Below are 144179 nucleotides of genomic sequence, written 5' to 3' on the forward strand. Positions count from 1 at the left end.
CTGTCACTGTTTACTATTTCATTTCGACACGTTGAAGCTCTGTGGTCCTGGGACCTGACCAGCATTCGTTTATCTTCGGCAAGCAGCTCCGTGACAGGGGACGGCTCCACTCCACCGCGTACCTCGTCCTTCCTCAGTTGAAAATGAAAACAAGCACTTGCATTGCCAATAGGTTTCGCATTTGGAAAGTTGGAGCTATTGGTTTTGTAAATGACATTTTATATTTATATATCGTTATTGGCATTGTCAATAACAATATATAAATATAAAATGTCATTTACAAAACCAATAGCTCCAACTTTCCAAATGCGAAACCTATTGGCAACGCCAGTGCTTGTTTTATCAAGGGTAGGAAACTTTTTTTTTTTTAATTTTTATAATTCTTTTTATTAATAGAGAAAAACGAGAGGAAATAATACACACAGTGGGCATCATAAAATAAGGTACTGTTAAACGGTGAGCAGGCGTATAAACCAATACAATGAATTCAAGCAAGGGGTATGAAATGGCGACATTAATAGGTACGTAACGCAAACAGTACAATCATCAACCCCGTTAAGCTGAAAACGTCAATGCCCGTTCACCTGCAAGTCAGGATAATTAATACTAGAGCAGACACCCAGAAATGTGTAAAGAATCAACTTAGGATAGACAAACTCCTCTCGTAGAAGGGAAAAGGAAAGAAAAAAAAGGCCATAGAACTAAAACAAAGATAAAAAACAAAAAAAACCTCCCAGTACCCCCCCACCCTGCACCCCTGAAATGGCTACGGCCTAACCCACTAGCAGCGTGCCTGTCGCCCAGAAACTAAAGACCTAAAAGTAGGAAAAGTGGAGGAGGAGAGATCATACAGGCTCCCGGTCGCCCGTATCCCCAGCCAGAAACAAACCACCCCTAAGTATAATCAAAACATTACGTAAGCAGCGATTACAAACCAAACAAACCAGGGGAGGTTAGAAAAACCGCCCGACTCCAGTCACGTTATAAGCTGCAAGTCCCGGTCAAAGGTAGTTTTTTAAGTTAAACCCAGACAATAGAACTCATCCCTGGCCACAGCGATCTGTCGTGCGCACTCTCTCTGCTCGAGCCGCCATCTTGAGGAAGGAATCAAAACAATCGATAGAATCAAAACCATTACAGTTAAGTCGATACCACAGTATTGGTACATGAAGTCCCCAAACCAAACAAGGAAATCCGTCCATAAACAGTGAGTCACTATAACGTACCGGAACCAACTGGGGGACGAGTAAGATATCAGTCCGATAGGCACTAAGGGCACTGTCTAGGGGTGTACGATAGACTATGTCCATCTTGGGTGGTATCACCATTGAGGATGCTAAGCGTTTGGTAGTTCCGAGTTCGTATGCCGTTGAGCGGGAGCTAACAAAAAACACCAGATCCGGTTTCCGTATGGGGCCTCCTGTCTCAGGCGGGATCAGATTCGCGGGTAACACAGCGTGTTCCAGATCTGGCAAAGAGTCGTGGTCCGCTCTCAAACACAAACTTCCAGCTGTTGCGATCATTTTATGGATGGTGGCGGTGACTTGCGAGTGAAGCATCTCAATGGCGGCCATTACGGTCTGCAGCGATGGCGTACATTCCGCCCCTTCCATCTCCTCTCGCAAAGCGACAAATCTGATCTATTAACCCCGGAGGTCGACTACTCCGGGGCAACAGGCACAGGTGGTGTAGACGGTAGCGGCGTGCATCAGTTAAGCTCGTAGTCCCCACACCATCGCCGTCCGTGAGGATCCAAAGCCGTCGACCCCGGAGGGTCAGCAGGGTCTTCGGCCAACAGACCCCCGTCCACAGCTACCGATGCTTCTGGCCGCCGCACACTTGGATTCAGCCCGAACACAGTACCACCATCCAAACCAGACAGGATAGTTCCCATTCCGAGAGACCGGATGCCGCCCAGGTCCCGCATCCGATGTTGTTCAACTCCAACCCGGATGGGTCAGAAATCGAGGCCCGGCTTCCACGCTGGGTTAGGCCGAGAATGAAAACACTGCGTAGTATCACCATTCGTGATGATAGAAAGCTCGGGATTGCAGCTTTAGGTTCAGCGACACTTCAACCACACGGGAGTCCGGTGCGAATTCAGGATCGATAGCAGGATTTATAAGCAACTGGCGGAGGTCGGCGGAGCCGGCAGCTTACGCGGCCATCTTGGTTCCTAGCGTAGCTCCTCCCCCAGGAAACTTTTAATAAATAAATCAAAGACATACACCATGATATGCGGGAAGAAAATGAAGTCAGAGGTCTCTTTTTTGGGACGGCTCTACAATACAAACTGTTAATACCAACTGTTATTTAGGTATCACTTTTGAAGGTAATGGTAAATGGGTGGGTGACCAAGAAAATATCAGATATAAATGGATTAGGAACACTAATGGGATTTTCCGCTTTGCCACTAAATTGGGAGACCGCAGAATAAGGGACATGGTTGCCATATACAACGCAAGATGTGTTTCTTCAGCTCTGTATGGAGCTGGACTATGGGGTGATTCATCTACAGCTCAACTTCAAAGGGATGAAAACAGTTTCCTTAAACGGTTGCTGTGTGCCCCGGCCTCAGCTTCCACTGATTTAATCCATCAGGAAACTGGCCTCAATTATATATCAGATTTGGCAGCCTTACGCCCCTTACTCTTAAGGCGATTCATCTGGCATAAGAGCGAAATGGAGTTCACCCAGTCCATTATTAGAGATGGTCTTAAATTAGATCATTGTTCACGCATCTCATGGTTGAGCTATATAATTCATTGGTATAGCACATTATTTGATTTTAATATTCTAAAGGAGTCTGAATTTGTAATACCTTTCTCTAAGAAAGAAATAAAAGATTTGTTTGTTATACAAGAGGGAAGAACGAACTAAATTGACTAGGACTCAAAAGACTTCTGTTTTTTTATAGGCAACTCAAACTAAAAAGTGGGTTTCAGGCATATTTGGCGGATGTGTCCAGACCTTCACTTCGATTCGTTTTAATACGTTTAAGTTTAGGCATTGTCCACCATCTTGTATCCTTCCCCGTAATGGGGGAAGGCTCTACCATGAAATGCCCCTGCGATGATATATCCAAGCAGAGTTGTTGCCATTTCCTACTCTTTTGTACATTTTATGTATCTATGAGGAAATTTTATTTGAAGCCTATCTTTTTAAAATATAATACTCGTTTAACAGTAGATGCTATGAATGTATTATGTGCTCTTGAGAGCCCAGACATCGGTTTTCATGTGGCACTCTATTGAAATGTAGGGCAGCTAGAAAATCGATAATATTGTGATATTGCACTCACTGTTTGGTTATATTTGCATTTTTGCACTTACGCATATTTCACTTTATATCGTACTGCTAATAGTGTGAAGGAACACGTCAGAGCTGCTATTAAACAATGCACTTTATGCGAAAATCTTGTTTTAGGGTTAAATTTGTATTTGTGCACAAGTCACTTTACTCCAGGTTAAGATTATCTGTATGTACTGTAAATTATTTTGTTATTGTTTACTATGTTGTAGAAACTGTAATGTAATGAAACAGAGCAAAAGAACAGCCCTTTTGTTGTACCATTCTGAATTTTATTTTGCAATGTTGAATCTATGCATATGTCAATTCTAGGAGTACAAGTAAAACCCTTGGGAAAGACAGCCATTTGATTACGATTTTGCATATTTGGACTCTCGCATATGTTACTCTCTTGCACTACGCACTTTAATATGGAGTATTTATTGCAACTGTTCTTAAGTATTTATATAATAGTGTTCTCCCTTTCGGTGCTAAAGTCACTGAGAGTCGGCTCGTGGAATAATTCCTTATAAACTGTCTTGTAAGCGGAGCGTAATATACCTGTGCTTGTGATGTTTATTTTGTAAATATGTATGGATATTTTTATTCGTGTTTTTTTAAAATTTTCAACTTATATGGTTGTTTAAAACAAACCGAATAAAGCTTTTTGAACTGAACTGATTAACTCCCACAGAAACAGGACTAGTCTCCTGAATTAATGTGACATCCACCTTCTGTCTATTGAGGTATGTGATCACCATTTAAGCCTTGTGGTGGTCTTTCACCCCTCTCACATTCCAAGCAAGCAACAATCTTACATCTGGGGCTTGCCCCAGTCATGTGTTGTCTCTGCAGTTTTGAATCCCTCTTTCCTCGAATGTGATCTGTCAGATCTGAAGTATTTCTGACATCAAAACCCTGTGCCACATGCCTGTGTTCTAGTAATAGTCACACAAACAGCTCTCATAACAAAGCCCTACCCGCATTTCACGAGTCCCTTAGCAGGGCATTACATTCTAGCCTTGGGGTGGCTAAACTGGCATCAATCACACTGATGCCCAGGCTCATGTGATGCTCCGCAGTGTTAGATATAGCAGGAGTGTTCGAAGCCTGTTCTTTTTGCATATCGATGAGATCTACTTTGTCTTGAGACTTTGGGTGGTTATTCAAGGATGAGTAGCTGTTGAATTATGGGCAAGGGGAGACCTTTTCTAAGTCACACATGAAGTATCTCCCTCTTTAACAATCTTTAAAGCACAAGAACAAGCCCTGCTCACTGTGGAATTAACAGTTAGCTTTCCATAAACAAGTGAAAAGAAGCTTCCAGTTTTTTTTAAGACTCCATCCAAATATCAACCTCTTCAGGATAGTGAAACAATTTCCTATTAATTGTCCCCTTCTGTGTCAATTCAAGGACTGGGGATTTATCTTCGTATTCTCCCCACGGTGGCTCTTCGATCACCCAATGGGCCCAGTACAGTAACATTATGCTTTTCATTCGCGAAGAGATAACAGTTCAAGATGGTCACACTTACCAAGGACTATATAACGAAGGGACGGCGTACCTCAACAAACAAGTGAATTTTCACCAACCTACCAAAGCACTCTGTACCGGATCCCTGTCCCTAGCAGCCACCTAAAGCATTCGCCAGGCAAACAGCGGAGGCCAATCCTTCTCCTACCTGGTGGATAAGACCTGGAACACCCTCCCCCTGCAAGCCACCCCATCTCTGCAGCAGTACAGGAAGGACCTCAAGACCTGAATGTTCAGCCAATAGCTACAGACAGCGAGATCCTGCAGTGCTTCAAAGACCTTCACGGATGACGCAGCCATGCTATACAAATCCTGACTGATTGACCATGTGCTCAAATTGTATGAGACTAAGGGGTGGGGTATACACTGCTAACATTACATGTCGTTTTCCATAGCCCTTCATTATAAATCCTCTGTTTGAGTCTCCTAATTAACACCCTCCCATGTTTCCCCAATGATGGCCACAGAGATTATCCTTATGGAAGAAGGCTTGTGGAGAGATAAAAATGTTGTTTTGTCTTTCCCTATTCAGGCAAACAAGTTTGTTTTTTTCTATTGCGCAGGCATAGCCTGAATGGACACTAGAGCACTTTAGAAAAGTAAATAACTAAATATACTATGTGGCATAAGAAAGTTTAGTGTTCAAACATCTAGGATTGCAGTTGGTACAGTAGAAAGAATACAATTGTTGCCTACACGTGCTATAGGAGACTGTAATCACTGCTCTAAGTAGAGGCCTTTTATTCAAGGTTTGTCCAGCAAGCTGTCCTGCAATATCTGAAACAATTGCTGGTAGCTCTTGTCCCGTATGAAACAATTAACCGGATACATTCATCGTGGGCTGCAAACCTCTAAGGCCAGTGGCATCTGACTTTCAACAAACCCCAAAACTCCACTTGTCCTCTCTCGGGCAGCATTGTTAATGAAAGAAACTAAAGGTCAACGATAAACAGCACAAACACAAGATAATTAGATAAACTCTGAATTTTATTATCACAAACTTCCCTATAACTGTGGATGCGAGCCCTAGAAGGCCTTCAGAACAAACCTCACATAACTGGGTAAAATAGGCAGAGCTAGGTCATATCACTTGGTAGCCACAATAGTCCTTACACCATAATAGGCTAGGAACAGTGAAAAATCTAGCTCTTTTTGTAACATTTGTATTTTGCCAAAGTCTGATGCTCTCTGTAGTCTGCATATTGTCACCTTTGTGGGTAAGGTGTCCTGGGACCTTTTCTTGACTAATCCTTTGGCACTCCTGACTGCTATTATTTCTGTTTCTTTGTTCCACAATTTGTTTAGGTATTTCCTCTCCCTATATCTATGTACTGGTGTGGAATATTTGACATTACAACTGAAGACTTCACAATCAGTGCATCTGAAACCTAGGTGGCCTTTCGATGCCTCAAAGAGCGTTTGGTAGGAAATGCTCTTTCACGTTTATAATATTCGAATGGCCTTTTCCCAATGTATAACTTCTGATCCAGCATTAGCAATGAATATCTTGTCACAATGAAGACGGATATAGTTTCTCCCTGGAATGCATGTGGACACATTAGGTTCCTCCTGTGGAATAAAAAAAAAAAGCGTTGCAAGAAAAAGCGATCAGTACATAGTCACATTTATTGCTTTGGTTACTTCCCAGTGTGTATTTTCCTATGCTGCATGAATAGTCCCTTTGTAACAATTGATTTGTCAAATTCAGTATATTCCTATGCATAGCGAGTGGGGGAGTAAATTGAGGCCTGCTATGGCGTCGCTCCTGTGTGGAGGACAGATGTCCCACTAGTAAAGACTTTCTGATGTAGCACTAGCTTTGCCTTTGTAAAGGATGCATTGCCACATCGAGTGCAGTAATATGCATTCTCCACCGTCATAACTTTCTCCTTTATGTCGATTTACTGTCATTGTATTAGCTGTACCCTACCAATAAATGAATTGTCACATTCAGTACAGTTATATGGTTCCTCCCCACGGTGGACGTTGAGGTTATGTTCATTCTTCCTTTTTTGAACAATTACTGGACACATTTATTGTGATGTGGTTCTCTGCGTCATGACTTTCTTGCCTGTGTGGTGCATTAGCTGTGACTTTCTAATAAATACTTTGTTGCATTCAGTACATGGATATCATTTCTCTCTCATGTGAACTTTCTGATTTGGTGTTGGGTTGCTTATTTAACAAATGCTTTGTCACAGGAGTGGACCGATAAAGTTTCTCCCCATGTGGACTTTCTGATAGTACATTTGTTGTGCACCTCTAATAGAAGCCTTGTCACTATCTGTACATTCATAGAGTTACTTTATTAAGAACACAGTCACATTTGTTTAGATTTTCCACAGTGAGGATTTTGAGGTTTTAAATATTCATTGCCAATAAATGCCTTGCCACATTCAGTGTAGCCTTCAAAGTGGACCTTTGATGTCGCTTCAGCTCTCTTTCTTATGAATGCATGGTCACATTTAATAAATTTATATTGTTTCTCTCCTGCGTGAACATTCTGTCATTACGTTTTGTAATAAATCTTTTGTCGCATTTTGCACATCAATATTGGTTTCTCCCTAGTGTGGATCTTTTGATACTGCATTAGCTTATTCATCTTGTCTTTATTACATTCTGTACATGCATAGGAATTCTCTCCATGTGGATTTTCAGAAGTCGGATACATTTTCCATTTATTACGAATGCCACTCTACATTCAATACAGTGATGTGGTTTCTCCCCGTGTGGACTTTCTGGTGCAGTGTTAACCTTTGCAAAGTAATAAACGCCATGTTGCATTCTGTACATTCATAGTGTTTCTCACCAGAGTGAACTTTTTTTTGATGCTGCTTTAGATTCTTTTTCCTTCCGAACACTTTACTACATTCTGTACATTCATATTGTTTCTCACTCGTGTGGATTTGTTGATGCAGTTTTAGGTTCTGCTTCCTTCGGAACACTTGATTACACTCTGTACATTTATGGGGTTTCTCCTCTAGGTGAACACTCTGATGTTGCTTTAGGTGTCCATTGGTAATAAAGGCCATGTCACATTTAGAACATGCATACGGTTTCTCCCCAGTGTGGACTTTCTGATGTAGTATTAACCTTTGCCTTGTAATAAATGCCTTGTTGCAGTCTGTACATTCATAAGGTTTCTCTCCGGTGTGGAGTTTCTGATGTTGCAGTAGGCGTGTCTTTCTAATAAATGCCCTGTCACATTCAGTGCAGATGAATGGTCTTTCTCCAGTGTGGACTTTCTGATGTTGCTTCAGCTCTCCATTTGCTATAAATGCTCTGTCACAATCTGTACATTGATATGGTCTCTCCCCAGTGTGGATTTTCTGATGTCGCTTAAGGTTTCCATTTGTTGTAAATACTTTGTCACATTCAGAACATTTATGCATTTTCTCCAAGTTGTGGATTTTTTTATGCTGCTTGAGATTCTTCTCCCTTCGGAACACTTTGTCACATTCGGGACATTTTTGTAGTTTCTCCAAGTTGTGGATTTTTTTATGCTGCTTTAGATTCTTCTCCTTTTGGAACACTTTGTTACATTCAGTACATATATATGGTTTCACCTCTACAATGATGATCTGATCCTGCTCTAGGTCTTCCATTGCAAACACTTTTCCGGTCAGTCCATCAATATGGTGTTTCCCCAGTAAGAAGTTTCTGATGCCAAACTTGCTTTCTGCCTAATAAACGTTTTGTCACATTCTAGATATTCACACAGATTCTCTCCTGTTTGTTCTTTCTGTTACCAGGTTAGCTCTTCTTTCGTAATGAGCACCTCATCAGACTTGCTTCAGGATGTCAGCGTTTTAAGTCTTCTATGTATATCATTAGATGACGAAGAACCAAGTGCAGACCTCATTGGGCGGTTTGGGTTTTATGCTGTAGAAGCCTACTTTGGCAAACCACTAGTCTTCCATTATTTTATGGTTACTGTTTTGTTTAATGCCTTTACCTTTTTCATTTCTTACTGCATTTTCACCTGTTAGATTAAGAAAAACAAAACACAGAATAAGCTGAAATGCAGAGTCCATCACAAAAATCCATTGGCATGTAATGAAACATTGTTAGTCCATATAGACAAGTGCACTGAAGAACCTGTAGGATACACTTTCAATGTGAAGATGCAATAGGTAAAGTAAAGTTTCACACTCCTTGATAGGAGTTCACTGAAGGATCACATGATCCTTCCGTGATCCCCTTCTAGCGAGGAGTGTGGACTCAAAGAGTAACCAAGACACCATAGAAGGTTCCTTGTTATGGGAGTCAGACCCTCTCCCCATGACACACTACAATTTTAAATCCATAGTGACAATATGCCTCACTTCTTAGCCAGTGAATGCTTCCTATTATCACACTGCATTAAAAAATTATATAAGAGTGAGCTTTTTGCAAAGTCACTACGTTTCCCCTTTCTGATATATAAGCTTTCCCATGCCGAACATCAGAAAATAGGGTGTAATGATGAGTCTTCTGTGACCACATTCTGAAGGTATGCAACTTTTTCTCCACAAATGTGCACACCTATAGGAGAAGGAGAACACATGCACCATTTTCAGTTTTTTTCTGCTATAAGCCAAGACCTTTTATGTTGCAAAAATTACATGCATAATGAACTAACTTAAAGTGGCTTTCAGCGCTCCATTTATTGGTCTGTTGTACCATTCACATATTACTTCTACCCACTACAGAATGGGGCAGTAGGTATGTAACCATCCAGGATCCATTCCGACCAGTGCGCCCTTCTGCCAAATATTACTGTTCAGTGATTGTTTATGCCTGGTTATATGGATGTGTGATTATTAGTATATTTAAACTGCCACTCGTTTCGAGGGCACCCCAGACTGTGATTGCTGAAAGTCGCACAGTTTAAACACTGTACTTCACGGTCGACTTCTTAAATAAGAGGTTCCACAGACATCTTATGAGACTTTATCCTCAAGAACAATTCCTCCCTTCGAGCCTTATTGTACAAGCGTGCCGAGAACCTTCGATATGATTCTCCCACCCCAGTTTCTTCTGGATGACTCTTGTTCCACTCGTCGCCAACAGACTCAACACCCCTTACCATTCCTGCTTGCACATTCCTGATGTGTGCTTGATTATGTATCCCCAGATCTAGAGACACATTTAGGATCCTTTTGGTGCCTCTGTTGCTGAAGTTCGAAATCCCTCAAATAAAAGACAAGAGGCATTTGCAAAACAGGAACAGTTCATTTAATTAAACATTACAACCGGGAGAAGTTACAGGTACATTGTCTGAGGGCGGTCTCAATCTACAAATAGTAAGAGTCGTTCTTAAATACAAAACATGAAGAGTTGCAAAAGCTTGTCGTACCATATATGGTGAGGAATATTGGTTGCTGCCTTGGGAGTCAAATGGTCTCTTTCTAAACCTGGTAACTACAGGTGGGTCTTGACCTTGCGTGGACACAAAGCGGCCAGTGAATAGAGTCTCTAGATGTCGCGTATGCGGAGCGCGTGATCACTATGTGTGTGGGCCCGGATTGGCTAGGTGTTCCTAAATCAGGAGGCATTTGATTTATGGTGTTTTAGGAACACATGTACCCACTGTGGCCATGTGTGCTTTACTGGGGCATTATCCCTGGACCTTTGTAATGTCGCTGCGCCTATCTGTGGGATTGATCAAGCGTTTGCGGCCTGAGCATGCTGCCACACCTACACTCCTTTTTGCATGTAGCAGATCAATCAGCAAACCCTAAGCCTTGGCTTCCAGGTCTTCTTTTCATCGATGAATGCATCCATATTAAGATTCCCTTCCTCTAGTCAATTCTTCAACTACACAACCTAACTCATGGATTAGACGAATTGCTTTATTTGGTGCCTGTTCCCTATGCTCACTTGTGACAACTACCACCCTCCTATTTACCTACATTCTACCAGTGTGAGTATTGCATTTTTAGAACAGGTCATCCCCAATTGTATAAGCCCACATGTTAATAACAACACAATGATAACTGGCAACAGTGATTTACTTAAACTGGATATTTATTGTGGTAGCCAGGAGAACCAATTCGAAAGCCACTCCTGCTCAGGGGCACCTCCTTTGTGCATGTCTGTTTGTAGATTGTGCAGTGCTTGGATGGCAAGTGTCAGTGTTCCATTATCTGTGCCATTCCCTGGGATGAATGTGCAGCAAACTGCTCCGTCCTCTCCCTACATTGCAATCATTAAATCCAGAACATACTGGTGCTGCATCAGCATGAGGTAGATTGCTCGGATTTCTTCTTTTATAGAGTGTAGGAAGAGCTCAGTGCTGTTCATTTTGAGCATCCGTGAAAATGAATAGAAAAAATGATAAAGAATCGTCACACTCTGGTTGTAAGTATCAAAGTATATACGTTCAGTGCAGGTATGTTGGTGCTATTTGGTACTTCCTTCTGAGTATAAGGAAAAGTAAATTGATGTAGTTGCGTTATTCCGATCGAGAGTAACGTCACCAAATGCACTCATGAGTGCATTTGGTGACGTTACTCTCAATCGGAATAACGCAACTGCATCATTTTGAGCATCCCCCACAGGGTTACTTGCAGCCTGCAGGCATTTGCTTGTCTGCTGGGTGAAATCCCCCTTTTGTACCGCTTTGTTCGCCATAAGGTGGCAGGGTATGCTCAGATGTGAGTCCCTTGCTCACTTTGCCGCTGCATTCAAGCAAGCCTGGCTGAAATGCAAGAAACCGGTCCTAGGAAGCTTGTTTCCGGTCCAGGGAAACCATGGCTTGGCAGTTCAGGCTGGACTGTTCCCATGAGGCACAGTGTCAGACTGATTTGCATATGGCCATGTCTGAACTGGGGTGGCAGAGTGGGCTAAAGAACGGTGATGGATTAAATCCAGATCTGTTGACTGGGTGCGAGTGTTTGAATGGTTCAGATAATCCGTCCATCACCACCCCCCTTTTGTACCGCTGGGTGAAAAAGGGCAGCAGCTGTGCTTCCATGAACAGTCTAAATTATTCTGGAATGTCTTCAAATTGAGCCCAGCCAAAACAGCCCACAGCTCCCTTTCCCGAGCTTGGTGCAGCATGGTTGCCTTTCTCCTTAGTGGGTGCTGATACAAGTCTCATAGCTCTTCTCCAGGAATGACCAGCGTTGGGTGAGCAAGGTGACCAGGGAACAAAATTCCCTCTACTTGGGTTTAAGCCATGTGTAGTCCTACTCGCCACACTGCCAGTAGAAATCCACTAGCATGGTGGTGCCCAGTTACATATCCACAATATATAATATCACTCCAATTACCATGTCCATGAGATGCGTGTTTTCCTCAGAAACATAAGGAATACAGTGTTGGTTTCCGTACAATCAGGGGTTGCCCTTTCTATTCTAACCAAGTGTATCCTCCCACCTCAGTGTCCTATATTTTCTTACATGGGGTGGTCATACTTTCATTTGACACTTCCCTATGTGCGACCCATTATCCTTTGTGTGCTGGGGCCGTTGTGGAGATTAGGCAAGCTAATGCCCAGAGTTGCAGAGTGTGACCCCTGATTAAAGTAAGCACCGAAGCGAGAATTATCGAGTCCGCAGACCCCGTGTCGGGAATTGAACCCTGGTCCCGGGCCAACTTCTGCTCCCGGGTCTGCCGTCTCTAACCAGTGAGAACCAGTGAGCCACACTACTCCACAAGGTGTATAGCGATGTTGGGATTATATCTGGCTATGTTTACCACTACACTGTGTGGTTCTGATTTGTTGGGATGGACCGTGGCCCTTATTCTACATAGGTAGAGGGGTACCAGACATTTTGCTCTATCGGGGCGACTTCTTGGGACAGCAAAATTCTGTCTGCACCAACTGGCTGTTGGATTAACAGACATACCATGATCTGGCTGATGCCTGGGAGCAGATTGTGGTCATGTGCTGGTACCATGTATTATGGAAAAGGGCACTGTGTAGTGCATGGGGGATGCTGGAGTTGGTCTGTGTAATTCTAGGTACCAAGTGAGGGATCCCCACAGACGCTGCAGTTCCCCTTTTGTAAACTCCTTTGACTCACCAGATCCTCAGTAGTACTCCAGTGTGGGACTACCTATATAAAGCAGATTGTACACAACCAAATAGATAGTTTTTGCTGCAACCCTGCAGGTCTAGGTGTGGGTCCCCTGGGAGTCATCTGTGGTACTCGGATGGTTGTGTTCCTTCTGACCAGTACGTAAAAGTTCAGTTTGTAACAGTTCTAGGGTGACAATTCCATGGAAGGACTCGACCGCACGCTGGAACAGCTCACTTTTCCCCTCCTCATGCAGGCCCTTGGGTGTTGAACATACCCCTCGCTGAGGGCCTGCTTTTATTCCTTCTTCCATCTGCACAAGTTCAACAATGCTTTTTTCTCCTTGAGTCGTGGGAGTGGATGAATAGTCGGCGTTCGTGGACTGTGAGGTCGCTTGCCAGCTACCTGTTGTGAATAAGAACTTAGTTGTCTGTTAATTAAGTTCAGTTATACACTCCATAAAAGTTCTGGGGAACCTGTATTTTACCACAGGGAGCAATCCCATCAATATACCATCTAGTAAGGTATCAGAAGGGGACCCCTGTTGGATGTGTCTTTTAGGTATTAGGGGAGTAAGGGTGGTTGATATAACTTTATTAATCGGACAGATCTTAGTTTTATAAGCGTTGAGCCCACTTCCCAATCTATTAGGGTCTTTTCAGACCTTTTTCTGCGATTTTAGCTCCAGCTGATCAAGTCAACGTTCGGTATGTGGTGAAGTGGATAAGTGGTTCCATGAGCTCCGGGAGGGACGGGACTGTGGCTTTAGCCAGGTTTTGTGGTTCTGAAAATTCTGGATTCGTAATCGTTGTGGACTCGAGAATCAAAACTTCGTCGAAGTATGACGAATTTGGTATCAAAAGACCGAGAATGACGAGCACAACATGTACATATATTTTCAGCACATTCGAGTGACGATTTCACTTCGAAATCGTCATTTCCGTTCAGAACCCTTGGCTTCCATTTTATATACTGCAGCCATCTTGTGTGTTGCCCTTTTCATAGGCCTTAATCCAGCTGAATTCAATTCCACAAGGACACATACTCCTTAATCGACTTTTCGTTGACCTATACAAGTTGGAACCATTGCCCCAGGCCGAACTCGTTAGGTCAGTTCCCCTCCCAGTGGCCGAACAAGATAACATCAAGGCTCAACCAGCCATAAAACCATTTCAGCACGCACACCTGCCGTATCTCACTCACATCTGTCTCCACTCCTTTCTCTTCATTTTCTTTATGATGGGGAGGTGCCCGGTTTTATTGGGGGTCCACCGATATCTGATGAAATGTTGGGCCCTGCCGAGTGATTTGTTGTAGGCAGCACAAAGTGAAATATGGACATGTCATCATGACTCTGCTTTTTCTTTGTATTGGAAATATGTTAACGATTTACTTTACAACCAAGAATGTTTGCCTGAAGCTTAAAATTGTGTATAAAAAGAGAAGCCTGACTTTGTAAATTTGAGCAGTCTCCTGAGAATATACTCCCCGTGTGTTGTACTTCTAGGACACTTATTACCTTGGTTGCAGCCAATAAAATCGATCCTTGACTTCACCTAGAAGACTCTGAGTTTCTGTAGGTCTGAATCAGGAGGAACTCGAGGTCTCTGGGTGTACCCTGACACCGCTGGGTTACTGGTTCTGTGCCGGTTCTTAAGAAAACCCAGTACCTCAGTTTTTGTGGCATCACTATTTTGTTTCCTTCCAAAAACACGCTGGCCATGTATAAGATCATGGTTGCAGTGCCGTCCCCCTCCAGAGGCCACCTTCTTGCTCGCTACATGTGCGTCAAAATGTGGGAAGCGGGGCTTGCAACATGCCACAGGAACATGTTTTTATGTTTGTGTATCTCTTGTGATGCAATACAAGGCTTTCCCTTGTGGAGTCAGTGACCTGGCTTTAGCTGCTCTCGACCCCACCTTTGTCTGGAATCTTCCTTTGGGTTTGTTTTGGGGAATTTTGTTTTGGGTGTTCCCTTGGGGCACATAGTTAATGGTTTCCATTGCCTCGTGGGGAGCGGGCCAGCGGCTGCTCTGTGAACCCCTTTCCTACCGCTCACGTTTGGCTTTACAAGCCCAATCCTTCCCCATATTTCGAGCTAGGCAGACTCCTCTAAACATGGACCATGCTGCCAGATGGCCCAACCTTTGTGGCGGATCTTAACTCCTATACCGCACCTGTGGGATCAGAAGTCTGGGCCTGCTGTTTCTCCTTGATTGTGCCAACAATGTTGGAACAACGCAAATGGCATATGCTTTGAATAGAGGTGAGCCTCGAGGGATTGCACCTGGTGACCTGTATTCCATCTGGAGCAGGGGAACACTATGGCAGCCCACATTTCGTGCACACTCCTCTCCCTCAGACCACACTCCACCTTCTATTTGTGCCTCCGGAGGGGCCAATGACCGTAGCTTTTGGCTGGAGTCTCTTAAACTTCTCAGATTAGATAGTTGTCACTACCTAATTAAATTGTTGCCCATTTGGTCGATCACCGGAAAGAAGAACGGTCGAGCGGACCCCAACCGGAGTCTCAAACTAGTCATCACGCTGAGGTCTCTTATCTGATGGACTTGTGTGTGGTTGTGGGTCTCAACATCCCAGGCGCAAGGATAGCTTAACCTAAAACTGAAAGCTCCATTGCTTTGGAGACCTATAGAGCGTTTTGGGGTGCAATCAGGGCAGCATGCATAAGGAAGCATCCAGCGCAGACATGATCCAGAAAATAAAAAGGGAGTTCTTCTGGCTTGGTAACAAGAATACGGCCCATTTGACTTTGGCTGCGGGGCCTGGCGGTCTGTTTTTAAGCAGTTTTCTAGATGCTACGGTCAGTGAACCACACCCTGGGGAGGGGCATTAATCATATCCTGTCATGTAGGGTTTTGTGGTGGCTGGCCCTAATTTTCTAACCTCTGCTGCTCATGGTATGCCTTTAGACAGTAGGACCTCGCCCAGATGGCCAAGCCTACAGTTATATTAGCACTTCCTACTCCACTACCATAACCGGGTTGTGTTTCTAGACTACCGGTTTGGAACCCTCTAAAGTTCTGTGTGGAAACCCCTTGTGACGAGTGCCATTTGCATGGCTGCGGCCATTGGTGCCCCTTCGATGGCAGTCTTTTTTCAGCTTAGCTGTGCGCTGTGCTAAATTTGCTGTCACTCTTTGGTCCTGCTCCGGATTCTCTCCATCCTTTCCCGCTTTTTCTTATGGTGATGTTGTATGTATTTACAGCCACGTTAGGTATTTAAGCCAACTAAGCTACCCAGCCCACTATTTATCCCAGTGGGTAACCCTTCCGTGTTCCTTTCATTTTTTAAGTCAGACAAGCTGTTGCTGCCTTTGATCGACCTGGAGCACAGAACCTGCAGTCACTGCAGCACTGCTGCTGTGCAGTGAAACCGCTTCCATTCCTGCTTGCACCCCGCAGTTTCAACACGCACGGTGGTCATGCTGATGTGCTGCTTCAAACCAATACGGCCCCACATGATGATCTGAGAACTGCAGATGCTTGCCTCCAAGATTCTTTCTAACCATGGCAGGGTGCCAGCAACTACAGGTGTGGAGAATGAAACTGTTAATGTCACTGAATTTCCTTCTTTAGCTTGGATCATTGTTTATAGAAATGTATGGGATTTACCATATATTATTTGTTTAACACAGTGTACTATTTAGCCCCTGGGAGTACCAAATAAGACATACGGTCCATTGCTTTGAAGTTTAAAATGAGAAATGGAAAAGCAATCCTGTGGCTAAATTTCTGGCTAAGTAGCACAATACATAACCAGGAAACCGGGGTTCAAATCCCAGCTTCCGTCCTTGACCAAAAAGGGTGATCTTAGTCAAATTAAGGATCCGCACGGGCAATGCCACAATGCAGGACGGTGCTACTTCCACTGCGGACCGAATTTACTAACACTCTGCACCAGGTTTGTGTGACTGAAACCTGGCTCAGAGTCTTAGTGTGGGATTTACTAGCCAACACAAATCAGGATTCCAAAGTAATGCAAAGTTGCTTTTTTTTTTTGCATTACTTTGAATAAAGGGGGCATTCCATGGGCAACGCATGGGTGTTTCCATGTAACCACCTATGAGCTTTGACTCAAATTCCTATTTGCAAATATTAGTAGATTTGCCCAAAATCTTACACTTCCTTGAAGGCTGAACAAGGAGAAATGTTTTAATTTCTCCTCATTCTTCCGAATGTGCATATGTGCTGCATTGGACAGCACCCATCCAAAGAGGATAAGGCGTTTTAGGCCTGTTTGTGCACTGTATTCAGAGAAAGCATACACCCTTGCATTATGGTGCAAGGTTATTTTTGTTGGCACATGATTGCCATAGTATGCCAGGGCTGGGGAAGAAAAATTGCACCTTGTATTAGTAGGTATGCCACTTCTTTCTCTTTTCCTTTCCTTTGACAACAAGCAAGGGCATAGCCAATAGGTCTCGCCTTTGGGACCTTATAAGTGTTTAGCCAGAGCTATTGGCTTTCGCAATGTGTTTAAGGTATGTTGTAGAGCAGTGTGGTTACTGTGCAATGTTCTGCAAACTTGGTGTCTAAGTTCTGCTTTGTGCAGTGACGTGGGGGCAGTGGCATGGTGTAGATTTTTGTGGTGTGTTATATGGTGTGGGTTGGTGGGTTGCATTTGGGTAGTGTGTGTTGCTGGGGTACATGTGGGTGGTATATGCATCTTTACAACAACAACAAAAGATTATGTTTGTCTGCAAACTATTAAAAGGCAACAAGAGTAAATGTACATCTCCCCACAGACCCATCCTACATGTTTATAATAGTAAACTTTCAATTGAAAACAACAAAATTACGGGCCTGTTGGTAACTCTTACATTTAAGGTATCACATTGTTTATGTGTGACATTTTCTTAATTTCAGTGCAATTATGAGTGACATTGCACCAACTATGAGTGACACTTTCTTGCGAGTAAAATCCGGCCAAGAAGAGGGAAAACATTTAAATAGCAGAAGTTACAGCCATCTGAGAAACCAGAAACTCTAGGAAGAATTTCAAACCGCTGCAAAGCATCAGAAATGGAAGGGCAAGAACTTCACAGGAGGGCCGGGTGGTGATAAATGAATGCCAAATTGACGGTTCATTAAAAGTAAAGGAGTTGGTGAAGAAGTGCGCCACAGACCATGGACACCACCTAATGAACAACCAAAGTTCTAGACTACTGAGCTTAGTCAGTACAGAACTTGAAGCAGAAGTGTAATTTGACTAAATAAAATTAGGATATAAGTACTTTGGTACTAGTGTGAGTGACAGATCAAGCATCATCACAGTACAGGCCAGCTCAGTCATGTCGACTCCGGTCATACTATGCACTTTACATGCAGCTGATGTCTTTCATAATAGTTTGTAGGCCAGTGTATATATTAGGATTGAAATTCAACATGATTAATCACTATTTTATCTTTGAATCACCCACGGATTCATGGAGTGCTGGGTAAATCATTCCTGCTGCTCAGCCTGGTCACTTTAGCTGTAGTCTGTGGGGTCACTCACTGCAGACAGGTGATCTGACAGTGTTGTGATGTGCTGGGGGCAAGACTGGCCCATCTCCAGCACTAGATTGTAGTAAGGGTGAGAGGTCATGGCGTGACGCGCTTTTAGAGCTGTGCACTATGCCTTTAGACACACGGTGCCCGCTCTCACTCTCACCATGACTTGAATGGCCACCAGGGAACCCCCAACACCAGGGGAGAAGTGTGGAGGTGGTCGTAGAATTCATTGAATTTACGTATTCTGCGGCGCGCCTGAAGCCTTTCTTGGTTGTGACAGGAATTTGAAATAAAAACTCCTGTTGCTGCTCAGCCGGCACTGACCAGAAGCCTCTCAGCAACATTGCCTACACGGTAGGGATGCAGGACAGGCGTGTTGTCCTTTAGGGTGCAGTACTGATTCACTCGAGCTGTACGCTGCTGTCGCCAGCCACATCAGAGCCCTGTACCTCTGGTGCCATGATTAAGATGGCAGCAAAACTCTGCTAAGCACACACTGGCCACAGACAAACAACTAATTTGTGGCACTAGTGTTAGTGAGCTCCGACCAACAGGAACACCGGTACTGAGACGATAAGAGGCAGAACACGGTGGGTGCCAATTTCTAATCCTTACAGTTTTTTGCTTCATCACTTTCGATCAATTAGACTGAGCTAAAAATGTATTTTCGGCTAACACGATGTGGCACAACATGCCCCTGTGCAGTACGCAGTGCAGCCATACTTCACACAGTCACACTTGGTCACTGCCCACAGCTGGTAGCCTCTCCTGCAGCCATGCCACGGCTTCTAGCTAAAGTTCTCTAACACACAGCCCAGTGCCCACTGACTGCATGCAGCTGCTGAACTGGGGAGGCGGCAAAGGGGCATCGTCATTAATGCGTGTAACTGGAGTGCATTTTCAGGGGCGAGTCGTGGCGCTAGCTAAAAAAAACAAGCATTCACCGCGCGGCAAAACTGAAATACATTTGTTTAAAAACCCGCGAGTTGTGCGTGCGCGCGGCGGAAAAAAGTGCTGTGCACGTCGCATGCGTGCTTGTGCAGGTAAGCTGGTCGCCGCTTTGAAAGCACTTCCAAAAGCGGCTTACGAAATGTCTCGCTGACAAGGCTTGCTCGCTGGATCAGCAAGACCTAAAAAGCAGAGCAGCAACTTTGGTGCAGTGTTGCCTTGGGTCAAAAAATAGTCAATCTGGTGCACAGGGTGCAAATGCGCCATCTGCAGCTGCTTGCCACCCTAGCTGGTACCAGCAGAAAGGGCATGTACCTTACATCCTCTCTCATCACAAGCCCCAGAATACTGCTGGGACTGCGCAATGAGATGGTATTCACTTAAGACAACTCAACTTTTCCTTTAAAAAATAAATAAATGAAAGACACCTTGCATCCGATTAATTTACTGTGTGATCAGTGTTTTATCTAACACAGTGCGCTAGTAAGCTATTGGCAGAATTAAGCAAAAGTTCCATCCTTTGCTGTTAAACTTGAAGAAATTGCACATGATGTAACCAGGAAAACCTCTAGTCGAAATGCCGGCTTATTTCTTGGACCAAGTTGTAAGATCTTATGCAAATCACTTTACTTCACAGTTTCTCATTTTACTTGATCCTCACGTTCAAGACCACCTTAAAGTAATTCAGTCTGGGGTGTGCCTTATACAAAAATTCTCTTGTGTATGGTTTTCACATTATAAAGTTGCTCATCTATAATAACAATAGAGGCCATGTAGAGGCGAGCACAAAACTGATTTGTCCCTTAGGCTCCTCGTGGCCTTATCGTACAGTGGTGAGGCACGGTGGCAGAGGAAGGGCTTTATGAATGTTTTCAAGTTCATCTTTAGAAACTTTCTCTTTCAATGCCACTAAATGCAGTGGTTTCATTTAGTTGCTGAATTAAAATATATATTTACCAAAATAGTGAAGCTAGGATGCAGCCAATAAACATTCAGGCACACAAACACTGTTCCACAAAGCAGAGAAAGTCAATCAGTAGACAAGTAGGTATTGAAAGAGTGTCAAGGGAATGAACAGACGGAAAAAAGATGGACAGCTGTCTAGATACAGGTTTTGGTCCACTTAATCCCTAGACTCTCTGCTGTCTAATTGTGTTTTTGAGTTAAAGGAACGATTTATGTAAATACCTGTACAATCAATGAAACCCTCCAGAGCAATCCCTGAAAAATGTCTGACTGGCTGACTAAATAGGTCAATATTTATGCCCATTCAATATTCCCTCTTTGAAATGCCCACCTGTAATAAATGTGTATTTATGTGTGGGTACTTACACCGTGCAAACAGTTGGGAAACATCGGAGAACTGAACACAAGGGCGAGAACGAAGATACAGGTTAGGAGTGAGAGATATAGATCTACGAAGAGATGAGCCTTCACTTCATTCCTGAATTTCAAGGGAGAGAAACAAATGGAAGTTTTAAGAACAGATAGGCTGTTAGGTTGCTAATAGGTAGATTGTTCCAGGAGAGTGCGTAGATTGATCACGTTTGTCTTCTGTTCTTTCCTGGTCTCTTTCTGGCATTTTCAAGTTTGGAAAGGTCTTTGCCTTGGTGTGGTATTGTCCCTCAAGATGGCTAGCTTCTGATGAGTAGACTAGGGGGATTGTTTATGGAGGACTTGTAGATGAAACAACCGGTCTTGAAGACGATTCAGCTCAAGGGGCAGGTCACTGACTAGATAACATAACTATTGCAATTCCCCACGCCTCAAACAACCCTCCCCATCAAACCAGTTTCATTGAAGCGGTTCATATTTCTGGTTTTCAGAAATGTTTCCGAACACTGCATCTTCAAATATATTAGTACATACTGTACAACTGTGAATGAGAGAAAAAGTGATTAGCATCATTTGGGTTTCGGGTTTTTACCTCTGCAGGGGCAACATTTTCTCCCATTAAGAAATTCATTTCCTTTAACCCCCGAACATTATAATTACCACCCTGAAAACAGATTCATACTGCACTTGACAGGATTTACTCTACAAGCATTTATAGGTAGTGAATGGCTTGCACATATGTTTGTGGGTGTACAAAATTTTTCCAGGGTATTGCCACACTAGAATTCCTGCTGGACACCTGCTGGTTGATATATCATTATTTACAAGTAAATATTCACCTTCTTTGAATAGCAAAAGTGCATTTGATCTCTCAGAGCAATTAAAGGGAGGTTACAATACATAACTTTTAAAGTAAGTGGAAACGTTCCTTATCTGCATTAGGTATAGTAGTATACATGCAGTTTTCTTCCAAAGGCTAGTGCCAGTATGTTGTGGGCATGGTGATAACTATAAGTGATTGGTTTATGTGGAGTTGTGCAGGTTAGTAGTGATCATATTTGTGGACCCAGCAGGAAACTTGCACGGATTTCAAATATTTACAGATATGATGTGTATTTATTCCATGGTCTAACAATGTAAATTAATGTATGGAGTTTAAAAGCTCAATGTTATTGCAGAAAGTGAATACAACATTGTAAGGGGATAGATCTCACTACAGCTGTTTGTAAGAATACGGATTAAAAAGATTCTCCGACGTAAATATAGTGGCCTAAATATTTGATTTAATTCACCATTTTCTTACGCCTACTATACCACAGAGAATGGGCAAGAGGACAGCCCAGTTCTTCATTGTCTGACTTCACCGTGAAGCATTACGCTTTTTCACAGCCAGCACATGTACACAAAGTATACCTCTTCACTGCAAGGACTACCATGGGAATATGTGCTTTTTGAGACCAAAACATTTATTTGGTTTTAGCCATTTTTAAAAAATATACACTGGCAAGTGCCTGCCAGCTTCCTCAGCAATAGCATTTACAAACACTGTGACAAAATAGGTATGGACAAATCCTGAAAGCTGGAAATCCACGCCAGGCCTATTGGCTTTCCCAAGGGCTGGATAATGCCAGTGATGCAATGTTTTCATAAACACTTAGAATATCATGGCTCAAATAAAATTTGTTAAAAAAATATTGTCCTAATACGAAAAAATATTGTTCTAATACGATACCCTCACTACCCTGTGAATACAGACCATGCCATTCCGGTCATCTCATAATGGAGGGCCGTGCCCCCTTCCTCCTCCTCCCAAAAAACAAATATTGCTATCTACCGGCCTGGTGGAGTCGCCACCATACATAAAAACAATCTTTGCCCAACTCCCTTCCACACTAGCAAATATCCTACCTTTGAATACTTAGGACATCATACTAGGAGACAAAACGTACACCAGAATAATGCAGAAGGTCGTGCAGTAAAAACCCTATCCTTCCTCCTGGAAACACATGTCCTCGCCCAACACTGCAATAGTCAAACCCACAACAAGGGCTCGACCCACGACGCAATCATCTCCAAGCACACCATAACCCTTCACTCTATCCTACCATCCGATTGGACCGACAATCATTTAATCCCTTTTAATCTCAACACTGCGGACCAAAGGCCTTCCCTCAATCTAGCAGTACCATACACTGGGTGAGGAACTTGCATTGTATTGCCCAGTAAGAGTTCGAAACCTTAATCAGCACCCACCAGAACTCTCCACCGCCGAGGACCTTACAAACCCATAGAACACAAAAATGGCAACACTCATCAAAACAGGTTACCCCTTGGAAACTAAAGAAAACACGAAGGATCACCTTCAGATCCTGGTTCTATGAAGAGAGGCAACAACTCAGTCTTGCTGGAAGAAATTGGAGAGAGCAGCCCTCACTAGCCAACCCCATGCCCCCCTCGCCTTCCATGCACCACCCAGCAACCCTGCCCCTGCAACCCCTCCAGAAATCGTAGACCTGAAATTATTCGCCGTCCTATATACTAAATCAAAAGATGCCAGATCTGAAATGAAACTTATTAACATACAACACTCTGCCCCCACGGGATCAACACTCCTTCCATTGCACCAAGCACACTATCTCCTCCAAGCTGAGGAATAGCATTTGTGGGTGCTACTTGCCCATGCCTGTCGGATGAAAACAGCTTGTTGCAAAATGTCTTGGGAGTAGATACCAACCAAGCCATCAACTTGAGTTAACTTGACAGGACTAAGGGATGAGGAAGTACTTCCGGGTCCAAGAAGAGATCTGGACAGACTGGAAGTTTAATAGGAAGAATACTCGCTAGAGTTAGGGCTGCTGGGAACCAATGCTGAGCACTCCAATATGGAGTCAAGAGAATGACCTTCGACTTCTGATTTGTGCCAGGACTCTGGGTATTATAAGGAGCGGGGACAGAGTATAACCCGGGAACTGAGACCAGTCCTAGAGAAACCCATCCGTAGCCTGGGCTTCCGGATTTGGGCACCAACTGAAAAACTTTGCAAGTTGTCGATTGAGCCAAGATGCAAACTGGTACACTCTGGAAGCTGAATCCGTAGGTGTCCCAGCAACTTCACAATTTGTGCTGTCCTTGCAGTCGCTGAAATCCGGTAAATGACAGGAATTTCAATCGGCTGTAGTGTTTCCCTTGCCTGGGAGATATTCCGCTGTGATGGAGATGCGATGACAGCCAGAAATGCCAGAAATTCCTGGTAATCTATGCTAGTAGACAGGACTTCGTTTCACCCAACTTGTTGATGTAGCAAACAGCTAAAATGTTGTCAATCCTCAGCAATGGACAACAATCTGTCTTTACGGGGAGAGACTCCTGATGGCGAAAGGGAATTGATATGGAGACTCGGCTCTGCTTCTGACCAACATTGCCCAGCCTTTCCAGGATTCCAAGTGTTCCAACCACCATGTAACCTCCGTTCTGCCTTTGTCCGAAAGGGTAACCTGTTCCGTGTAAGAGACACCCTTCCTCAAATGTTGAATTTTCAATCTCTGAAGGGCTTTGGTAGTGGAGGGGATGCAGAAAATGACCTGGATCGAGGAGGTCAGAAAGCCCACAATCACAGCGATCGACCTCAACGATAGAGTCGATGCAGACCTGAATTCCCTCATGATGTTATGAATCCTCTGGGAAGGAAGGACCAATTGTGTTTGGACCTAATCCAGATGGAATACCAGAAAATTCCAATTCTGTTATGCAAGAGACAATACGGACTTCTGCGAGTGGATTAAAAATCTTAAACTCAGCAGAAGCTGAATGGTCCATGAAAGGTGGGTTCTTGGACGTCTAAGGATCTTGGGCCATCAAAAGAAGATCACCTAGATAGACCATCAGACACTCCTCAAGCTCTCAGCTACTCCACCACTGGTCTCATCAGTTTGGTAAAGCACCAGGGGGCTGATGAGAGTACGAACTGAAGGGACGTGTTTTCCAGACATTGACCTCGCAACAGGAATTGTAGTAATCTCCTGTGAGGCAGGAAAAATTGGGATGAAAAGATAGGCGTCCTTGAGGTCCAGTCGGGCCTCCAGGTCACCTTCATGTAGAATATCCCTTAGCAAATTAATTCTTCATTTTGAAATGTCTGCATAATATCCAGATGTTAAAATCTTTCAAATTGACAGTATCCGCCCACTTCTTTTTAACCAGACAAGTGGGGCTTATGAACCCCTTAGGATGAGGTACTGAAAGACACATTGCCCCTTTGTCGAACAGAGTCCGAATTTGAGTCTATCAGACTGTTTGGGAAAAATACATTTGTTTTGGATAGCCAAATTGAATTGGTGTGCCTTAAAATTACAGTATGAATCCTAGAATGGTCTCTAGGACCCATGGGTCCAAGGAAATCTGCTTCTAGTTGTCCAGGAACAAGCCCACTCTTCTCCCTCAAGATCACCTTGAAAAAAGGAACAATTCTCACCAGAATATACTGCATCCTGAATCGCACCTTGTTGTACGCTGCAGAAGCGGGATGTCCACCTCTCGATAGAATGGGAGTAGGTGGTGGGTTACGTTTGTTCTCCATACAAACCAATTCTTCTCCAGGGGTAGTATCCCTTTCAAGAGCCATGGAAGAATCCCCGACTCACTCCCTCCATAACAACCAGCCCAGACAAAAAGACCTCATCCTGCCAAAAAGGCCTCTCCGGAACACTTTAAAGTGACATTTGGGCCTTGTCAATCGTGCAGTAAGAGGAGCAGAATCTGGAGAGTTCCTTAACAAAGGGATCCCCATACAACAGACCTTCGGCCACTGGGCTGGCTTCTGAGGTGGCAAAATCATTAAGCTTCTGGTCTTACCCTCATGCGAATAGATCTGCAGTGTTTTTTTTTTTGTTTTTTTTTGAAGCCTTTATTAGATGTTAAAGCAGTACATACTACACACAGCCTTCGCCTACAACCTGAGATTTCAGGCCGGCAGCCTCGCAAAGATATGGGGAGGGAGGGTAAAGGTAGGCACATACTGAACACAACACGGCAGGATGATTAGACACAGCATGTCGCCTACAACCCTTCAGGGCCGGCCGCGGGAGAAATGTAGCACAGTCAGATAGAGCATAAAGCATAGCAGTAGGAGAAGGCAGACCGTATACAAGGAGAGTGCAAATGAGGCTTCTTTTGAAATTTTTCCCCCCCAAAAACATAGAACTGGGAACAATCCCACCCGTTATGTACCACCATACCTTGTATGGTGATCAGAGGATGTAGGAGTGGAGTACCACAGATTACAGAAAAATAGTACAGAGGTGGTCTCCGCCAGAATAAGTGTGGTCCTCACCCTGGGGATGCTATTGGCTAACACGGGATAGGAGGGGAAGAGAGGAGGAGGGGGGGGGGGGGGGAAGGGGGAGGTGGGGAGGGGGGACATCACATCTCTAAGTCTGCGAGGTCAGTAGATTGCCAAGATCATGTGTGTAACGCTACGTGTAACATGGTGGTGTCGCGAGTAACAGGGCGCCGCATTAGTAGAGGCAGGCTACGGAGCTGGGCTTAGAGTATAGGAGGACTATCTATGAGGAAGAGGCATAGGAGTACCATGGGACAGGGAGGGGGGGGGGGGGGGGGATCGGGACAAGGCACAGAGAACAGGCAGGCACGGACTCCGGCGCGCACGCCCAGGAAGGAGGAAAGCAGGGGAGAGGGCGGGGCAGGAGGAGTACGGTAGGGGCAAGGAGCAGGCCAGGGACAGGGGGAAGGGGAAGAGCACTTCAAGTATCAGGCGGATCTTCGCTCTGGTGACGGAGCAGATAGGCAGTGAGGGGCCCCCATATATCCTTGGGGCGTGATTTGTGCGGTAAGAGTTCAGAATAGTTGTGCAGGTGATGTTGCCAGGTAGACATCGTATGGAGCCAGAGCTTGAATTTGGGAGCTCGTCCTCTGCCCCATCTACAGGCAACCTGGCGTTTAGCCAACAAAAGTCCTAGTGCAAAAAATGTTCTGTGTGTTTTCAGTGCAGGGACCGCATGCCCTAGCAAGGCAGTTTTTGGACAGGGCTCCATACCGATCCCAACCATATCAGATAAAGCTCTGAAAATGGCCCGCCAATATGCCGCCACTGCAGGGCAGGTCCACGCCAGGTGGAAGAAGTCAGCCCCTTCCGCTCCGCATCGGAGGCAACGGTCGTTATTTCGGAGGCCAAGACGGAACAGTTTGGAAGGAGTGAAATAAGTGCGGTGCAAGAATTTAAAGTGGATTAAGCGCAAGCGGGTATTCCCGGTCACTGCGGTGGTGTGTGTGCAGCTTTCCTCCCACTGGTCGTCAGAGAGCGGTGCGTCATTTCCTTGTCCCATTCGCTGCGGGCCTTGAGCAGGGGAGGCGATGGGGCAGGCTGAGCATGTTTATAAAGCATGGATACCACGTGCTTAGGGGTTTCGGTTTGTAAAAGCGAATGTAAGGGGGGGAGGGTTTCCGGCTCTTCAGGAAAGTTCGGGAGAACTGCTTTGACATTCTGCCTTAAACGGACATAAAGGAAGGTGTCCATGACAGAGGGGGGGGGGGGGTCCCAAAAAACTGCGCCGAGGAGCAGAACTGCCCTTGGAGGAAGAGATCCCCCCAGGTATGAATCGCCAGCCTCTTGAGGAACTTGCGTCCTATCTCCTCCCCGGCTATGCTCAGTCTGGGGTCGTGAGCTAGGGGCATGCATGGCGAGTATAGAAAGGTAACCTCCATATGGGCCGCAATACGACGCCAGGCCTGGACAGTGCAGTCCACAGTAGTAGGGTCACGGTCCTTCGCACTCGAGTCGGTATAAAGGTAACCTGATGGTTGAACGGGACGCATATAACCATCCTCCACCGCTAGATGGGCCATAAAGGGAGGGGGATGTAGCCAGTATGCCACGAAGTGAGCCTGGGCACAGTCATAGTACCTCCGAAAGTCAGGAACATCAAACCCGCCTTGGTGATAAGGTAACTTCAGCGTCTTTAAACTGATCCTAGCCTGTTTGCCCCCCCATATCAGTCTCGACAGTTGGGAATCAAGGGCACGAAAGAAGTGGGAGCCTGGGCTATATGGTATATTGATGAATAGGTAGAGCAACTTAGGAAGGACAACCATTTTTATAAGGGAAATGCGTCCTGCCATCGAGAGTGGGAGATGAATCCCTTTAGTAATGTTGTCCGTGATTTTGTCTAGGGCAGTGCCATAGTTAGCCCTAATGAGGGCCTCACGATTACGGGAGACCACTACGCCGAGGTACTTGAGTTCCTCAGATTCCCATATCAGAGGATAGTCCAGAGGGAATTGTGTGGTCTTATCAGTTAAGGGGAAGAGGGCAGACTTCGACCAGTTAATCTGAACTCCCGAGATAGCACCGAACTTAGTTATTTCCCGTAGCAGGGGGTTAAGGTTGTCACGAGGCTTGTCTATATAGAGGGTGATGTCATCTGCATATAGTGCGACTAGGAGCTGCCGTTCCGGGTATATCAGAGAGCGGTGGTTATGATGCTGTCGAAGTTTGGCAGCAAGCGGCTCAATGGCTATCGCGAATAAGACGGGGGAGAGGGGGCAACCTTGTCTGGTGCCTCTATGGATGGGAAAGAAGGCAGATCGTGCTCCATTGAGGAGGACAGAAGCACGCGGCTCACCGTAAAGCAACTTAATCCAGTCGAGGAAGCTGTAAGGGATCCCCATGCGTTCAAGGAGGGCAAAAAGGTAATCCCACTCAAGAGAGTCGAACGCCTTGGTGGCGTCAAGAAATACCGCCGCAGCCTCGCATCTGGGGTTGATGTCCTGCAGGACGGCCTGAAGGGTGCGTAAATTATGGGAGGTCGACCTATTGGGAACAAACCCCGCCTGGTCAGGAAGGACCAGGCGCTCCATTAGCAGGTTGAGGCGGGATGATAGTACCTTCGCTAGGATTTTGACATCCGTATTAAGTAGCGAGAGGGGCCTATAGGAGTGGCAGTGTTCTGGAGGCTTGCCTGGCTTCAATAGGGAAGTGATGAGTGCTTCACGCATGGACGCGGGCAAAAGGCCACCCTCAAGGGAGGCATAATAAACCTTTTGGAGTATAGGGGCAAGGATATGAATATATGCTTTGTAGAAATCGACCGGCAGGCCGTCTGAACCCGGCGATTTGCCAGACTTCATGGACATGGCGTCCTTGATTTCGTCCACTTCGAGTATGTGGTGTAGGAATTTTTGTTGGGAAGGGCCAAGCCAGGCTATAGCAGTATCATCTAGGTAGGGACTCCGGTCAATAGGAACCGACCTATGAGAGGTGTAGAGAGAGGAATAATGTTTGGTAAGAATGCGGAGTTGCTCAGGCAGGTCTCGTTGCGGAGTTCGTTGCTCATCCAACAGAGTGGTGACATAGCCATTGTACCTAGGGGGGGCGCACAGCAGAGGCAAGCGCCCTATCGGGCCTATCACCCTCCCCAAAGACCCGCGCCGTATGTTGCTTGCCGAGGAATTTGCACTCCCTGTCCGCCGCCTCGGTATATTCGTTCAGTTTTTCACGAAGAAGAGCATTAGAAGAGTGGCCTCGGGACTCCCTCGCACCAGTGCGCTCAAGCTCCCGCAATTCGGATTCGAGTTTGCGAAGTTCCCCCCGTAAGGATTTGAGTACACCACCTCCTTTAGAGATACACCACCCACGGACAGTGACTTTGAAGGCTTCCCACACCACAGTGAGGTCAGATACCGACCCCACATTCCAGTCGAAAAAATCTTGAATGTCTTGTTCAAGGTCAGCCATGAAAGCGGAATCAGTAAGATGCGAGGGGTTGGGGCGCCAGCTGAGATACGGGGAGGTCTCAAGGGGTATGCGCAGTGAAATGAGGACCGGGGAATGGTCAGAACGTCCTTGAGGTGTGTGGCCCTGATCAGCCAGGGGGAAAGGCCTGATGACAAGAACACATAGTCTAGCCGCGCCCATGTGGAGTGTATTGCCGAGTGGCGAGTGCCCTGCTTAAGGGAAGGGTGTAGGTGCCGCCAAGAATCAATGAGGGAGTGATCAGTAAGCAAGGAAGAGAGGGCGCGCTGAGTACGAGAGTAGTGCGCCGGTTGTGGGTGAGAGCGGTCCATGCATGGCATGACGACTGCGTTAAAGTCGCCGCCTAGTATCACATGGCCTATACCCAGGGTCTGAATTTTACCCCATAATGTGAGCAGTGATGAGGTGTCATCGACGTTGGGGCCATAGTAGCAGGCAAAAAGGACCGAATGGGAGTGTAGAGTCCCCCAGACCATGCAGTATCTCCCCCCGGGGTCCGCCTCCGTCCCCGCAGGAACAAACCTCAACCCCCGCCTGACCAAGATCGTAACCCCCCTGGCATAGTTAGAGTAGGAGGAAAAAACCCTGCAGGAAGCCCAACGAGATGCAAAGTAAGAGGTGTTATCAGACAACAGATGTGTTTCTTGGAGCATAGCAAGTGAGACCCCCTGTCTGTCCAGATATCCCAAGATTTGTCTCTTCTTTCTGGGGTTATTCAGTCCCCTAACATTCCATGACACCAGCTGGAATTGAAGCACAGGCGGCTCAGACTCTACGTCACCCATTCATACAGATGCATCATCTTGTAGCATAAAATCACACAGTTTAGGACCAAAGCATTTTCAACTTTGAACATAGCACACACTTCACGCAGGCAACCCCCCCTCGTGCCAACTAGGGACAACAAATCCAAAATGACTAGGTCATTGGTAGTGGAACAAAACCCATTCCCACCCACACCGGCAACCCCAACTGGCCGGGAATTCAACCCCCACCCGGTTCCCCAAAACTCATACCAAGTACTCCCTAAACAGAGTAGAACACAAATACCACCTCCCAGGAGGGAGGAGGGTCTCAGGGGTTCGCCCATAGGGGGGACCGGAACTAGGGGCCCCAGACGTACCGAACCACCTCCTTACTTACACCCACTAACCACAGGGAACCGGTCGTCTAACGTGGGGCGGAGGTGGGTGACCGAGCGTATATGGGAGTCTCAATCAGTTCTGCCCCGAGTGGAGCTAACAACAGGACAAAGCGCACTAAACCTAGTGTGTCCAGACCAATATAGCGCGCCCATGTCATAACAGAGAAGGAGGACCATACCATCTCAGTGTCTCTCAGTCCTGTTGTGACAGCGGTGATCGCGACCTAGATCTGCGCAGTGCAGCACCATCATCATTCCGCTCCGCCCTGCAGCTCTTAAGGAAGTCCTCTACCTGATGGGGATTTTGAAAGAGATGAGATTTACCTCGGAAAGTCACTTTCAATCTGGCGGGGTAGAGCATAGCATAGGGAATCTCCTGCGCCTGGAGTTTCTTTTTAACCGTTGCATATTTACGTCTCGCTTCCTGAACAGTGGAGGTGAAATCCGGGAAGGAGGACAGGGTGGTATTGCCGTAGTTCACAGTTCCCACCTCCGTCGCAACACAGAATCTCTGTCCCTATAATTCAGGAAGCGCACAATGATGGGGTGCGGAGTTGCTCCAGGAGGCGGGCGAGCTGCCAGGGATCTGTGGGCCCGCTCAACAATGAAATGTGACGAGAAGGAATCCCCACCGAAGAGTTCAACGAGCATGTTCTCCACGAAGGTCTCCATTTTACCTGTGTTGGTGGTTTCGGCAAGGCCCAGGATACGGACATTATTGCGCCGAGACCGCGCTTCCAAGTCCTCGTTCTTGTCAGCGATGAGTTTGAGCAGCCTATCCATTTGAGTGACCTGTTTACTTGTTGAGGTGGCGCCATCCTCCAGGACGGAAATTCTATCCTCAGTTTCCTTAATGCGGGTGTCGTGCTGCTCAAGTTTAGAGACAACGCTGTCCATGCGAGTGTTGATGTTGTCAATCTTGGCATCGATCGTGGAGAGGCTCTGCTTCAGACCCAGCAACAGCGTCTTCCAGTCTTCATCCGGAGGCTCCTGGGAGGTCGGACCCCCTTCAGGCTCCGGAATCGATTTGGGAGTCTTTTTGGATTCAAAAGGTATCTTGGACTGCCTGACGTCGTTACGGCCCATGACACCTCTGGGCGCCCGCGTTGATGAGGGGGAGACGGACGCCAGGTCGCAAGGAGGACCGGGGGCGAAAGCGCAGACAGTGCCCCACCGGCCGAGAGTTCGCTGGCAGAGGAGAGGCGACGTGCAAGGATGCCACAGGATGACACCGCCACAGGAAGACGGCGAGGAGTTCAGCACCAATGGACTGGCGGCACCGCGGACCGACGTCCCACGCAGTGTCCCCGTTCAGGTGGCCAGTCCAGCAAATAAATCCAGTGCGCTGGTTCCAAGGATGAATATTCAGGCAGTAAGGCAATAGTTAGTGCAGCTGCAGGGGGGGGGGGGGGGGGGAGAGGGTAGGTAGAGAGAGCAGGGCACTGGGTTGTAAACGAGGTTGTAGGACGTACTGGCCCCTCTGGAGAGCAGCAGGTGTAGCAAGGCAGGGAAGTAGGGAGGAGCTGCTCCAGGGTATGCAGAGCAGAAGAGTCCAGAGTTGCCCAGTAGGAGCGCAGCAGCCAGGAACAGGCGAGCAAGGTCCCAGCAAGGCACTGGCACAGGTTGTACAGGCAGCGTGGGAAATCCGGCCTGGGGACGGGCGCACCAGGCAGCAGGAGCAGACAGAAAGCGCCCAGGAGAAGAGCGAAGAGGCCGCCCCCGCAGCGCGACCCCCCGGACCTCCCCGACCCTGCAGGGGATGGTCCGAAATGGCGGGGGGGGGGGTCCACGAGCGCCACAAGCACAGCAGAACGATGTAGGGACCCGCCAGGCCGGCAGGAGAGCGGAGGGGCAGGCCGGGCAGGCAGCGGCAATTCTCACCCACTGGAACGGTGCCCTCCCAGACGTCGAGGCAGTCGCTATCGACCCGCCTCCCAACGCTCCGCCGCAGGATGAAGACCAGAGCCGCTCCGGCAGCACCACAGGGCCCCAGGCGGTCTCCGCAGAGGGGGAGCTGCTCCGGAGGATCACAGCAGCAGCACCGCGGTCCGGTCAGGAAGGAGCAGGCCCTCCTCTACGGAGGTAAGCGGGAAAGGCACAGGAGCATCGGGTGCAGGTAGACTGTGCCCGGGGGGGGGAGGGGGGGGGGGGGGGGGGGTAAGCGAATAGACCGCTGTTGCAGAGTAGTTGTTCCGGGCCCGCCCCGCAGGAGGTATGACCAAATGGCGGGGGATCCAGGCGCCAAAGAAGCAGCGCAGAGACCAGTACAGGCCGCAGAGGGTGAGGGGGGGGGGGGGGGGGGGGTAGGCAGGCCACGACAAGCGGGGCCCAAAGGAAGCGGGTAGCTCTCACCTGCAAGGGTCGGAGCCCCCCCCCAGACCACGGAGGCAGTCCAACGCTATCAGCAGGCCAGCGCTCCTCCACAGGATGGATCTTAGGCCTCGTAGACCAGGCCTCGAAGCACCGGGCTGTCCTGACAGAGGAAGGCCGACACGGAGGGCAGCAACAAAAGCACCATGAGCCGCCCAGGCCAAAACAGGCCGCCAGTCACGACCAGGAGCAGTAGGTCAGGGCAAGTCAGGTATCGCCGGAATCAGCACAACGAGAGGCAGGCAATGGGGCTTAGTAGCATCGGAGGAGAGACAAAAGGATCACTGTAGGATGTGATGAAACGCTCAGTCGGTCGGGAGCCTCACATCAGTGCGGCCATCTTGGTCTGGCGCCACCTAGCGCCCCCATAGATCTGCAGTGTTCTGTGAAGATAAAGCAGTTGGTGTTTCCTAACTGGCAAATGGCTTGTGTGTCCAGCCGAGTAGGTCATCTGGATGCACTGGGGAATTTGAATCTTTGGCATGGTACGCCAGCTCGAGTATCTTTAAGGGGACTGACTTGTAAAGGAGCTTGTCCTGGCATTTACGCTCGGTCAAGGCCCTTTTTGGGTCCTCCGCAAAAAAAAAAAAAAATGTGACCGTGGTAGGGTCTACCTCTGGTATATCTGCGTCCTTACCCACCAGGTCTGGATGGGACATTCAGTTTGAAGGAGAGCTGGAAATTCTGGCAGAGGTGTCATTGGACATACTCCGCAACCTCCCGAGGAGGGGTCCAATTTGAAGCCCTGGGGTGAATGAATTCTGCTGTTTCAGTACTCAAGGAGTCTTGGAAGAGGACAGTTTAAAAGGACCAGGTTCACCACAGCCCCTCCATTCATCGCTGTCATCAGCGTACAATGAAGAGTGCAACTCTTGTACATCGCAAAGGAAGAGCTGCATGAGTGAGGGGACTCTTATGGGGGAGGGGGAGAAGCACTACTATCATGCTCTGTGTTTCTTACACCACAGTTTCTCAGAATATCAAAAGAATAAAAGGGGGAGTGTTTCACCTGCCAGGCAAAAGACTGCCAAGGATCAAATGCGGCGGGAGTTACCTGGGAATACACTCTAGGCCAAACTTGCATCTATTTGTTCAATCCTGTGTGCAATTTGCAGGCAGGGTATAAAGGGAGCATTCAATATACAGGGCTCGACAAATCCACTCACCCGCTCGCATTTGTGAGGGAGAATTAATTAGGACGAGCTATTTTTAGGGCCTACTCTCCCTTTCTGGCGAGTAGAAAGACAAACTAACTTTTGTCCTCGGTCTTTGAACGCGGAGCATAAGTGAAAAGATAAGATTTAAAGGCATTTTTATTGCTCACAAAGGGAATGAGCAATAAAGATGCCTTTAAATCTTGTTATCTTGTCACTTTCGCACCATTTTCAGAGACAGAGGTCGAGTAGGTTGCAGTTAGGTCGAGGGGATTTTCCAAGGTACTAGACCTGCAGGACTAATACCATTTTTCGAGCCCTGATATAGGCCATCATGCTACGCCGTGTGAAGAACGACCACGGCTCCAACAGCTTCTCTGAGCATCGCGCATGATTCTGCACATGTGCGTTGTGGTGCAGACAATGGCAGTAGAAATAGGACTGCACCCGCCAATGAGACAAGCGTAGTCCACTTCCCGAGGCTTAAACCGGCATTGGAATTCTGACAGCTGGCAGATATATAAAATCGGTGTCGGAGACAGTCAGCACGCCATCTACGCGGGTGTCGCGGTGCATACAATTTAGACTATAAAGGCACAATCATGCCGCAATAATAGTAAGCAAGAATAATAAGCGTAAGAAATGTATTGTATAGTTAATAAAAACCATTACAAAAGAATAAAAACATCGGTTAAAACTAAATCAGTATACATTCCTGATTTGAACTTAGCAACATTAGCGAGGAAAATTAAGCAAGAATCGTTAAAATGGAAACAGCACTGTAACAAGTCACACAGTACTGACAATAGGCAGCATATGGGTTGCTCGCATCATACTGGAGCATGTGACAGGGAATGTAGAGGGGTGCAATGGGCTTTGCAGTTTTGTATATTTTAAAGTGGTTGGCGGCTGGTATTTTGTAAAAAAGAAAAGCATAATCGGAGCCTCTGTTCGGACACAGAATCTCACTCGGGTATTCACTACAATCGGCTTGATACTCTGCCTGCACAGTAATTGTAATTCCATAATTAAAATAGACTGACAAACATCTCATGATTGTTGAGAACACACTTAATATAATTTCGTTAGCATCAGTTCCCTGCAAGAACTCTGCTGGCTCGTGTCGCACCGGCCTCAGCTGACTGCATTAGCAGCTGAGATCCCGCCACGTCTGCCTCAGTCAGTCTGACTGCCATGTGGTCTGCAGCTACTTGGGGACTGAATTAAGGTGGAATGTGAACTGGGTGTTGCAGTGTTACGGCAACAGAAGAGGACAACTGGCGTCAACCCAAGGCTCTAGTCAATGTTCTTTCCTTTTGGGAGCTTCAGACTCCACCAGCAACTCATCACAATGGGAAGCAATGATCACACGAGTTTCCGCGCCAGCGACAGCGTGAAGCTGCTGGTGCCTCGAAGGCGTTCACAGGTCGATCGGGTCACACATGCACATTGTCCTGTGTCACTTTTGTGATGGCAGCGAAGATGGCCGGTTGGCTTTGGCATGTTTCAATTTCGTGCTCGCCCAGCCTGGCCCCAGGAATCAATTGCTTCTGACACGCCGAGTTAAACACAGGAGGATTTTGAAACATGCTGCCTGCCCAGCCCCTGTTCTGTGCGGGAGGGTCCTTAGGGGTTGCGTCCACTCGCGGCTTGAGTCTGAGAGCAGGGGCACAAAGACGGGCCCGGACGACGGGGAGAGCAGGCGCCCCCCACCCACGTCGCAGCCCCCACGCACTCACTGCTCTGAACCGAGGTGAGGCAAGGTGAGGCAGTGATCGACCCGGGGGGGACGCGGGAGACAGCGGATGCCCTGCGGCGGACAGCCCCCCCCCCCCCCCCCCCGAGGACCCACACAACGACCGGCGCAGCCAGGGGAGCCCGCAGTGCCGAGGCAGACGCTGGAGGGCCGGCGGGAGGCAGTGGCTCCCAAGCCCGACACGAAAGGCCTGGAACCCTGACTGGGGAGCTGTGCAGCTACCGGGGAAAGAACGGTTGTCCCCCCTCCCACACTAAAGGCGTCCAGAGGAGCGCGCCAGCGGCCCTCCCCCCCCCCTCCCATAGAGGTGGAGGCTGCCGGAGAGGCAGTGGGACACGCGTGAAGTGAGGACCTGGCCCAGGCTGACCTGCCCGGACCACACGGGCACACGCACCACAAGCGCCTCCTCAGCCACTGCAACGCCCGGACCGGAGAGGAGCAGCCATGGGGCGATAAGGCGAGGTACCCCCTGGCGGACCATCTCCCCCCCCCCCCCCCCGGGGGCAGCTACGACGGCCTAGACTGAGGAGGTTGCTGGCAACTGCTGGGCTCCACACCCGGGAGTACACCAATTCCGAGGACACCATCTTTAGGACACCACGGGCGCCGACCCGGCCGGACGGAAGCCACCCGCACATGTCGGGGGGAGTGCGGACCCGCATCGGGACTGGTGGGGCCCCGCCGAAGGGGAAGACAGGCAACTCGCTACCCAAGATGGCCGCCGAACAACTGGCCTCGAGGCTCGACAGCGTGCTAGCAGCGGTGGAGCGAATGGAACAGTCCCTTCAGCAAACTAGAACCTCCCTGGAGTCCAAAATAGATGGTGTCGCTGTGGACCTGACCCTCCTGCGCGACGACCACAGGAAATTATCCGACCGGACCAAGAACCTGGAAGGCGCAGTAAAGGAGATCGAGCCCAAAGTCACCCAGACGGACAAGCAGGTGCAGGACCTCATGAACAGAGTGGAGTACCTGGAAGATAGAGCCGAGGACGCGGAAGGGAGGGCGAGACGCAATAATATCAGACTTGTGGGGGTTACTGAAAAATGGGAGGGGAACCGCCCGGCCCAACATGTGGAAGACTGGCTACGGACACTGCTGCCAGAAGGCTCGCTGTCGCCCCACTTCGTTGTGGAGCGCGCACATCGGGTGCCGACGAGGCCCTACACCACCGGCGCCAACCCGAGGCCACTGCTCTTCAGAATACTGAATTATAGAGACAGAGACACGGTGCTGCGGGAGACAAGGCGGCTGGGTGAGATACGCATAGACAATGCGTCGATCATGTTCTTCCCTGACTATACCATCCAGGTACAACGCCAGAGGCACGACTTCATGGAAGTGAAGCGGAGACTACGCACCGCGGGCCTCAAGTACTCCCTGCTATTCCCTGCCAAGCTGAGAGTGGTGGCGGGAGACAACACCTACTTCTTCAGCACGCCTGTGGAGGCCAGTGAGTGGCTGGACGGGGGAACGGACACGGCACCCAGGCACCCTCGTGGGGATGACACGAGGACCAGGTCACGAGGACAGCGCCGCCGCCGCAGAAACAGGACCCAGCGGTCCCAGCACGCGGAGGAGGGGGCACGCCACTCTCCCCCCACTAGAACAGATGCTCCTAGAACAACGTGACGCACTACGGAAGGTCTCTCAAATGAGTAACTCGCCCTCCCAGGAGACAGCCCCGGAGGACGGCCCACAGCCGGTACCAAGTGACGACGACGAGGCCATATATGGGATCCCGAACTCACAGATCTCGGTGGAACTGCCTATCGTCACGCCACAAACCTCTGACATGATCCACTGATTCTATAGGTGATGTTGGCATTGGTCCTGCCGCAACGAGGGGGGGCTGGCAGTGGTCGGCTGGACGATGGTGCGCGACTGGCGCCCGCCGCTGCTGGGGGCTTCTCCCTCCTACCCCCCCCCCCCCCCTCCCCCTGCCGGCTGGTTGAACAGTGGACTCCTGGAACAGTGAGTAATGCCCTTGTGGCAATGGTGGTCAGCGGGGTGGGCAATGACGGGGTTGTCTTTCAACACACACCCGCACCTGGCCGTCTCCACATGCGGGCCGGGGCAAGAGGGGGCCCCTCCCGGTGGGGGCGCGAAGCCCGTACCACGTGGCACTCTGCCCCTCGCCTGCAGACACTCACGCAGGCGAGGCCACACGCATGCCGAGTCCCTTGGAGCACTAGACCGTAGTTGGTGGCCACTAGCACCATGTATCAGATGGCTCAGGGAAGTGACCTGCTTCCCCTAACTGACTGTATATCCTTTCTGCTGAGACTGTGCTTAGCACACACTGCCCCTTAGACAAGTAAGGATGTTCCTCTCACTTGAGAGTATGGACGGTGGCCTGTTTCGCCACTGCCCTTTTGGTATTTTAGTGGGGATAGCCCGCTGTTGGTTGTTGTTATTCATTGTTTTTCCCTGCCCTAATGTTTTCCCGAACGTCGCTGAGTGCACTACAGGGGGTGGAGTCGGGGGAGCTGGGAGAACCACTGCGAGAGCTCTTGCTGGAGCCGCTGCTGTTAGGAATGTCGGGGGGGGGATGTGTATTGCCAAAATGTCTGTGATAAAGCTATGTACCTGGAACATTAGAGGTATGCACACACCCGCGCGCAGGTACCAAATATACTCCTACCTGAAAAGGCACAATGTGCAGGTCGCACTACTGCAGGAAACTCATCTATGTGGGGCGGAGGTGACAGCGCTGAGGCGACGATGGAGGGGACAACTATATGCTACTGAATACTCCTCATATGCCCGCGGGGTACTGTTGTGGGTAAAGCCGGGCACTCCCTTCGTAATGTCGGAAATGCACACAGACACTGAGGGGAGGTATGTCTTGGTAAAGGGTCGTATGGACGGGCAACCAGTGGTTCTGGCGTCCATTTATGCTCCTAACACGGACCAGGGCACCTTCTTAGCGCGCGTATAAGAGAAATTGGCGCCCTGGCACGGCGTCCCATGGATACTGGGAGGCGACTACAACACGGTACTAGACCCAGTGATGGACCGTTCGGCCCCGCCAAGGCCAGAGGCAACTTCCCAGGGGGCCACGAAGGCACTCACGCAGTGGGCGACACAGTGGGACCTGAAAGATGCATGGCGCGCGCACAATCCCGACGCTAGGGTGTACTCTTATTTCTCAGGGGCACACACATTGCACGTCCGCCTTGACAGGTACATGGTATCAACGGAAATGTTGCCACACATCACTGACTCCCAATACCTGGGCCGGACACACTCGGACCATAACCCCCACACCCTGCACATGGCTTGGGAACGCCCGCACCCACCGATCCCCACATGGCGACTGCAACCTGCTCTACTACTAGACGCCCCCTTTAGGGACTCCCTGCAGGCCTGCGTAGCACAGTACTTCATTGACAACTCAGACACAGCGTCCTCCCCGAGGATAGAATGGGACGCATTCAAGGTGGTGGTACGGGGGCACTGCATGAGCACTCAGGGAAGCATAAAGAAGAAGTTGGAGGTGGACTTGCGCAGAGTGGAAGCAGACTTACTATGCAGGGAACAGGAGGCGGTGGGTGGCACTGGAGACCGGCTGCAGGCGGCCCGAGCGGAACATGACACATTACTGGAAAGGCTGCGACACGTAAACTTCGCGGCCCACTCGGCGCGGGTACACCAGTACAGTGACAAGCCCGGTAGGCTATTGTCTTGGTTGGTCAGGCAGGAGAGTCGTACGGAGCCAGTATCTGCCATCCGCACGGCTGAGGGAGAGCTAGTATACACCCAAAGCAAGATACACCAGGCGTTCGTGGGACACTATCAGGCACTATACAAATCACAACTGAGAGTCTCCGCGGCCTACATCGCCGATTACCTGGTAGACATCCCGTTGCCCTCCCTCACAGGTCCGCAACAGGACGCTCTAGGAGCACCATTCTCCCAGGAAGAAATGCGCGAAGCCATTTTCGCACTGTCCAACGGCAAGTCCCCTGGTCCAGATGGACTACCCGCCGAATTCTTTAAGGCCTGCTCGGACACGCTCATCCCGGTGATGCTCAAACTGTACCATTCTGCTATGGAGGAATCTGCGCTCCCAGACTCGCTTAATGAGGCAAACCTAGTCTCACTGCTGAAGCCGGGCAGGGATGGTACATGCATGGGATCCTATAGACCGTTAGCCATGCTGAATACCGATTATAAAGTCTTCACCTCCCTCCTGGCCCGCCGCCTGGCCCTAGAGGTCCCAACCCTGGTGCATGAGGATCAAAACGGCTTCATGCCGGCGCGGAGCACCTCTCGTAACCTGCGCCGCCTCTTCCGGATTCAGGAAGCGGCCTTGACACACTGGCCCAGATCGGGGTGTCTGGTTTTAGACCTGGAGAAGGCCTTTGATTCTGTGGAATGGCCGTACCTGGGGGCAGTGTTGGACAGATTCGTGGTGGGCGATGCCTTCGCTGACATGGTCGGACTACTATACCAGAGACCCAGTGTGCGAGTGAGGACGGGCGGACTGCTGTCAGAAAGGGTTAGGGTACGCAGAGGTACCAGACAGGGCTGCCCTCTGTCGCCCCTCCTCTTCTCTTTAGCCATCGAACCCCTGGCGGCGCTACTGCGAGACAAAGGAGCGGATTGGGGGATTCCGCTGGCCGACGGAACGCACACAGTTTCACTCTATGCAGACGACCTGCTGCTCTATGTGCGGGACCTCACCGCGGTACCTGCCGAGCTGTCGGTCATCTTCCAGACCTTCGCGGAGGTCTCGGGACTCAGGGTCAACTGGGCCAAGTCCGGAGTATACTCATTCGGCCGGGACCAGGAGGAGTGTGATGTGCACCTTGGAGGGACCCGGCTCGCCTGGTACCCGACCACGTTTAAATACCTTGGGCTGCGCATCTAGAGAGATCCACAGGATATACTGGAGGGCAACCTGGTGCGTGCCATTTCCTCCTTGCGAACCCAGATGTCCTTCTGGAAAACTCTGCCGCTGAACGTACCCAGCCGGATAGCTCTTTCCAAAATGATAGCGCTCCCCAGGCTACTCTATTACTTCGCGAATATCCCTACGTATGTCCCTACACGGATATTCCGCGACCTGGAATCAATGCTTCGCGGCTTGATCTGGAACGCGGGTCGCCCACGGGTGGCGCTGGCTAAGCTGTACTCCCCGACTGCGGAGGGAGGGTTGGCTGTCCCCAACATGGAGCTGTATTACCTGGCTGCACAGCTCCAATGGGTGACGTACTGGCTCAGCGGTACGCATCTAGACGATACGGCCTCCGCAGACTACCAATGGACCCACCCCCAGGTTTGCGCCCTGTTTCACCCGTTGACCAAGGGACCCCGTCCTCTGCCCTTGCATATGGCCGTGGCCCGCAAATGCTTTGTCCGTAGCCTGAAACTGACGCAGAATGTCAGGCCATATGCTCCTGCCCTCCCCCTGCTAGGCACCCCCAGGAGGAGCGGGATGGTAACAGTGCGCGACCTGGAACACTGGACCGCAGCCGGAGTAGAGACCATGGGTGACCTGTATGCTGACGGGGCCCTGCTCCCGTTTGCGGAACTATCGGCAAGCACGGGACTGCCGGCTGGGCAATTCCTGCTCCACGCGTCGGTACTGCGGGCATACACTGATCCCTGGGGAGACGTCCAGGATGAACCACCGTTGCACCACTTGATCCAATATCTACATGTAATGGGCGGTGGCTCACACATTACGCATTGGTTAGCGCAGGCGCTTCTCATCCACACGCAACAGCCCACGCAGCAGATCAGGGCTAAATGGGCAGCGCACCGCGGGAGGGATTGGACAGATAAGGAGTGGAACCTGATCCTAGCCAGCCCAGTGAACATCCCCCGTAACTCCCGCTTCCGCATCATCCAGCTGTACATATTGCACCAGGCATATCTGACACCGGATAGAATAAATAGGTACTTCGCGATAGACACCACCACTTGTCCCAGATGCGACCTGCTGGATGCGGACATCCTGCACATGCTTTGGCACTGCCCAACACTGGCCACGTATTGGGGGGAGGTGACATCACTCCTGATTCACAGCACGGGCCCGGGACTACCTGATACATGGGAGGCATGCATCCTTGGGTTATATAAAAGGACCCAACTAAACAAAACGCAGGCACGGTTCTGGGATCTGGGCCTCATCACGGCCAAACGGCTGCTCACTAGGCACTGGAAACGGCGGGAACCACCCACCCCGGCACATTGGTTCACATCCTTCACAAACTGGGCCAGGGCAGAAGGCACGGCACTTCACAGGGAAGAAATAGCGGGTCTGCGGCAGTTCCCGATCGCGCTGCTCTGGGATGGCATCCTGGGGTCCCTGCAGGGGGAGGGCGCTGTCAGAGGGCTCACATAGAGGAAACGCCACCGGGAGTGGGCCCCAGAGGCTACAGCTCCGTTGACGGAACCGCAACACAACATGCCGCCCCCCCCCCCAGACACAGATTACCCAGCGCGCAAACCTCAGACACGGCCGGCTACCCACACGGGCGCTCACCAGCAGTCATCGCCCAGCGACATGCCCCCAGCACAGAGCCGTTGACACCGCCCTAGCAAGTGCATTTTACCCCCCCCCCCCTTCCCCATATGAGTCCCCACGTTTGTAGTATCGGATTCCCTGCTCACCGGCGGTGGCCTCTCCAACCCCCCCATGACACGGTGGACGGACGCCGCCAACGGCGCCACAGGCAGTGAACACAGGCACAGACGCCGCCTGATACACCAACAGCTAGGCTACTCCACCTGACTGATACACACGCCGCCAACCAGGCCGGCGGCCGGTGAAACGCCACGGCCCAATGGAGCTGTCCCATTTTAAGTCCGAGGAAACCCACGCATGCACATCGATGGCCCCCAGATGCATTGGAGCAACATAGACATATACCACACTGTCTAGAGGGGTCTCCCACCGGCACTGTGCAAACAGGACAGCCTTGACGCGGCGCGGCCGCAAAAGGAATATTGGGATATGCTGATACGAACGGTACTGTTTAGTTGTTGAATTCAAGGTTTAGTTCTAGAAAAACTGAAAACAAGACGTCATTTATGGAATTATTCTTTTTACTGATTCGAGGTATTGTGACCAAACTGTCTGTACTTTAACATAACTGAGACACGAGGAGCGCACCAGCACGCCCTCTTGTGCAGCCAAGCGCACTCACGATTTACCGTTCTTTTGCAGCCGGCCCGCAGGGTTGTAGGCTTTGCTATATGTACTGCTCTTTTGAACATTAATAAACGTCTTTCAAAAAAAATAAAAAATAAAATAAATAAAGCTGGTCGACACTTCCGAATGTTTAAAAACTTTAGAAGAGGGGTAATAAAATCATGCCTTGGCTTAATGTAAAGTTGACAAAAGAAAAGGAAATGGAGCTTGCTTTGAGTGGACTTGGAATCGCAAGGGCCCAGATCCAGTTTGGGGTCACAATAAGCTTTGTGGGAATAAGAGACCAAAAGATGCGAAATACCAAACCTAAATCTAATAAGATAAAAATTTGGTATGACAAAAATAAAAAGATACGGCTCAACACCTGAAGAGCGTACTAAGAGGAATGCAGAACAGCCTCAATTTTTTTACGCTCTATCAGGTGCACTAGCACATTATTTAGCGGGGCCGATCATACTAGGAGGTGATTTCAACTCCATTACGGATCCCACCCTAGACAGGTCCCATCCACCATTGGCCGAGTCCTTGGTACGCAGGGTGGCACGGCGGAGAAGGGAATGGCAGACTGAATGGGGGCTGGTGGATGTGTGGCGTGGGCAGCACCCGGGGGATAGGGACTACTCCTTTTCTGCGCTTCATGAACTGCACGTCCGGATCGATACGATCCTTTGTGATCCTACTATCGCTAACATTGCGGCAAGTACTGAATACCTAGCTAGGACCATCTCAGACCATAATCCCCAGTTGCTCTCTCTCCAATGGCAGCGAACGAGAACTGCGATTCCTAATTGGCGACTGAACCCGGACACGCTAGAAGATCAGGTTTTTCGGACTGAGGTCCAGGAGGGAGTGGAGACGTACTTTGCGGTCAACGAGGGGTGGCCTCTTCCAGAGGGCTGGAGTGGGACGCCTTCAAGGTGGTGGCGAGAGGCCTGTGTATAGGTAAGCATAGCGGGGTCAGGAGAGTGATAGTGGGGGAGGTCATGAAGGGGGAGGAGGAGCTGCGGAACATAGAGCAAAAGCGACCGGAACAGGGAGCGCTGCAGGCGCGGCTTATGGAGGCTAAGGAGTTAGTCGCAGCGGAAACTGAAAGGCTACGTTGCTAGGATTATAAGCAGTACACGGCGAGGGTCCATGATGAGGGTGATAAGGTGGGCACGCTGCTGGCGAGGTTGGCGTACCCGGAACCGAGGGGGTGCCCAATCCTGAGCCTGAGGACGGAGTCAGGGGATACGATCTACTCCCAGATGGCGATCCTCACGCGCTTTGCGGAGTACTATGAAACTCTGTACCAGAGCCGATTGGTAGCAGGGGCTGGAGACCTGGAGGGTTACCTGGCGGAGATCCGGTTACCACAGTTAGGGGACGAAGAAGCTAAGGCCCTGGGCACCGCGATTACGCTGGCTGAGATAAGGGTAGCTATTAAGCAGATGGCGAGGAAGAAGACCCCTGGGGTGGATGGCTTCCCGATAGAATTTTATTCTGAGTACGTTGATATCTTGGAACCCCGGTTGCTGGCGGTCTATAATGAGGCGCTAGAGCGTGGCTGCCTACCCGGTTCCATGCGGGAGGCCTTGGTGGTGCCCCTCCTGAAGCCGGGGAGGGATAGCACAGACGTGACTGCATATAGACCGCTGTCCATGTTGACGGTGGATTACAAAATCTTGAGCCGTATACTGGCTACCAGATTGCTGCCTTTTATGACGACGCTGATTCACGAGGATCAAGCTGGTTTTATCCCCACCCGGAACACTTCAGCTAATATTCGTCGCTTGATACGTGTCTTGGGGAGCTATCTGGAGCCGGATGAGTGGCCGGCGGGGTACTGTCTGTCGATATAGAAAAAGCATTCGATAGCTTGGAATGGGCCTACCTGGATCAGGTTCTAGAGAGGTTTGGCGTGGGGACTGAGTTCCGGCGCTCGACGAGCGTGTTATACTCCTCGGCCACTGCCAGGGTGAGAATAGGCTCAATGATATCCAGGACGTACCAAGTACAGCGGGGTACGCGTCAGGGTTGTTCCTTGTCGCCTCTGTTGTTCGCGCTGGCGATCGAACCCTTGGCAATTCACGCTCTGGCGGGAACGGCATATAAGGGGATCGCCTACCGGGGTGAGCGCCATTACATCTCGCTTTATGCGGATGACCTCTTGCTGTTCCTGGAGGATACGTTTGGGGCGTTGAGAGAAGCGGTGACTATGCTGGATACGTTTGGGGCGTTGTCAGGTGTTGGTGTGAACTGGCGCAAGACTCGTGTTTTCCCACTGAGAGCAGAAACGCCGCAGCCACCGCTGCCGGCAGACGTGGTTTGGGAGGGGTCCTGTTTTACCTACCTAGGAGTGAGGATCTACCGAGGAGCAGAAGACTTACTGGAGGGCAACATCGGACGCTGCATTAGAGCCTTGAGGGGCTCGGTGGCATTTTGGGCCACGCTCCCGCTGTCGGTGGTCAGCAGAGTGGCACTGCTCAAGACGGTGGCCTTGCCGCGCCTCTTGTACTATTTCAGGACGTTGCCGTTGTGGGTCCCACCCCGGTTCTTCACGGACCTACGAACCCTTACTATCGGGTTCCTATGGGGGAATGGGAGGAGAAGGGTGGCGTTAGATACACTTCGCCGGCCGAAATCGGAAGGGGGAATGGCAGTGCCAGATTTCGAATTGTATTATTTGGCGGCGCAGCTGCAGATCCTCACGCAACACGTAGCCAGGGAATTTAGGGGCCCTGATCTGCGCAGGGGATCGGGGATACAGCGGCATGTGTTGTCCTATATTGTCCTGCAACAACGCCTTGCTGTAGGAGACCTGACACTAGAGGAAAGAACGCTAAGGCAGTGCTGGAATAGGAGCCAGAAGCGAGCGGGAGTGGTGCATCCGTATGCCCCGGAAATTCCCCTGGGCATGCTGACGGCCTTACCACATGGCGGGGATTGGTCGCCCCTTATGGAGTGGGAAGAGATGGGGCTCCACATGGTGGGTGACCTGTACGCCGATGGCGAGTTGCTTCCCTTCCATGCGGTGCAGGACCAATTTGGAATCCCGGCTGGGAGTTTCCTATTGGATATGGCAGTGACTGCGGCGGTAAAGAGACATTGGAGGGTGGGCAACACGGAGCCAACGACCACGATAGCGTGCCAATACGTGATGATGTCGGCGGGGACGTTTAAGGCGGTGACGTGTTTGCATTCCCAAATGCTTCATGAAGGCCTGACACCCCTAACGGCTTTGAAAGAGAAATGGGAGGAGAGCGTAGGGAAGCTCATTCCGGATGCTACATGGGGCCACATCATGAGGAGGGCATGGAAAGGGTGTAGGAACGCCCGCTTCCAACAAGTACACTTCTTTGTATTACATAGGGCCTACTTAACACCTGGCAAGATACAACGGCATTTCCAGGTGCAGGGGGCGGCATGCCCGAGGTGCTTCCCCACAGGGGCAGAACTAGACCATATGATGTGGGATTGCCCGAAGCTGGGCTCGTATTGGGTAGAAGTGGGAGAGCTATTGCAAGAGGTGACAGATAGACAGATGATTTTTGATAAGGCGGTCTGCCTGCTACTGTGGTTCCCGCACACGAAGAAAACAAGGATCACCAGTAAATTCATAGATCTGGGACTTATTTTGGCTCAGAGGGAGATCACCTGGCACTGGAAGTCGTTGGAGGGCCCATCCAGTAAGCGTGTGGCAGCGGAATTGGAAAAATGGGCCAGAAGTGAAAGTATGGTCCGGCTTAGACAGGCGACCCGCACAGCGAATGAAAAGGGCTTGGAGGCAGCGCGGCCGTGGGAAGGCCTAGTGGTTGCCCTGCATGAGTACCGATCGCCGGAGGAAGACCAGGAACAGTGAAGCTAATGGTGAGCTCCGGGTGATGCACGATTGTACGAGTGTTGTTCCCTCAGCTCCTGAATAACGTGACTTGATCCTGAATGCGGCTAACACCAGCGGTAGACAAGGGGGTGGGTGGGAGGTGGGGGGGGGTGAGGGGCTACTGCTGAAAGAGTGCTTTGGCTGCTGAGAGTGGTTCGAAAGTTGATAGCAAACTGGCGGGCGCGTTGGTGAAGTTCCACTGGGTACGACAAAGGGCATGGAACTTGCTGACTACTCTTTATGACGGTGGGGGGGGGGGGGGGGGAAGTGTTATTTGTTGGGGTTAGGGGTTGAGTAGGTAGAAAAAAGCGGATCTTTTAACCGACCCTAATGGTACAGATGTCATGTACGCACTGTTGCTGTGGTATTTTCACCTGGTTTTTGACCGGATTCCTAGATGTCGCCGCCCTGCCTCCGGGATGTGGGCTGAATGGCTGTGTGTAATACTGTTTGCAATTGAGACCAACGATGTACGGAGACGGAGGGGGTCATCCATATGGTTGTGCATTTCTGATTTCCCAATTAAAATTGTTTTGCAAAAAAAGAAAAAAAAAAAAAAAAAAAAAAAAAAAAAAAAGAGAGCGTACTAAGAGCTCCCTTTTTACCATCTCTAAGTTTTCTCTAGTTGATTTTAGACAGGTTAGGAGATCCTTTTTCAGTTTTGCTTTTGGTATCTTGGCAATATTAGCTGGATTATAAAACAAGCATTTGCAGTGCAATAGTTCTCGCATTTACGAGAGTTTGAGCTATTGGCATTGTAAATGGCAATACCTTTTATTTATGTGTTGTTTCTAAAACAGATAAATAAAAGGCATTGTCATTTACAATGCCAATAGCTCAAACACTCGCAAATGCGAGACCTATTGCATTGCAAATGCAAAAAACAGCACTACAAAGCATCCCTTAGGACTACGTAAATGAAAATAGAAATTCTAAGTATACAGAATGTGTGTGGCACCCTACAGGACCCAAAAAAACAAACAAACATGGAATACATACTCTTTACCAAGCCGTCGGCGCCCTAAAACATGGCATGAATGCATATTTGCCACCTCTTCTCGTGCCAGGCAGCTCCCATCCCTCCCTACGCAGACAGCAGCACTTGAAGCGTTTATTAATCAGTCAGCAGCAGGTCAGTGGTTGCTCATCCACTATCACTTGAGACCCCCCCACCTCTGATCATAGCTTTCATAGGACTGCTCCTGGCCAACAAGGGTAACACACAAAAGAGAAGGACCCTCCCCATTCCGTTAGCTAGTTTTAACTAGGTCATGGTGTAAACGGAGCATAGTAGAGTTCCTATTATGAGGGGGATGTTCATGTGCTTTCATCATCGAAAGATTACGCACTTGAAGGTTATCTACTGACACATCCGAACAGCCATCCACCCCCGCGCACCAATCCACGGTGGAAATTAAATTGCTGTTTTAACCCCTTCCATGCTCATGACGAGCTGAGCTCGTCATGAGTTGCGCCGCTCGCATGCTCATGACGAGCTCAGCTCGTCATGTAACGCGGTAAATCGAAAAAAGCCGCACAGCGCAAAAATGACCGCAGCACGCATGCGGTTAATAACAAAAACAGGCAAGAATGTCCTATCCGGATTTTATCAGTGTGAAGATGCAAAACGTTTAACTCAGAATGAACCCCGAAGAGCGTGCCAGTTAGATCTACATGTAAATCCCTTCCAGGAAAAGAATAGCATAACACGTTAACGAAAAGGACCCTTGTGGTTCTCATGGGTAAACATGTATGGATCCTTCTGCGCACTATATGGCAAACGATAATAAATGTTTGAACAGGTCTACAAAATCTCATTTTACACCGGATAAAGATAGCCTATGAATAACGTTTGCATTAAAAACCATCCCCTCGTTATCGCGACTTGGGATTGGTAACCCAGCTGGTGAATGGTCGGTGGTGCCAAGGGTTCATGGGAAGCAGCAGCAAACAAGTGTCCAGGGACGAGAAACATGATCAAGGAAAGGAAAAAAACCTGGCTTGTGAAAGAGGATCATAATCACTGAACTTTGAATAGCTGCTTTGCAGAATGTAAAGGAGGAGCCATCAAGCTCCCAACATCCCATCCTACCTCTGCAAGACAGTAAACATGGACAGGCGTGGGGTTTGAGGAGGAAGTGGGGGAGGGGCGTGGCAGACTGGGCATTTTAATAAGCACTGGGGTGTTCAAAGAAAAAAATGTATACCGATTGTATTTAGGGCTATGGGCGGACAAATTTCCCTGATTATGCTCAAGGTATTGTTATTGGAAAGACACGGGTGGGTAAATGTACTGAGTAGTTGGAGGTATGTGATTATTTCATGAAATTGGCCTTCGACGCTTAACTTTTAAGGTTCTGAGATGTTTGAGATGAGTACTTTCCGAAACAGTGTACAGTGAACACGTGTGTGTGTGTGTGTGTATATATATATATATATATATATATATATATATATATATATATATATATATATATATACACACACACACACACACACACACACTTGTTCACTGTTTCGGAAAGTACTCTTATATATATATATACATATATATACATATATACACATATATACACATATATATATATATATATATATATATATATATACACACACACACACTTGTTCACTGTTTCGGAAAGTACTCATCATATATATATATATATATATATATATATATATATATATACACACACACACACACACACACACACACACACATACACACCATTCCGTCGCCTCACCTCGCTCTGGAATACCAACCAGCCAGGGTAAGTAGCACTCAGACACAGACCAATAAAGTTTCCTTTTTTCCTTTATTTAATTAGTGCAGGTAAAGTCCATGACGTTTCGGCTCCACGAGCCTTGTTCACATGACAATGTTACTTAATCGGTTTCAACCTTTTAAAGTGCCAGTGATGATTACATTGACGTCACGTGTGAGTGCTTAAGCAAGGACATAGAAAACATACTATGTTGGAATTTTCAATGACATAATAACGGGTAACTCGGCTTGACTTGTACAAATATAGCAGTAAAATACCAAAGCGGGGGTCTAGTCCGTAGTATTAAAAACTATATATATATATATATATATATAGATATATATATATATATATATATATGTACAAATATACAGTTTTAATGATCCTGGAATGCATTGACCTCGTTAAATTCATGGTAAAATACATTTTTTACTAGAGGTTATAGACATTGATATTCTAGTCATAGTCATCTAATTAGGTAAACATCCCAGGTAACCCCCTGCTCAAAGTTCAGGATGTCTAATCCTTTTAACTAGGTTCTAAACACAACATCATAGTAGTATCGATAATAAAGTGCAAGTGCTTCTTTTAGTGATGTACCAAACAGTGCAAATAGAACCATCAAATGTGCAAATTCCGCAATAAATGTGCAAAATAGCAATTTGTGGTGCAAATTCCGCAATATGTGCAAAATATCAAAATCTGGCTACCATCCAGTTGTGTCAACCAGGCATCTACATCACTGATGATCAACAAGTTAAAGAACCTGTATACATAAACTAGGCACCCTAAAGCAAGGAAACATTTGGAGTTAAATACCCATAAAATGCATCTCTCCCTGTGGCAAATACCGGGGGGGGGGGGGGGGGGGTATTAAAATACAGTCTGCCACCCTGTAACAAAACGTTAGTACCTCAACCCTCCAACAATCAAGAACATATTGATTTCTATGAGCCTGCTAAATAATCATAAGTGAATAAATACTGTAAATAATATTGACAGACTGACTGGGATTAAGGACCCAACACAGTCCGAATATTGTAACCGTGTACTCCAAATTTAACAATGAATTCATATAGGTAGCAGCACATTCAGATTAACATATACTTCGAATCAATAAGCACTGGGGTGTTCAAAGAAAAAAATGTATACCGATTGTATTTAGGGCTATGGGCGGACAAATTTCCCCGATTATGCGCAAGGTATTGTTATTGGAAAGACACGGGTGGGTAAATGTACTGAGTAGTTGGAGGTATGTGATTATTTCATGAAATTGGCCTTCGACGCTTAACTTTTAAGGTTCTGAGATGTTTCTGAGATGAGTACTTTCCGAAATATTGTACAGTGAACATGTGTGTGTGTGTGTGTATATATATATATATATACATATATATACACATATATATACATATATATATATATCAGACTGATTACAAAGTAGTGGCCTACTTTATATATTATTCATTGTAAAGTGGTGGCCTGAATATTCATCATTAAACTGCAAGACCTGCCATAATCACTATACGGCGTGCAATCTCGCCTGCTGCTTACCACTGGTTCACTCCTGCTTCATTCTTCTTTGCTGGCTCCTCATTGGTTGGCGCTACTAAGACATGACATCTGTTTTTCGCTCACTCAGGAACACCCGCCAACTACAGTTTCCTTACTCTGCAGGTGGTTGTGTGTTCTGTTCTGGGACTACTTCAAGAAAACAAAAGTCGAAGCAACAGCTTTCTAATGGCAGCTACCACGTTGCCAGAGTGTTATTCCGCGTTAACCTGCATGATTTGTAATCCCTCTTTAGAAACAATCTGCCAGCATCCTCCCTTGGTGTGTGCCTGCACTATGCAGCGCCGGGAGATGCAGGCTGTCTGTCGTTTCCATGCTCTTAGCAGCTCTGCTGGGGACTCTGCCTTATTCACACCCCTCCCACACATCCAGGCATTACTATTGCTTCTTAATGAGAGATCCAAACCTGCTTGCTTACGTTTGTGTCTTTAGAAGATCCCTTCACTTTTCCAGGATTACCATAGAGGTCTAATATGATTTCTTTGAGGTTTCTGTGCTCTGTAGTGAGGGGCAAATTCATAATTTCCTTTGTTTGTTCTCAGAGAGCTGGAATCCCCGCTGTCATCTCGGGCATCATGACAATTTGCCTTCGATGGTTCTGAGGGTCATTTGTGCATATCAAAAGTGCATTCCAGGTGAAGCAGGGAACATTATTCGATAAAGGGGTGCTGTTTTTGTTTCATTGGAGACTATGCCGAAAAGGTGTGTATCAACTGAGAACATAGGTAAAAGACATTGCGATTTACAACTCCAATAGCTCCAACTCTAAAAAATGCGACCTATTGCATTGCAAATGCTTGTTTTGACAGGTTGTGGGCCTGTTTTAGGGACATGTGGGTTGGTTTTTACTGAGGTCTTCCCAGAGATTACCAAAAGCATTGTCTGCAACAAACAGAAATACATGCTGTCTCTCTTATCTTGCAAAATATACATACAGAGTGTCTTTCAAAACGGAACGAAAATTAAAATGTTGGCCACTTTTTTAGCTACCTGGATCACCAATCAGAGCCACTTTTATTTTTGTAGCAGGGCCTATTTTTTGTCCGAGGCTGGCTCTGGTAATGAGACCAGTTAAGGTACACATGCAGCGGGGTCTACTGCAGCTGACTGAAAACAGCACTGCCTGGAGCCCACCCACAGTGGTGCATTAATGACATTTGCAACAATGAAGGGCTTCGGCTGAAAAAAGACGAGCTGCGTCTATCAAGAGTCTATGATTCTGAGCAAATAACTTAGCGCCATATGTACGATGCTTTTTTCATGTCGCAAACAACCCAAACCGCAAAATCGGGCCATTTGCTATGAGGAAAAAAAGCTTTTTTATACTTACCAAACCCTATTTTGAGATTCAGTAACTTGTTACCAAATCGCAAAAAGGGTTGGCAATTCAGAATTCGAAGGGGCCTGTTATGGGCATTCCTTCCTAATAGTGACTCGCGGTGGTATGTGTGAATGTTTTGCAGCTGAAATGCGGTCACAAAAACATTCACTTTTTACCACCAAATTCAATTTTGTGATAACCCATTCGTAAATAAATGGGAAGGTGTCCGAATGTACGCAAAAACTCACAAACCACTGTGTACTCTTAAAAAATGGAAAATAAACGTTCTCATTTTTGTTTGAAACGCTTCAATGATTCCTTTAAGGAAAACAGGTTGCATTTAAAAACGAAAGTTGCTTTATTTAAAAGTAAACACAGACATGGTGGTCTGCTGTTCCCAGCAGGCTACAATCCCAGTGTTAGTGATTCCCAAAGGGTCACAAAAATTTGCTTTTAGGAAATCGCTAACTGAAGTCTATGAACATGTGGTCCTTAATCTACTGGCATAAAAAAATTCATGTGAACTTGTGTAATGTAAATATTGCTCTTGTACAGAGCCTAATATTTTTCGATCAGACTGCGCTATTTAAAGTGCAAACAAATTAAATGGTATCCTAATTTACGGTGGGAGCAGAGGATGGACACTCCAAGTTGAATCAATCTGTTCTTTGTCCATGATCCACACATCCATCCAAATTGATATTTAGTACATTATTTTTAGTTCCAATGTATACAAGGAGTTTGTAATCCTGTATTAGTGCAACATTTATTTATTTTTATTATTTCAGTTGAATGAGGTTCAAAGGCCAGAACCACCATGCAATTACATTAGACAGCCAACATGTTTTGCACTTTATGGGCGCAAAGGAATGGGACTTTCTCAAGGCTGACTGTGTAGACAATGTGTGAAATAAACAAAATGTTTATCATCAAGATACATGAGAACATACACAACATTAAACCACAATAAGCGTGTAGTCATAAGACCAATTTCAGTGGAAAGAGTGAAGATAGAAGAAAAGAGGGGGAACATAAGTGAGTGACAAAAGCAAATACAAACCATTTTTTGGCGTATGAATAGTAACCCAACCAAAATATAAATTGAGATTTTACATGAACAGAAACAAGATATTCACATAATAAAGCATGATTATAGTATGGGGTGTGGCCTTGCCAGCCAAGATGACAGACGTGACCTCCACCCTCCCCACCCAGCTTGGTCCACCAGATCGATCACATACCACAAAACTGGCATGCGATCAGACAGACGGGTGCCAATTTATTTATTTATAGATTTTATGTAGAGCTAGCTAGACCTGAAGGTATCCGAGAGCTTTACATAATCGAAAGACAACAATCAAGTCGCTGAGCATATGATGGGAAACAATATTAGGTCCAAGTACACACAAAATATATACAAGGAAAAATAGGCAATGAGGATGGTTACCGATTGTGGTAATTTAGTACAGTAGGAGTCCAGGGAGAGAAAGACGTAATAGACAGTAATATCAAACAAAACAGAAAAATGTTCCAAAGGTCTATACTTAGAAAGAGAGAATATTTGAACAGAGTTTAATCACACCCTGATGGTGCTGTATGGTCGCAGGGGACCAGGGGCAGCAGGCAGCAATAGAGTACTCCCGAATCGCAATCGAGGTCAGATTCGGCTTCTTGACCGCAGAAATTAGTTTTCTAGGCAACAACCAGCACAAGCTCATGGACAGGGTCTCCAACAGCAAAATAATGCAGTCAGTCCTCCAGCCGCTGGCAACAGGAAATCTAACGGATTTGAGATTTACAAAACTAGGTGCAGAAGCCCAAGAACAGGGCGGAGTAGTAGGCGGGCCTTTTCTGATAAGTCTATAAGTTCAGGACAGATTACGTTATCTTAGTAGGAAGTAATTCAATCAGAAAACTAAATAAAAGTGCTTTCAAGTGGGCACTCGACTTGTAATGCATGGTCACAATGAAATATTGACTATTGCCTTACTAGTGAATCATAGAAATGTATCAATTGGTCCTAGCCCATTGAACCTTCTGGTCCAATGGGCTTGGTACAATCGATTCACAACTGCTCAAATATATAAATATTATTCTGTATCATGTCAGGCAATAATCAGACTGCCTCAATGACATAGGGAAAGAACTTTCAGGAACTTGTACTATGAATGAATTGTTTTTATGTTTATTTGGTAGTATTGTGATAAAGATTTTTTTTAAAAATTTAAAAAAAAGATTTTTTGTATATGTAATGTTGATTATATGTATATTTTTCATTTTTTTAGACGGAAATTGTGGCTCCTGAAGAAGGCGTTTCTTGTAACGCGCGTCGAAATATAATCACTGCCACTTACTTTTTACTTTTTGTCAATTTATATGAATGTAGTGTATTGAAATTGTTTAATTTGTCTTTTCATTGATTATTTTTATGTATATGTTAGCAGGACATGTCATGGCTGCTTTTTAGTACGATTTTTATTAAATGAATCAGATTTCTTCCAACTGTGTTGTTTCTTCATGAATGTATTTTTCCCTTTCATTTATAGTTGTCAATATTGGGTTGCGATATTCACACAGTTTATGTCCCTGCCCTAAGAACTATCTATTCTAAAGCAGGGGGCCCTTGATATTCACATTGTATTTCCCACAGCTTGTCTGTGTAGGGCAGTTCTTTTTACCATTGTGTCTTTTATAACAGTGTCAAATATTTGAGCAGTTGAATCTTTAGGTAACCAACTTCTTATTTCTTCTTTATCCTTCCTGTCCAGCTAGCCATGGCCAATATGAAAACATTTGGCTTCTCCGATGAGGAGTTTGCTACTTTGGTTGGCATTTCGGCCACGTCTAGTAATACCATTTCGGACATCAGAGGGAATGACGAAAGTAGGAAACTTATAGAATTAAAGAAAAAACTCATCCGTATGGAAGCTCATGGTGAGTTTATGTTATCCTCCTTGAAAACAGGCATCATCCCCACTGGATTAAGAGTACGGAATATACCCGGTCTTTTTGTACACCATAGACCATTTTTAGAGAGATGGAGCCTGATAGCTAATAGATGCTCCCGCGATCTGATGATCTTGATCGTCGAAACATCTAAGGAGCTAGCAGCAGCTATAAAGAGTGAAATTGATGATTTAGAAGAAAAGCTTAAGCAACTGAATGGGGTGGATGAAGCTCGGAAAAAAATAGAAGAATATAATAAAGAAATAGAATCCTTTAGCAGTTATTTAAATAAACGTAAAACTGACAAACTCAATAAAGATAAGAGATTCTATACCGAAGAAGCAGCTTACCCTTTTTTACATAAAGATTTTTATCAGCAGAATCACTATATAGATGAGTCCAGGAATACCCAACAGAGAGTTAACAACTTTACAGATACATCAGACTCTGAAGGGAGGGTTCTAATAGTAACTATTATGAATCGGATGGAGGATTTAATTCCTATGCAGGTTCACGAGCACAACGGCGGCCTTTTTTATCCAACAGGGGGCCTCGACGGGGTCGCCCCAGAGTAAGGTTCCAGGGCCAGGGGCAGACCAGGGGGAACTTTCTCATGAACCAGCATCAACATCAGGCACAACACCAACAGCATCCACAACAACATCAACAACAAGAACCCCAATTTATACGGGAGACCCGGAACAGACAATATTGGGGTCAAGGAATGTAATTCCTATCTTCAATTTGTCATCTTTTGAATTGGATCATTATAGTGAAGCCCTACTGTCCAAAGGTCTTTCCTTCGTACCACATGCAACTGCTAACACCTTTGAATTGTATAAAGACATTATATCATTCTTTAGAAAGATTAGGCTTAGAAAGTTCTTTCAGGATAAAGAAAATATAGATCAAGATCTGTTGAGACAGAGAGAGATATCGTTACCCTCCACCTTTAGTCCAGGGTTAGATCAATTGGGCCCTGAAGTGGCCGCTTTTGAATTAGTGGTCCTTCAGAAACTGGAAAGAACTTTAGGATTCATCCCCAAACCATTATATAATCTAAATAAGGAAGAGTCACTAGCCCTGAAAAGACTTTCTGAGAATAAAAAATTAACTATAAAAGGATGTGACAAAGGAGGAGGCATTGTTGTTCTCAATTCTAATGACTATGAACGAAATATGATCACCATGCTAAATGATAGTTCTACTTACCTTAGGATTAATTCCAACCCTGGAGAGTGTTATAAAAAAGATACACCTTTTAACTGATGAAGCTTTGTCGAATGGTGACATTAATATCAAGGAATTTGATTTTTTGAATAGCCACAAGAACAAAACTGCGTGTATCTATGGTCTTCCAAAGATACACAAATATATTAGCAACCCCCCATATAGACCGATTGTGTCTACCATCGGCACACCAACTGAACCTTTATCCAAATTTGTGGACCACTATTTAAGACCCTGTATACCAATGATTAAGTCATATGTAAAGGACACAAGCCATATGATCAATATAGTGGAAAACCTTGAATTTGTACCTGATAGGGATATAATGGTCACAATGGACATTGAGTCCTTATACAGCAATATTCCACTTGATGACGCCATTAGGGCCACGGACTGGTTCATTGATAAACATGGGATAGCTTGCCCCAAGAAGTTTTTGATTGATTGCTTGTTCATCGTTTTAACCGAGAACATTTTTGAATTTGGTGATTTGGTATATCGCCAATTAAAGGGAGTAAGCATGGGGGCTTCTGTTGCCCCCTCTGTGGCAAATACCTACATGTCCCTTTTTGAGGAAAAATTCATTGATAACGAAGTGGCTCCCTTTTTTGAATCCATTTCCCATTGGTCCAGATATATAGATGACATCTTCTTTATCTGGACCAATGGGAAAGAGTCCCTTCTGGAATTCCTTGAATGGATCAACCTAACAGACAACAATCTAAATTTCACCGCTCAATATAGCACAGATCAGGTTGAATTCCTAGATTTGTTGATACGAGAAAACAACAACAAATTAGAGGTAGATTTATTCGTGAAACCCACGGCACGTAACACACTACTACACTACAGTAGTTTTCATCCGAAAAGTCAGCGTGAGAGTATCCCTTTCTCTCAATTCCTCAGAGTTCGCAGAAACTGTAGGAATTTAACAGATTTCGACAGACAGGCGTCTCTAATGAGGAAAAAGTTTCTTGAACGTGGATACCCACACAGGCTCATAAGAAATTCCTATAAACAAGCGCGCTTTTTTGATCGCGACGCTTTATTGACTCCGAAAGAAAAAACAGTGACAGATCAGCTCGTATGTGTAACTACGCATTCCACAATGAACGAACGTGTAAGACAAATTATTAATGCCAATTGGCATATCCTTAACTGTAACCCAACCTCCAATGTGGCATTGGTGAAACCACTGTTTGCGCATAGGAGGAACAGAAATCTAAAGGATAAGATTGTACACTCGAGATATGGTAATAACCAGTCTGGCACATGTTTGAAACAGAGATCTTTATTGGGCAATTGTCCAGTATATGGAACAGTTCCATGCTCCTCATGTAAATCATGTAAAAACATCCTTGGTGGTGTAGAACTGTCCCACAATGGTTTTGTGGTCAAGGCAAATGAGCTGTGGAATTGTAAAACCACAAATGTGGTTTACTTCCTTCAGTGCCCTTGTGGCTTGGGCTACGTCGGTGAAACCTGCAGAGCAATCCAAGTACGACTGACCGAGCATAGATCCGCTGTAAGAACGAGCAAATTGATAGCGCCCCTAGTTAAACATTTTTTAGAACAAAACCACAAACCAGATGACTTCAGTTGGCGAATTTTGGAGAGAATAAGGACACCTGATAGCAAAGGTGGACATGCCATCAGGAAGAAAAGGGAAGTGTACTGGGTGTTTCTCCTTAATACTTTTAAAAAAGGATTGAACAACGAAATCCCGTGGGAGAACGCTATTTTATAAATCTCTTCCCGTAATATCTTCAGGAAATCTGGATCTGTCCTTGACTAATCTTCTGAGTTCTTTATATAGGAAATTTTCCAGTGGAAGACTTCTAATTAAACATTGTGATTCCTTTTATAATGGTTGAAATCTGTATCATTATAAACTAGTTAGTAGTACCACATACTAAGTTATGGGTGCTGTTCTTAAAAATAGTAAAATAATTTTTATTAATTGTTATTTTCTAAATAATAATTTTAAGTGCTAAATGGCTATCTGCGACGCGCATATGAATGTTATTGCGTTTATTACACACAATTGCCATTATAATCTGTTCGTTTTTCCATTATATAAAAAAAAAACACTTAGTCTAAAGAAACGATAAAAGCTTGAATTACCGCACATATGACCTTTAAATCGGTTCCCCTTTAAGATTTCAAAGGAACGTAAGACCCGAGTTGGAGAAGCCACGTACACCTTACGTATATAGGCGTATCTACAATGAGAGCAAGTGATAATACCTATACCGTCGGCGGGTCGCGAGCAGCCATCTTTTGCAGCACCCGGACAAACATTGCCGCATTACCCGACCTGATTAAACGATAAACAGAACCCCAATATTTTGAATTATTGAGCTGTTTTAAGAATTGTCAGCAACCTTGAACTATATGGGTAACTTTTTGTATGTCTGTTGCCCCGCACACAGATTCCGATTGAAGCGGATCCTTTTTTTAACCACGAAGGGAACATGGCAACCGGTCATTGAACCGTTAGAATACTGTAGCAGATAAAGTTAACGATTAAAACGGGTAAGAACGCTTACATAAACTCCATGATTATTTTGATGCCCCTCTCTTTCTCTAATAACACCAAGAGGGCTTCTCGTCTTAAATTTAAGTAAACCGCTTTATTTTTAATTTAAAATAGTTTAATATGTGTCACAAGGTATTGAAGTGACGTATTTTAAGTAGAACACGTGTAAATGATTGAACTACTGAAAGTTCTGCAGTAGTGATTGCTATAAGCTAAATTCACACTCTCTGTGTTCATGGCAGGTAGTGTTTTGGTCCCGCATATAGAAACAAGCTCGCATCAGGAGCAGGCGGTATCAACCCAAACGACTGTAGGACGCAAGCTGCTATCGTTTGCATCGCTCAGTTGAACACAGACGTAGTACCAGTCATTTTATTGGTAAGATTAGTGCGGCGGTGCTTGTAGAAATGTTTTGATCAATTTAGAACCTCTGTTATTCTCAAATTAAATACATATCTCACGTATCTCTTGCCATAGAATCAGAATTTTATCGAGTGAATTATTAACTGCAAGGGGTGTTTGAAACTGGCCATTGAAGCGCCGTAAAGCTGTCATAAGCAGCCTACAAATATTTATCGGGTAAGAGCGACCCTATAGACCTTCACGTGCATCGATATGTTGAGACTCAAACATTTTATAATAAGTGAGGTTTTTTATTCTTAATGATAGCGCAATCTATGTCTTTCTATACATTACATCTGGAGGATAATTAATGATGTACATAATATATACCTGGACCTGTGGATAATAAATATTTTACATCTTTAAAGAGGCCTTTTCTGATAAGTCTATAAGTTCAGGACAGATTACGTTATCTTAGTGGAAAGTAATTCAATCAGAAAACTAAATATAAGTGCTTTCAAGTGGGCACTCGACTTGTAATGCATGGTCACAATGAAATATTGACTATTGCCTTTTTAGTGAATCATAGAAATTTATCAATTGGTCCTAGCCCATTGAACCTTCTGGTCCAATGGGCTTGGTACAATCGATTCACAACTGCTCAAATATATAAATATTATTCTGTATCATGTCAGGCAATAATCAGACTGCCTCAATGACATAGGGAAAGAACTTTCAGGAACTTGTACTATGAATGAATTGTTTTTATGTTTATTTGGTAGTATTGTGATAAAGTTTTTTTTTAAAAATGTAAAAAAAAGATTTTTTGTATATGTAATGTTGATTATATGTATATTTTTCATTTTTTTAGACGGAAATTGTGGCTCCTGAAGAAGGCGTTTCTTGTAACGCGCGTCGAAATATAATCACTGCCACTTACTTTTTACTTTTTGTCAATTTATATGAATGTAGTGTATTGAAATTGTTTAATTTGTCTTTTCATTGATTATTTTTATGTATATGTTAGCAGGACATGTCATGGCTGCTTTTTAGTACGATTTTTATTAAATGAATCAGATTTCTTCCAACTGTGTTGTTTCTTCATGAATGTATTTTTCCCTTTCATTTATAGTTGTCAATATTGGGTTGCGATATTCACACAGTTTATGTCCCTGCCCTAAGAACTATCTATTCTAAAGCAGGGGGCCCTTGATATTCACATTGGAGAAAGACGTAATAGACAGTAATATCAAACAAAACAGAAAAATGTTCCAAAGGTCTATACTTAGAAAGAGAGAATATTTGAACAGAGTTTAATCACCCCCTGATGGTGCTGTATGGTCGCAGGGGACCAGGGGCAGCAATAGAGTACTCCCGAATCGCAATCGAGGTCAGATTCGGCTTCTTGACCGCAGAAATTAGTTTTCTAGGCAACAACCAGCACAAGCTCATGGACAGGGTCTCCAACAGCAAAATAATGCAGTCAGTCCTCCAGCCGCTGGCAACAGGAAATCTAACGGATTTGAGATTTACAAAACTAGGTGCAGAAGCCCAAGAACAGGGCGGAGTAGTAGGCGGGCCACTCCCGCAGGAGCAACAGTTGAGTCCGGGGCCTCCCACAGGAGAATGGAAGTCAGGCCCTCTTACTTACCCAGAGTCATGGTTCAATTATTTCACCCAACGTGGTTCAAGTATTTCACCTAATCATCTGGTCTTAACGCCTTCTTCCACGAAAGGGCAAACAGATTCCCAGCCCGGCGAGCCTTTCTAGGAGAGACTCCCCACCTCAAATACTTAATTTTAAGGACCGCATTGCAAATCTCCGGGCGGCCAGGCAGTCGGGCCCGCAGAGAATGCTCTTCCCGGACAATACTAGAGTAGTCCAACGATCCTCCTTCCTGGAGGTCAAGCAACGCCGCTGGCTGATAAATGTGCAGTATTCACTCCTGTTTCCTGCACGGCTCCAGGTAATCCCTGGTGACACCACCTTCTTCACAGACCTTAAAAATGCTTGGGACTAAGCAGACTAGCACTACGGAGACTATACTCACCCATGAGACAGAACTATCACAGAGCCCCCACCCGGCCAAGCGGCTAAACACTGGGCAAAACATGGGGAGGGACGAGGAATCGTTGACCAGCTCTCCCAACCTCGATCAGATCATTGCAGATCGCAGGAAAGCCTTGCAGACAGCAGCTGACTTGAAAGCTACCACCACTTAACAGACTATGAGAAAGGCCTGCACATCTTCGTGTCCGAAGATGAAACTACGCAGGTAGACGATTCACAGACTCTTCCCAGGGTAACCCAAGACAGCGGGCAACCGACTCTGAACAACTGGACCCTCCAGACTCCGAACTGATCAGCCTCACGAGAGTGATCCGTTTGTACTGATGTGGTAAAGATGCATGCTAAGTACCCACCATGACTAAAATTATCATCTGCTCGTAACATATGTACTTAGTACACTATTTACCAGTCCCTCCCTCTTTCCCCACCTTTCAACTCACCATGCATCCCCGCTTGATTCGGGTTACCCTCGCCCGGTGACTGCTGCTCCCAGCATCTGTACCTCAAGCCGGTGCGGACACAACCAGTTATGCATCTTCACAAGGCAACTTGGCTGTTTTATTCCATCCAAACACCCAGTCACACCCCCACGTAATGCTCGAGCTTGCAGATTGTTCAGTTTGGACACCACCGGTTTTGGTAGGGTCACAATGTTGGAATTTGAATCACCCCAGAATGGCAGAGTATCTCAGTACACCCTTTCCTGCAATCACAGCCCAAATGGGCACACAAGCCTCCCCAAGGCTCCACCAAGGTACGCCTGATGGCACACCAGAGCGGCACCCCCACCAAGTGTCCCTCCCCCCCCCCCCCCCCACCCCCACCCCCCCCAAACACCACCATGCTGCTATGGAACCCCTGACTGACATCCTCACCCTGAATGTCCGGGTCGTGCATAAAGCTAGGTAGCGATATGCAGTTTATTCATATGTCGAGCATCAGCAAGCACAAATAGTCCTACTACAGGAAAAACACGTTGTGGCGGGGGAGCTAGATTGACTGCACAGGAGTCAGAGGGTTTCTATCTATGCCGCCACCTACTTTGCCTAAGAGCAAGGTGCACTGATTGATATGGGCGAGTCCAGAATCTCGTTTCAGAAAATCAACGTAGTACTAGATACAGAAGGTCAGCACATGCTCCTAGAGGGCAGTCTAGATGGCAGGCCTATTCTACACTGGAGCATTTACACTCCTAAAGCCATTCAAGGGCCCTTCTGGAACACTGCCATACTAGCTCACAAAATACCTTTACCTTGGGTCTTAGGAGGAGACTACAACCGAGTTCTTGAGCTCAACTTAGATAGATCCCACCCCCATTGCCTCAATCTTCTCCACATGCGAAGGTGAATCGATTTTGAAAATGAATGGTCCAGAAGCCCCTCACGGACACCTGGCAATCTCAGAATACCACGGCCCAGCTTTACTCATTCCACTCAATACCCAACAACCTGCGGATGAGCCTGGATCACTTCCTTTGTTCTACATTACCTATGCCATCCCTTGGACACACTGATTATCTGGGTTGCGTCATTTCTGACCAGGAAGCACATATCCTGGACCTTAGATGCACGACCCCATGTCCGCTCATCCCTACCTGGAGACTCTCACGAGGATGCTTGGAGGAGCCAGTGTTCCGCGTTGAACAGAAAAAAACACATTGCGCAGTATTGCTCTGAAAACCAGAACATGGCCTCCACCCGAGCATTGGAGTGGGACACCTTTAAAGTTGTGACAAGGGACACCTGTATCCAAATTATACTGGGAACTTGCAAAACGTTAAAGACAGACATCACAGGCACAGAGAGACTTAGCTGCATTGGGTAAAGCACTAGACAATAACCCTGCTTTCAAACTGCAGTTAGCACAAGCAAAGACTGTATACTTTTCATGGCACACTCGGCTTGGGTTCACAGAGAAGGGAATAAGTCTGGTAGAATATTAGCTTGGGTGGTCAGGCAGGAAACGTCTAAATGCTCCATCACTGAAATGGTCATACTATCGGGGAGTACTGCTCGCACACAAAGCAACATCCTACTGTCCTTTTTTAGGGCTCGGGCCTAAGACTCCACGAAGTGGAGGCGGAGCTTGCGAGCTCTAATGTGTTCAATGCAGAAAGGGCTCCGGCTGGCACATTCCGTAGTTTTTAATGGCATCTGCCTAGTGATTCGTCTTCGCTGTGATGTGTATTTAGAAGCGTAGATGTGATAGGCTGTAAGTAATGTACGCATGCCCGATGTGGCATATTCTGTGCGAGAACGAGCACGGCAGAGTGATTAATCTTAATTAGGAGCTGTCAGAGTGCCCGTGTAATGCAATCCAGATGGTGTGCGCGCGTTCACCATCTAGCAGTGCGTTTGTCGGGCGCGCGTCAAGCAATGCGTGATTTTCTGTAAAGTGGAATGGGGCTGGTGAGTCACAAAGGATAAGCAGAGGTGGGTGTGTGGGAGGCGGAAGCCCATGTCAAGCGCTTGGAGTCATCCCGCTTCTCGGCGCCGAATTGAGTTAATTGGGCTGGGGCAAAGGAGGGCGCAGGACAGAGAGAGTTTGCAAGAATGTACAGTCAGACGCCCCTCTCCTCAGTCCAGCTGCCAATGTATGTTTCAGAGGCCAGCACCGCTGGAATTGTGCCGGGAGGTGCTGTGACCGGGCACGCGCGTGCCAACCCAGTCCCTGCATGAAGCAATGTCTGCCCTCTGGACCCGTTCCACAGGGGGGGGGGGGGGGGGGGGGGGGGGGAGCAGAGGGGCCGCGCGCCACAAGGGAGGCCAGAACGAGGGGGCTGGGGGAGGGGTCAGGCACTGGCCAGGGGGACCATGAAGCTGAAAACAGTGTCGGCTTTCAGTGAAAACACACAGAGGTGCCGGGGGCCACTCTGGAATGGACATTATAACATGATTTGTGGCTCCTGTCCTGGCTGAGAGTAGAGTGGAGGCTCCAAATAACCCGCAGAGCCCCCACCCCGGCCCCGATCCTGATAAAGGATCAGTCTGTGCGGATCCTTATATGATGAGTGACGCACGCAGCCTGTGCACCCTGCAGCAGCTGAAGCCCGAGGCGGACTCGGTGAGTAGGCACAAGTGCGGGTTAGTCTGTATTTGGATAACACCACTGTCATAACTCCTTTGAGCCCAGGTGTGGCAAAAATAAATTTCGCACTTTTCTGTTTTTGCTTCAAATCCCTTCCCTGGGCTCTAGGTAGTCCTTTCTCTCGTGTGTGAAAAAAATGTGAAAGCGCTGTTTTTTTCTGTTGAATTAATGGCGCTGGTATGTTTGTCTTTCATCCACGGTGCCGGTAACTGCCTGACTCTCTGATTAGACTTTGCTTTATTTGTTTAAGTGGAGTGAAAGTGAGCGTATTAAAAATATTTGTACTTTTTTTTTTTTATAAAGTTTTTTATTGTTGCACCTTGTCAGCATAAGAGTCAGTTCAAGCAGTCAGATACGTGGCGTCAACATTCCGCCATAATCAATTCGAATCGCAACATTTCTTTTTCTCCAACAATAAACAACAAACAACATTCAGGTGTATATCTTGGTTTTACAGAAGCCTGAGAGGTGCATGTAGTCAGACTAATCGTGGCAGGCCGACTGCCGACACGTATCACCCTCACGCAGTCCGTACATCCCACAAGCCAGAGGGGCGAGACAGTAACCAGGCAATTCGAATCCCCGCCACCCCCTCCCACCTACAATCTCGTTGTTATGCTACATCCTCCCCCTCCTCTGAACTATCTAGATCTTCCTCCCGTAGAGGTTCACAAGGCTCCCCCCTATAGGCATTCCATGGCAGCCATAGTTTGTTCCACTTACGCGGATTGGCCCTCTGCTGATACACCGCCCGCTCCACCATCATGAGCATATCCATATTCCTGCACCATTGAGTCAAAGTGGGCGTCTCCGCCGCTCCCCATCTCTGCGCTATGTCTCGCTTTGCTAACATCACCCCAATGACCGCCCATTTCCGCCTGTGTGATGTCAGGTCGTTCGGGCCCCATACATTTAATAAGCAGATTCATGGGTCAGGAGTGAACGGGAGCTGCAGTGTCTGGGCGATCATGCGTGCCACTCGCCTCCAGTATTCTAGTATGGTCGGACAGGACCAAAGGGTATGGAACAGCGTTCCCTCCTCCCCACAATTACGTAGACAATATGGGTGATCCGCCCTCTGGATTTTGTATAGTGTGGTGCGTGTGTAGTACACTCGGTGCAATATCTTGAACTGTACCAAGCGGAACCTCGCTGATATTCCCGCCTCCCTAGGCGATGCCAGTGCGGCATTCCACTCTCTCATCCAGCGTACCCATATCACCCTCCCACTTCTCTTTCAATGTCTGTAATGGGTCAGGCAAATTATTCACTAGTTTACGGTATGTGAGGGATGTAGCGCTAGCCTCCATGTAATCAGTGAGTAAACGATCTTCTAAGGGGGCCGATTCCGGGACCTGAGTCCCTGGTGTCAGTGCGCCCAGTAATGCATGTCTAATCTGTATGTAGCGATATGTCTCCGTGGTGTTCAGCTCATATTGTTCTCTCAGTGTGTCAAATGGAACCACCCCCTCCCTCGTCCACAGATCTCCCACCGTGGAAATCCCTATAGCGTCCCAGCGGTCAAACCCTTTACTACGTCTCAAGTTTCCCAGCGCTCTAGAGTCCCATAAGGGTGTGAGTTGTGTAATCACCCCCCCCCCACTTCAGACGGGATTGAGCCTTATGCCACAGCGCTACAGTGTGCTTAGTGGGGCCGATCAATTTTGCAAGCAGGCCTCTGTTGTAGAGCGGGGCCAGAAGTGTAGTTGTGCCAAGCTGGCGTCTATCCGCTAAGTAAGCCGGGTCCTCCTGTGGTGCGTGTAGCCATTGGTTAATCACCCTGAGGTGTGCCGCCCAGTAATATAATTCCAGGTTCGGGAGTGCAATCCCTCCGCTGTACCAATCCCTGGTGAGTTTCACCTGTGCTATCCTTGCCGGCCTGTCTCCCCACAACAGTCCCGACAGTTGCCCTGATATCTGTTTAAAAAAGGAAGGTGGAACCAGTGTCGGTGTATTCTCCAACACATAAAGGAATCGGGGCAGCGCCATCATTTTGAAAAGCACCGCTCTGCCCAATAACGTCAGCGGGAGTGTCTTCCAGTGGCGCACGTCCGCTTTCAATCTATCGAGCAGCGGTTTCAGATTCCGTTCCTGAAAGGTCACATGATCGCGGGTAATCTGAATCCCCAAGTACTTAAAGGAAACTTCTTCAACCACCAGGGGGCAATCCACCTCAAGACGTGGCGGGGTGCCACGCAGCATGTAGAGCACCGACTTTGTCCAGTTAATCTTGTAACCCGATGCAATACCCTGCCGCTCACACAACGCCAGTAATATTGGGATCCCTTCCGCCGGGTTAGTCAGGTAAATCAGCATATCGTCAGCGTATAAGGACACTCTGTCCTCCCACCCTTCACCCCACTTGATGCCCCGCAGCAGTGGCGTGGTCCTGATGATAGTCGCCAATGGCTCCAATACCAGGGCAAACAATAGTGGTGAGAGCGGGCAGCCCTGTCTCGTGCCCCTCGCCAGTGAAATGACTCTCGAGACATATCCGTTTGCTGTCACCCGTGCCACCGGTTTCTCGTACAGTAGCTTGACCCACCCTATGAATTTCGGGCCGAAGCCCATCTGGTGCAGGACTGCAAATAGGTACCGCCACTCTACCACGTTGAACGCCATTCTGGCGTCCAGTGAGAGGATTGCTGCATCGGCTGTCAACAACGGGGCTCGTGCCAGAACACCGTGCAGGCGCCTAATATTCAGCGCCGTATTTCTGTGCGGCATGAATCCCGATTGATCCGGATGGATGAGGTGGCTAAGGTGAGGCAGCAGCCTGTTGGCTAATAGCTTCGCCAGGATCTTACTTTCCGCATTGAGGAGGGAAATCGGCCAGTAGGAGCCGCAGTCCTCAGGGGGCTTGCCAGGTTTCGGGATCGCCACAATGGTGGCCATGCACTGGTCGGGTGGTAGGCATCCTCGCTCTAAACTGTCTACATACATATTGAGTAGCGGTGCCGCAAGCGTGTCAGACATGGTTTTGTACCATTCAATCGGGATTCCGTTGGGGCCCATGGCTTTTCCCGGGTGTAAGGCCGCGATAGCCAAGGTGATCTCCTCAGCTGACAAGTCCGACTCTAGGTCCTCAACGCGGTCTACCAATAATGTGCGGGTGGGCACTCCCACGAGCGCCGTCTCCACCATTTCCCGGGTGACCTCCATGTCAGAGGTATACACCGCCTGGAAGTGATCAGCCAGGAGTTCGACTATCCTCGCAGGGCGGGTGTGCATTGCCCCTACAGAGTCTTTCAGTTGCAGGATAGCCCTCTGTCCCTCTCGCTTTCTCTCTAGCCAGGCGAGGAGCTTACTTGCCTTATCCCCTACATCGTAAATCCTATTCGTAGTGGCCGTCATGTGTTCGATCACTCTACCGCGCAGAAGATCAGTATGACGTTGCTGACACAGCCGTAGCGCGTGTAGCGTGTCTCCGGTCGGGTTAGCCATGTGAACTTCATTTGCCTTGGCGAGTCTGTCCTCTAGGTCTAGTAGTTCCAGTTTCTGGGAGCGCTTATAGCTCGTTATAGTGGAGATGGCTTGGCCCCTGAGGACCGTTTTATAGGCTTCCCAGAGGACCGATGGGGATGAGACCGTGCCAGTATTCTCCGCGAGGTAGCAAGTTGTCGCTGATTTGAGGGCCTTGGTTACCTGCGGGACCCTAAGGTACCCCGGAAATATTGGGTATATGCGTTCTCGGGCCCGTTCCGGGCTGGAGAGGGTGAGCGTCAATGGGGAGTGGTCCGAGACACCCCTTGTTTTAATTTGTATATCGTCGACAGTGAGCCGCCCATGCCCCGGTGTCAGGAAATAATCGATCCGTGATAGACTGTCATGGACCGCTGAGTGGTATGTGTAGTGTCGGTCGGTCGGGTGAAGGCGCCTCCAAAAGGTCTATCAGGCCTTGCGCCTCTAGGAAGTCGTGGAGCCGGGAGGGCCCTGGAGTCTGTGCACGTGTTGGGAACCTATCCAGTGTGGTATGTGCTACTGCATTGAAGTCCCCCCCTATAATGAGGTCCCCGTCTGGGAGTTCCAACAAAAAGTTTCCTAGCTCTGGGAGAACCACCGTGTGTAGGGCCGGCGGAACATATACCGAAACTATATTCAGCTGCCTCCCTTCCCACTGTCCGAGCGCCGCCGCAAAGCGGCCCTGCGTGTCTACCTTTGTGGACTGGAGTATAAATCTGGAGGAGCGGTGCATTAGTATTCCCGTCCCCCGGGATCCCCTTGTGAATTCTGAGTGAGCGATCATACTGTAGCCTTTCCTGTCTAAGGCATGTACGGCGGTGCCTGTGAGATGTGTCTCTTGCAGCAGGACTAGGGCTGGGTTGAACCTCTTAATGCTGTGTAACACCAAGCCTCGCTTGACTTTGTCCCCCAAACCCCTCACATTCCAGGACATAAGTTGCAGAGGTGTCCCGCCTCCCATCCCTCGCTTCCCCCTCCCTATGTCACTCCTTGTGGTGTGTGTCATTACTACTGCGGTTGGGAAAGTCCATGTACCATGGAAATTGCGATCCTATTACTCGACATGAGCCTACCATAGATAGTGTGCGTGCCACGTGGGACCAATCTACACCTGTAAAGTAACTCAAAACATTCAAACATCCCCCCATCCCAACTCTCCCCCTCCCTGCCCCCCTGCTAGACGGACCCTGAACTGCCCGCCCCCCCAACTTAGCAGAGTGCCTGAACCAAACCCCAAACACAGTACTTGCTCGTCGGGGTGAGGGACTCTCCGGAGACGGCGGCCTCCTTCCATGTCCACGGAGGACCTCCGCCCGGTGTCCTTGACGGCCCGCCCAGCCAATGTTACATTTGCACTATTCTGGGAAGTTCGGGAATTCACTGTCCGTCGTTCTCCAGTTCCTGTGTCTCGTTCAGTGGGGAATGCGGATCCACGTCCCCTCCGGATACCTGTGAGCCTGATCGGGAGCCGGTAGCACAGGTCTTTTGAGGTCTGGTGGAGCGGCGAGGTGGCCCCGTCTGTCTCCAGCCTTCCAGCCAGTCGTGCGCAGCCTCCGGAGTGTCGAAGAACCACGTTTTGTTTTCAGCCACTACTCTCAACTTGGCCGGGAAGAGCATGGCATAGGGAAGTTCTCTCACCCTCAATTCTTTTTTGACTTCAAAGAACGTTCTCCTCCTACGTGCGACCTCCGCCGTATAGTCTGGAAAGAACGCCACGGTGGAATTTTGAATCCTGACTGGGGGAGAGTTTCTCGCCGCCTGCAATATTGAGTCTCTGTCTCTGAAATTGAAGAGACGTGCAACGATCGGTCGTGGTGCCACTCCTTGCTTCGGACGACCCCCCGGGACTCGATGTGCTCTTTCTACGGAGAAAAAGGCGGAGAGGCCCTTGGGTTTGAGTTCTTGTTCGATCAGCTGTTCCACATAGAGGTCCATCGCCCTCGTGTCCTCCGACTCCGGAACCCCTATAATTCGGATGTTGTTCCGCCTCGAGCGCCCTTCCTGCTCGTCCAGCTTCGCACGCAGGTCTTTGTTCTCGTTGGAGATGCGCTCAACACAAATCTGAAGCTCCGACACATCCTCCACCAAAGATTTGGTCACCACCTCCATCGAGGAAACTTTTTCCGACATCTTGTGGAAGTCGGCTCTGATCAAAGTTATTTCCGTCGAGATCGATCCCACCGTAGCCTGTACCTGTGACAGGGCTCGCATGACGTCGTCCAGGGTTGCCTTCTTCCCTCCCGCCGATTCGGTCGTCTTGCTGGCCTGTGCTTTAGCATCCGGTGGAGAGGCGGACGATCTATCAAATGCGTACCGTTCAAGTCGTGCCTGCGCATTTCCACCCTTCGGTCCCTTACCCGCCATGGCGGTGGAAGTGTCACTAAAATGTTCGTGGTGAGCAGGTCGTGACAGGGAGCAGGACTCACCAAGAATGGTCTCGCTGTTGGTCCTCCGCCGCCTCCGCCGTCCCCTTCCGTGGCGTAGGTGCCACTAATGGCGTCCAGCGGGCGGGGACGAACCGTTGTGTTGTCCACCGGGCCCGTAGATCCTTGACCCTGAAGAGGCGGAAAGAGCCCGTGGACAGGGCGGGGAGTGAATTCGGTGGCTCGGGGGGGCACCTGAACCGGCCCACCCGCAGTTTCCGTATGCCCAAAGGGGTCCTCGCTGTCTTCAAGCCCCAGCCGGGCACGCGTCAATCACACCCCGGGGGGGGGCCCCTTCCGATCTGCGACGGGGACACCTCTGCACTTACAGCGGATGCAGACCCTCCTCTGCGGTGGCGGAGTTCCAGCCGGGCCGCACCACAGCAGTCCAACCGATCAATTCGGTCCCCAAGGAGGGGGGCGGGGGTGCCCAGGCCGCTCAGAGCCGGTTCGCCAGCTGCAAGGCTGTGTAAACTGTGCGGGGCAGTGGCAGCCCCGGTATCATGCCTCAGAGAATCAGTGCCCCTCGAGCCGGGTCCTCCGCAGCCCGCAGAATGCCAGGCTCGGCACCCCCTCAAGGCGGAGCCCCGGCTCCCTCGGCGAATCAGGCAAGATGGCGGTCCCGGGTCCAGCTCCGGTCCGGCCGCCTCCATGCAGAGCTCAGGAGCGCAGGTCGGCCCCGCAGGCGGTGCCGGTCAGTCTTACCCTGCAAGTCCCAGAGGCGCCGGCCGTCGTTCCAGGCCGCCACTACCCCCGATCCTGGCGCTCCGGCGCGAGCGTCCACTTCCGGCTCCTCCACCCCGTGTCCGCTGCACTTCCTGTCGGCTCCCACTCGGCAGGCGGGTCCCGGGCTCCAGTGTCTCCCACAGGCCTGAGTAGGCAAGACGGGGAACCTCACTTCCAGCGGTCGGATTTTGGTTCCGCTTGCTGTCGGGCGTGCCGCCCGGTCCCGGGCTTCAGCCCCTTCCCGTAGTGTAAAAACTGCACCGGATCATCAGTCGGATTGATCTGGAGGCCGCGTCAACCGCGGAGCTCGCCCTTTAGGCAGCCACCAGCTCAGGCTGCTAGCCACGCCCCCTCCCAAAATATTTGTACTTTTAAAGTTATAATTAACCTGCCATGATGGTAGTCGTAAGACATTAGTGATTTATGACATATTGGTAATTTATAATTTACATCCTAAAGTGACGAATACTGAAAATGTACCCCTCTCTTAAGAGGCCAGTTTTTGTACAACTTTTGAAAAACTTTAGCCATGGGCGAGTTCTGAATTGGCTGATGCTTGTAATATTTTAGGTGGCATTTTCTGCTGATGTCATGGGGTACTAACACAAAGGTTATTACTTTGTTATAGATGACGCATTATAACACCTCCTTTATAGTCCTGTGATGTAGGTACAATTTAATTCCACTAGGCCCTAGATGTAGACCGAATCTACTTTCTGCCTATTAATGACTATTGTAGTGAGGTTTCAAGAGGCGCCTCTGGTCACACCGTGATTGCAGAGATGTGGTTGGGGGTGCTGTGCCAGAGAGAGCTGGGTTACACTATGATACAGGAGGTGTATTGGCATCATCCTCTAGTGAAGGGTTGGGTTACATCAATTGACGTAAGTCACACAACATACAAGTACAGATTTTGGTTGCACCGAAGGCCCATGCCATTGTCTTAGAACACACACAGTGTCACGGTAGTGCAAGTTCGCATTCAACCGCAGGGATATCGGATTCAATCACATAGTTTGAACCTTGGTTTGACCCAGATAGTTATGGGATATGTCCGTGGGCAGAATTTTTTCAAAGTAGTGAATTTTCAACCGAAGGGAGGACAGGCGTGCATTGTAGTTGTTAACTGGTGCTTGTGTGCATTCTCGAAGTGTAACATAATATGCATTTGCAAAGCTCACCATCACTCCTGGGTGCTGAATAATACGTTTATTGTTAACCAGTTCAGTGGTGCTCATCTCATTGACCTGAAGGATGAAAGGGGCTTTTCTTTTCTGTGAGCTTGGTGCACTTTCCATTCCAGTGCCGAAGACCATCAGTAAATGTCGACAAAATGGCAGCATTTTTCGTTCAGTGCAAACATGAGTGTCCAATGTAAAGTGTATATTTTGTTTTAAGCGATCGCATGTATTTGTATCGGGTTTTGTTGCCCCTTTATGTTTTTGAAATGAAATATTAAAAAATGTGATTTAAACCTGGAAATAAGCAACTGTTTATGTTGCTATTTGGCTAAATAGGCGTATGCCCCTTCTAGTGCCACAAGCCATTTATCTACTTACAATAGATTATTCCTTTGCTTGCCCCAGGAAGGCAGTACTAATTCTTCCTTTACTTGAAGATAGTTTTATTTACTTGATCTGATTCAATCATGATGTACTACCCTTTTTGTGACAGTCTCATTCTACATGTGTACTGCACGTTTATTCCAATATATGAAATCACTTTATGTATGTATGTGTGTGTGTGTGTGTTTCCTTTTTGTGAGTTGGTGTCTTCTTGACATAGCATCCTTTCCTTCACACTGGTAGTTCCACCTTCATCACACACTTCTGTTGTCTTGCCACCGCACATCTAGTGAGTAGAGTAGTGAGTAAAGTAGTGAGTGCAGAGTAGTGAGTAGAGAAGTGAGTAGTGAGTAGAATAGTGAGTAAAGTAGTGAGTGCAGAGTAGTGAGTGCAGAGTAGTGAGTAGAGTAGTGAGTAGAGAAGTGAGTAGAGAAGTGAGTAGAGAAGTGAGTAGTGAGTAGAGAAGTGAGTAGTGAGTAGAGAAGTGAGTAGTGAGTAGAGTAGTGAGTAGAGTAGTGAGTAGTGAGTAGAGTAGTGAGTAGTGAGTAGAGTAGTGAGTAGTGAGTAGAGTAGTGAGTAGTGAGTAGAGTAGTGAGTAGTGAGTAGAGTAGTGAGTAGTGAGTAGAGTAGTGAGTAGTGAGTAGAGTAGTGAGTAGAGTAGTGAGTAGTGAGTAGAGTAGTGAGTAGTGAGGCGAGTAGAGTAGTGAGGTGAGTAGTGAGTGCAGAGTAGTGAGTAGAGAAGTGAGTAGAGAAGTGAGTAGTGAGTTGTGAGTAGTGAGTAGAGAGTAGAGTAGTGAGTAGTGAGTAGAGAGTAGAGTAGTGAGTAGTGAGTAGTGAGTAGTGAGTAGTGAGTAGTGAGTAGTGAGTTGAGTAGTGAGTAGTGAGTAGTGAGTGCAGAGTAGTGAGTAGTTAGTAGAGTAGTGCTTTGTATTTTCAATAAATTGTCACTCACATCGTCATACATTAAGCACTGCAAGTCAAGAAGTCTTTATTCGATTAGTTCATCATAAAAGACATAAAAATACAATAAATACATTTGAACAATTAATAGAATTATTAAATCATTTGACAAGCTAATCAGCTTCTTGAACATAAATATAAAAAATTTGAGTAATAACACACAAGAGACGTTACATCATCAATTAAAATGTGCTAAAAGGACTCCTACTATTTGATATTGTTAAGAAACCTGCATCTAAGAACCCAGGCCCATCCAAGGAACTTCGCAACCCCTACAACAATAAGTTGGTCCAAATTTGTTTTTAACAGTCTGGTTGCTTCAACAGCCAGTCTAGTTCCTAGCTGCCGGCATACGGGTTTTAACCATTTGGCTCTGGGAGCAGAATATAGTGGACACACATACAATAAATGATCCAAACTTTCCCGAGTATCTTTGCATTTAGGGCAGTAACACAACTTTTCAGTACCCCATTTTTGAACAAACTCCCCTATTGGGAGAGAACCGCATCTAAACTGAAAAAATAATTTACGATCCAAAGATTTGGATATAATATCCCAGAACCCCTCTAACTTGGGTGTATCCTTATGTACGAGGAACAGTCCAGTGAGGCTGCTAGGGTTTTATTCCATGAACGTATTATGGGTCACCCATTCCCAATAACATCTCTTTAAGTCCTTTTTAGAGGGAAAACTAGCTAACTCGGGCGAGTACCACAGTTCACCGAGGCCCAGGGCTAGAAGGATGGATTTAAGATCTCTGAACCATCCTACACTAGAAGCACCAGAACTGTTTTTGACCATTGGCATGCTGCTGCATAGTGGTGAAGTTCAGGCGTTGTCCATAAACGACGCCAAAATGCAACTGGCCGGAATCTCGCTTGGGCCTCCACTGGTTGACATCCCAGATCGTAAAGAAGTGGTATAGTTGGAGTCGACTGGGGAAGACCTATAGACAGTCTTAAAAATTTATTTTGGGCAAGCTTTAATGGTTTCAGATTACAACTGCCCCAAAGCTCCGCGCCGTAAAGAATGGCTGAGAGAACCTTACCACCATAAATCTTCAAAAGAGGGGACATTGGCCTTGTGTAAGATCTTTTATGTTCTTTAATCAGTGCTCCGCCCAGCTGTTGGTGTTTCAGGGCCATGAGCTCGATCTGATGGGACCAACTCAGGGTGTCACTGAAAGTGACACCCAGATAGGTAAAGTGCTTGGTTTGCTCCAGGGGGACACCCCCCATAAAAACCCCTGCAGTAACTCGTTTGTGCCCCCTTAAAACCATAAATTTGGTTTTTGAGACATTCACCTCCAGCTCATGGTCGCTGCAGAAACTCTCGAACCTTGTCAGTGCACGTTGGAGACCCTGACGGGTTCTTGAAATCAGGAGAGTATCGTCAGCGAACATGAGCAGGGGGATATTCATGCCTGCAAGGGTTGGTGCATCCGTTGGAAAATTATCAAAATATTTCGTAACTCTATTAATGTATAGAGAGAACAAGGTAGGCGCTAAGACGCAACCCTGCCTGACCCCCTTGGCCACCGAAAATTTTTCTGTCACTTCGCCCGGTTTGCCCCAACGCACAAAAGCATACGTCTCAGCGTGGAGGTTCACTATAAGGCGCACCAGAGCGGGAGGCATACCCAGATCTAAAAGGCAGTTCCATAACCCTGCCCTTGGGACAAGGTCAAAAGCTGACCGTAGATCCACAAAGGCAGCATATAGGTTGCCCTTGCCCAAGGTTACCGTCTTCCAATGCAATAACATGAATCGAAACGCCTGGTCCAAAGTGCTCACACGGGGTCTAAACCCAGCTTGGAGAGGAGTAAGGATGTTAAAATCCTCAATCCATGCCTGGACCCTTAAAAGGACAAGACGGCTAATTATTTTCTGGACCGCATCAATTAAGCTGATCGGTCGGTAGTTAGAAGGAACCGACCGATCACCCTTCTTAAATATGGGCAATATTTCAGCACCTGCCCATGAATCCGGGATCCTAGCACCCATGGCCAACGCGTTTGCCAGTCGTACTAAGTACGGTATCCATAAATCATGGTCCTGTTGAAAAAGGTCCGCAGGTATACAGTCGGGACCTGGTGCTTTCCCTCTTGGGATAGCTTTTAGGACTAATTCAACTTCGTTGGCTGTAAACACTAAAGTGTCACAGGAAATAGGCCAGTTAATGGAATCTTGTATGTTACCAAGACAACTGAATTGCGCCTCAAAATATGACACCCATTTGCTTTGTTCAATGGACGCTGGGCCGGGACGGTCATCATGGGACTGTCCCCACCTGAGTAGGTGCCAGAAATGTTGTAAGTTCCTGGCACCACATGCCTCAGCTAAGAGGCACCAGCGCTCCTCATCCCAAGCGGCTTTGGGCCGGAATTTAACTACTTTATATTCCTTCCTACAATTTTTAATTAGGACTTGGTTCTTTGACTTCAGAGCCTTAAACAAGGATAACTGAGATTTCCGACAAGTTTCATTGTACCAGTTTGCTGGCTTCTTGCCCTTCCCCCTGGCCCCGTAAACAGCAACCATTTTTACAAACAAGGTTTTTAGGGAGAGAAATAAACCAGCATGAATATCTGTGACTTTTGAAAGTGTTGTATCCTGCTTTTCACAGATATCAATTTCCATTAGTGAGTTTGAAACCAAAGACCTAATTTTAGCTCGTGCATCAATATCTACAGCAACCTTTGGCCAGCGCACCCTCCTTAGGTCATTTGTTAATACCACTGCCTCTTGTACAGGGTTAAGCTGTGGATCAACCGGCCCTTCAAAGCTGGAATCCTTCAGTTCCGCTATGAGTGGTTCATGGTCACTTTCTGGACGCGGTTTGATGGACATATCCTGGACTACGTGCCACATTTTAATATCAACTAGGATATAATCGATGCGGCTAGCGTGTCTGCCATTAAAAAACGTTTTGTTTCCCTCCCTATCGGAGTTGACTCGCCCATTAAGGGCACGCAGGCCCCAATTTAAACAAAGACCTTTTATAAATGTAGCTGCCTGGGTCCATTTGACAATAGGGGGTAGGTCGAGTTGGGGAATCCCCCAGGTCTGATCCTCCTCCTCGGTCAATATGCCATCCTCTAAACCTAGGGGTTCAAAACAAGTATTAAAATCCCCCATAACGACCACATAACCCGCTAGTTGTGTGGAACCCAAGAAGCCATCCAAGCAGGTAAGTGTCGAAGAAACTCTGCCATGTCGAAGAAACTCTGCCACCAGATAGCCCTCTAACATATACATTAATAAGCAGTAAATCCAACCCACTACTAGATTTCACAGTAATTATCAGGATATCTGGACAGTCTATAAAGACTTCCTTCACAGACACACCTGCTACCTGACGAACCCATGTAATAAGCCCCCCCATAGCCCTACCTCTGTGGCCTCTGACTGCTAGTTTATTAAAATTCAGGAAGCCTGGGAAGTACACAGCTTCAGTTGCCCAGGTCTCCTGAAATGACCAGACATCACCCCGTCGAATAAAGTCCACCCAATCAGGAACACTAATACAAGATGCAATACCCGCAACATTCCAGCAACCCAGGGTGGTACCCTTTTTACATAAAATATCACTCGTTTCAGTTACAACGTTAGGTGTGAACACATCAGACAAAGGAGTGGAAATAACGTGCCCCGATGTAACTATAGCCTGACCACCATTTGACAAACATTTAGGCCCTACATGACACAGAGAGCCGGAACCAACATTTACAATATCCACATCGTCAACCAACACAGGAGGAGATACAGGAGTTGATGTTTCTCGCTCACCACTATAGTTGGAACAGACCTCCGTGGGAGGTTGAGGATGGACTACCATATTTCCGGGTATGCTGGTTAATGTGCAGCATACATTACCGCCCCCAAATCCCACAGATTCAGGAACTTCAACCCGAGATAAGCGTGCTGGTCAATCGTTTGTCGATAACCAGGACAACGGATCATACAAGTTTTTTAGAGGGATATTCCAGAATTCATGGGGCCGGGTAGGCCTATTTGGGGGGGGATAAACTGACAAGGAACTTAACTGCTGTTGTGGCATTGTCGGAGCAAAAGGCATAAAGGCAGGTGGTTGTTGGATGTGGTTGAGAAATATTTGGTCCGGTGGAGGTGGGGGGCCCCTTAACTGGGTGGTGATCTTAGCCCAGCCTGGAGTCTGAACAGGACAGTTGTAATTGGATTGCATATAAGAGCGATACTGCACCTCAGGGTTAAATTGGAATCCGTGATAATTATTGGAAAAGTTGGTCCATCTGAGAGGGTTTTTAGTTTTGATAGGATTGTTTCCAGATGGTTGGTCTGTCGGATTAATCAGGGTTTCAGGATAAAAGTATGTAAGGTTCTTTGTAGAAATCCCTCCCTCATTACTACCTACATACCAGTCGGACAGATGGGAAACAACCTTATGATCCCTAAAATTAATAATAATTATATCCCCCTCTATGTCCTTGGGGCGGATCCCTACCCACCTGCATCTTCTGACTGTAACAATGTCCCCATTAAGATGTGAAGGGAGGGGCCTATTTGTTTTCAGCCAGAAAATGACTTTGTTTTTTAAACTATCATTATTTTCCCTGTCCCCTTCCGCAACCGGAGGCACACCCGTCATAACAATCACATAGTTAGAAGAATCCGGTGGCAAGTCAACATTGATCTTTTGGGGAAGGGGTTGGGGTTTATTAGATGGACCAGAGGGGTTGACTGTTTTACCCATCCCTTTCCTTGTATATTGTGCCATACCCTTTTCAACAGGTTTATTCAGAACCACCCTGGGCTTTTCTTTCACACTATTCACCACTACAGAAGTTGTAGTAGCTATAGCTGGTACTATATTGGTGTTTACAGTAGCCTTTTTTGAAGCGCTTTTGGTTGGTACACTAGAAGTGGTAGTCAAGGTACCATTACCCTGAGGTAGACCAGGACGACTGGACGACGGGCCAATAGCCATGACCCCACTAGATGCATGGACAGGGTCGGTATTAGCCAATATACGATCTAACTTATCACCCAGTAGCCTAACACGTTCCAACACAGGAAGCATGTAAGATTTAATTAGCTTCTCAATGTTGGCGTAGGACAGCTCATGAACCTCTTCTCTGGGTGACTCCGGAGTTACCGTCACCTGTGTGTCTGAGACCTCTGAGGCTACAATTAGTGAGGGCCCCAGCTCAATATTAGACTTATGCAGGGCAGGTGAAGAGATCAGGGCATTATGACCTTTCCTTTTGACCCCACCCTTCCTTCGTCTTTTCCTTGGAGGGGAGTGCACGATCCTTTTAGCCTCTTCAGGCTTAAGACTACTATTACATTTACTCGTTGAGGCTGTGGGCACACAAGGATATGTGCCCCCTGATTGGCAATTGGGCAGCGTAGGACATGGATCTAGACCAATTACATTGCCAGTTGGAGAATTTAATACCAAAAGGCTCGAGTGATCCATTGGCAAATGACTAGAGTTTCCACCACTGTTATCAGCGGCACAAAGCGGGGAGATACTTGGAAATCTGAAAATGTTTGGAGATTGGATAATGTCAGTGGTGTCGTCCTCAGTTGTGCTCAGCCCTTGGGCGACAGTCTCATGGGTGGAATTTAGGACTGATTGTGAGTGCAGTGAGATTTTCTTTAACTGCTCAACGGAGTGGCGACGTTCTGCCCTTCTTTCCGCTAGGAGTAAGTCCCTATCTAAATCCCTTAAGGTTTTTTTAAAGAATTTATCCAAAGGACCCAAAGCAGAAGTTCCTACACCAGGAGGGGCGGAGTGACTCATGACGGTTCCAATCAATAAGTGTTAAAGCTACAAAACAAATAGTAAACGGTAGCAAAGTCACAACACAGTACCCCGAACCGTTATAAATTGTAAGATGAAATAAAAATAACCTGGCCCAGCCCGGCCTCTATCGGCCCCGGACGGCCACAGACGGTCCCACCCTTGTCCCGGGCTTCTCCCGGGCTTCTCCCGCGCGCTCCCGCGCCGCGGGAGTAATAGTTCCTTTTAAGGGTTGCACCGAGGGGGCGTGGCCGGCAGGGAGAGGAGCCCAGCTGGAGATGGGCGCGCGGAGACTCCTGGACAATGGAGTCCTCCGCCCTACCCTCGCAGCCCTGCCGGTGTCAGTGTTAATAAAATAATGCCCCAAAGCTGCACAGAGCCTCAAGCCACGAAGCGGGACCCGCGGCGGGTCCGGCGAGGCGTGGAGGCTAAAGGAAGGCTGGAGGAAAGCTGTGTCCGGAGGTGAGCGGTCAATGCGCGGTGCGCGGCGTCCAGGCGTAGAATCCACAGATCAGCCTGCTGAGGCTCGTTAAATCCTGCTTGTTGGGGGCGCGGCCGGCAGGGAGAGGAGCCCAGCTGGAGATGGGCGCGCGGAGACTCCTGGACAATGGAGTCCTCCGCCCTACCCTCGCAGCCCTGCCGGTGTCAGTGTTAATAAAATAATGCCCCAAAGCTGCACAGAGCCTCAAGCCACGAAGCGGGACCCGCGGAGCGGGTCCGGCGAGGCGTGGAGGCTAAAGGAAGGCTGGAGGAAAGCTGTGTCCGGAGGTGAGCGGTCAATGCGCGGTGCGCGGCGTCCAGGCGTAGTGAGTAGAATAGTCAGTAGTGAGTAGAGTAGTGAGTAGAGTAGTGAGTAGAGTAGTGAGTAGAGTAGTGAGTAGAGTAGTGAGTAGTGAGTAGTGAGTAGTGAGTAGTGAGTAGTGAGTAGTGAGTAGTGAGTAGTGAGTAGTGAGTAGTGAGTAGTGAGTAGAGTAGTGAGTAGAGAGTGCAGAGTAGTGAGAAGTGAGTAGTGAGAAGTGAGTAGTGAGTGCAGAGTAGTGAGTAGTTAGTAGAGTAGTGAGTAGAGTAGTGAGTAGTGAGTAGTAGTGAGTAGTGAGTGCAGAGTAGTGAGTAGTGAGTAGTGAGTAGTGAGTAGTGAGTAGTGAGTAGTGAGTAGTGAGTAGTGAGTAGTGAGTAGTGAGTAGTGAGTAGTGAGTAGTGAGTAGTGAGTAGTGAGTAGTGAGTAGTGAGTAGAGTAGTGAGTAGAGTAGTGAGTAGAGTAGTGAGAAGTGAGTAGTGAGAAGTGAGTAGTGAGAAGTGAGTAGTGAGTAGTGAGTAGTGAGTAGTGAGTAGTGAGTAGTGAGTAGTGAGTAGTGAGTAGTGAGTAGTGAGTGCAGAGTAGTGAGTAGTTAGTAGAGTAGTGAGTAGAGTAGTGAGTAGTGAGTAGTAGTGAGTAGTGAGTGCAGAGTAGTGAGTAGTGAGTAGTGAGTAGAGAGTAGAGTAGAGAGTAGAGTAGTGAGGTGAGTAGTGAGTAGTGAGTAGTGAGTAGTGAGTAGTGAGTAGTGAGTAGTGAGTAGTGAGTAGTGAGTAGAGTAGTGAGTAGAGAGTGCAGAGTAGTGAGAAGTGAGTAGTGAGTAGTGAGTAGTGAGTAGTGAGTGCAGAGTAGTGAGTAGTTAGTAGAGTAGTGAGTAGAGTAGTGAGTAGTGAGTAGTAGTGAGTAGTGAGTGCAGAGTAGTGAGTAGTGAGTAGAGAGTAGAGTAGTGAGTAGTGAGTAGAGAAGTGAGTAGTGAGTAGAGAAGTGAGTAGTGAGTAGTGAGTAGTGAGTGCAGAGTAGTGAGTAGTGAGTAGAGTAGTGAGTAGAGTAGTGAGTAGAGTAGTGAGTAGAGTAGTGAGTAGAGTAGTGAGTAGAGTAGTGAGTAGAGTAGTGAGTAGAGTAGTGAGTAGAGTAGTGAGTAGAGTAGAGTAGTGAGTGCAGAGTAGTGAGTAGTGAGTAGAGTAGTGAGTAGAGAAGTGAGTAGTGAGTAGTGAGTGCAGAGTAGTGAGTAGTGAGTAGAGTAGTGAGTAGAGTAGTGAGTAGTGAGTAGTGAGTAGAGTAGTGAGTAGAGTAGTGAGTAGAGTAGTGAGTAGAGTAGTGAGTAGAGTAGTGAGTAGAGTAGTGAGTAGAGTAGTGAGTAGAGTAGTGAGTAGAGTAGTGAGTAGAGTAGTGAGTAGAGTAGTGAGTAGAGTAGTGAGTAGAGTAGTGAGTAGAGTAGTGAGTAGAGTAATGAGGTGAGTAGAGTAATGAGGTGAGTAGAGTAGTGAGTAAAGTAGTGAGTGCAGAGTAGTGAGTAGTGAGTAGAGTGCAGAGTAGTGAGTAGAGAAGTGAGTAGAGAAGTGAGTAGAGAAGTGAGTAGTGAGTTGAGTAGTGAGTAGTGAGTGCAGAGTAGTGAGTAGTGAGTAGAATAGTCAGTAGTGATTAGAGTAGTGTAGTGATTAGAGTAGTGAGGTGAGTAGAGTAGTGAGGTGAGTAAAGTAGTGAGTGCAGAGTAGTGAGTAGAGAGTAGAGAGTAGAGAGTAGAGAGTAGAGAGTAGAGAGTAGAGAGTAGAGAGTAGAGAGTAGAGAGTAGAGAGTAGAGAGTAGAGAGTAGAGAGTAGAGAGTAGAGAGTAGAGAGTAGAGAGTAGAGAGTAGAGAGTAGAGAGTAGAGAGTAGTGAGTAGAGAGTAGTGAGTAGTGAGTAGAGTAGTGAGTAGAGTAGAGAGTAAAGTAGTGAGTGCAGAGTAGTGAGTAGTGAGTAGAGTAGTGAGTAGTGAGTAGAGTAGTGAGTAGTGAGTAGTGAGTAGTGAGTAGTGAGTAGTGAGTAGTGAGTAGTGAGTAGTGAGTAGTGAGTAGTGAGTAGTGAGTAGTGAGTAGTGAGTAGTGAGTAGTGAGTAGTGTAGTGAGTAGAGTAGTGAGTAGAGTAGTGAGTAGAGTAGTGAGTAGAGTAGTGAGTAGAGTAGTGAGTAGAGTAGTGAGTAGAGTAGTGAGTAGAGTAGTGAGTAGAGTAGTGAGTAGAGTAGTGAGTAGAGAGTAGAGAGTAGAGAGTAGAGAGTAGAGAGTAGAGAGTAGAGAGTAGAGAGTAGAGAGTAGAGAGTAGAGAGTAGAGAGTAGAGAGTAGAGAGTAGAGAGTAGAGAGTAGAGAGTAGTGAGTAGAGAGTAGTGAGTAGAGAGTAGTGAGTAGAGAGTAGAGTAGAGAGTAGAGTAGAGAGTAGAGTAGAGAGTAGAGTAGAGAGTAGAGTAGAGAGTAGAGTAGAGAGTAGAGTAGAGAGTAGTGAGTAGTGAGTAGAGTAGAGAGTAGTGAGTAGAGAGTAGAGTAGAGAGTAGAGTAGAGAGTAGAGTAGAGAGTAGAGTAGAGAGTAGAGTAGAGAGTAGAGTAGAGAGTAGTGAGTAGTGAGTAGAGTAGAGAGTAGTGAGTAGAGAGTAGAGTAGAGTAGTGAGTGCAGAGTAGTGAGTAGTGAGTAAAGTAGTGAGTGCAGAGTAGTGAGTAGTGAGTAGAGTAGTGAGGTGAGTAGAGTAGTGAGTAAAGTAGTGAGTGCAGAGTAGTGAGTAGAGAAGTGAGTGCAGAGTAGTGAGTGCAGAGTAGTGAGTGCAGAGTAGTGAGTGCAGAGTAGTGAGTAGAATAGTGAGTAGTGAGTAGAGTAGTGAGTAGAGTAGTGAGTAGAGTAGTGAGTAGTGAGGTGAGTAGTGAGGTGAGTAGTGAGGTGAGTAGTGAGGTGAGTAGTGAGGTGAGTAGTGAGGTGAGTAGTGAGGTGAGTAGTGAGGTGAGTAGTGAGGTGAGTAGTGAGGTGAGTAGTGAGGTGAGTAGTGAGGTGAGTAGAGTAGTGAGTAGAGTAGTGAGTAGTGAGGTGAGTAGTGAGGTGAGTAGTGAGGTGAGTAGTGAGGTGAGTAGTGAGGTGAGTAGTGAGGTGAGTAGTGAGGTGAGTAGTGAGGTGAGTAGTGAGGTGAGTAGTGAGGTGAGTAGTGAGGTGAGTAGTGAGGTGAGTAGTGAGGTGAGTAGTGAGGTGAGTAGTGAGGTGAGTAGTGAGGTGAGTAGTGAGGTGAGTAGTGAGTAGAGTAGTGAGTAGAGTAGTGAGTAGAGTAGTGAGTAGAGTAGTGAGTAGAGTAGTGAGTAGAGTAGTGAGTAGAGTAGTGAGTAGAGTAGTGAGTAGAGTAGTGAGTAGAGTAGTGAGTAGAGTAGTGAGTAGAGTAGTGAGTAGAGTAGTGAGTAGAGTAGTGAGTAGAGTAGTGAGTAGAGTAGTGAGTAGAGTAGTGAGTAGAGTAGTGAGTAGAGTAGTGAGTAGAGTAGTGAGTAGAGTAGTGAGTAGAGTAGTGAGTAGAGTAGTGAGTAGAGTAGTGAGTAGAGTAGTGAGGTGAGTAGTGAGGTGAGTAGTGAGGTGAGTAGTGAGGTGAGTAGTGAGGTGAGTAGTGAGGTGAGTAGAGAGGTGAGTAGAGAGGTGAGTAGAGAGGTGAGTAGAGAGGTGAGTAGAGAGGTGAGTAGAGAGGTGAGTAGAGAGGTGAGTAGAGAGGTGAGTAGAGAGGTGAGTAGAGAGGTGAGTAGAGAGGTGAGTAGAGAGGTGAGTAGAGAGGTGAGTAGAGAGGTGAGTAGAGAGGTGAGTAGAGAGGTGAGTAGAGAGGTGAGTAGAGAGGTGAGTAGAGAGGTGAGTAGAGAGGTGAGTAGAGAGGTGAGTAGAGAGGTGAGTAGAGAGGTGAGTAGAGAGGTGAGTAGAGAGGTGAGTAGAGAGGTGAGTAGAGAGGTGAGTAGAGAGGTGAGTAGAGAGGTGAGTAGAGAGGTGAGTAGAGAGGTGAGTAGAGAGGTGAGTAGAGAGGTGAGTAGAGAGGTGAGTAGAGAGGTGAGTAGAGAGGTGAGTAGAGAGGTGAGTAGAGAGGTGAGTAGAGAGGTGAGTAGAGAGGTGAGTAGAGAGGTGAGTAGAGAGGTGAGTAGAGAGGTGAGTAGAGAGGTGAGTAGAGTAGTGAGTAGAGTAGTGAGTAGAGTAGTGAGTAGAGTAGTGAGTAGAGTAGTGAGTAGAGTAGTGAGTAGAGTAGTGAGTAGAGTAGAGAGTAGAGAGTAGAGAGTAGAGAGTAGAGAGTAGAGAGTAGAGAGTAGTGAGTAGTGAGTAGAGTAGAGAGTAGTGAGTGGAGTAGAGAGTAGTGAGTAGAGTAGTGAGTAGAGAGTAGAGAGTAGAGTAGTGAGTGCAGAGTAGTGAGTAGTGAGTAAAGTAGTGAGTGCAGAGTAGTGAGTAGTGAGTAGAGTAGTGAGGTGAGTAGAGAGTAGAGTAGTGAGTGCAGAGTAGTGAGTGCAGAGTAGTGAGTGCAGAGTAGTGAGTGCAGAGTAGTGAGTGCAGAGTAGTGAGTGCAGAGTAGTGAGTGCAGAGTAGTGAGTGCAGAGTAGTGAGTGCAGAGTAGTGAGTGGAGTAGTGAGTAGAGTAGTGAGTAGAGTAGTGAGTAGAGTAGTGAGTAGAGTAGTGAGTAGAGTAGTGAGTAGAGTAGTGAGTAGAGTAGTGAGTAGAGTAGTGAGTAGAGTAGTGAGTAGAGTAGTGAGTAGAGTAGTGAGTAGAGTAGTGAGTAGAGTAGTGAGTAGAGTAGTGAGTAGAGTAGTGAGTGCAGAGTAGTGAGTGCAGAGTAGTGAGTGCAGAGTAGTGAGTGCAGAGTAGTGAGTGCAGAGTAGTGAGTGCAGAGTAGTGAGTGCAGAGTAGAGTAGAGAGTAGAGTAGAGAGTAGAGTAGAGAGTAGAGTAGAGAGTAGAGTAGAGAGTAGAGTAGAGAGTAGAGTAGAGAGTAGAGAGTAGAGTAGAGAGTAGAGTAGAGAGTAGAGTAGAGAGTAGAGTAGAGAGTAGAGTAGAGAGTAGAGTAGAGAGTAGAGTAGAGAGTAGAGTAGAGAGTAGAGTAGAGAGTAGAGTAGAGAGTAGAGTAGAGAGTAGAGTAGAGAGTAGAGTAGAGAGTAGAGTAGAGAGTAGAGTAGAGAGTAGAGTAGAGAGTAGAGTAGAGAGTAGAGTAGAGAGTAGAGTAGAGAGTAGAGTAGAGAGTAGAGTAGAGAGTAGAGTAGAGAGTAGAGTAGAGAGTAGAGAGTAGAGTAGAGAGTAGAGTAGAGAGTAGAGTAGAGAGTAGAGTAGAGAGTAGAGTAGAGAGTAGAGTAGAGAGTAGAGTAGAGAGTAGAGTAGAGAGTAGAGTAGAGAGTAGAGTAGAGAGTAGTGAGTAGTGAGTAGAGTAGTGAGGTGAGTAGTGAGTAGAGTAGTGAGGTGAGTAGAGTAGTGAGTGCAGAGTAGTGAGTGCAGAGTAGTGAGTGCAGAGTAGTGAGTGCAGAGTAGTGAGTGCAGAGTAGTGAGTGCAGAGTAGTGAGTAGAGTAGTGAGTAGAGTAGTGAGTAGAGTAGTGAGTGCAGAGTAGTGAGTGCAGAGTAGTGAGTGCAGAGTGGTGAGTGGTGAGTAGAGTAGTGAGTAGAGTAGTGAGTAGAGTAGTGAGTAGAGTAGTGAGTAGAGTAGTGAGTAGAGTAGTGAGTAGAGTAGTGAGTAGAGTAGTGAGTAGAGTAGTGAGTAGAGTAGTGAGTAGAGTAGTGAGTAGAGTAGTGAGTAGAGTAGTGAGTAGAGTAGTGAGTAGAGTAGTGAGTAGAGTAGTGAGTAGAGTAGTGAGTAGAGTAGTGAGTAGAGTAGTGAATAGAGTAGTGAATAGATTAGTCAGTAGAGTAGTGAGGAGAGTAGTGAGGAGAGTAGTGAGGAGAGTAGAGAGTAGAGTAGAGAGTAGAGTAGAGAGTAGAGTAGAGAGTAGAGTAGAGTAGAGAGTAGAGTAGAGAGTAGAGTAGAGAGTAGAGTAGAGAGTAGAGTAGAGAGTAGAGTAGAGAGTAGAGTAGAGAGTAGAGTAGAGAGTAGAGTAGAGAGTAGAGTAGAGAGTAGAGTAGAGAGTAGTGAGTGCAGAGTAGTGAGTAGTGAGTGCAGAGTAGTGAGTAGTGAGTAGAGTAGTGAGGTGAGTAGAGTAGTGAGTGCAGAGTAGTGAGTGCAGAGTAGTGAGTGCAGAGTAGTGAGTGCAGAGTAGTGAGTAGAGTAGTGAGTAGAGTAGTGAGTGCAGAGTGGTGAGTAGAGTGGTGAGTAGAGTGGTGAGTAGAGTAGTGAGTAGAGTAGTGAGTAGAGTAGTGAGTAGAGTAGTGAGTAGAGTAGTGAGTAGAGTAGTGAGTAGAGTAGTGAGTAGAGTAGTGAGTAGAGTAGTGAGTAGAGTAGTGAGTAGAGTAGTGAGTAGAGTAGTGAGTAGAGTAGTGAGTAGAGTAGTGAGTAGAGTAGTGAGTAGAGTAGTGAGTAGAGTAGAGAGTAGAGTAGAGTAGAGAGTAGAGTAGAGAGTAGAGAGTAGTGAGTAGTGAGTAGAGTAGAGAGTAGAGTAGAGAGTAGAGTAGAGAGTAGTGAGTAGAGTAGAGAGTAGTGTGTAGAGTAGAGTAGAGTAGAGTGTAGAGTAGAGAGTAGAGTAGAGAGTAGTGAGTAGAGTAGAGAGTAGTGTGTAGAGTAGAGTAGAGTAGAGTAGAGAGTAGAGTAGAGAGTAGAGCAGAGTAGTGAGCAGAGTAGTGAGCAGAGTAGTGAGCAGAGTAGTGAGCAGAGTAGTGAGCAGAGTAGTGAGCAGAGTAGTGAGTAGAAAGTAGAGTAGAAAGTAGAGTAGAAAGTAGAGTAGAAAGTAGAGTAGTGAGTAGAGTAGTGAGTAGAGTAGTGAGTAGAGTAGTGAGTAGGACATCACAGGCAGCAGCTGTGCAAGCTTCTTACACTCACAAGGAGACCACAGGCAGCTGAGGTGCAATCTTCTCCCACTCACAAGAACGACATCACAGGCAGCAGCAGTGCAAGCTTCTTACACTCACAAGGAGACCACAGGCAGCAGAGGTGCAAGCTTCACACACTCACAAGAAGGACATCACAGGCAGTAACGGTGCAATATTCTCACACTCACAAGGAGATCACTGGCAGTACACACCACATGAACACACTCCATAACACATAGCAACAATACATTGGCATTTACAATGCCATTAGCTCGAACTCAAATAAATCCGAGCCCGATTGCATTTCTAATGCTTGTTATGTCTTGCATGCGCTGCTCTGGTGAGAATTTTAGTATGTGGGCTTCAGAAAATGCTACCACACGCTTTTGCTTGTGGCGGCCTAGAGCTTGCGGTTACACGCTTACGAGCAGAGGCGCCAGATGGCTTTCCCGGTCATGCTCATTAAGTGCATCGCTCGCAGCGCTCGATCACTTTCGCGGCTGCGTCACTTTCACAGCTGCACGGCCAATGCTTATTGGTTCTAGTGTTAATTATTTTCCCAATCGCTTTACTCATGTGCACAACCTTCTCTCTGGTGGATTATCAGGCAGACCCTGCGACTCTTTCTGCTTGGTTATTCAGTGGTCTTTGGAGAATATGTACACATATCTATACATTCACAAGAAATTAATATCTTTTAGAGGATGTCCGCAGTTTTGAGGTTTCCTTTCATATTAACGTTTATGCTCAGTAATTGGTGGCCTAGCATTATCTTTTGCCCCATCTCAGATAACACTATTGCTTGAAATGCCAGCTCTTGTCGAACGACTGAGACTTTTAAACCTCTGTGCTGGGTGATGACACTCGTACGTAAAGGGTTGATCTGCTGGCCTGAAGCATCGTACCCAATTTAGAGTGGGGCCCAGGTGTTTTCAGCAACCGTGGTCTATGTGTGGCTGATCTCTTGTAGATGATGAGGAAGTCAATGAAAGAAAATTGCATACTGGAAATGGTATATTATGTAGTGGGTGGTTATGCAGGAATCATGGCACGAGTCTCCTCCTCGTATGCAGTTGTTGGGTACCACTGTTGTACATGCTCCTACCAACTAATCTAAGGGCAAGGCCTGCCTTTGCCCGCTAGTCTGTATTCGATACAGGCTTCTAGTGTAGCCTTTCTGCTCTGTACGCCCTCCTGCAGACAGTAAACAACGACCCAGACATGGACGGTCCTCTTGAATGCCTTGCTCTCCATTCCGACCTCCTTAAGGTTGTCCTCATAACCAGAGTCCTTCATCTTCAGCCTCTTGCAAGCAGTTCTCTGAGAATCTTACATCTTACTAGCTAGATGAATCAAGTTCAAGTTCAGAAATTTATATAGCGCACTACTCACCCAGAGGGTCTCAAGGCGCTTGGGGGAGGGGGTGCTTTTACTTATCGAATATCCAAGTTTTAAGTTGCTTTCTGAAGGAGAGGTGGTCCTGAGTAAGGCGAAGGTGGGTGGGGAGAGAATTCCAGGTTCTGGCCGCTAGGTAGGAGAAGGATCTTCCCCCCCATAGTGGATCTATGGATGTGCGGAATAGCGGCGAGGGCTTGATTGGACGATCGTAGTTGGCGGGTGGGGGTGTAGAAGGACAGTCGCTTGTTGAGGCATTCGGGTCCTAGGTCGTAGAGGGCTTTGTGTGCGTGGGTGAGGAGACGGAACGTAATTCTCTTGTTGACAGGGAGCCAGTGGAGGTCTTTCAGGTGACCGGAAATGGGAGCTTGACGAGGGATGTCCAATACGAGTCTGACTGAGGCGTTTTGGATGCGTTGGAGTTTTTTCTGTAGTTTGGCTGAGGTTCCGGCGTAAAGGGTGTTTCCGTAATCCAGTCGGCTGGTGACTAGTGCGTGAGTGATCGTCTTTCTTGTTTCGGTGGGGATCCAACGGAAGACTTTTTTGAGCATGCGTAGGATGTTGAAGCATGATGATGAGACGGCGTTGGCTTGTCTGGTCATCGAGAGGGAGGAGTCCAGGATGAAACCCAGGTTACGTGCGTGATTTGTAGGTATGGGTGCGGTTCCCAGGGCAGGTGGCCACCAAGAGTCATCCCAGGCAGAAGGGGAAGAGCCTAAGATGAGGACTTCCGTTTTGTCTGAGTTTAGTTTTAAGCGGCTGTTCTTCATCCATACGGCTACTTCTTTCATTCCTTCGTGTAGGTTGGTTTTGGCGGTGTTTGGGTCTTTGGTGAGAGAGAGGATCAACTGAGTGTCGTCTGCGCAGGAGATGATGTTGAGGTTGTGTTGGCGTGCGATGGATGCGAGGGGACTCATGTAAACGTTGAAGAGGGTGGGACTGAGTGATGATCCTTGAGGTACGCCGCAGATGACTTTGGTAGCTTCAGATCTAACAAGCATTGGAAATGCAATAGGTCTCGCAATAGAATAGTTAGACATTTTTCTTTTTGCAAGTGGATGAGTGGTGTTGCGTGGATGAGTGGTGTTGCGTGGGTGAGTGGCGTTGCGTGTGTGAGTGGCGTTGCGTGTGTGAGTGGCGTTGCGTGTGTGAGTGGCGTTGCGTGTGTGAGTGGCGTTGCGTGTGTGAGTGGCGTTGCGTGTGTGAGTGGCGTTGCGTGTGTGAGTGGCGTTGCGTGTGTGAGTGGCGTTGCGTGTGTGAGTGGCGTTGCGTGTGTGAGTGGCGTTGCGTGTGTGAGTGGCGTTGCGTGTGTGAGTGGCGTTGCGTGTGTGAGTGGCGTTGCGTGTGTGAGTGGCGTTGCGTGTGTGAGTGGCGTTGCGTGTGTGAGTGGCGTTGCGTGTGTGAGTGGCGTTGCGTGTGTGAGTGGCGTTGCGTGTGTGAGTGGCGTTGCGTGTGTGAGTGGCGTTGCGTGTGTGAGTGGCGTTGCGTGTGTGAGTGGCGTTGCGTGTGTGAGTGGCGTTGCGTGTGTGAGTGGCGTTGCGTGTGTGAGTGGCGTTGCGTGTGTGAGTGGCGTTGGAATGCAATAAGTATCGCATTAGAAAAGTTGTAGTTATTGGTCTTGTAAATGACATAAATTATTTATTTTTGCGATGTTAAAATTGCTATATTGATGGCTTTGTCATTTACAATGCCAATAGTTATAACGTTTGCAAATGTGACACCTATAGCATTTGGAATGCAACATGTTTAGTATTTACGTGACTTATATGGCAGCTCTGGTCGTTATGCTACATCTCTAGATAGTTTTATCTTCCGCAAATGTGACACCTATTGTAACACAATATGTGTTGTGAGGGTGGGTGAGGTGTTGAGGGTGAGGTGTTGAGGGTGAGGGGTTGAGGGTGAGGGGTTGAGGGTGAGGGGTTGAGGGTGAGGGGTTGAGGGTGAGGGGTTGAGGGTGAGGGGTTGAGGGTGAGGGGTTGAGGGTGAGGGGTTGAGGGTGAGGGGTTGAGGGTGAGGGGTTGAGGGTGAGGGGTTGAGGGTGAGGGGTTGAGGGTGAGGGGTTGGGGTGAGGGGTTGGGGTGAGCGAGGGTGAGCGAGGGTGAGCGAGGGTGAGCGAGGGTGAGCGAGGGTGAGCGAGGGTGAGCGAGGGTGAGCGAGGGTGAGCGAGGGTGAGCGAGGGTGAGCGAGGGTGAGCGAGGGTGAGCGAGGGTGAGCGAGGGTGAGCGAGGGTGAGCGAGGGTGAGCGAGGGTGAGCGAGGGTGAGCGAGGGTGAGCGAGGGTGAGCGAGGGTGAGCGAGGGTGAGCGAGGGTGAGCGAGGGTGAGCGAGGGTGAGCGAGGGTGAGCGAGGGTGAGCGAGGGTGAGCGAGGGTGAGCGAGGGTGAGCGAGGGTGAGCGAGGGTGAGCGAGGGTGAGCGAGGGTGAGCGAGGGTGAGCGAGGGTGAGCGAGGGTGAGCGAGGGTGAGCGAGGGTGAGCGAGGGTGAGCGAGGGTGAGCGAGGGTGAGCGAGGGTGAGCGAGGGTGAGCGAGGGTGAGCGAGGGTGAGCGAGGGTGAGCGAGGGTGAGCGAGGGTGAGCGAGGGTGAGCGAGGGTGAGCGAGGGTGAGCGAGGGTGAGCGAGGGTGAGCGAGGGTGAGCGAGGGTGAGCGAGGGTGAGCGAGGGTGAGCGAGGGTGAGCGAGGGTGAGCGAGGGTGAGCGAGGGTGAGCGAGGGTGAGCGAGGGTGAGCGAGGGTGAGCGAGGGTGAGCGAGGGTGAGCGAGGGTGAGCGAGGGTGAGCGAGGGTGAGCGAGGGTGAGCGAGGGTGAGCGAGGGTGAGCGAGGGTGAGCGAGGGTGAGCGAGGGTGAGCGAGGGTGAGCGAGGGTGAGCGAGGGTGAGCGAGGGTGAGCGAGGGTGAGCGAGGGTGAGCGAGGGTGAGCGAGGGTGAGCGAGGGTGAGCGAGGGTGAGCGAGGGTGAGCGAGGGTGAGCGAGGGTGAGCGAGGGTGAGCGAGGGTGAGCGAGGGTGAGCGAGGGTGAGCGAGGGTGAGCGAGGGTGAGCGAGGGTGAGCGAGGGTGAGCGAGGGTGAGCGAGGGTGAGCGAGGGTTAATAAAGAGGGGCACAAAACAACTGTTTTTGTCCTCTTGTATTGAAATAAACATCGTAAAAGGATGATAATCGCGTGGTAAGCTACACAAACTGGATTCAGTTTAGCTTTGCCGAACTTGTGTGGAGAGGGAAGGCTAGGCCTGCTACTTTTGGTGCTATAATGTGATGTGCAAAAATATTATTACCATTTAAAACAAGGCTTAACGAAGCATTAACAAAAAAGGAACATGTAGAAATAAAATCGTTCTTATGCAACCGGTTCCTATCGAATAACTTAAACACTATTAAAACATGCTCACTAAGTGCAAACAGGATCATTAAAATACTATGACTAATCAATAAAGAGACCTGGAGCAGGTTCTATACAAGATGGACAGATTGTGGCTGGATATTTCTTAAAGGGAGTGGGGCGGACATTTCCTTTCCAAACAGTTTCGCGCGGCCCATATGTCCAAAGAAATAAATCAAAGATAAGACCGGCTGATTGTACCCGCGCTGGTGGGATTCGGAGGCAGTGGCACAGATGCCGCTGATATGCTTTTAATTTAAAAGTAAAGCTTTCTTATTGTAAAAATGATTTAAGATGCCAGTGATAATGGGATGAGCTGGATGAGACTACATTTGTTCTGTCGGGGAGGGGTGGGGGGGTTGGGAATTAGGGAGGGCGCTGACAAATCTTTATCAGCTACAATAGCACACAAGTGCGCGCTGCATACAAGGGCCGTTCATATCTTCGTGGTTCTCATTTTTCACAGATTTGCGGGGCTTAGCTCGACATACGGATGGCATTAAGAGCATTACAGATTTAGAAGATGTGATCATCATGAGAACAAGAAGAGAAAGTCTGCAATGAACCCAGAGCTGGGCGAGCAGGAGGACTTTCCTTCATCTGGCACAGATATTCGACAGCACTTGACAGAAATCAAAGGAAACCCGTTTGACGGCCATCATTACGAGTGCTTACCAAAAACCCAGACACCAAAATTAGTATGAATACAAAATCTCCCGTTTTATTGAATAAATAGTAGTGGTAAAGGATGTACAATAAATAATTCTGCTGGATGGTCTGAGCATTCCACTAGAAAAGTCACCAACAAAGCGAGTTTCCAGCAAATCCACCGATGCAATACAATGCAAGTATTGTGTGAGCAGTTTTAGCTTTAGACAGCTGCGACACGGCAGGCAGGGGAGGAGAGTAGGAGGAGGAGGAGGGGGGAGGAGAGTAGGGGAGGCACGGCCTAGCGGCCGTGCGCTTGAAAGTAGATCAACAAGATTCTGTGATCTGCGACACGGCGGGCAGGGGAGGGGGCGGAGCGGGGAGAGCGGCATGTGGGTGTTAAGAAGCCGGGCCTTTGAAGTGAAGCTAAGCTTCACTTCAAAAGGTGTCGGAGGAATGCGGGAGAGAGGAACAGATGGCGATTGCGGCTGTGCACGCGCTTTTAAGCTCAATGCACATGCGCATTGAGCTTAAAAGTCACGGGCACTGCAAGGAATCGCCACGATTCCTTGCTTCTCAGTTAAAAGTTGTTTAAGCCGCAATAGGCTCGCAAGCTCGATGCGCATGCGCATCGACAGGCGAGACCTAAAAAGGGGGAGGCGGACTCTTTGTGTTCTTCAGCCGAGGAACGAGGTGATCCAATCCAATGCTTTTCCTTGTATTCCGACGTTGCTGAGGCGTTGTATGAGGGTGCTGTGACAGACTGTCGAAGGCTGCGGAGAGGTCAAGTAGGATGAGGGCGACTGTTTCTCCGCTGTCCAATAGAGTGCGTATGTCGTCAGTTGCTGCGATGAGGGCGGTTTCGGTGCTGTGTTTGGCTCGGAAGCCGGACTGTGAGGGGTCGGGGATTTGTTGGATTCAAGGAAGGCGGCAAGCTGACTGTTGACGGCTTTCTCAATGACTTTGGCAGGGAATGGAAGGAGCAAGATGGGGCGGTAGTTCTTAAGTTCAGTGGGGTCTGCTGTGGGTTTCTTCAGAAGCGCACTGAGTTCGGCATGTTTCCAGCTTTCCGGGAAGGTAGCGGAGTTGAAGGAACAGTTGATGACATCGCGGAGATGGGGTGCGATGATCGAGTCTGCTTTGTTGAAAATGTGGTGGGGACCTGGGTCGGTTGGCGATCCTGAGTGTATGGAGTTCATCAGGCGGATGGTGTCTTCGGTGGTGATTGGGTTCCAGGCGTGAAGGTTGTTAGAGTGCGGTTTTGGTTCGGGGGTGAGTGGAGTGGGCTGGTCTTCGGGCTGGATTTTGAAGCTGTTATGTATGTCGGCGATTTTGTTGTGGAAGAATGAGGATAGAGAGTCGCAGAGGTCTTCGGAGGGAGTGATGTCGTTGGTGCCTGCGGTGGGGTTGGTGAATTCTTTGACGATGTTGAATAGTTCCTTGCTGTTTTGGGCGTTGTTGTCGAGTCGATCCTTGAATACTGATTTCTTGGTGGATCGGATGAGTTGGTGGTGTTTGCGGGTGGCGTTCTTGAAGGAGGCCAGGTTGTCGGTGGTTGGGTTTTTTCTCCAGGCTTCGAGGGAACGACAGAGCTTCTTGGATTTTTTAAGGTCGTCGTTGAACCAGGGGGCTTTTTTGCTACCTTGCTTGATTTGATGGTTTTTCAAAGGTGCAAGTTCGTTGGCGCTGTTGGTGATCCATAGTGTGATGTTGGTGGCTGCTTGGTTTGGGTGTGATGATTTGTCAGGAGGGTTTTGGTGAAGCGATGTGAGGAGTTGGTTGGCGGTGATTTTGTTCCAGTTTCTTCGGGGAATTGGTTGTGGCTGGTTGTGGGTCGTGGTCTTTTTGTAGGTGAAGTGGACGCAGCTGTGGTCCGTCCAATGGAGAGCTGTGGTGTGATGGAAGGAGATGTGCTTGCTGGAGGTAAAGATGGGGTCGAGCGTGTGTCCGGCAAGGTGGGTGGGGGTGTCAACAAGTTGTTTGAGTCCGAGATTGGCCAGGTTGTCCAGAAGGGTGGTGGTATTGCAGTCGTTTTTCTTTTCCAGGTGGAAGTTGAGGTCTCCCAGCAGGATGTAGTTCTCGGAGGGGAGGGCATGTGGGCTGATGAAGTCAGAGATGTCTTCGCTGAATTGTGTACGAGGTCCTGGTGGTCTGTAGATGAGGGTGCCTCTGATGTGTGGTCTTGGGGTCGGTGTGAATCTGGAAGTGAAGGTGTTCGGCGGTAGAGAGGATATCGTCGGTATTGGTCGTGATGCGGATGGTGTTTTTATGGGCGATGCCTCCTTCTGTTTGGTTGGTTCGGTCCTTTCGGATGATTTTGTAGCCTTCCGGGATGGCTATGGCGATGTCGGGCGCCGATGAGGCGTTCATCCAGGTTTCTGTGGGGAAGGCGACGTCCAGTGATGTAGTATCGAGTAGGTTCCAGAGTTCGATGGCGTGTCTGTGGACCGAGCGGGTGTTGAGCAGGATGCATTTCAGGTGGTTAGTGCTGGGGCTCTGTTTGGAGTTTGTGGATTTGGTGTTGGTCCAGATGCAGTCGAACTTGCAGGAGTGGCAGGTGAAGGGTCCGTGGGTGTGTCCTGGGGCGGCTTGGTAGCAGTCTGGGAGACGGCCGGGGTTGAGTGCAGAGAGGGTGGCGGCGTAAGATAAGCGGGCGGAGTGGGTTTTGCGGGGGCCAGGGGGTATGGCGCTGGGCGCAGTCCGGGCGTAGACGGGCTTACCTTTGGCGCACCTTCGGCGCGCTTAGGGCGCGACCGCTGCGCGTGGACGCTGCGCGCAGAAGCATCTGTCATATGTGGATAGTGGAGGGGGAGGGGCGAGGGAGGAGCAGCTGGGAGGCGGGTGCGGGGTGGAGATCCGGGCAGGGAATCACAACAACAAAATGGCTGCAAGCCAAAAGCGACACAGGATTGGGGCACAAACAGAAATAACGCGATGCAATGGTACAATCAGGCACAGATGAAAACAGCAGGCAGCACAGCACAATTGGAAAGATCGTAAAAGCGCACTTTGGCAATCTAGCGCTACGATATGTTTCAGATAGGCAATTAATTAATCAACAATCAGGCAATCTAGCGCGCCGATATAAATTGAAATAACCAATTTGGCAAAAGCACTTGTGTGAGCAAGGCAAGGTAGCGGATGGCAGTCTGGCGGTATAGCGCTACGATACCAGGCGGTCAGGCAGAGCAGTGAGCAGTGTGAGGAGCGACCGCTTCTGAAAGGATCAGGACAGAACACCTCCTGCAGCGTGTTCCTCATTGATGATTTACACTCAACACAAGACTTGCATTTTTAACCCAACCTAGAGTATCGACTTGCTGGTACCTCGATGCAGTCCCTACTTTCCCTCACAGTACAGGAGGAGAACTCTTGTCTCAGTTCTGTATTTAAGTAGTTCACCCAGTCTGGGTTTTGGCTCTGATTTTTAGGACTTGCTGCCCTGCTTATACCATTGCACTGAGTACCAGAGTGCACTGGGAATGCTTTGGGGGATAAACTGGAATGGAGATCGGTTTCTAACTAATGTCCTCAATTTTCTGTGTTTAGTAATTTTGTATGCAAAAATACTGAAGGAAAACAATGTTTCCAGCTTTTATTGATTTGTAAAAATATAGGAGGTTACTATTGTGTGTATACATAATCAATTGAAATTGAGCAAATATATCTAAACCTTATTCGCTGCAGATACGCAGTTCATTCACCCTAGGCGATGATATATTCAGACAGTATTGTTGACGTATTTAAGGAGAAATATAGCACCAGACATTACGTTCAACAGTGTGTGCACATGTGGAAGCTAGTGGAGACTTCATATTTTCACAACCTTTAAACACATGGATACAGATAAAGTGGACATATAATAAATGATGCATGAAGCTGGCAATTTTACAAAATAAAAGCTACAAAAGTGGAAAGTCCTAATACATGAGACATTACAGCCGGCGTTTTTGGTAGGTGTAAGAGGTGAGCCGTAGAATTTGAGGATTTTAAGTGCATTTTTGATGTTATTGCACAGCTGATAAATGGCAGGAAGATGAACTAATACTCTGAAGAGAGATCTTTTGGTCTGGGTCTCTACAGAAATGGGCGCTTTCAATGGATGCCGGCAAAGCACCAAACAGGACAAGGCATGTCTGTGATTTTTGAACGTCTATGAGGGACTTTTCGCTGCTAATATTGAAACTTTAGACATTGCACTACCAACCTCCTTCTCGAAGACGTCTTGTTATCTAGATTCTGACACTGGCTGCTTCTAGTTCTGTGGTCCTCTTTTTCATGACCTCTCTATGCCATCCTCGCACTTACACTTGTATTTCACTTTCGGCACATGCCTGCTGAGTTTCTCCTTTAACACCCCCAAACAGCAGGTGAACATGCCAGCCACTCCCTGTCTCAAAGTTCACCGTAGGGAGAGACAAAGTAGATAAGAGGGCGGCGAGGAAGGAAAAAAGGGGATTTTGACCACAGGGACATGCTTCACACCGGCTCTGCAATTGCAACTGGCGGTACTGGTGACTGTCACAATATTCGTGTATAGCTTGCACTGCAAACTGTATAGCTTCTAGGTGCTGCCCGAGTCTGGCAGATTAGATAACTGAGACCCAGGGCAGTGAGGTGATATGGGAGTCAACTAGGGGACGTGCACCTAGGAAACCTGTCCTGATGCAAGCTGAAGTCATCAGTGACAAGACATCTGTTCCCTCAAGGTATCTATCCATCCTCTCTAACTGTAGCATTTAAAAAATGTATTGTGATGATTCAAACCATTTTGCATTTCTATCCATGTTCTATTTATTTTTTTAAACAGTAGTGTAGGATGAAAAGGCAAAAAGTTTATAGTCTAGTATATGTGAAGCGTGCAACGTTATTTGGGTAGGCAAAGTAGAAGCTCAGTAGGTTGTCCCTTAATTTATAGATACGTTATGTAAAGAAATAAGTTATATTGTTAAACTTTGAGATAAGGGTTTCTGTCTTTTAATGACAGACTCCGATAGCTCCTCCTTCCTTGTTTGTGGGGGTCCAGTTCAGGAAGAGTGCTGGCAGTCAGCATGATCTGAGGTGGGCGCTAAGTGTGAAGGCATCCTGCTCTTGGTTGTAGCATTTTGGGCTTACGCACAGGTGTGCTAAATTTGGAGGTGATTACATTTTAATCCACAATAACAAGATCTTCAATTGTTGGGTACATCAAACGCTCTCTATTCTACTTAATGATATCTGTCCACTAAAACATTGCTAAAGCCAATAGTTCTGGCTAAACACTTATAAGGTCCCAAAGGCAAGAACTATTGGCTATGCCAATGCTTGTATGAATAGTATTCCCTCATATACAAGGAGCCACTGGGCATCACAGTGTACTACCCTAAGTGCTTCTGGCTAACATCACCCTCTCACGGATCTCGGCCGCTATCAGCCGCTCCCTCAATGCCACCGTAACACCCACTGACGTAAAACAGGCGTTTCAGGATCTACCCCACAATAAATCATCAGGTCTAGACCTGTCTTCACCTAGAGAATTACCACACATTTTCGTCCAGCCTGGCACCAAGCCTAGCAGAAATATATGAGGATGCAATGAAGTCTGGTGAGCTTCCATACTCCCGTCGGGAATCCCTCCTGGGTTTCCCTCCCTAAACCTGAAAGACCCAAAACAACTGGCACCCTATAGACCAATCGCCATCACTGTGCCAGAATATAAAATTCAGGACAATATCTTAGCTGACAGATATACCCAAATACTCCTGGAGCTTGTGAATGCTGACCAGGACGGCTTTGTCCCGGGCTGCAGCACTCCCAGAATATCCAGTGTCTGTTACATGTGAAAGACTACGGGGCGAGGGTTGGGGGGTGGAATTCCCCCTAGCAGCCTGCCTTATCCTGGACCTGGGGGAAGGCATTCGACACTCTAGCCTGGTAGTATCTTTTCACAGTCCCCACTCACAAGGGAATTGGGCCAAAACACTTAGAATACTCTGCTCTTGTACTCCAAACCAATCTTTGCGATTTGCCTGGGACGCTGGATACCGGCCCCATTGCCGGTCAGCCATGGGACACGACATTACTGTATGCGCTCGCAATGGAGCCACTAGCCAGGCAGCTGCACAAGGAGAGCCGGGCATGGGCATCCCACTTGCGGACAGGACTCGTGCGGTGTCCCTCTATGCAAATAACGGGCTCCTGAATATACAGGCTGTACCAGCAGACCTGTCATCCATCCAGGACACCTTGGTAGACTATGCTCCATTGCTGGACTTTGTGTTAACTGGGTGAAATCTACAATGTATGCCCGGACTTGCAGCAGCGAGAGGTGCACCTAGGTGTGTTAGGGTCCACCTGCACGCTCAGATGACTTGACACAGAGGGCTGTACCTTTATCACACGTCCACAGACCCAGACGACTGGAACCTCCGCAAAGCTCTAGCAGGTATCAGGACACAAATGTGCTTTTTGGCAGTCCCTGGCCTTGGCCCCAGTAGGCAAGATTGCCTTAGTAAAAATGATAATACTACCCTGACTTCTGTATTATTTCATGAACTTGCCAAAAGTCCCACTGCGCTCCTTCAAAAAATTGGACACCATTCTTAGCACCTTCATATGGGGCAACAATCGACGCTGGACTGCTCTCGTCAAGTTGCAGCTCCCCATAGCTAAGAGCGCTAGGCGCGCCGTCATTTTAAGCAGATTATCTGGCTGCCCAGCTCTAGGGGCTGTTGCTTTGGACTGTGGGGCACTACATGGGAGAGGCCTGCACAGACCAGACGATCTTGCCAATACCAACGGCACGTGGCTCACTTCTTCCGAAGGAGCTCCTCCCCATCACCATGGCCCATACAAGTAGCAGTGGCACGGAAGTGCATGGTCCGAATACACCGCCTCTCTCGCAGCTCCACAATATATGCCCCGACCATCGTCCTGGTCGGGTAACCCCGGACCTTATACTGCCTGCGAATGGAAGGTCTGGACACAATGCTTGATACTCACCCTGGGAGATCTCTTCACCGAAGTTTACCTTCTTGTTTGAGCAGTGACGGAGGACTACAACCTCCCACCAGGCCAATTCTTGCTGCATAAGCTGGCCGTACTTGCCACACTCTCTGGGGTACAGAGGCGCAGGAACCCGCCATGCACCCGGTGCTTCAGACTATCTTGAAAATGGGCGAGGATAGTCACCTCATCACTTGGTTTACAAAGCCTTCTGTGAACTAGCAGATGGCCCCCAAGCAGCGCTGCGCCAGAAATGGGAATAGGACTTTGGGACGGTTTTACTAGATAGAGAGTGAAGCCGAGCTCTGGAGTTCCCCCAGCAGGTCTCCCGCATTTCTCAATTCAAGAACATACAGTTCTTAATTTCGCATAAGGCTTAGCTAACCCCATTACAGTTGAAGAGCTATTTTCTTCTAGGCACAAATAGGCTGTCTGCTCATCCCCCCTCCACAATGGGCCATCCTCTGAATGCACTTCCAACAGGTGGTGGGGAATGATAATCTTCCCCCATTAGTGCTCAAGGAGCAGCTTCTGCCCACTAGCATTCTGACACCATCATGCTAAAGTTGTACAACAAGGTTAAAGAGCGAGCTCAACTGGATTAAGGTTGAACCTAGAGTCTGCAAATATGCAATATGTTGTAGCGTAACGTTGCGTAGTTTTTTTTTAAGAGTATGAAGAGTGCAATGGTTACATTCCAGAGGATGTTCGAACGATGGTCATACCATCAATATGTACGTGCATAGGTACTTGTATTATGTGTATGATGTAAGGGAAAAGATGCTTTACAATTCCCAGAATGCAGCCGGCTTCCAGTAAGGAATTCAAATTTAAGTCACAGCCAAGGTCAGGAGAAGATATGCAAAAAGATCAGGAGGATGGATAGGGTGCAAAGTACAGATATGTCCGAGCTGCAGCCCTTCGAGAGGCTTGATGGAAATATCAGGAAGCAGGCCGGTGAGGAAGGGTTACCTACTCGGGTGATAGCCTGGCACGAAAGCATGCCATGGGGTCATAAGATACAGGGAACCAGGAGCCAGGGTGCGGGGAGGCAGACCTCACCGTGGGAAAGAGTGCCCCAGGGGGGAGCCCCAGAGGCAAGCAGCATTAAAATATTATCAGGGTCTTACCGTGGGAAGTAGGCACAGGGCGTAACACCAATGCAGCGGCAGAGACGATAAAAGATTCTAAAATAAAGGGTATAGGCGAAGTCAGTCAAAATAGTTAAACAATCGCCTGAATGAGAAATGGAACATGGCAGGTAAGTAGCAGGCCGTTACCTGTATTAAAAATATTCTCAGGTGGAAGGTGCGTCTGGGCACGGCCGCACAGAGCGCCGACAGCAGCGAGGAACGCCCAGAGGCTGAGCGAGCCGGGACGGAGTCCGAGTCAAGCGTAAACAGGTCACGCTGGCAGTAACGGAAACGGTACTTCCGCGGGAGTCACGCGCAGTCTGAGGTGCGGCCGAGAAACAGCCCAGTCTGGCAGTTTCCGTGGGACTGCCTGTCGGGAGCCAAGCTACTTCCGGTATGTCTTTAACGTATAGTGAGCACACCCACCATCGAGCTCAGGCAACAGCGGCCGCCATGTTGAAATACGTCAAAGGAAAAGATGGGGCGCTCCGAGAGACCTCGATGAAGGTTGAAAAGGGCCGCCATGTTGAGATTATGAGAAGTACCTAAAGTAATGCCCTTAGCATGATGTTTATTTATGTATTTATTTATTAATGCGTTTTTATTTAGCGCGGACTTTACCCGAAGGTGTCAGAGCGCTTCACAATAGGAACAGAACTGATACATGAGAACATTACAAGTGAACAAATTACAAAAGCAAAGTTACATTTTACATGAGGCAAAAGTGACAATCGTGAGCAAAAGCAAACAAAATACAAGAGGTAGCAAACGGTGCATTACAGGAGGAAACAGTGACATGTGTGCAGGTTACAAAAGCATACAAAGTACAAGTAGAGTGTCATGTTTCCTTATTGCTTGTTATGTGGAATGTTTATTTTCAATCTTCCTATTCTGTTGTACCATGAGGATTCCTTTCTCTGATTCTGTTAGAACAGTTGCTGGGAAAGAAGTCCTGTGTAGGCTGTGTCCTACCCTGCTCCTGTGCTTCCTATTCAATAAACCTATTCTTACACTACTACCTTAAAGTGCCCTACTTAACAATTTGCTACGATGTGGAAGAACCATTAGGAAATCCCCGGACCATGTTTATTTGGATATTCTACAATTTTCCAGTATTTGGAACATTCTTCGTTCTTCGTGGTTTGATGTATTCACTTTTGGATTTTAATCGTTTCTACTTGGTGGAAATTTATGTAAGTACTCTGTTTTGAAGAGCTTTTTCATGGGAAGATTCGTGTTTTTTGCAAGTTTACTGCGACTCTAGGATTTCATGAGTCTGTTTGACTGAGGAGTGTATTACGCTGCTTTTGGCTAATTGTGTGCGCAAGAAGGCGCCTTTTACATATTGACAAGCACGCAGGAAGCAATTTATTAACTTTTGGATGAACGCATCTTTTGAGTTGGAAGTCTTTACCTTCATCGAAGAATAGAGTGCGAGGTAACCGACATTCCTGCATTCTGCGCCAACACTGGTAGTGTTCTCTTCCGACGCTGGAGCGCTTCACGCACATCACGCTGTTATGAAACACCCTCGGCTGCAATGCGTGATGATGTAAGACGCTTGGCTTCCATTTTGTTTCCTTGACAACAGCTATACAAGCTCCTTAACAAGAAGATCTTCTCCTTGTTGCTCTTTAAGCTCTTCACACTACAATTTCTTTTATTTCTCATTGCATTACAGATATCTAGTAAGATTATACATTTTAATTAACAGTATTTTTATTTTAAGACGTTTTCCTCGTTTTAAAACTGTTTTCTTCATACCATCTTTTGTTTTCTGCTGCTTTTGACTGGACTTTGTTATTTATTGATTTATATCTTATTGGAGTGTTTAGTTATGGCTTCTCAGAACTTCACCATTCAATCTCCGCAGGCGTTTTGGCCTACAGGTCCTGAACCATGCATGAAATGGCTACAGTGGAAAGCTTATTTTTTAAATTTTATCGAAACTATGGACGAAGACGGGAAGATGAAACCTGAAAGGAAGAAAAAACTATTTTTACATTCTGTGGGGGCTTGTGGTTTAAAAATGTATGACAAAATGACTAAAACATTTGGGGGTGGTGATTCTAATATGTTCACTGATATTTTGAAAGACTTTGATAACCATTTCTCTCCCAAAGTTTGTATAGGTATCATAAGATACAAGTTTTTTCATAGGAAACAGCTTCCAGGAGAAACTATTGATGTTTATGTTGCTGAACTTAAAAAAATGGTTGAAGATTGCAAATTTGACCATCTTCAGAAACAATTCATAAGAGATCAGGTTGTTATGCATTCTTCAGACCCAGCGAATCAAGATAGACTTTAGATCAATGGGGACGCTGATCTCAAGGATGTTTTAGCTATTGTCAGAAAAGCTGAATTATCTGGTCGTAGTGCTAAGGCAATTAAGAATGAGGATAAAATAGTTGCAGAACAGACTGTTTCTAAAGTTCAAGGTAAATCTAATTTTAAACAAAAGTTACAATTTAAGAGTAAATCTCAGGAATCTAAAAAGAGTGAAGAATTACGGTGCTTCCGCTGTGGCAGTGACTCACATTTGGTCAATAACAAATTATGTCCTGGTATTAAGGGAAAATGCTCTAATTGTGGATTGATAGGACATTATTCCAGGGCTTGCATAAGGAGGAAGAATAAAAAAATTAAAGTTATTTATGATTCTTCTTCAGGTGATGAAGAGTGCATTGTTAAGAAAGTCATGCACTGTTCAGTAGAGGATAAGTCTGATCACAAACCTCTGGAAAAAGTTTAAATTTGTAACTTTAATGACTCCCTTAGTAAGGAAACTAAAAAAAAAAAACAATTTGCAATATGTTGATAGGTGGAGTTCCAATTAATATTTATGCAGATTTTGGTTCTCCATATACCATTGTCAATGAGAAAGTGTGGAATTCGGAGTTTGTTCGTTATTTGGGAAATACTCTTTACACACCTGACATTTCTCCTGAGGGATTTTCTGGAGAAAAAATTGACATGGTTGGCTTTAGACATTTGAAATTTAGATTCAAAGGGAGGGAGTCTTCTGGCAAACTATATGTTGCTAAACATGGACCGCCTGTTCTCGGTTGGCGAGATCAGGGTAATTTAAACATCATGTTGGATCCCAACAGTCCTGACCCTGTTCTTATTGTTAATGATGGTGCTGAAATTGGGAATCATATGTTAGCCAAATTCCCCAAAGTTTTCAGTGGTAAAAATGGTAGTTTTGAAGGTTTTTCACACCACATTGTTTTAAAAATCGATGCCAATCCTAAAACATTCCAGGCTAGGAATATTCCCATTTTAATTTGTGGAGAGGTAGAAAAAGAGTTGAAAGACTGGTTAAAGAGGATATAATTGAACCAATTGAATCCTCTGAATGAATTTCTCCAGTCGTTGCTAGACGCTCTAATGGCAAAATTAGTCTGTGCATCGACCTTCTACATTTAAATAATAATATAGTTATTGATAAATTTCCCTTACCGAAAATTTTAGAAATGTTGTCTTCAGTTAATGGTGCTTCTATTTTTTCTACAGTCGATTTATCCTCGGCTTACCACCAAATTTTACTTGATAAAGACAGTAAACAATTTACTGCATTTATTACACCCATGGGGTGTTTTCAATTTAAGAGAATGCCATTCGGTTTGGCTTCCGCCGCCGCCATCTTTCAACGTATTATGCACCAACTACTTGGTAAGCATCCCAAAGTAAGATTTTTTCAGGATGATAGCCTCATTTTTGGGAAGGACAAAACCGAACATAATGCTGTTTTAGAGGAAGTTTTAAGCACACTTGAAGACAAAGGGTTGCCTATAGAGCATTCTAAATGTAAATTTGGTGTTAAATCTGTGACGTATCTCGGCCATGTGTTATGTTCTAATGGCGTTTCAACTAAACCCAAGTTAGTGGACGCCATAAAAGAAGCTCCTCCTCCTTCCAATAAGGATGATGTTCGATCATTTTTGGGGATGGTCGAATTTTATGCTAAATTCATTAAGGGTTTTTCTAGCAAGGTTTTCAATATCAGGCAACTTCTTAAAAGCAATGTGAAATTTGTATGGTCTACAACATGTGAAAATGAATTCAACAACATTAAGATGGACATCATTCATGCACCTGTTTTGAGTCCTTTTGACATGAATCTTGATTCTGTAATTACTGTTGACGCCAGCAACAAAGGTTTAGGTGGTGTACTCTCTCAGACTGATGACTCCGGCAAGGAACGTATAGTTGCATTCGCCTCCAGGGCTCTTTCCACTCCTGAGAGTAAGTTTTCGGTAATTGAGAGAGAAACCTTGGCAGTTGTTTGGGCCTTGGAACATTTTCGTAGTTTTGTATGGGGCAAAGAATGTGGTGTTAGATCTGATCACAAACCCCTTACCAAACTTATTTCTACTGAGGGGCTTTACAATGCTACTGCTAGGATAGCAAGAATGTCTATGCGTCTGCAAGATTTCTTAGTTAAAATTGAATATGTGCCTGGCAAAAGCAATGTTTTGGAGGATTTCCTGTCTCGCATGCCGTCTGATCTGCAAGAATGTGATGTGAATGAATGGGATTCTCTACAAGTTGCTTTGGTGCTTGATGAAAGTCCGTTTTGTATAGATAAGAAGGAATGGAGTGAAGAGTATTTGAAGGAGAGTGTTTTAGCTTCTACTATTACCTTCATTCGTCAAGGTTGGCCAGAATAAAGCAAGTTAGCCACTGATCTCAAACCCTTTTGGGAGGTAAGAAATGAGTTGACCGTGCTGGATGGTACTGTTTTTCGTGGTGACAAGGCTATTCCTCCTACTTCGTTGAGAATTTTCATTTTACGTTTGTGTCATAAAGACCATTGTGGCATAGTCAAAACTAAACAAAATGTTAAGAAATGGTATTGGTGGCCAGGAGTTGATTTATCTGTCGAAAGGATTGTTCGTAATTGTGTTACTTGTGCTAATTCTGACAAAGTACTCAACACTTGGAGACCTGATATGAGTGAACCGGTCATTCCTGATGGTCTGTGGCATACCGTTGCTATTGACATCATGTGACCCATAGGTGACTTTCATAAATATATAATATCTATTATTGATGTCTTTTCTAGATGGCCTAGCATCACCATTGTAGATAAAGTTGATTCAGTTAATGTTCTGGAGTTCTTAGATAGAATTTTCATTGAAGAAGGTCTTCCTGTTCAGATCATAAGTGACAATGGTGTGCAATTTATGTCTAAACTAGCGAAATATTATTTCGAAAGGACTGGAATTACTCACAGGACCACCTCTATATACAATCCAAGCGGTAATGGTCTTTGTGAAAGATTTAATAAAGCGCTTAAAAATGCTATTCAAATAGCCGGTATAAAGGGTGAAGATTGGGAAACACACACTTACAAAGCTGTTTGGTCTCATAGAACTAATATTCATGATGCTTTGCAAATGTCACCCTTTGAGATTATGAAATGAAATGAAATGAAATGAAAGTGTGTCTTGTAAAGCGCACTGCTACCCGCACCGCAGGCCTCGTAGCGCTATAGACCGCTGGGGAACCCGTCCTGGCTTTCCCTGTGAGATAGTTCCTCCTGGGAGTCTCCAAGGTGAAACCAGGCATCCCTGGCGTTTGTGGGGGGCCGTTGTGGAGATGAGGCAAGCTTAATGCCCAGAGTTACCGAGTGTGGTCCCTGGATTGAGTAAGCACCAAGGCGAGAATTATCGAGTCCACTGATCATTTAGGTCCGAGACCCTGCCACGACGGGAATCGAACCCTGGTCCCAGCCCGTTCTCTGCTCTCGGGTCTGCCGCCTCTAACCAGTGAGCCACACCTCTCCACGAGAGAGGCCGCACTGCTAGGACAAAATGTAATCCTGATTGGTTGCATAAAAAATCGTGTTTGGATATTTGCATGAACAAGGTTAAAAATAATATTTTAGAGAAACATCTTCAATATAAACGGAATTTTGATAACAAATTTGGGGATGGTTCTGTAGACATCAAAGGTGGCATGTGGGTTAAAGTTAAAAAACCTTGGAAAGTTAAGAACAGTGAATCACAGTTTTCTGAGCCTTTGTTGATCAAGAAGGTTTTGCGGAATGCTATTCTTTTGAGTGATGGTAAGGTATGGAATCTTAGAAGAATTGCTATTTACAGGGGGTAAGAACAATTTAAAGAATGACTCTTATCTCTTCTCCTTCTTTTCCTTCTAAAGCTTGTGATTTTCAACCTTCTCAAAAGGAGAATCATGGTGGCATCATTGTGTCAGAAAGTATTATTTCTTCAAATGGGGAGAATTCAGATTTAGTCAATAATGGTTTTTCTTCTAGCAGTGTTAATGATAGGGTTGAAAATGTTGATACGTCAGTTTCTCTTGATGATATCGAAGCTTGTACATCTGGCAATAATATTCTGTCAGAACCTGATTTTGTAAATAGAAATGTTTTGAACAGTAATGTAGATATGCATAAGAAACGCATTTGTTCTAAACCTAAATGGTTAGACGATTTTGTATGTTGATCTTTTAATTTATTTATTTATTTTGTTTGTTTGTTTCTCACGGGGGAAGATGTGTCATGTTTCCTTATTGCTGGTCATGCTTGTTATGTGGAATGTTTATTTTCAATCTTCCTATTCTGTTGTACCCTGAGGATTCCTTTCCCTGATTCTGTTAGAACAGTTGCTGGGAAAGAAGTCCTGTGTAGGCTGTGTACCCTGCTCCTGTGTTTCCTATTCAATAAACCTATTCTTACACTACTACCTCTAAGTGCCCTACTTTACATAGAGGTATAATACTGCAATAAACAACTCAAACACAAGATCAAACGTTACGTAGGCAATGGTGGCACTTGTGCAAGTATCGAAAGCAAACAAAATGTAAGAGGTAGCCAACAGTGTGATACAAGAGAAAAGTGACGTGTACCTGTTACAAAAGAGTACCAAACACAGGTAAAAGGGTAGTACTGCAATAAATGTCAGAATCTCAAACCACAAGAACACACTGGGAAGGCACTTCCATAGTCATGGAGAATGGAAATTTTCAATACTAAAAGGTATTCCTTCAGATAATAGAGAGGGCATGAATTAACTTTGGAAGTGTCTTTGAAGGAGGAGAACTTTGAGGTCAGTTTTGAAGGCCTGGGAGGAGGTGGTGGTCCGGAGCTCCCAGGTCAAACAGGATTACTTTAGAAGCTATCCTAGAATCATTTGATAATCTTCCAACTACATTAGAGGTAATTTTCACATCATCGGACATCATCAAGCTCTTGAAGTCATCAGCAAAGCTCAAAGGTTCAGCCTGATGATTTGAGGATGACTTGAAAATGAGTATCTGATGACTTCAGAAGGTGTAATTATTCATGATGATTTAAGGGTTACTTGAAAAATTCTATATGATGACTTTAGAAAGTGTCATTATTCCTGAGGATTTAAGGATGACTTGAAAATGAGTACCTAATTACTTTACAAGATGAGATTGTCCCTGATGACTTTAGGGTAATTTGAAAATGAGTATCTGATTACTTCAAAGGTACCATTGTGTTTTCAATAAAATGTTTTCTTTTGGTGATTTTAACATCAATTGCTCTTTCCTTCATGAGCATGTTCACCGCTTTGGTTTAACTTTCCTAGATAAATTCAAACTGCTGGATGATTGCACGATTAATTGCAGATAAACGCAAAATGACATATGTTTTCTTTTTTACACACCTGAGCATACGATGTGCTTCAGAGTTGTTTTTTTTAACACATTTATTTATTTGTAGTACTTTCTTCTAGTGCAAAACAGGTAAAACAAGCATCCAATGTTAAAATGATCATTGCAAATGTTGGCGGTCCAACCTTCCTTGATCCAACTGGCTTCCTCAGGGTCCTTTGAGAAGGGTCCTGAAACTGTAAAATACCAACCGCGACTTTACCTGTGTTATCCTATGGACATTTGACCCGACGTAACAACTTTACTATACTAAACACCGGAATATGGATAATTGGAGGTAAGTAAACAATTAAATAAATAACATGAATTTCGTAGTGCACCCTGCATCGCAAAATGCGATGCCGGGCGTGCTACGAAATTCATTTAATTTCTTTCACCGTCCGCGGCTGGTTCTGAAGCATATTTCTAGGGGTATTGATCTCCGGGTAGGAGATATACCAGAGTAGTTCTAGTGCTGTGTTTAATAAATACAGAAATATTTTTCGAACTGATGTGGCTCTTTCTTGTGTGTAAGCTTCACTGACTGAATGTGTGGAAATGCGCCCGCTTTACACCCTGCCGAGCAAGCCTTAGCTGCTCCCCACAGTTATCCCTTGAGAGCTTTGGTTATCAGGGACAACTACAAATATATATATATATATATATATATATATATATATATATATATATATGTATATATATATATATATATATATTTCTTTTGGAGTTTTAAACAGTTTATTGCATAGTTTACGATATACACTGCCATTTGCCTACAAACCGGGAGGCCGGCGGCTAACTTTTCAAAATTCACTGCACACAGCTGTATCGCCAACAACCTCGGGGGCAGGCAGCGGGTTTGCTTTCTGACCAGTACACATAGAAAAGTGGAGCGCAATGTGTATAATTATAACAAACCCCCCAAACAACACTCATACCCACCCCTCCCTCACCACCCCGCCGTCCCAAGTCTCTGAACCATGTCTCCCGTAAGGGTTTTGAAGCCTTTCTCGCTCTGGCTGTCTCGCTGTCAGTCGTCAACTGCCTAGTGGGTTCCGAGCATGTCTTGCCCTCCCATATAAGTATGAGCCTTTTGTCTTGTAGTCCATCTACAATGTGCTATTGTATCCAAAAAGTTTGTCAATTATGTATAGCCTAGTCAGCCTGGTAATCTGCTCCACCCGATCGCAGCCACTCTGTGAACGGTGCCCATATATCAGACGGTATGGATCTATCAGGCATCATCTCCCAAAAGATCGTCAGCTGGTCTCTGCAATACATAACTTCTCTAATCCAGTCCGCGACTCTAGGCGGACTCCGTTTCCTCCAGTGTATTGCTACCTGTCTTTTTGCCATTAGCAATAGCATTGCCACAAGTCTGCGGTGAGTCACCTCAATTTCCAGCACGTAACCCAATAAAGCAAGCATCAATGACTCCGTCACTGTTCCCCCCGTTATCTGGCTTATGTGTACAAATATAGCCGTCCAGTAGCATGCTACCCCCTCACAACTCCAGGCCATGTGTGTAAACGTGGCATCAGGAGAACTACATCTCCAACATCTGGCGTCCTCCTGCAATCCCATCTGATGTATTTGTGACGGTGTGCGGTACAATCTATGTAGATAGTTAAAATGTATAAGCCTGAGGCGGTAGTTAGGGGAGAGATATTCTAACTGCTTACAGCAAAATGCCCAGTGTTCCTCAGTTATAGTCAAAGCAGCTTCCACCTCCCATGCCTCCCTGGATCTAGTGGCAATTAGCGGGGACTCTCTCTGTGTGATACTATAGATACGTGTGATAAGCTTTTGGGGCGACGGGTTCGACAGCATATTTTCCAACGCAGGTAGGCTAGGAGGCTCACTAGGAAACTCCTTATAGGCGGACTTACACGCCGCTCTCAGCTGATAATAGAGCAGCATATCTGAAGCAGTAGGGTCCTGCGTGTGGTAAATAAAATATTACCCTGGCATAATTTCTAGGCATTAACAGTTAGCATGTATCAAATGAGAGGCAGAGAGTCCGTGGTGTCCAAGTTAAAAGGGCTTTATTCCAATAACTCGAGTTAAGGGAGAATCTGTTCCATCACCTCTAAGGTTCAGGAAGGGTCTTCTAACATTATTTACAGAGAACAACACATATATACATTTTTCCTTGTACATAGGGAGGAGCGCCCCAGGCAGAGCATGAAAGAAAGAGATAAGAGCATGTGGGCGTGCATGAAGGTGTACACTTGATGAGTCACAGGTGGGTGATAGGTGGGTGGCTACATAGAGGAGGGGTTACATGGCAGGCTGGAACTTTGCCCTCCTTGTGCACGCAATTTGAGCATGACGTGCAATTGACGTGTAACTGGGAGGAGAGCTGACTTTCAGTCTAGTAGAGAGATCTTTAGTGTCAAGGCGACCAGCACGTCTGGTACTAACTGATATCTTAAGTCAGGGGATGTATTATCTGAAGCAAAGGTTGCTCATCGCTAAGAATCAGAAAAAGCATATATTTCTTCGTTCATTGTGAGCTTTCTATGGATGCAAGCACTGTGATTTACTTCAATGGAGACAGAAAGGCTAGGCCCTATCTTCCGCGGACGGGTTCTGTTTACCTTCCTCACTGGGCAGGAATGTGACTCTGTACAGCAGGCAGATAACTGTTATTCATAATACTATCTTGGCAACCCTTGCTGGGTCTCTTTCGGCTGAGCTAGAAGTATGCGAGGTCAGAGATACTTAACTGCAGCTTTCAGTGTGTCAGGAGTCATGAAAACCCTAATTCAGAAAGTGGCTCAGACTGAACCACAAAAAGGGTTCATTACGATATTTATTTAAAAGTGCACAATGCAAATACATGGGCCTTCATGTTAGCTTATTGTTTGGGAAACTTGATGACAGGCACCTTAATGCAGGACGTGATTGCAGAGGCCTTGTGATTCAGGCCACTGAGAGAAATATGCATGGGTGACATGCACATACATGTAACATAGGGTACACGTAGGGGGCATCTTGGTCAGGCAAAATTTCATTTTCCACATTCCCTCCTTGTCCCCTACTTAACCCTTCAGGATACATCTATATTCATGAGACCGTATAGTTGATCATACAGCATCATTTGTTCGTCCTTAACCCTTTGTATACTTGGATGTGGAACACATGCAGTTGCACACAGGCCGCAAATGGCCGGGCCACACTGCAGACAGAGACAGCAACCAAATATCATAAGTAGGATCATTCCTAGAAAGGACAACACTTTCCATCCCCAAGCAGATATCACACCCCAGAGCCAACTGGACCAAGTCCATGTGCCTGGGTCTTGATGTATGACATGAGCAATCTTGTGGAGCCTTGTTATCGTTGCATACACAGATGGCGCGTTATTTGGGATGAAAACGCAACAACTAGATCGGATCACGCTACAAGCTCCGCCCCTATCCGCCAAGATGACGTCTAGAACGAGGCGATTTTGAAGAACAACAAGTCTCATAGCAGACTGTTCCTGGGTCAAGTTCGCCAGGGCAGATGCAGTCACATTCACTACTGCCTCAAGAGTCCTTGTTAACTTGCGTATCAGTTTACTGTTTTGGACGGGACCTATGAAGAAGAAGAATCCTTTGTTGAAATCTGTATATTGCTCCCAAGCTGTTTCAGTCTGATCAATCCCTGAGGCATCTGTCTCTCTCTTTACTCTAACATGTTCTAGTCGTGAATCTCTATGATAATGGGATGGGGCCAAGAATACAGGTGGCAACAAGAATGCTATATAACAAGTCCCACCCCAGTCTAAGGGCAGATGTACATAAGCTGTCTGACCGCAAATGAAATAGGTATGGCGTGATGTTTTGAAAGAAGACTGTCCTTTATCATTAAATTCTACTACATCTTTACACTCGCTGTGTCCCATATGTACTGAGCCTTTCTTTCTAACGCATACATCTCCTTTTGCTGATAGGACTGAAATAAATGGTGGACCTATATTTTGCTTGGGCTGAACATTTAACATTATAAAATTAACGGATGCATTTCCCTGCTCGTACTCTTCATTCTCTAGATCGGTTCCCTTCCTTTGGGGAAATCCGTCTTTGTCTGGAAAACATGCTTCATTCATTACTTTATTCAGGTTTCCATATATCCAGCCACCTGGATAAGCTATGTACTTTCTATCTATTGAGGTCATTAAGGCAAACCATGTTCCACATGAACCATTGTGTGAGAACGGTAGAGGATAGAAGGGCAGAACTCCCTTCGCCTTTTGATAAGGTGGCAGTTGGCCACATACCCAGCAATCAGTCGCATTACTGGTCTGATGAGAATGGTGTAACATTCGAATAAAAGTATTGTTACGCAATGCAAGTCGATATGACAATTCATGAGGTGGTAGTTCACTAAATGTATGCTCTATGGTGCTGTTACTGGAAGAGTGTATATGTGAGGAAATAGGAAAGAAAACATGTAGTAATAAACTGACACAGATTATAACAATGCACAGAATAAAAAGAATGATCAAAGTAACTATACATCTACTGCGTAATAGCTTGCAGTATTTTGCTTTCATGTTTTTTTTCTTACTATTTTCGTATGTGATCTTATACATGTCAGAAATCTAGTCTAACCGATTCACCACCGAGTGGACTTAGACAATTAAACTACGTCTGACTTACTAGATCTTAACTTAGATTTATACTCCTGCTGTGGAGTCTTTTCTAGTAAAGGCGGCGCAGGCGGCGCAAAGTCTGTATTGTCTTTAATGTCTTTAGTGTCTGTATCTTTTACTAAAGTACCAGATTGTCCAAAGTGTCTTTTACAGTGCTGAGCGTGGATCCATCCTTTGCGTCCCTCCACCTTCAGCGCGGTCCTTGTTGTAAGAAGCACTAATTTCGGGGTCTTCCAGCGAGGCTCGAGGGGGCTTGAACGATCAAAATTCCGGACACAAATGTAATCCCCAGGGACAATGGCGTGTTCCTTGACCTGGGTGTTGTCAGGGAAGGCGGCAGCAACCTGTGAACGACAAGAAAGTAGTGCAGACATCAAGGAAGCCAGGTAATCTGTCAGCATGTTACTGTCGACATCAGTTATTCTTTTAGGCATAGTAGTACCCCACATATTTGGCGGTCTACCGAAGACTACTTCATACGGGGATAGGCCTGTTCTGGAATGAGCTATCATACGCATGTAAAAGAGGGCAACCGGTAAAGCTACCATCCAATCCACGCCTTTTTCTGCACATATCTTAGCAAGTTTTGTTTTGATTGTCTGATTATGTCTTTCTACAAGGCCTGCTGCTTCAGGGTGTCTTACACAATGGAATTTCCAAGTATATCCTAACAGAAGAGACACTTGTTTCATTAATTCAGAGGAGAATGGCTGACCGTTATCGGAATATACGACCCGAGGCAATCCATACCTGGGGAAGTACTCGCGCACTAATTGCCTGGCTTTTGTCACAGCAGTATAATCTGGAACTGGATATGCTTCTGTCCATCTAGATAGTGCACACACAACTACCAAGACATACTTGTAACCTCTACATCTGTTCATTTGGATATAATCCATCTGGAGGACCTCAAAAGGGTGGTCAGGAGGATGAAATCCGCCTTGTTCCACCGGAATGCCTTTACCTGGATTGAACTGGCAACAGATCATACATGTTCGTACTTTCTGTTTCGCTGCTGCACGCATGTGCTTGTTAAACCAGATATTCTGTAAACTGTCTATCATTGCCTTTTCTCCCAAGTGTGCTGGACTATGTGCTGTGTTTATGATTACTTGTACCATAGAATCTGGAAGAAACCATGTACCTTTTCCCTTAGTCATCCAACCTTGTTCAGTCTGGACCCCTCCTTGTTCAGTCCATTTCTTTATCTCATCTGCAGTGGCATGTGTCTGTATGTCGAGTACATCTTGAGTGGGATCCCTGACTGTCATACATGTTGTCAGTAATGGTACCTCTGTCTTTGTCGTGTCTGTTGGTGTCTGGGCTGTCTGGGCTGTAAGTTTAGCTGTTCGGTCTGCCAGGTCATTACCCTGGGAAATGGTGTCTGTAACTTTGGTGTGAGCTTTGCACTTCAGGATAGAAATGGCTGTAGGTAAATGTATTGCTTCCAACAGGGCTTGAATGAGCTGGCCGTGCTGGATCTTGGTCCCATGGGAGGTCAAGAAACCTCTCTCCCTCTAAAGTACCCCGAAATCATGAACAACGCCAAAAGCATATTGTGAGTCAGTATAAATGTTTACTTTCAAGTGCTTAGCTCTTATGCAGGCTTGTGTCAGGGTGATGAGCTCTGCTGCTTGTGCTGATAGTGTGTCTATTTTCTGTGTCTCTATGACTTTAGTAGCAGTGGTCACAGCATATGCTGCTACTAATTCTCCTGCACTCGTTCTCATGCATGATCCATCTACATAGAGCGTTAAGTCTGGGTCTGGAAGTGCAATATCTGTCAGGTCTTGTCTTGGTTTCGTCACTATATTCATTACTTCCACACAGTCGTGTGGCGGTGCATTTACTGTACTTGAGGGCAAAAGTGTTGCAGGATTCAGAATATTACAACGTCTGATCTCTATGTGTGGTTGAAATAATGTCAGTTCATATCCTGTCAGTCTTGCTACAGTCAAATGTTGTGTCTGTGTCCTGTTTAAGAGAACCTCCACTGCATGTGGAACCTGTACTGTCAGAGGGTGACCCAACACTATCGAGTCACTTTGTCTTATGGCTAGGGCTGTTGCTGCAACTGATTTCAGGCACGCAGGCAGAGCCTGGGCCACTGGATCTAGTGTACTAGAAAAATAAGCGCAAGGCTTGTGTTTTCCTGCTTGATCTTGTGTGAGGACAGATAACGCTGTTCCATCCCGTTCTGTAACTAGGAGTCGCTCGAACTGGCGCTTGACATAATACTCTTTTTAATTCCTCAAATGCCAAGGTATGTTCTTGTGTCCAAGGGAGGACAGTCGAAGACGCTGCCTCCTGTGTTGTCAATTGTATGAGTGGTTTGGCTAGATAGGCATACTGGGGAATCCATTGCCTACAGTATGAAGTGAGGCCAATGAAGGCCCGTACTTCTTTCTGTGTCTTGGGCTGTGAAAGGTTAGAAATGAGCTGTATACGTTCTGGTGTTAGTTGTCTACCCTCCTTGGAAAGTAAGTGTCCAAGGTACACCACTTGCTTTTCACAGAATTGCAACTTGGAAGGGGACACCTTGTGCCCCTTGTAGAGCAGTGTTGGGAGGCATATAAATACTGTCCAGCTGTCTCTTTAATGCCTGACTGTAAATGCTAGGACTCATTGCAAGAGCGAAACTCCTGCCAATTATTCTGTTTACACTACGAGGGAAAAACTATTCATTTGCAAGCATGCCTTATCTGAAGTCAATGAAGCTTTCTGTGCTGACTGTAAGGAAGAGCAACTTGACCCCCTCCTTTTATAAACATTTCTCCCCGGCTCATCAAGTTTTTTTTTCTACACTGCCTTCCCCTTCATAGTGATGTCACTCACAGGGCTGTTCCTCCACCCTTTCAAAACTCTGAGAGCTAAGAACAGCTGCCAAGTTACTGAAGAGAGAACTTGGTCAAATTGCAAGCATTCTTTATCTGCATGCGAAGGAAGCCTGAGTCAGTTGGAGGACTGCCAACAGCCTGAGCCTGTTTATATCAACAAATGTCCGCGGAAAAGAATTGGAGTATGGCCAATCATAACAAGACAGGCACTGCTCGGCGCTCCAAGAGGGAAAAACCCTCCCTTTACAAAATATCTCCCCGGGAGCCAGGCCACTTCAAGGTCGAAAAACACATTCTCTGTAATTCAAAACATATCTATACCCAGGCCAGAGAGCTTACCAACATTCTCTAACTTAACTGAAGCAAATTTAAAACGTGATAAAAAGCATCCTAAAATCAGTAATTAATAAGGACATATTTTATTTCGTAACCTAGACACATACTAGCATTTTAAAATAATTATATCATAAAATATTGTTACTAGCTGCAAAGGAAAAAAAGAAACAGAACAACATGACATGGAAACACATCACGTTTTACTTTTTGAAAATAACATGTGAAAAACCATAAGTTTGCATTGCAGAACCAAGATTTTCATAATTAAGTGTGCAAGCTCTTTTATTCTACCTATTAAAAGGGCCAGATTCATCATTTTTCAAAAAGCCATGTTTTCTAATTGAGTGGATTAACTGTCACACGCTATTCTAAAGGGCAGCTTGCATTGGGAAAAATAATGTATATTTTGTAGAACAAATTTTTATTTAAAAAAACACACGGTTGCATTACACTAATTAAAAGCACATTCTATGATGGGTCTGTTTTATATTTCCTTCTCAACCGTGAAAACATTAAAGCACCCTCCGTGCAAACCCTTATCTCAATCCGACTGGTTTATTTACAGCTTACCGACCTCTGAGTCAAACACATTAAATCAAGTGATCCAAGGCAAACCCACACAAATACACGGACGCATTTGAAATAGAATGTTAAATGAACACTTCTTTACTCTCCATGCAAAACGTTACCATTCAGTCAGCAAACTGACAAAGCACATAGGCAGACCCAGCAACCAATGAAAAGGTTAAATCAAACCATCATTCGTCTGAACACTCACTGACTTTTAGTGTCAGCTCACATAACCATGCATGTTAAACAGCATGTTAAAACAAATACTGCCTTCTCAATACAAGATATTAACTCTTTGGCAGCTGAAGCACAATCTTTCCCCAATGACTGCAGTACATGGGAAAGTCATGAACTCATCTCTCCACGTTATCACATAACACGTACACACATCTTCAAAATGTTTTCTCCAAGCACTTGAAAGAGATCCAGCTCTCTCCTGCCTAACGTAATGATAACATGCTCTGCACAAACCATAACTACATGGCGCTATTCACAAGCCATATTCACAAGAAACTCAACAAGTTATAATAATGACACGCTCTTCATAAACCATATTTACAAGGAGCTATTTACAAGGAACTACACAGTAAACTTATATGGCCGATGGGGGAGAAGGGAAATCTGCGTTTACGTAGTCCGGTGCGGGCTCTTCTAGATAGGAGGAAATAAAAGCCTCTGATGCTGTCGGCTTCTTTCTACATACTCTAAAGGGTACAGGTGGTGGCGTTCGCGACCTACTGGGTGTTTCTGAGGTGGTCACTCTAGCTAGTTCTTCTGAGAGGACGGGATAAATACCAGTAACGACAGCATTTCTTTCTCTATCAACCTGTTCTGTTTTGAACCGTTCCCCCTCCTCCCGCAATTCTTTTTCTTTGGCTCTTTCCCCTGCTTAATTAGTTCTCTCTGCTTTATTAAATTCTTTCTCTGTTCTCCTATGTGACTCTTTGCGCCACAACTCGATGGCATCTTTCTGAGAGGGTTTTGATTTCCTTTTCCATAGCGCTTCCTCTACTCTCATAATGCATTCTGAATCCCATGTTCCTGAGATAGGCCATCTATACTTTTCCTCCAGGTCCTTTGTATAGTCTACCCATAAATCTAAAAACAAGATGGCGTCTAATCCATGCTTATTATACATATAATGACCAGGTGTGTCTCTAGGCGGGATGTTAACTGACTCTTCTTGTATACCTTTTCTGGTCCCTATCTGACGCAATTTTGAAAACAGTGGCATGTTGAAACCAACACAATGGAAATACAATACACAAAAATAGACTGAAACAATCAACAATCATTCACACTAAAACATCATAACATTAAAACAAACATGATCTAAACCAATACAGAGAACTAAACATGTACTTGAAAAACTATATGCACTGGAATACAGTACAACCATACCGGTCTCAAAATTGAGACACGTCTTTACCGTGCCCACGTTTACCATGGACCCGTCTTGACCGTGCTCGTGTGAACGAACCCGTCTTTACCGTTTTCACGAATAACGTGAACCCGTCTTTACCGTGCCCACGTTTTACTGTGGACCCGTCTTGACCGTGTTCATATAAAATGAACCCGTCTTGAAACTTTATGCATTCCCCATAGCGGTACTCACCGGCAAGCAAAACTTGAAACTCGAAGGCCTCGGACTTCTACGCATCTACGTCTACGTCTACGCATGCGCCTCGGAACGGGTGGACCTCTGGAAACCTCGGACCTTGCTCTCTCACAAGTCGGGCTCTGGTTGAGACGATCCGCAATCCTCACCGCCTCGTATGGATGCCTGGTCACAGTCCGTCCTCCTCCTGGGCCTGAGGGAGTAGCGGGAAATCCCGATGGCATGTACACTTTAAAGTCCGTCACGGCTGTAGAAGGGGGCAAAGCTGGACCTACAACTCCGGCGCGTGGGGAAAGGGATATGTCCCTGTAAGGGCGCCAAATTAATGTGGTAAATAAAATATTACCCTGGCATAATTTCTAGGCATTAACAATTAGCATGTATCAAATGAGAGGCAGAGAGTCCGTGGTGTCCAAGTTAAAAGGGCTTTATTCCAATAACTCGAGTTAAGGGAGAATCTGTTCCATCACCTCTAAGGTTCAGGAAGGGTCTTCTAACATTATTTACAGAGAACAACACATATATACATTTTTCCTTGTACATAGGGAGGAGCGCCCCAGGCAGAGCATGAAAGAAAGAGATAAGAGCATGTGGGCGTGCATGAGGGTGTACACTTGATGAGTCACAGGTGGGTGATAGGTGGGTGGCTACATAGAGGAGGGGTTACATGGCAGGCTGGAACTTTGCCCTCCTTGTGCACACAATTTGAGCATGACGTGCAATTGACGTGTAACTGGGAGGAGAGCTGACTTTCAGTCTAGTAGAGAGATCTTTAGTGTCAAGGCGACCAGCACGTCTGGTACTAACTGATATCTTAAGTCAGGGGATGTATTATCTGAAGCAAAGGTTGCTCATCGCTAAGAATCAGAAAAAGCATATATTTCTTCGTTCATTGTGAGCTTTCTATGGATGCAAGCACTGTGATTTACTTCAATGGAGACAGAAAGGCTAGGCCCTATCTTCCGCGGACGGGTTCTGTTTACCTTCCTCACTGGGCAGGAATGTGACTCTGTACAGCAGGCAGATAACTGTTATTCATAATACTATCTTGGCAACCCTTGCTGGGTCTCTTTCGGCTGAGCTAGAAGTATGCGAGGTCAGAGATACGTAACTGCAGCTTTCAGTGTGTCAGGAGTCATGAAAACCCTAATTCAGAAAGTGGCTCAGACTGAACCACAAAAAGGGTTCATTACGATATTTATTTAAAAGTGCACAATGCAAATACATGGGCCTTCATGTTAGCTTAACGTTTGGGAAACTTGATGACAGGCACCTTAATGCAGGACGTGATTGCAGAGGCCTTGTGATTCAGGCCACTGAGAGAAATATGCATGGGTGACATGCACATACATGTAACATAGGGTACACGTAGGGGGCATCTTGGTCAGGCAAAATTTCATTTTCCACATGCGAGTCGCATATGTCCTGTATCGACAGGAACTCTCCAGCAGGGAATAGATCACCGCCTTTATCTAAGTTGTGTGCCTGTGCCCTGAGTGTAATGGCCTTGTCTACCAGGGGCCGAAGCAGTGGGTTGCCTCCCAATGGAATAGATGGGGCATATAAGACGTCCTGACGAGCTCGTTGCGCAATATTTTTCCATGTCCAATGTACAGTCTCAACAGTATACATTTCTTGTCGTGGTCTTTTGTAGGCTTGGAACACAGCCGTGTTCAGTGGGAGCAGTGCTGGTCTGTCAATTTCTATAGCAACGTGGGGCTGAAATGGCGTGGGATGTTGCCAAAAATGCAGAAATTGCGCCTGCGCGCTGTATGCATACAATTCAAAGTCTGGGGCTCCTAAGCCCCCCTGTGAAAAAGGCAGTGTCAATGTCTTCCACGAAACTCGGGGTTGTTTGCCCATCCATACCAACTCAATAATATTAGAGCGTAAGCGTGCAAAAAACTGCACATTTAGCGGCATAGGAATGTTGACAAACAGATAAAGAAATTTGGGAAGGATTACCATCTTTACAATGGCGATGCGCCCCGTTAAGGATAGCGGGAGAGTTTTCCACCTTGCGACCTTACCTTCTAGCCAGTCTATTGCCCTGCCATAATTTGCGGTCCATAGGTCCTGCATCATTCTGCTGATATATATGCCCAAGTTTCGCACCTCTCCCCTCGCCCATTGAATCGGGAATTCCGGAGTGAAGGGTGTAGTGCCGTCAGTAAGTGGTAACATCGTGGACTTCTTCCAATTGATTTGGATTCCCGTTAAGCCCCATACCTTATAAATTCCCTCATTAACACATCAAAGTTATCTCGGGGGTTGGTCAGATAGATCATCACGTCATCCGCATACATTGACACAAGGATTCCCCTCGTGTGGAACCCTATGCTTTTATCAGTGTGGTGTTGACGGAGTTTCGCTGCAAGCGGCTCCGTGGCGACTGCAAATAGCAAGGGGGATAGCGGGCACCCCTTTCTTGTGCCCCTAGTTATACTAAAAGGTTGGGAGGTTTGACCATTTATCCGAACTCGTGCCATCGGGCTCGTGTAAAGGACCTGGAACTGTCTAATAAAAACGGGGCTTAGGCCGAGTCGTGCAAGTAGGGTAAATAAAAACGTCCACTCTAAAGAGTCGAACGCCTTCGTGGCGTCTAGTAGAGCAGCCGTGGCCTGCACCTGTGGCGCCAAATAGTGTAATATGCCAAATATAGGGGCCTATTAGGATGGCAGATGGACCTGCGTCGGTCTGCCACCCCAGAGGTGGAGGGACAGTCCGCAGGGGCAGCGGCGGTCCCTCCGTGCAAATTAGGATGTGACCGTCACCCTGGCGGTCACATCCTCTATTTTTAACATTGCGGTGGGTGCTGCTTGAAGCAGCACCCGCCGCAATGTTAAAAATGCATGTATAGCATTTACATGCACAAAGCGCCAGGCACCGCGCGGTGCCTGCCGCTTTGTTCATGTAAAAGCAGGGGGGTACCAGAGGTACCTCCCATGTGCACCCCCCACCCCCTGACACCCTGGGGGCCCGCAACGGGCCCCCAAACTTAAAAGACCACATGCTTTTCCACGGCGGAAAAGCCGCCGTGGCAAAGCATGTTTACACATGCATCCTAATATGGCTGGCGGTGTCTGATAGACACCGCCACCATATTAGAGCTTTTCCGCCACGGGACCACGGTGGAAAAGCTGCGGACGGTCTTCCCGACCCCCCTGCCATCCTAATCTGGCGGGGGGTCTTTGGAATCACCGCAGCGGTGAATCCGCATCCTCCGGGCCGGCGGTGGCTTCCACCGGCCCGGAGGATGCCGATTCACCGCAATCATAATCGGGCCCTATGTGCGCAAATTATGAGCGGTCCGGTATGAAAAAGGATTGATCTGGCAGAACAATTTGCGGTAGCATGGGCTGGAGCCTGTTCGCTATTAGCTTGGCATAAATCTTCGCATCTAAGTTTATCAGCAATAAAGGGCGGTATGAGTCAGTCTTGTTAGGGTCTTTGTCCGGCTTTAAAATAGTGATGATCGTAGCTTCACGCAGAGTGGGTGGCAGCACCCCCGTCTCCATGGCCTCCTGGTACATTGACAGTAATCGGGGGGCCAAAATGTCTGCATATTCCTTATAAAAGGCCGCCGTCAATCCATCTGCCCCGGGGCCTTCTCCCCTGGCATGCCACTGATTACTTGCTTCACGTCCTCTACCGTCAGCGGCAGCTCCATATATCTACGAGTCCCATCATTGAACCATGCTAACCCTATATCGTCTAGATAGTTCGTAATATCTGCCTGCGAGGGGGAAGTCTTGGAAGTGTACAGGTCAGAGTAATAATGCGCGAACTCCTCCAGCATAGCAGGCGGAGTTCTAAGCACCTCTCCAGCCTCTGTGTGAATTTCAGGTATATAAGCGGCACCCCTAGGTGCACGGAGAAGTCCTGCCAATGATTTACCCGGCCTCCCGCTCTCCCCATAGCGTCTCGCCTGTGCATATTTATGCAAATATGCCGTCTCCCTCTCAGCCTCTTCCTGAAATTCTCTAACCTTGGATCGTATTCCAGCCGCAATGTCCGGTGACGTATTACGCATCTGCAGTCGTTCCAGTTCCCCAATTTCGTGCTCCAACCTGCCCAGCGTATTGCGAAGACCCCTAAGTACCCCGGTTTTAATTGCTATGTAGTCTCCTCTCGTTACTACCTTGAAGGCTTCCCATAGAACACCTGGCAAATCAACCGATCCCTCGTTTATAGCAAAGTACCCCTCTATTCTGTTAAGAAGCTCTTCTCGGAAAACCTGGTCTCTTAAGGCGCCTGGTGGAAATTTCCAAGAGAAGGGCTGTGCGTACGCCGGAGGGAGGCGGAGCCGTATCTGGGCGGGTGCATGGTCCGATAGGGTACGGGCAAGATGCTCGGCATCCATCAACCATGTGTGTATATCTCTGGAAAGCAACCAGAAATCAAGCCTTGACCACGCATTACTATGATGTGTAAGGCACATTCCCTCCTTTGTCGTTGGGTGAGTGGATCTCCAGGAGTCAATCAGGCACTGGTCCTCTATGATCGCATTAAGTGCTTCTTCTGCTTTTGGGTGGTGCACCCATGAGGACCCCTGTCTATCTAGTGTAGTCGAAAGTGTTACATTAAAGTCCCCCCCCACAATATAGCAGTGTGCCCCAATTTGTGTAATTCATGCCAGATATGATGGAAGAACTCCGGGCTGTCAGTGTTCGGGCCATACGTGTTGACTAAGGTCAGAGGTGAATTGCATAGTTCCCCTTGTAGAAAGATGTATCTGCCCTCCCTGTCAATGACAGTGTTAGTTGTGCGCCAGTGCAATCCCCTACGCATAAGTATTGCCACTCTTCTAGGATAACTGGAATATCCAGCCTCTACCACCACCTCCCATCTTCTGTTTCTAAGTATCCCCGCCGCTGCGCCAGTCAGGTGCGTCTCCTGCAAGAAACACATGTCAACCTTGTGTCTTGTCAGATAGGAGTGTATGAGTCTCGTCTTTCTGCGGTCATTTAGGCCGCGCACATTCCACGTAGTGCAGGTCAGCGTGTCAATGTTACCTGGACTAGACATCTTGTATAGAAGAGTAACAATCTACCAGCAGTTCTAAGCATATCGTCACATTTCCCCTTAGCATTGTACAGTGCTCAATCAGGCTAGCTCCAAGTTACCATATCCAACAGCAGCGCAGACAGTGATCTATATATCGTCTCCATCTATGTGTCAGGTCTTGGAACGACATTGCATATAACAAGAACAACCCACCCCCTCCTGCCCCCTCCCACACCAACCCCCCAATCAGGTTGTGCATCTCCCCCTCCCCCCTCCCATAACTGTCCCATAATCGAAAACTGCAACCAGACAAGGAGAATCATCCCAGGGGGTGCATCGGGTCTGCCGGCCTCCACCCCTGCACTTTTGGCAGGGTGGCCGAGCCGCATCTGGTTCACACGCACCGTCTTACCCCTCCCATAGTCTATGTCCTTTCGTAGGCATTCAAGTTAGCCCCCAATAATATAAACACATCTTCCTCCCCAGTGCAGTAGAGTGTACTCCTTACCCCAGGGTGTCTGTTCAAGGGAGCTCCAGCTAACGCAATCTCCTCCAGGCTCCACAGCCACCCATGAATGCCAGCCGGCGCTCAGTCATTATCGCTAAGTCTATCTTGCGATTGTCCATCAACCTGCGTCTTCTGCATTTTGTGTTCCTTTGCCATCTGCTTCACAAATGTCAATGCAGCCTTGGCGTCGGTGAAGAAGGCGGGCTTCCCAGGGCCTTGTACTCTCAGCTTAGCCGGGTATATCAAGGCGTCTTTAGTTCCGATCTGCTGAAAGATCTTTTTGGCAGGAATGAACTCCCTCCTCGCCGCCTGAACCTGTAGAGTAAAATCTGGGTATAAAGCAATCTTGTTTCCTTTATACTGTATAGCACCCTTTTCACGTGCAAGACGGAGTATGGTATCGCGATCCCTGTAGTTTAGCACTCTCGCCAATATGGGTCTCGCGGGCGCCCCCGGCTTGGGTCTTGGGCCTAGAATTCTGTGTGCTCGCTCTATGAGGAACATCTGGGACAAGTTTGGGCCAAATAGCTCTTTCATCATGCCTTCCACGAAGAGCTCCATATTAATCTGTGGATTCCGCAACTCCGGTTATGCGCACGTTGTTCCTCCTCGAGCGTGCTTCCAAATCCTCATTTTTTTGGTGTATGAGCTCAAGAACTTTGTCCATACCTCGAAGTTTCTTTTCCTCCTCCGTTTGCCCCTCCTCGGTTTCTGTCACGTGCGTTTCAAGGACACTCACCCGTCCCTCCTGCTTGTCCATGCGCTGGGTGATTTTATCCATGCGCTCAGCTAGGGCGTCTATTTTGGAGTCTATGCCCTTTAGGCCAGTCTTTAGCTCCTGGAACATCGCCCGAAAGTCGTCTGCAGGGAGCTGGCTCGGAGCGCCCTCTTTGGCCTGGTCTCGTCCGCCATCTTCAGCCTCAGCGGTTTTATTCCCTTTTTTCTCAAAGGTGATGCGGGGTTGTCGCGTATCCGGTTTCCCCATGACACCAGGCACTGTACTCCCCGCAAAAGAAATTGGTCCGGTGTGGCAGCTGCGTTCCTTCTCTAGCAGTATCTGTGTCGCAATCCGCCCCGCTCCGCAACTCTTACGCTGCCCTAAAAGCGCCAATCGTTCCTCTCGGCTCAGGAAGGGTGGACTGTTAGGGCTCACGCCATCCAACGTATCCGAGTTCACGCAGCCCGCCGTCTCATCACAGTGCCCCTACCAGCAATTTTTGTACACGATGCTTATGCTCAGTGGGAATGAACGTAGTTAATATTTTCAGGGAGAGATGAGTTGTGGCAGCACTTCAATAGGGGGTCTGGGTGTATGTCCCGGCGCAATGGCCTTCTGCGCCGCCAATTATCGCAATGCCGTTCCTTTACTCCCACAGTGCAGGTCTACACACGCGGTCTCTTCTCAGCTGCCGCCTGCCGTGTTAGACCGACGATCTGTGCAGTGGGGCCATCCCCGCCCCCACACCGCAAGCTCAGGGCGCTCTCCCCTCTCGTGGCTGGTCTTCTGGGCTCCGAGATGTAGCGCTGTGTCAGTGCGGCTTCTTTTCTCCGCTTGGCGCTAGTATCCCCCTGGGCCTGTCCAATGCACCACAGAGCCACCCCCAGTGCAACGAGGCTCCTCAATGTGGCGTCGGAGTTCGGCCCGCAATGTTGCTGCGTGTCCCGTCAGCCTCCTGGCGAGCAATGAGGGCCTTTCCGCGGCAGCGGCGTAACCAGCCCACAACCGCCGTCTCCCGCTCCGGGCTTACCGTCTATCAGCCCGCGACTCACAGTGAGCAGGGCAGCTTGTCCTCTTCAGGCATTTCTTTTAGTCCCATGGCGCCCCTGACATATCCAGAGCGCGCCGTGATCTTCGTCTCCACCCCTCCTATCAGCCGTCCGGGGCCGCAGCCAGGAGCCAATCTCCGGCGCGCCTCTTCCGGATCAGCCGCCACGCCAGCCCCCGGCGTCACATGCGCCTCTAGGCCTCAGTCAGTCCACGGTCAGCGGTCAGCTGAAGTTCTGCTTTCCGGCGTGCGCGGGCCTCCAACGTTCAACCCCGGGTGCTGTGGGGGCCTCACTGGTGTTTCCCTGGGTAGGGGGCTAGGTGCAGTGAATAAATGACTGGATTTTTGGCGGATTACAGGGCTCGGCCGGCGGAGCCGCTTCAACTAGCGACCATTCCGCTGCTCGTCTAAGCCACGCCCCCAGGGACCACTACTACTATCATTAAGGGTTGCCTGGACTCAGTGCACAGTGCCTCACCAATTGGTGTACACAATCTCCTGAGCCAGCCTTCTACACACATTCCTCTCCACCAATCAGTTAAACAATTCTTCTGTAGATGGTAAGAACTGGTAAAAATACAAGGCGAGAAGTGATGGATATTACAGGGAGACATAGATAATGAAAGGCAGTAAGAAGAAACTGGAAGGAAATGGTTAGAGATGATGATGAGGAGCTGGAGAGATCGCATGCTGTGTAAGGGATTTGAGGGGACGTGAAAAAGATAGTAGAGGCTGCTGCTGGTAGGGGTCGGGAGACAGAATGGTATATGGTCTAGAAATGCGAGAGGAATATTGTAAAGAAAAGTAAGTAGTATTAGTGAGTGTGATACAGCTTGAAGGAGAGGAAGATAGTGAGTGGGTTTAAGAGGAAGTGACAAAGTGACAAAACACGGTAGGTTGGTAGAAAGAAGACAGGGAAGGAGGGTATGGGAATTGGAGGTAAGGGCCTGATCAGCAAGGGACTTGAAAGGACATTTTTGTGACAGCCTGGTCCTCATTATTCATGAAGGAGATGTGGAAAACCCAAGAAGGGGCAGCGGTCATGTACTCCCATACTATGATGATTTTCACAGACAACCTTTGAAATGGTTAAAGGAGGATGGGGGTGGGCATAGTGTGTATGTTGTGGGAGGTCTTATGAGAGAACCCCTCAGGTTCAGCCTCATGCATTATTTTTTGCATCACTTGACACAGAAGGAGCATACTGCAGAAGGCAGTTGTAGGCACGGGATTCCTATAATGTATCCATTAATCTGATCATCAGTGCTTTGAAAGGGGGCTGCCTGGAAGATTTTTTTTAAAAGTGTATATTGGCATAATGTACTTTGCCTGCTTTGTTTCATTAACTGGTGTTTACAGTGCATGTGTTCAATAGCGCAAGTACATTTATGTACTATTGGAAGCCTTCATTACAGAATTTTATGTACAAAATAACCAACTCACTGGGCTCACCTGTTCTTCCCAGTCCCCTTAGAAAAGATTCCATAGGGCTATGATGAAAAAGATGGGATGATCTCAGACTAAGACTGTACAAGCTGAGAGGAGGAGCCAAGCTGGCGACCAAGATGGCCGCTTAGGCTCCCGGCTCCGTAGACCTCCTCATCCCGTTATGAAATCCTGTCATTCATCCTGTGCCTGCGCAACGTTCTCGCAAAGATGAAACGAAATGATGCTGAATCGTGTGCTCCCGAGTGATCCACCAGCTACGATGCCCGAGAAACATCGTCTTTAAGTCTGTGGCCTGTCTCAGCTTTGAAACCGGGGCCCGAGTGGTAGAGCAGCCGGCCACTAGTCCAACAACATCGGCCACTTGAGTCCGGGAGGGGTCGGTCGACCTGCACGGAAGTGAATTTGCGCTTCCCGTTTCCTGCGGTGAACATCTGAACCACCTATCGGCGTAAGTGGAGCGCGTTGACGACATTACGGATCTGAGTCGTTCATTTGCTAGTCGGAGCCTTGAATGTGAGCGGCTCAGGTGTTGTTTACAACGCGGCCCGATGAATGCGGCATCCCCAGGTACGTCGCTCAGAATATCCTTGCACACCGCTGAGCTTAAAGGTGAGTCGTCATTTCATGGTTTTACTGGATCCGCTTCCACAAACTCGAGAGAGAGAGATCGTGTCCGCAGGGAATGACATGGCGCCCAGTATTGACTTGTGTATGACTCGGTCCCACTCCTCTGAAGTGATGGGAAAAGATCAAGCGGAATATTTGAGACGCGATATCCTGTCTAAGGGGTCTTTGAAAGTGGGAATGCATGTCGGACTGATGGGTGAAACAGTGGTAAAGTCCAGGGTAGTACCAATGGTCGGTGATCTCATGGTGGCTATCGGTGACTTATATTCTTCCCTGGATGTTTGTGCCCAGGCCCTGGAGAAGAAACTGGACGCTATTACGTTTGCACTGGAACAGACGAGGCCAGCCTTTCTTCAATCACACGACACAATTATTGATTTGGCACCCAAACAAAGCAATGCGGTTGACCCCGAGACGCCGGCTACACTGGAGGTTCCGGATTATAAAATGACTGATATTCGAGTATTGGGACTCCCAGGTGAATCGGTGTGCTTAATGCCAGCACAGAAGGTGGGCAATCTGCGCAATACTGTGCTCCTGATGACCCATGCAATGACTCAAATGCGGCTTGACAATGTGACCCTCTTTCCCCTCCCGGACCTTGCACAACTGGACTGGAAGTCACTTTTTGGGTTCTTATCGACGTGGATGGGACTCTGTAGCAATGGCTTTGTCTGTATTTTATTGTTTCCAACTGGCTTCGGTGAGCAACTGAACAACCTATCCTGGTCATTCCGGTCCTCTACATCATCTAGCATGGCGGCTGTTTCGCTGGAACCCATTCGTATGCTCGCTCGAACGGGCCAAGGCTGAGGATGTTTTATCATTTGATGACATTTATTTGGCTGGTGACTATGCGGGACACACTTTATAATGATGGTAACGGAAGGTATTATAGGCAAATAATGAATCCCCCTGTCTCTAGACTGATTGACTGCTTGTTTGTAGGTTTGTAAGCACAGGGTAGCTCTGAGTTAGCGGGAGGGAGAGGCCGGGAGCCTGTTCGAAGGCCCTCCTCCATTTACTAATTTTATAGTTCTTGTAGATTAGATGGGGCGACAGGCACACTGCTAGTTGGGGTTTGGCGTAAGCTACATGCAGGGGTGCAGGGTGGGGGACTGGGTGTTGCGCGCGTTTTCTTTTGTTTTCCCTTTCTTTCCTTTTTCGTATTAGGGGCGATTCGAACTTTATTATCCTGATCTGATTCTTTTGTATAGAAGAGAGGCTCGTAATTTATCCTGCTCGTGATTTTTAGTATCGAGGTGCGAAGCAAGATTTAATATCCTGATTTTGTGGTTGGCAGGACTGGGGAGCCGCACGATTCGTATACACGGTGGAGTCCAATTGTTTTGTGTCGTTGACTGCGCTTGGGTGTTGTGGTTTTCCGGTCCTGTCCACTGTATCATGACTATCCTGCTCTTTAATAGTTTGAATTCGTGTCTGTGACCAATTGTATTGCACCTGATGTGCCACTATTGTATCTGACCTATACTAATAAAAATGTATACTAAAAAAAAAAAAAAAAAAAAAAGACTGGACAAGCTACACAACCAGTAAAACAGATTTAACGATCCCAATTTGTACACAATTTAAGAGAGGACGGTAGAGAACCGGTTTTGGGTGATAGTATAAGACTAAAGAGATGGAAGGTAAATGGTGGGACTATACTTACACTGTCTTGACATTCTCAATTCTGTTGAATGCTGATACATAGCAAAACCAAAGTCGATGATGGACAGAGTGTTGAACATTGTAAGCACTCACCCCCAGTCAACTGATCTGGGTTTAATCCATCATCATTCTTTAGCTCACTCCACCACCCCAATTCAGACATGGCCAAATGCAAATCAGTCTGACCCTGTGCCTCATGGGAACAGTCCAGCCCGAACTGCCAAGCCATGTCTTCCCTGGACCGGAAACAAGCATCCTGGGACCGGTTTCTGCCTAATCAGTCATCATCAGTGAGGCTAGCTTGAATCCAGTGGCAAAGTGAGCAAGGGACCCACGTCTGGGCATACCTTGCCAACTTAGGGCGAACAAAGCAAAACCAAAGGGGATGATGGACGGAGTGTTGAATATTGCAAGCACACACCCCAGTTAAGTGATCTGGGTTTAATCCATAATCGTTCTTTAGCTCACTCCACCACCCCAGTTCAGACATGGCCAAATGCAAATCAGTCTGACCCTGTGCCTCATGGGAACAGTCCAGGCCGAACAGCCAAGCCATGTCTTCCCTGGACCGCAAACAAGCATCGTGGGAAAGGTTTCTGGCTAATCAGCTGTCATCAGCCAGAAACCGGTCCCAGGATGCTTGTTGGACGAGTGTGCGTAGGAGGATGGAAGAATGTGCAGGGACTCTCTCTTTCACAAAAATGGGTAAGTCAATAAATTAACAGGTCGAGCCGACCCAGAGATGAGCCAAGGGGCTTGTCTTCTCTTAATGCCCGTGTACACGCCAAGCCCAGCAACTGTTTGCCATTTAATCAAACTAAAAAATCACATAAAATATGATAAAGTCCCTTCAAAATTCAAAAAAGTTAATTTCCTTAACATGTGGAAGCTTGGACAATGATCCATTCACATTATTGTGTTGCACTGAGAAGTACTTCTTAAAAGTGAACAGTTGTCATGTGAACCCTGTACATGTCCCAGATTATTTTAGATAGATCAACATTATATTCTAATACATTAAATTGAGTAGGTAACTGTGAGCAGAGCACTCCAAACACTAGGTACTGGGCCCAGAGCATTATCAAGGTTTTTTTTGCAGAGGTTTATATAGCGCGAACATGACCCGAATCGGGTATCAGAGCGCTTTACATAGCACCAGTTACGTTACATGAGAAACATGTTGACTCCGTTTTTCAGAATGAAAGATTTCATTAGTGGGACTGAACGGGGGATAGAACGTACAGTTGCTCTCTTCGCCTGCCTCAAATTCAAGTAAGTGAATTAATAAACTGTGAACTCCTAAAACTATGCTCTTAAATAAAAGTGATGTCCTTTGCTCATTTTATTGGCCAGATTTATAGCGCTCGAGCAGTCAAGAAAGCGAGCAGGTAAAGTTTGTTATTTTACGTTTGTCAGAGCAAAAAAAGAAATGAAAGAGCTCCTGGTGAACATTTTGATCGTGGAGTCGGCACCGTGGCTACTTCCCGTACCCCAGCGAATGACGTGTGCTTTCACATGAGGAGACCAAATAAATCTGGAAAACAGTCCTCAGCCGCCTCTTTCTCTTTTTATCCCCCACTATGACAGTCATTATGTTATCCTTTGTACTCGAGATGAGCAAGTGGCAAGCATACTGCGACGGTTTTTGCAATAGATAATCTGACCGTATTATAATAACGGACTTAGCTAAAATTTACAGAAACATTCTTTTGTTTGTAGTAGCGCGGCACACGCTGTCAATGAGTGGTGCAGATCTGAGTCTTCATTTTGTTTAACAGTACGATCAGCTTAGAAGAGAACAAAGGTGCTTCAGTTTCTGGGGCTTTCCATCAGTTTTAACTTCTTCTTAGAATGTCTTGATGCTCAAATGAGTGTAATTGCTGATATTTATATGTTTTCCTGGTTTTCATTGCTGGATTTTGGTTGCGAGAAAGTGTCACTCATAGTTGTTGAAATGTCACACATGGCAATCTGAAACCTTGGCAGCTATGACGTCACAGGTATTTAAAAAAAATGAAACGGTCCAATCTGTTTTTTGAGCGACAAACAACAAGAGTGCAGTACAAAAGGGGGTGGTGATGGACGGAGCATCTGAACCAATCAAACACTCACACCCAGTCAAAAGATCTGGGTTTGATCCATCACCGTTCTTTAGCCCACTCTGTCACCCCAGTTCAGACATGGCTATATGCTAATCAGTCTGACCCTGTTCCTCATGGGAACAGTCTAGCCCGAACTGCCAAGCCATGCCTTTCCTGGACCGGAAACAAGCTTCCGAGGACCGGTTTCTGGCATTCCAGCCGTCTTCAGCCCGGCTTGCTTGAATCCAGTGGCAAAGTGAGCAAGGGACTCACGTCTGAGCATACCCTGTCACACTTATGGCGGCCAAAGCGGTACAAAAGGAGGTGGTGATGGACGGAGCATCTGAACCAATCAAACACTCACACCCAGTCAAAAGATCTGGGTTTGATCCATCACCGTTCTTTAGCCCACTCTGCCACCCCAGTTCAGACATGGCTATATGCAAATCAGTCTGACCCGGTGCCTCATGGGAACAGTCCAGCCCTAACTGCCAAGCCATGCCTTCCCTGGACCGGAAACAAGCTTCCGAGGCCGGTTTCTGGCATTACAAACAACAAGAGTGCGGCGCTGGGACTCGAACCCGGGTCCTTGCAATTAAGAGAGCTGGTTGTAATGTTTATTTCTGTCTCTATTCTATCTCTCCTTTGCATAATAATGTTGTCACTTCCACATCTTCTACATCACAAGAAAATGTTGTTACCAATACATCTTCTGGAAAAGTTGTTGATACTCCTTATATGGTTTCTGATTTATCTTCCAATTTACCTTCAAAAAGAATTTGTAAGTTACCTGTTCATTTTAAGGATTTTGTTTTATCTTAATTCTATTTACTTCTTATGATGTTGTATTTTATTATGTCATGTAATTTAATTTAATTTTGAAATGTTTTATTTTTGTTTCTCCTAAAAGGGGAAGATGTGTAATTTCCTGTTCTTTTATATTTCTTCTATTTCTATTTCTATCTCTATTCTATCTCTCCTTTCTATTCTAGAATTCACCTTAAATTCATTCTCTCTGACACTGTTCAGTCGCTTTGCTGTGGGTCCGTTATTTGCCTACACTTAAAGACTTAATTAAAGTCTTATTTAAATACAAGAACTTCTATTCAAACGGCATTTATTCCTCGGTACACTGGTCTTGCCGCTCAGCTAATTAGCCCCGTCACTACACAAGTAGAAATAGCCTAAATGTTTTATTTTCCAAATTCCATTCTCTGCTTCCCACGCACTTTTAAGGAGGTATACCTGAATAAATCATAGGTAGACTCTCAAAAACCCAACGCACATCCGATAGCGCCGGAAGTGACGTCATTGCACTGTAGCACCAAAGGAATGCCGTGAGGGTGCAATGGTGCATGGAGCACGATGGCGCGTACTCGGTCTCTTTTTTCCAGGGGTTTGCGCACATTTGCTGGCAACGGATAACTGCATTAATTCCAGCATCTCAGGTAAGCTTGGGCGTGCGGGACCAGTTTTGTGAAAATTGTGTCGGAGATTCATGTGTGCTTATACTCGACAGCACCGTGGTGAGCTGTGCAGTCATGTTATGTTATGTTATGTTATGTTAGGGTTTTTTTGTAAAGCGCACGTACGCCCGTGGGCTTCATGGCGCTGTTGAAGTAGGAACCTAACACAACAACTTACTGAAAATAAGCCTGTCTGAACAGCCAAGTTTTATAAGAACGTGGCGAAGAGGACCGGGCCCTGGCCGCTATAGCGGCACTCAAAGTCCGCGAGCTGAATGGCCGAAAGATGGTGGTTGAACTGAGGAAGACGCGGCCTCTCAACACCTGGAAGGTGTTCGTGGGCAACGTCAGCGCCTCGTGCACCGTCACCGAGCTGCTCAACCTTTTTGAGACCTACGGCAGGGTGTTGGAATGCGATATCATGAAAGGTGAAGGAGTATTGACCTTCCTACCGCTTACTAACCGCAGCACCTCTCACTGTCTCTTCAGTCGCAGGTTCTAGAGCAAACAATATAAAATTCACCGTCACCCCAAAAGATTAGACCCATTAACTCGAACAGCCACGGCCAAACATTTACATTCACAGACTATGCTCCCACTAAACTACGAAGTTGTCTTTTACCAAGCAAGTGTTTCGAAACATTAACCGGCGTTTGTTACGCTAGTCTGGGACACATGCGTCACTTCCTCTCTTAGTCCCAGAGTAATGGCCTTTAGCGTCTGACTCTTAGCCTTACTACTCATAACAGGCCTTTTTTCAAATCCTTCGAAATTGCCTTTTTTGGGTGGGTATTATGCTCTTTATATTTAAAGTGATTTTGCTATTTGATGTCTTTAAACTTTTGGTTTCCGAGAATGAGTATTTTTCTTGTACTGAATGAAGCTAATTGCTAATAGTGGACATGTAGTCGAATCCCCACCAGATTAGTGCAACAGCCTACCTATATTAGGAATATTACCAGGCATTTATTTTGAAATGCACCTGGCCTTCCGACGGTTCATAGAATGTAAATCGTGGTTTTAAAGCTCTTTCTCGGACTGTCGATTGGGGGGGGGTTAAGCTCTGGGTATTGAGATGCCGCACTTTACTGTTGTTAAAACAAATGTACGTGTTCTGTCAAATGATAAACTCCATGTGCTCAAACTTAACTATTGTAAGCATGTGGGGGGCGGAGTGTCGACTATCCAACAAGATTTTAGACCAGCCGTGTTATCGCTCGTACTATCCCATGTAGATCATATGGTTTCTACCAGGCCCTGGTGAAAGCCGTTCTCTCGATGGGAAGTATATTTGTGGGCCGTCAATTAGACTATACTGTCTAGACTGCAGGCTTAATTCTTGGGGTTTAAAGTTTTGTGAATTGACCAATTTATTGGGTACGATTCACTAACCTTTTGGGATTGGGCATCATACTACTCCAGGTTTAAATAGCGTCATCTTGAATCTTTGGGCGTAAAACCTACTTGTGTCTTATGCCTAAAGAAACTACCCACAGATAGTGCTTTATGAACTGAATCTGTATGTTTAGGTATAACCCACAGCTTTGTGAATCGGTCCTGTGAAAACGCTCGCCCCATGCCAGACATTGGAAGGTTGAACCTTACAGTTCCCACCCTCCAGCAAGGGTGTTGGTATTCTGTTTTCCTGCTTTAACTGTGTTGAAACATTTGTCATTTTTAAGGGTGTTTTGTTTTAGTCGGTGTTCCTCTGTGGTATGTGTCCCCTGAGTTGCGAAGTATGATCCGTATTCCGTGAATCCGTCTGAATCGTCGCGATCTGTACGTATTGCAAGGCTGAAACCGTGAACCGTACGACTCGTACACATACCGTACGACTCGTACACATGCCGTACGATCCGACGAGTACGATCCGGAACGGGGTATGAGGACGCGATTCGTACGGTCCACGTCAGGTAAGGGCGAGTCGTACGGAAAAGCACACAAACACATACACACCGTACGGTCCGTACCCCCCATAATCGCAGGGGTACGCACTGTACCCCTGCGATCATGGGGTGTACGAGCCGTACCCCATTGTACGATCGGTGTACGAGCCATACCCCCATTGTATGATCGGTGTACGAGCCGTACCCCCACTGTACGATCGGTGTACGAGCCGTACTCCATGTACGATCTGTGTACGAGTCGTACACCCATCGCACAATGGGGGTACGGCTCGTACACCGATCGTACAATGGGGATACGGCTCGTACACCGATCGTACGATGGGGATACGGCTCGTACGCCGATCGTACAATGGGGGTACGGCTCGTACACCGATCGTACATGGGGTACGGCTCGTACACCGATCGTACAATGGGGGTACGGCTCGTACACCGATCGTACAATGGGGGTACGGCTCGTACACCGATCGTACAATGGGGATACGGCTCGTACACCGATCGTACGATGGGGATACGGCTCGTACGCCGATCGTACAATGGGGGTTCGGCTCGTACACCGATCGTACATGGGGTACGGCTCGTACACCGATCGTACAATGGGGGTACGGCTCGTACACCGATCGTACAATGGGGGTACGGCTCGTACACCGATCGTACAATGGGGGTACGGCTCGTACAACCCATGATCGCAGGGGTACGGTGCGTACCCCTGCGATCATGGGGAGTACGCACCGTACCCAGGGGGGCCGTTCCATACCTGTTTCGGTGCGAACTCTGCTTTTACGGCTGTTTTCAGCTCCCGTAGAAAAAGGGTCGTACGGTGCGTACCCGACACGTATCGTACTTGCTGGGTCGTAAAAACCAGCCGCGAACAGTACAGATGTCGCGTACAGCGGGTTCCGAGGGAGAATCGTACGGAGATTAGAGTCGTACGGTGTCTTGTACGACTCGTACGGAGTACGGCTCCTGGTACGAATCGTACTTCGTCGTACGTACGGGACGTTTACAGGTACGATTCGTACGGGGAAAAAACGCTCCGTACGACGATTCGGAGCGCTTTTTACCGGATCGGAATCGACCCCTAAGTGTGAAACGTAAGAGCACAGTTGATTGCTTTCAGTAGGCTGACTGCTTTGAACAGCTCTGCAGGTCCCTTTCTGTGCCTATTGCTGCCCTGCTTTGTCCAATTTGAGATACGTTGTTGAAAGGTTTATGTCTCTGACCAGCCATGTTTGGATATAAATTGTAAGGGGATGGGTCTGGTAGAATGTTACTGTCATCCCATATCTAATTGTTAAATGTTGTCAATTATCAAGCCGGGTGGGACCTGCTGTTGTGGACTAGATTTAGTTTCCGATGATTACCCAGCAATATGTAGTGCATCTTTCCAGTTACTCTATGCCAGTTTCGTTGGCTGTGTACAGTACTGGATCATGAAGAACCATAGCAGACGTTGCATGTCAGTGTGAGACGCTCATCAATCAGTTTGGTGGAGTTAGCTATAAACAGAATTAACCAGCACACCCTGTGGTAACATGCAGAGGACCAGAAGATGGCACATGGGGACTATATATAGTTACAATCTTATCCATGTTGTGGGGGCCTCAATTCTTTTGAAAGTAGGGACTAGGGTTTCCTGTGTTATTGGTTTGTTGGGACTGGGGTGGGACTAGGGCTAGGGTTAGACTTTTAATTGGAAGTAGCGATTAGGGCTTTTGGTGTGATTGGTTGCTGGACTGGTTGTCGGACTAAGAGTAGGGTTAGGCTTTCTATTGAAAGTAGGGACAAGGGCTTCCTGTGCCATTGGTTGCTTGGACTTGGGGTGGGACTACTGGTAGGGCTAGGGCCTCTATTGTTATGTTATATGCAATTTGTATAGCGCGCGAATACCCATAGGTGTCCTGGCGCTTCCAGATCTCCTTACTAAGGGGCCGATTATGATGGCGGACGGACCTGAGTCCGTCCGCCACCATAGAGTAGGAGGGACCGTCCGCAGGGGCAGCGGCGGTCCCTCCGTGCAAATTAGGATGTGACCGCCACCCTGGCAATCACATCCTGTATTTTTAACATTGCGGCGGGTGCTGCTTGAAGCAGCACCCGCCGCAATATTAAAAATGAAAGTTGTGCATTTGCATGCACAAAGCGGCAGGCACCGCGCAGTGCCTGCCGCTTTGTGCACGCAAATGCAGGGGGTACCATAGGTACCCCCCATGTGCACCCCCCACCCCCCCTTCACCCCAGGGGGCCCGCAACGGTCCCCCAAATAAAAATCCGTATGCCTTTGCACGGCAGAAATGCCGCCATGTAAAGGCATGTTCCTCCAGACATCCTAATATGGCGGGCGGTGTCTGATAGACACCGCCAGCCATGTTAGTGCTTTTCCGCCGCGGACGGGAGGCGACCGCGGCGGAAAAGCTGCGGACTGAAAAAAGATCCCCCAGCCATCCTAATCTTTTTTCAGTCCGCAGCGGTTTTCCCTCATCCTCCGGGCCGGCGGAAGCCACTGCCGGCCCGGAGGATGCAGGAAAACCGCCATCATAATCGGCCCCATAGTTTCAGACTGCTACAGGAGCTTAAAATAGCCACGTCTTCAGTTATTCCTAAACTCAAGTTGCGTAGGTATTTCCCTCAAGTGACGGGGAGGGAGTTCCATTCTTTAGAGGTGTTGTAACTAAAGCTACGTCCTCCCCAATTCCTCTTTCTTATTCTGGTCATAGGTATCAGGTGGAAATTGGAGGATCTCAAGGATCTAATCGGGGTATATCAATTAAAAAGATCTCGTAGAAAAATAGGGCCTTCCTTATGAAGAGCTTTGTGGGCGATGCATAAGGCTTTACATTTTACCCTTTGGGCAACTGGCAACCAATGAAGGTCCTGAATACCAGTTCTAACTGATTGATATTTTGGCAAATCCAGTATAAGTCTTGCAGCAGCGTTTTGTACAGTTTGGAGTTTTTTGAGTAGGGTAGCTTGAATATTGATGTAGAGCCCGTTGCAGTAATCTATTTTGGGTAGAACCAGCGAAGTCACCACCGTCTTTCTAGATTTGGGCGGAATCAACGGACAGATTTTTCTTAGCATCTTTATCATAAAGTAGGCAGAGGACACCACTTTGGAGACTTGTGATTTGAGAGTCAATTTATCGTCAATAATAACTCCCAAATTTTTAGCTTTGGTCACCGGCGTGGTGGGGGTGGGCCAAGATTGTTCGGCCACCTGTCAGGGGACCAGGGAGGAAAAAGATTCCCAAACATGATCACTTCTGTTTTAGAGGAATTTAATTTCAGGCAGTGATCGCTCATCCACAAGCTAAGTTTAGTCATACAATCATGAAGCTTTGTGGAGAAGTTGATACCCTTGTCCACTGTTTAGATAACCAATTGGGTATCATCGGCATAGGAGGTAGGAATAAGATTTAAACTTCTGATGAGAGGGGCCAATTCTGCAACATAAATGTTAAAAAGGGTGGGGCTCGGGGAGGAGCCAAGCTCGCGAGCGTAATGGTCGCCTTTTAGCTCGGCTCCCGCAGCCCTCCGGCCTGATCATGTATCCTGTATAATATCCTGTCCGGAGACGACACATTATCGGGGAATTGGAAACGGAACACCTCGTTTGTACCTACCATTTGGCCCGGAGGTTTCAACGTGCAGCGGCTCCGAAGTTGTGCCCTTCGCAAGATCGGGGCCTCCGTGGAACCTAGACCGGGACCTAGCCTGTGGGATCCGACGACTGTCGGCCCCGGCCGAGAGCGTGAACCAATGATGAGAGCCGTTGTGCGAAAATCCCGGCGATCCTGATCCGGGCCTGCCCTGGTGACCGCGCGGCTGATGTGGGTGAGATGCACCGGGGATTGATTCTGTGAAGGGGTCCTCCCCCCGCCGCTGCTTTGTCCGGCGGCCCTGGACCTCTGCGCCCGGACTCTGCTTGTTGGGGGCGCCGGTGCTGGTGTAGGCGGGGACCCGCAATGGTCGGACATCCTTTCGGCACCAAGGCTGCCATTGCTGGGAACCCCCCGGAGCTCTGTAAAGTCCTACATTTTTGAACTGTTTTTTCGGGGGTCGTGGAGGGCGGCGACTGGGCTGACTTCACGAAATGGCGGCCGACCCTCTGAAACATGAATCGCCCTGTGGCGGCGGGCTTGGGTTGCCTAATTGCGCGGGTGTCCGGTCTGGTGAGCGTGAGCTTACGGTCAGAGATATCCTGGAAGCTCTGAGATCCCTGCGCGCATCCCTGGCCCCCGATGTCCCTGTGGGTCCGCCACGATCTGCCGCCATTTTGAGCAGCCGTTTCTTCTTGCCACCCTCTTGTTTCAGTGACTCCATTGCCTCGCCCCCCTCGATTGCTGCAAGTGTTGCTGCCGCTGATCGAAGATCATTTTGTGTGCCGGTGACTTTGGAGCTCCCTGTTTTTCGAGGTTCTGACCCCGGGGACTTGGACATTGTGCCGCGGCCCTGTTCGGCTCGGATGCCTGGAACTATTGGTGGACTGCCGCCTGCACCTGCTCCGATGGCTTCGCCTTTGTCTATCACAGAGACCCCCTCGCCTTCCCCAGCAGCGAAACTGAACTCCTGTTTTTCATCATCCGTGCTGCGATTGCTGATGCATTTAAACTCTCTGCTCGGACTTTTGCTCACTTGCGGACCGATTTACCCCCCATGTCTCCATGGTAGTCAACATTTTTTTCGATTGTGTGCTGGTCTTGTATTTAGTATCTCATTTTACACTGTCATGTGGTGGGTGGGATTTGTGGTTCGGAAGGGATGGGGGTGATATGCACGACTCTTGGTTGATTCTTGGTATACGACTTAGTGGCGCAGTTGTTTGTACCCATGGAGCGGTGGGAGGTCCCCTCCTCTGTACGTTTTATGGCGCTTGATGGGGTGTCGTCCTGGTCTGTTTTTGCTGCGATTGTCTGGTTGGGCGGAGGGCGGCGGCCGACCATATTGATTTCTGTTCTTATGCTCCTCCCTCCTGTTTTCTTATTTCTGTTTCTTTTTGTCTCGTTCTTCTCTCTTTCTTTCTCGCTATATTTCGGGTTCTGGTTTAGGGCGACAGGCACGCTGTCTGAAGGGTAGGCCATAGCCTTCTACAGGGGTGCAGGGTGGGATGGGTGGGTTGGGTTCTATTTGTTGTTTGTTTTATGGTTCTATGGCCCTTTTGTATCTCTTTTTCGTAATGCCGCGTCTGTCCCTGCCTCCCGTGGTGTGTTCGGGGTGGGGTGTGTGGCGTCGTTAACCCTCCTTTTATGGTTCAGTTGCTTTTCTTCTCGATTGTTGTACCCTCACTGGTGCTGATACTCCTGTTTTCTCCTGTACTCCCGCCACGGGACGCCTGTGTCGACGTGTCTTCTTTCTTTCGTTTTTGTATTTCATTTCCTTTTCTTTTTCTCATTGTTCCACCTTGTCCTTCTCCCCTCCCCCTCTTTCCCCCCCTCTTCCCCCTCTTTTCCTCGCCCCCGCCCCCCTCCCTCCTTTTTTCTAGAGGTCACTATGACGGGTTAGTTTTGAGGTGATGTTTCTCCGATCCCTCTGTTCTGGCTTAGCTGTGGTTTGGGTGGTGGGCATGTAACGATGATAATGCTCAAGTGTCGATTATGTCTCAATTATCCTGATCTTCCTGTGTGAATTGTGTTGTCTCTCCTGTATTGCGGCCCCTTACCCCCTTATTGACGCTGAGGCTGGTTCTGGGACTTCGGACGTCTCTATATTGAAAGTGAGCCTGTCGTACGCCTTATCCCCATATTATAAAATTAACCTTTTTTGCTCCTGTGTCTTGGCCCTCTGGTTCCTAGGTCTATTCTCCCTTTTTACGATTGTATTGCCTCTGCTTCTTGCTGATTGATTCTGTAATGTTTGCCTTGGAACCTCTGATTGCTTTACATATTGCGGCCGGCCGATTTGGTTGTAGGCCTAGACTTGTATATCCTTTTGATGCCAATAAAGGTTTAAAAAAAAAAAAGGGTGGGGCTCAGTGAAGAGCCCTGAGGGACTCCACACGGCAGGGAGAAAGGGGCTGATTTAAAATTGCCGAGCTGAACCAATTGTGTTCTATCGTTCAGAAAGGAGGTAAGAAGAGTGAGAGCTGCTCCTCCGACTCCTATCGATTTTAACCGTTGCAACAGGAGATTGTGGTCTACCGTGTCAAATGCAGCGGATAGGTCTAGCAGTATGAGAGCTGCTGACCCACCGCTGTCAAGAGACAAACGGATTTCTTCCGTGGTTTTTATCAGGGCCGTTACCGTACTATGACTGGACCTAAAGCCAAATTGGCTGTGATCTAGGACTTCGGTATTGGAGATGAAGGTAGGGAGTTCTATGTTAATAATTTTCTCTATTATTTTTACTGGTAAGGGGATTCTGGCAATAGGACGATAATTGTTAGGATCAGTGACATTAAGATTGGGTTTTGTTCAGTAAAGGGAGGATGCAGGTCCGTTTCCAAACCGAAGGGAAGCATCCTTGTGCCAGCATTTGATTAAACAGTTTGGACATATAAGGTCCTATAAAGTAGCCAATACTCTTTAGGACTCTAGGAGGGCAAGGGTCTTCAGGTGATCCTGATTTGGCCATATATATAGAGGTGACTATTTGGGAATCTGAGGTGGGGGTAAAATTAAGGAGAAGAGGTTTGACTGCATCATGTTGCCCTATCTTCTCATTAGAATTAGAAGAAGTAAATTGATTAAAGATTTGGTCCACCTTGGCTCTGAAAGTGTGAGCAAAGACATCGCAAAAATCTTGATTGTGATTAGCAGAGTCATTATTACTATTGGATGTTAAGAGTTTGAAAAAGTTCCTTACTGGAGTGACCAGCTTTTTCAATTCGAGAGGTAAAATACTGGCTTTTTTCAGAGATGACTTTTTTTTTAATTCTGTGAGTAAGGCTTGTATTTAGCTTTTTCCGGAGCTTTATAGTGTTGTCTCCAAGCTCTGCAGGCCTGTTTATCCAATCTTAGTGCTTCAGAGAACCAGGGGGCTGAGGGCAACTTCCTATTTCTGTTGATGGTCACAGTAGGAACAAGGGTGCGGCAATTAGCATCCATCCATGAAGTGTAATTTATGGCTGCAGAGTCAGTATTTGGCTCCAGGTCGGACTGGGTATGGGCCAAGTGATCTATCAATACCTCAGGGTTGATTCGGTGCCAAAGTCTGCCAGTGGTCCTAATGGGAGCATTATTCTCTTCATCACATAAAGGGGTTTTATATCCAAAAAGAGTGGCATGGTGATCAGACCATGTTAAAGGGAGGGTGTGGATAACGCGAAGAGACGGATTATTAGAAAAAATGCAGTCTAAGGTGTGTCCTGCAACATGTGTGGGACCTTGAATATTGTACGTAGAGGTTAGGGTTTTTGAACTGATCGGGTGCTTGGACTAGGGGTAAGATTAGCTGTAAGGTCCTGGTCTCCTATTGGTTCTAGGATTTTAGGGCTAGTTTTGTGATTGGATAGTGATTGGATAGTGTTAGGGCTAGGGTTCCCCTTGGCTGACGGGGTCACTTGATTACTAGGGCTATAAAAGGCCAGGGTTAGGGCGTCTCAGCCAAGGGCGGAGAGGACAAGGGCAGTTGCCTGTTAGGGGCGGAGAGGACAAGGGCAGTTGCCTGTTTGAGCCTGTTCGAGACTGGCCAGGGCCAGAAATGCTGCCCAATATACATACCACCATTATGCACCTATATACTTTCAATGTACTTATGGATCTCTATATTTATCACTTTTTTCTTCTAATTTAGCATTTCCAATGCACTTCCCTATTTCTCAGCCTATACTGCGCTCAATATATCCTCTACATCCACTCTCATTTAACCCCAAACCACTACTATGTTCCCCAAAATAACCCTTTCTAGACTCTCTCCTACCCCACCCTACCCCTCCTTGCATCATCTTACACCTCTTTTACTATACCGATCCCCCAAAACAAGCCTTTCTAAACTCTTCCCTCTCTTCTACCCCTCCACAACCCTTCTCAATTCAAATAACTGACTAACATATCCACCACTAAAATTACTTTCATGTTTCACCATACTAATTCAACACTAATCCTGATGGGTTTCAGAGTAGCTTGCTACTTGTACTTCAAAACCCCATCAGGGGTAGCAAGCGCTATATAAATACAAACCTCTTTCCCTTCACTATCCCGCCACCTACCCTTCTCTACCCAAATAACTGAATAATATATCCTCTACTCAAATTACTTCATATTTTACTATACTAATATTCAACACTAATCCTTTGAGTTCTGGAGTAGCGTGCTACTCGCCAGAAGAGCGCTTCAACATCCATCGGGGGTAACAAGTGCTATATGAATGCAATCCTTTCTTCCCCTTTATCCCTCCGCTATCCTGCTCACTCCAAATTACTGACTAATATCCACCACTGAAATTACTTTCATATTTCACTATATTAATTCACCACTAATCCTTTAGCACAAGAATCCTCCCAGCAGACCCGGCAGCAGGAAAGCCTCGTGGTTTACCATCGACCTAAAAAACTCCAAGAAAACCTGCCGCACCCTCGAGAAACCCTGGCGCCACGACCAGACTTCAGAGAAAATTACCGCCCTCAAGAACGCCACCCGCAAAAACCACCAGCTGATCCGAAGCACCAAGAAGACAGCATTCAAAGAAAGACTGGACAACAACACCCACAACAGCAAGGAGCTCTTCAACATCGTCAAAGAGCTCTCTAATCCCAGCGCCTGCAACACCGACATCACTCCCTCGCAAGACCTCTGCGACTCCCTCGCCTCGTTCTTCCATCGCAAGATCGCCGACATTCACAACAGCTTCGGCGCACAAACCACGCACCCAACAGCCGAACCGAAGACACCACCCGCACGATGAACACCATCCACTCCGGCTCCCCCACCGACCCCTGCCCACACCACATCTACAACAAAGCCGACTCTACCATCGCACCCCAACTCCGGAACATCATCAACAGCTCCTTTGCATCCGCCACCTTCCCGGAGAGCTGGAAACATGCCGAGCTGAGCGCCCTCCTCAAGAAACCCACCGCGGACCCCACGGACCGGAAGAACTACCGCCCCATCTCGCTCCTCCCCTTTCCAGCCAAAGTCATCGAGAAGACCGTCAACAGACAACTCTCCGCCTTCCTCGAGACCAACGGATCCCTCGACCCCTCACAGTCTGGCTTCCGAGCAAACCACAGCATCGAG

The 144179-nt window shown here is 47.2% G+C and overlaps 1 protein-coding gene across 2 annotated transcripts; it reads right to left on the reverse strand.

Moving 5' to 3' along the window:
* Positions 1–5791: 5791 nt before the first annotated feature.
* Positions 5792–101247, reverse strand: LOC144754184 (uncharacterized). 2 transcript variants are annotated; one of them, XM_078641766.1, is made up of 3 exons: positions 101020–101240; positions 100870–100926; positions 5792–8804 (listed from the first exon to the last, which is right to left on the reverse strand). In XM_078641766.1, the coding sequence occupies exon 3, from the start codon at positions 8425–8427 to the stop codon at positions 7504–7506; it is 924 nt and encodes a 307-aa protein (XP_078497892.1). In that variant the 5' UTR covers positions 8428–8804; positions 100870–100926; positions 101020–101240; the 3' UTR covers positions 5792–7503. The 2 variants fall into 2 exon arrangements, with proteins under 2 accessions (XP_078497892.1, XP_078497894.1); XM_078641768.1 differs by lacking the exon at positions 100870–100926 and having other exon boundaries at positions 101020–101247.
* Positions 101248–144179: the final 42932 nt, after the last annotated feature.

The sequence above is a fragment of the Lissotriton helveticus genome, chromosome 5_1 (assembly GCF_964261635.1).
Source record: "Lissotriton helveticus chromosome 5_1, aLisHel1.1, whole genome shotgun sequence".
Taxonomy (NCBI): domain Eukaryota; kingdom Metazoa; phylum Chordata; class Amphibia; order Caudata; family Salamandridae; genus Lissotriton; species Lissotriton helveticus.

Excerpts from the sequence above, each read along its gene's own strand:
- LOC144754184 (XM_078641768.1), bottom strand. The coding sequence starts at position 8,427 with ATGGAAGACCTAGAGCAGGATCAGATCATCATTGTAGAGGTGAAACCA.